The sequence below is a fragment of the Trachurus japonicus genome, chromosome 16, assembly GCF_045865225.1.
Source record: "Trachurus japonicus isolate A0001 chromosome 16, Traja_1.0".
NCBI lineage: Eukaryota > Metazoa > Chordata > Actinopteri > Carangiformes > Carangidae > Trachurus > Trachurus japonicus.
The window spans coordinates 25091879-25236057 of NC_140922.1; the positions used below are offsets into that span (position 1 = coordinate 25091879).

At 41.5% G+C, this 144179-nt stretch overlaps 5 protein-coding genes across 8 annotated transcripts; 3 read left to right on the plus strand and 2 right to left on the minus strand.

Annotated features, from left to right (window-relative positions):
* Positions 1–27102: 27102 nt before the first annotated feature.
* gdf6a (growth differentiation factor 6a) lies at positions 27103–34196 on the minus strand. Its single transcript, XM_085802770.1, has 2 exons — positions 33634–34196; positions 27103–29039 (listed from the first exon to the last, which is right to left on the minus strand). The coding sequence occupies exons 1-2, from the start codon at positions 33992–33994 to the stop codon at positions 28033–28035; spliced, it is 1368 nt and encodes a 455-aa protein (XP_085658896.1). The 5' UTR covers positions 33995–34196; the 3' UTR covers positions 27103–28032.
* Positions 34197–36784: 2588 nt separating this feature from the next.
* sybu (syntabulin (syntaxin-interacting)) lies at positions 36785–48780 on the plus strand. Of its 3 annotated transcripts, none has more exons than XM_085802767.1 (8): positions 36785–36936; positions 41277–41323; positions 41599–41785; positions 42314–42514; positions 44161–44260; positions 44427–44579; positions 46010–46165; positions 46901–48780. In XM_085802767.1, exons 2-8 carry the CDS (start codon positions 41300–41302, stop codon positions 48096–48098), a joined length of 2019 nt encoding a protein of 672 aa, XP_085658893.1. In that variant the 5' UTR covers positions 36785–36936; positions 41277–41299; the 3' UTR covers positions 48099–48780. The 3 variants fall into 3 exon arrangements, with proteins under 3 accessions (XP_085658893.1, XP_085658894.1, XP_085658895.1); XM_085802768.1 differs by having other exon boundaries at positions 42368–42514; XM_085802769.1 differs by lacking the exons at positions 36785–36936; positions 41277–41323; positions 41599–41785; positions 42314–42514 and adding an exon at positions 43094–43243.
* Positions 48781–51475: 2695 nt separating this feature from the next.
* ebag9 (estrogen receptor binding site associated antigen 9) lies at positions 51476–57370 on the minus strand. Its single transcript, XM_085802771.1, has 7 exons — positions 57079–57370; positions 56510–56604; positions 56058–56139; positions 55767–55925; positions 54633–54743; positions 53737–53828; positions 51476–52361 (listed from the first exon to the last, which is right to left on the minus strand). Exons 2-7 carry the CDS (start codon positions 56590–56592, stop codon positions 52244–52246), a joined length of 645 nt encoding a protein of 214 aa, XP_085658897.1. The 5' UTR covers positions 56593–56604; positions 57079–57370; the 3' UTR covers positions 51476–52243.
* A 443-nt stretch (positions 57371–57813) lies between these two features.
* ttk (ttk protein kinase) lies at positions 57814–66776 on the plus strand. The gene is made up of 25 exons (XM_085802772.1): positions 57814–57913; positions 58563–58650; positions 58749–58971; positions 59054–59160; positions 59257–59400; positions 59520–59634; positions 59717–59798; positions 59906–60027; positions 60192–60279; positions 60537–60627; positions 60772–60994; positions 61214–61320; positions 61539–61682; positions 61774–61946; positions 62746–62891; positions 63055–63181; positions 63325–63417; positions 63551–63708; positions 63907–64058; positions 64642–64766; positions 64874–64948; positions 65031–65207; positions 66097–66169; positions 66290–66375; positions 66480–66776. Exons 2-25 carry the CDS (start codon positions 58563–58565, stop codon positions 66546–66548), a joined length of 2988 nt encoding a protein of 995 aa, XP_085658898.1. The 5' UTR covers positions 57814–57913; the 3' UTR covers positions 66549–66776.
* Positions 66777–68013: 1237 nt separating this feature from the next.
* On the plus strand, positions 68014–121014 carry bckdhb (branched chain keto acid dehydrogenase E1 subunit beta). Of its 2 annotated transcripts, none has more exons than XM_085802774.1 (11): positions 68014–68222; positions 68940–69017; positions 70378–70446; positions 73075–73208; positions 75206–75361; positions 78225–78333; positions 82072–82169; positions 84217–84327; positions 106337–106423; positions 118073–118224; positions 120455–121014. In XM_085802774.1, the coding sequence occupies exons 1-10, from the start codon at positions 68027–68029 to the stop codon at positions 118211–118213; spliced, it is 1179 nt and encodes a 392-aa protein (XP_085658900.1). In that variant the 5' UTR covers positions 68014–68026; the 3' UTR covers positions 118214–118224; positions 120455–121014. The 2 variants fall into 2 exon arrangements, with proteins under 2 accessions (XP_085658900.1, XP_085658899.1); XM_085802773.1 differs by having other exon boundaries at positions 120547–121014.
* Positions 121015–144179: the final 23165 nt, after the last annotated feature.

Genomic DNA, 144179 nt, shown 5'->3' on the forward strand with positions numbered 1-144179 from the left:
TTGTCACTCAATACTTTGCTCATTTAATTTGTGCAAGCCTGACAATGTTAAGATGTTAGAGTTAAATATATACAAAACAACAATAAACAGAGACGAGCCAAAGAATTAAGAAAACTAGTGGTAGTGTCATCACTGACAGGTGAAACTTGTATCTTAACAAAATCATTTTTGCTATTGCTACTGTATGTAGTCAAAATTAGCATTACCGACTGTTTACTCACCAGTTTAGAGGAAATCTTAGAAGTTCAAGATCAATTTCCGTCCTTTGTTCCGTCCTAAGTGCTGCCTTTACCGCTATCACCTCTTTTATTCTCCTTAAGTTAGCATCCGAACCAGATAGCCCCAGGCTAGTCTGTCCATCTCGTCTGTTTCCAATACCACTGTAGTCACTGTAGAGTCCAGGCTTGGCAGAAGAAATAGAACGGCTCAGAGGGTGTGTTACAACCTCTTGTATTGTAAATGCAACAATGGCTGAAGCTCTTGGCAAGACTGCTAAGTAAACAGCTGTTAAAGCTAACATTGGCTATATGCAGCAATAGCCAAACTTATAAATTGCTCCTTTTTTTGTTATTACCTTACATAATGAGTCACATGACAATTAGAGATCACAGATTTCTGATCCAGTCGCATAAAATGGGAATCAAGACTATTGTGGCCCTGTGAAATTGCATGTATATGCTGCTCACCATTGGTCTGTGATAAATTCTTAAGTAACCATGCTAACATACTGAAGATTCATCATCTCTGGATTGTGAGTCTCAGTACCAAATCAAATTTTGGGCAGATCTATCACTTATATGTCAGTATGTCTCACAGGAGAAGAGAATGAGTCAGATTATCAGAATTCATCCTCTAGGCGCTGTGAATATCTGGACATGGTACTTGAGATCTGTCATTCTGGATTTTTGTGGTGGTTTCTCTCCAAATTGATGACATTGATTAGTTAAAACCAGTAAAAAACACTAAATGATAACAGTAGTAGATTAAAAGTCAGTTATTTGCACACACTGTTCAGTCCCAGCTGTGGACTTGCTTGATAATGCAACTGTCCTATGACTTCTGTTAAAAATACCTATGAGATCTAAAAACTGTGATGCAAAAATGTGGCTTAAATAAAAGTCAGTTAGCTGACAGCGTTTCTGGCAAACAGTTTCAATGCGACCATGTTGGCACATGCGCATGCATGCTTCCGCAATACACACAAACACAACTTACTGTTTCATAATGTCTGAAATGACCATCTTACAAATGATGATACACTAAAACAAACCCATTCCCTTTTGGCCGCAGCCCCTTTGATCAAAGGATTGACTTCTTTCAGCCACTGACGACACATACATTTGTGTGTGTGTGTGCATGTGTCTCCCTGTGCGTGTGTGTGTCAGTCTGCTCAGGGGTCCCCTGGGGTGAAAATGAGACCGTTTCATATCAAGACACACACACACACACACACACCACTGCACTCCACGCCAACAGTCCCCCTCTTCGCCTATATTACAAAATATGATTTGTAGCCCCTAAATACAGCCATGAGGTGCTTTAATAAGACAGGGAGCTTATGAAGAGGGACATGTGATTAAGAGCAGATCCCTGATCCTCTTGGGTCAATGAGGAGCATATAATATGGTTTGGGGGGCCAGGGGGTGGGGTGACAGGACATAATGTACAGAGGTCCTGAAGTTATGGCCATAAGATCTTATGGGCTGTCGGACACAATCCAGCCAGCACTAGAGCCCTGCAATGATCCTCCTCTGTGGGAGAAGATATTACAAAATAGAAAAGGAATTCTCCTTTTTCATCTCTGTTGTACAATGAGAGTGGTAGTATTTATCTCCTGGTGTAATGAACAGAGACATAGAGTAATGCACAGGGTCATGGATTTCAACTAGACCACTGAGAAATAACTAAAGCCTCACTGCACAGCCCCTCCTGACTGGGCTGTTTAGAAACCAAGGCTGCATTACTCTTCAACAATTACAAACGCTCCATGTGATGTGATCCAGGCTGCACTTGCACTAATTGTGGCATTTTAGTCAAGGGGTGGGGTCTATGGGATCCTCTGTGAGGCTAGAAACACACATACACACACACACACACATATTCATCCATCCCTCCCTCTGTACCTACAAGGGACAGAGTGGAGCTCTGGCTTCAGTCACGTGACAGAAGATCTGGCAGTCACAGAGCTGGACAAAAAGTAAAGACAGTGTCCAACCTGTGCTGTCTGTGTTGATGTTAACAGACTGTACAAAGAAGGTAAGACTTGATGTGAACATACCAGTGACAGCATCAGAAATAGACCTCCAATATATATCTGTATGATTAGTAAGCTGAGACTGGATTTGTTAAACCTGCAACAGCACCAGAGAGACTGTTCTTCACAGACACTTTAACCAGAGACAGTCCAATATCCATTTAAATGCAGACCTTTGTTGAATATTTAAATAACATAATGTGAAATATAGCATAAAATTATATAAATGTATGTGTTTAAAACGTGTTTTTCCTGATGCACAGCAACGTCTCCCGGTGCTTGTTGGCTCTCCTGGAAGATGAGGATCTATTGATAGTTACATTGACATCGTACCAGCAATAATCACATAAAACTGTCACTGTGGTGCTTTTAAACCATGTAAAGTACTTTGTGCTGCACCCTACACATGAAAAGTGCTTTATAAATAAAGATTGATTTGATGTATTCCATCAGTCTAATAGACTATGGTCAGTTAGGATGTGGACGCTTTAGGTGGTGGTCAATCAGTACTGGGCACTGATTAAATCAGAGCCAAATGTGTTACAAGCTGATGCCACGGGGGAACTGAAAACTGAGAAAAACCACAAGTACTGGTGTGAAAATGATGAAATATTATTGCCAAAGGATGGACATTTTAATTGCTCTTGCTCCACAGCTCTCTCACCCTGGATGCTCTGTCCTATAGTTCAGCTGAGTCCCAGACTGTCCCTGCAGCTCAGCGCTGGAGCTGGGGAAGCCATTAGCATCGGTCAGACTTTAACAGAAACGTCCCTGCAGCTCTGACTTGGAGTCAACTAAGGTGTGTGGCAAGCAGGCAAGGTCTCATCATGACCACCACTCCCTCTCTCAAAACGTCTGTCTCTCTCGCTCGCTCTCTGTGCGGTCCACCATCTGGGAGAGATGGAAGAGGAGGACAGGGTCCCAATCCAACTAACTCTCTGTCAGCGAGTCAGTGCGTTTTCCCCGTCTGTCTGCGCAATAGACAGAGAGAGAGAGAAACAGACAGAGAGAGAGGGAGCCTGTCCTTGCTCCGACTAGTGTCTGCTTACTGCTGTCCTCCCCAGGTCCTGCATTGCCTCATCCTATATGAGCTCAAAATGGGCTGGGACCCATGTGTCAGGGGTCGCACTGTGGGGACTAGGCTTGGCCTGAAAGCCTGGGAAACGTGTAGATATTTGGCCATATACATTTGAGCTGCCAAGAGCAAATACTGAACGCATCCATGCTTGTGCACAAACACAGAAACACGTATACACACACACGTTCAAAACACATCGCTAAGTAAGTGGGTGTAAAACTGTGAAGAAAAAAAAAAAAAAAAAAAAAAGAGGGGGAGGAGGGCCCGTGCTCCGGTGTAGGTAAACAGGTTGGGAGCATCGTGGTCGTGCAGAAGGGAAATCCCCCTGTAGGCTCCCACCCCCCTGTTGTCCCTCCACCACACACACCTCACAAATCATAGCAGCTTCTCACCAAAGTCCACATTCCTCAAGATTCAACTTCATGAGAAACATATGGCTGACATGAATCACATTATTCCTGATTAAGTGAGTATTGGGGGAAAGCATCCATAATAAACATTTTAGGTATTAGACATGAATTCATTAGATTGCTATGTACAGTACAGTGGAAATAATGCCCCACCACAGGTAATGTACTGGGATGGGTGGGGGTTACATTTCTTGGCATGGGATCAATACAGCCGCCCATAGATGCTGAGATAAATGAAAACATAACGCTAATGAGGAACAGTATTTTGGTTTTACAGTATATCCAGGTAATAGTTTCCCACTGCATCAAAGACTTGTAGAAAGAGAGCTCCTGTCATCCACAATAAACAAAGAGTCTGGTGGGACAAAGCAACCAGGCTTGAACCATTAGACAAGACAGTTATTAAAAATAGAAGGAAATAGCGGTAGTGGTATGTTCAATGAGAAATAATCCCTGATGAAGTCATGTGCAAGGCAAAACCACCTGTTGTGAAGCAGTTACGCTTTTATGTACTGCAGTCTACCAAAATATCATTACAAGTCATTAAGATAAATATGAAAAACATATATATAGTGATACATAAAAAAAAGAAATTTTAATAACTTGTAATGATGCATATGATTTAAATGTTCATATTAATTCAGCATGCAACAGTGGCCAAATATCACAGTCCTTTAACCATTTATTTCAATGCCAAGCACCTGAACTTGATTTCTCCCTTGGTTCAACTTCTTCCAGTGTAAAGTAATTGGCAGCTTGCAGAGCCATACTTGAAGTTCACTCAATAGCTTCTCAACTTATCCTTGTACTGTCTACAGTACCTGGGTTGAAAAGGTGAGTACTTTTGCTTTGACTTGTCAGATATGAATCACAGAGATTAAACGGTGTCAGGAGGAGATGAGGGTATACAGTTTGCCTGTGGCTGAAGGTCTGAAGAGTCATTACACGAAGAAGAGAGTGGCGTGTAAAGTGATGGCATGTCATTTGGTCATTGAACACACTCTGCCCTCCAATTCGCACCATCCCACATTCAGCTGAGGACACAGATGAAAGGGGCGAGACGGTGACAACACAGCAAGAGCAAGAGAAAATGTACAGAAAGAAAAAAAAACAGACAGGAAAAAAAAAATACTGCTGCAACAAGTGGAGGATAATTAAAGGGCAGGATCTTGTCGTGCCATACGATTACTCAATTCCTGTGATATCCCTGAGAAGCTCCAGCCAGCCTGCTCTATAATCTACAGCTTGGCCAAAAGACACTGCATAGGAAGAAGAAGAGGGCTAGGAGACAGATGGATGCCGCTAGAGGAGGACTTGGAGTTCATAAAGTCATCAGTAAATCATGGGGATCTAGTTTTTTTTTCCTCTTATTTTGACATAAACCCTGTGTTCAGTATCTGCAGAGGGCGTGCAGCATCTCAGAAATAAAACAATTATTGCCTCCGTCTTCAAAAGAGAATACCAGAGTTGAATCAAGTCGACATATCACTGAATGATACAAACCAAAAACGTGTTCAGAGCATGAGTCATATTGCCCGGAGGGAGTATGGGAGTATGAAACTTTATTAAGAGCCCTGTAAACCCAGGGCATCTAAATTACACCTTTGATTATTAATTACTCAAAAAGAAGCCATCTATTACTGGAAGCACGTCATCCTGCTGTTGGCGGAGAAGCCAGCCAGTGATTCAGAACAGTGAAGCACAGGAAACTACTCTGGCAAATTACACAGAGGGCAGGAAGAGTGTGAAGCATGTACTGTAGAGGAAAACACTGAACAGCCTGCAGTCACACAAACCGCAACAGTGGCGTCACGTTATGCTTATTAAAATTGGAACTAAACATCTATCACAACCACAACCATAACACAATGCTGTTATCACTATTTAACTGTCTCTTCACATTCTGGCACCAACATCAACACACTACCTCATTTTGAAGGTGGATGCCAATGACAGGCAGTGATCCCAACGGACAGAAATGGGGTGGACAAAATAGTATGGACACCATGATGATTAGTTTCATGAAGGGAGAATTTATTGCAGGTCTGTTGAGTTAGTCTTAATGAGGTGATTCTAATAAACCTCCATCTGAGTCTATATTTTGGCATTAAAATCTTATTTATCCATTCATTTTTTCATTTATTACAGAATTAAATATATCCACACATACTGCATTTTAACAACGAAGATAACATTTGAATCATTGGTAATAAAATCTCTGTGAGCCCAAAGCTACAGCTGCTATCATAGGTCATGGTTTGCCCCAGTAACCTTACTGTTAAGCTGCATACCACATAACCACATTGTCCATGGTTTGAATTCATTTGGGAAAGGATCATGTCTAAACCTCATCTGATTGTCTGCTCATGTATCAATAAGTTATAAGCAGCACCGCAGATTGTGATGGGTGTTGTTGATATAAGCCGATATCACAATAAGCTAATTTTTAAAATATACAATGAAAAGGTAAAACCTAATGAAGTATTCATTTTCCTCTTCCAATCTTTCCAAGCTCCAATTTCAAAGAAAGCCTGTTTAAAGGCATTACAATTTTGTAATTTTATATCTATTTCTTTTTTTTTTCAACTGCTGCAATGTTGTATATATTTTTTCTGTCTTCTTTTTCTGATTGATACATTTGTAAAGCCCTGGTGTATTTTTGTATGTAAAGGAGAGAACAAATAGAAGAGAAAAAAAAAACAGTTGACATCAAACAGGACCACTGCTGGTGACAGCATCTTGTATAAATCTGCTGGTTTGATCCAAAACTTTTTGTCCTCAGTCGATTAATTAGCACTCTCCCTGAGTAGCTGCATCCGCTCCGTCTGCACAGAGATTTATGTCTGAAAGCAGGAGAGACAGAAAGAGAACACACTCTCTGATTTCAACCTCTTTTTTTCTTTCCTCTTCCTCCTCTCAGACCAGGACCAACCTTCTCTGCGCTCCTATACCGCCTCCCATAACAGCACTGATCTATGAAAACATACAAACATGACACTGAGCCTATGATAAACACCAGGTCTGTATTTGGGGAGGAGAGGAAATCAACTCCAGTTCAGGATGTGACCACTACCTCTGCCCAGATCAATCATACTCCAGCAGACCTGCATGTGGGGGGCAACCGTATCAGCATGGGAGGAGGAGGAGGGGGGGGTGGGTATGTGCACACATATGAACACACACACACATACAAACAAAAGCTTGCATATACAAGCCTCTGTGCAGCGCAATGCACACATGGGCACAGCACACACAAAGTTAACAAGTCTCCCAGGCAGGCAGGTAAAGAATGGACCCGCTGCAACTGGATTCCAAGGCTGCAGTGCTGGGTTTACACTTTCAACTCCCCCTTCCTTATCTCCCAGATTAGCCCGATAAGAGAATTATGAAGCCAGACGGACATCTAAAGCTTCCTGGGGGGTCAACGGCGTGATGAGAGACAGCCCGGGAAGGGAGACTGCCGCCTCTGAAACGCTTAACCCTCCCACCACAACATACATGTGCGCTCATATGCACAGACCCCCACCCGAGGGCTGGCCTTACTTAGGCTATTCCTTTGCTCCATCATCCCTTCTCTCCTTTATCAGGAAGAGAAGGAGCGGGAAACAAAAGAGGAGGGAAGTAGAGGAAGGGGGCGAGTACAGATAGCCTTGCTCCTGTGACTTCCTTCCTGTGCATTCCAGGTTTTGTGACCCTCCTTCAAGGACAAAGGGCTGAAACACGTTTTGCTCCTTCTCCTCAAAATTAAGGGAAAAGAGGGGGAAAAGATTCTCGCCAAGTTTCTCACGAGGTTGCACCACAATGGTCAAAAAGACACCTGGTCACAGGAGCGACATCTCCCATTGGAGAACCCATGGATATGATAGCATTTAGAGTTAATCTGTTTTCTTTAACCTTCTGATTTTTTTTCTAATTATTATTATTTTTTGTAACGAAAAATGTATGGAAGATACGTTTTTTGTTTTACCAGCATTTTTTTTTTTTTTTTTTGACAAGATCAATTTTTACACCAAAGCAAATGTCCAATGCTCTCTCGTCATTAGGATGTCCTCTCCCCTGGTTATTTTTCATAGATTTGATTTTATTTGGAGGAAAAACATATTCATTTTCAACATGAACCCTACACAGTTGACATAAATCTCACCAAAAAATAAATACATTTAGAATGTACAATCCCTCAAAGAGGTCCGGACACTTATGGGTGGGAGCTGCTACTAGTACATAACCACATGCTCTTAGATCGTTGTCATGATTTGAAGTAATATGGCGCCTGAGGAGAAGTCTGGTATTTTTGTACCACACAACACTAAAACTGAGTGGAGAACAACATCTCCTGCAGGGTTTACTGTTGGCAGTGGGGAATCGGTGCCCTCACCCATCACACATCCTCCATTGGGCGAACACCTATACTCGATGCCAGAACCTAAAAGTTTTAAAGAGGCTTTAAAAGGAACAACAAGCACTACCCCACCCATACCCCAACCCTTGCCACATTCCCTCGCATCTCAAAAGCAGCAAGTCTCGGCGTCGGTCCATCCTATGATTCATCCTCCAGCTCTGTCATCTGTGACTGGTGACGCACTCGGCTGCCCGGGGCATAATTAAACCTAGATTGCAGCTGCACTGACACCTTCATCATCTGATCGTTTGGTCTCGTATCATCTTCACCTATCAACTGGGCAAACGTGCCCCCATGGACCCCTTAACTCCAACCTTCCTCACACTTGTGCCCTCACCCCTGGCTCAGACCAGCCAACCTCTCATGCCATGTTAATTTAATCCAAAAACACTTCCTATAGCAGCCTGTTAATGTCAGAGTAGATTTCCTCTGCGTTCTCCGTGACCCAGAAAAGAGCACCACCCTGCCACTTTGCCAGGAACCTTCCTCGGTTTAGTGTTTCCCAACAAACGGCAAATATGCTTCAAAACCAATAAACCTACCCCTGATATTTATTAGGCTGTTATTCAAGTATTCCCTCTCTGCTTGGCCAAATTCAGATGCACACACATGCATGCATGCAAGTATGCACACACACTGACACACACACGCACACATGCAGACAGTCACACACCTTTCGTCAGCCGCAGACATATTAGTAATTCTAATGAGGAGCAGAAGATGAAAGAGCAGCGTTGTCTTGGGTGTTACAGTACACGTCTAGTATTACTATGAAGACCAGAGGTCAAGAAGAGGAACACAGAGGGAGGAAATTGAGAACATTTCTTGATTAAAGGCCTCTGGAATATCTAACCTTTGACTGCACGCAGACTCAGCGGTGCTCTGACAGCATATGCTGCCTGGCCCGGGTCGTCTCACCACGTTAGGGACCTCCGATGGGAACTGGAAAGAAAGGAGGACTTGCACCGTTTACCCAGACATCTGGGGACAAACTGGTAAAAGCAGGAGCCAGCTGGGCAGCTGTGGTTATTGTTTGGCCCATGTAGCTGTGCTAAATGACATCGGCATCGTAAGATCTCTTCTGTATGGAAATAACAGGCACACACTGTACATTGCTTTCCTGTTGATGCTCTGCTGTTCTTTTCCTCAGACTACAGTCATTTTTGGTCGAGAGTAAAGGATTTTAAAATAAAAATATATCCTGAAGAGTTAATTATCTATCATTACACTATGTTAAGTGGGAAAACACTCGACTTTAGTCTCCATCTTGCTTTTAGCTGACCGAGCTGTTAAAAACAAACAATTTCCACACTGGAAACAACTTCACGATGCGCATCTCCACCTTTTCCTCTCATTCAGTCCAGCCACTGTTTCCTGATGTCCCATGACCCCACAACCCATTAACCCCCCCAAGCTGTTGGCTTATCAATCCTCCCTCAGCTCCATCATCAATCTCTCAGTGAAAATCTCCTTGTTTCTGCCAGTTGTTTCCTCGACTGCCAGCATGTTTGCAAAGACCCGGCTGCAATAGGTCCCCCTTTCCTGCCCGGTTGGTTGGAGGCTAATAAAACTGTCTTGGTCAGTCATAAGACACCCTGAGAGAGAGAAAGGGAGAGGGTGGGGTTGTTTAGAGGATGGGGGGGGGGGGGTGGCAGGGTCACAGCCCAGAACAGGCTCAGTCGGACCTGACTGGCTGAGCCGAGGGGAGGGTCTTGCTTTCGGACCTCCAGAACTTAGAGGATAATAAATGGCATTTAAAGGAGACAGTAAAACACAACTATTGCATAAAGTCATCAGTTAAACTTAATTACAAAATATATGGGGGTTTGATTGAATGGGTCTCCGGGGAGTGATCAGGAAGAGAAGCTGCAGGCGAGCCGTAGACAGTCGTCCGATGAGCTGCAGTGGCTCGCACACATTCCTTTCAACTGGGACCTGGTCTGTGTAAAGGACTTCAGTGAGTTGGGATGATTCATCGTGGACCGCCATAAAAGCAAAAGTCAAGAGCGGATGTTGGTCACTACCACTGGTGTACATTAAAGCCAAGAAGGGCCAGCGATGCTTGGACAAATAAAAGCTATAAATAGACATCAAATAAAAAAAAATACAGAAATGAATTCAATGTCTATCCTTATGTCATGCAGTTGGATATTGTCCCAGAAAGTTGAGCTAACAATTAGCTGCTGCCATTTTCATGGTCATGCCTCTGTGCCATTTACAAAGGCAGCAAAGGCCACAGCAAGTGTGCTTTTCAGGCGGCCGCACTGACTCTACTGTTGTGAGATATTGTTGTTTGGATGTTCCCAGTATGTGCTGCCAGAGCGAAACACTATCTGTGTGGATCAGGCACAGGTTTTTATGCCAGATGCCCCTCTTGATGCAACACTGGGCAGCTTGACACCTGCTCAAGTGAAGTTGGTTGTTCAGCTCCACTTGCATCAGTGACAGTTAGTACACACCACTGGTCACCTCCATTCTCGAGTTTTAATGAGTAACCAGGAAACATCCAGACGATCCATTCAAAGTCATGTTCTTTAACATTTAAAGCCTCAGTGAGCAAATGACTGTACCTGCTACATCAACATCACCTCAGTCAAGTTCTTACAGTTAACTGTCAGTGCTCGATATGCTTCCTTAACACATACAAATCCAAGATCAGCCCAAGTTTTTCAGTTGGATTACTGCGAAACAAGTGTATAGTTGTTTTCTCCTACGTCCCCCGAGCTTATGTATTGATAAGTATTGGAAACTGTGGGCCACAATGATCAGTGTGTCCTAAGTTTTGTGTTATTTGCAAAGAGTTTAGCATAGAGGTGGTTAAACAGACGATCGGGCAGGAAAAACAAGGAAGGAAAAGGTCACAGCAAGGTTCAGGTAAAATACAGCAGAGAACAGACAAAGCACAAAAACTAACACTAAAAAGGCAGGAACACAAGACACAGGGTACAAAGACAAACTGGCTCTGAGACATGGGAACACACAGGCTAAATACTGTCTAGGAGAGACAGAAAGGTGGTACAGGCAATCAAACAGGTGGGAAGTACATGATAGCAGGAAATAAAGGACCTGAAACAGGAGGAGAAGTGAATATTACAAAATAAAACAAGAAACAGACGAATATTGGACAAAAGCATGACTTCAAAATGATGAGGAAACATCTTGCCTAGCTTTGTACAAAGAAAAATAAACCCACCTCACAGCACATCAGAAGCTCACTACATCATATCTCATTTGTTGATCCTGATCTCTCAGTTTAACCAGGGATTCTTCCACTGGCAAGGTGAGAATGAGGTTGCCAGCTGAAGAAAAGATTAGTCAACTACTACTTGGTTAAGCTCAAAAAATGAGACCAAAATCAGAAGTTATGGAACCGTCCAACACTGGGATGGACAATATACTCTTGTACATTTGCATAAAGTTGAGCAGTTCAACTTTCCCATATTGCTCCACTGGATGAATTTTCTTTGTTTTCTTTTCTGTGGTTTGTTGCAAAAGCATCTTTTACATCTTGTGCCTCAAGTGTTTCACTTCAGATACGTTCAACATAAAAGACAATTGACAATGTTCAGTTGGTTGAAAAATGTGTAATATTTCTGTTGGTTTAAGACAAAACAATGAAAACAAAAGATCATCTCTTACAACAAATACAGCTGGGAAGAAAAAAACATGGTAACAATGTTATGAAGGTTTGTGTGCATGCTTTGTGAAGGTCCTTCGTGTGTACGTGTGTGTGTGTGTGTGTGTGTGTGTGTGTGTGTTTAGGGGGATCTGTTACGTTTCAGACAGAGGCCTTTGTTACTGTTTCTGAGTGTTGGGGTGCAGCCGTGCATGCAATCAGTCTGTGTTCCCTTATAATTTTCTGTTTTCTGGCCTCTTATAACTCAGCGCCAACTCACCAACACAACCACACATTCCCCAAAAACACACACATAGGCTACATACAAAGAAACACACACGCAAAGAAAAACTTCTGTAGTCTTTTCCAACCCAAATGATTTAAGCCAGTTCCTCATCCAACCAGCAGACGCCATGTGTTTCTCATGTTGCCCCGACAGTCCCTTTTCATGGGATCTTCATGTTTTATTTCAGAGTAAAAGGGACAGAAAGTCTAATCTCTGTGTATCATGTTATAAGGTACAAATCACACTGAGCGAAAATGCAAGAAGAGGGAAGAATAAAGGTGGGGGAGCAGGCATGGTGGTGGTGGTGGTGGTGCTGGTGTATAAATCTTCACGGGGTTTGCAGGGAAGGAAACTCTTATGCAGAGGAACAAGAAGCACATGTAGCGAGCAAGCTACCAGGAAATTGGTATAGTCTTGTATGATTTTATAGGGATCTTGGGCATGCCCTTCACATTAATTAGGATGTGGAGTGCGGAGGTATTTTTTACAGGAAACTAAGTATAGAACCCCTGCTGTCTGCCTCGGGGCTCGAGCTCCTGAGTCAAAAAAAAAAAAAAAAAAAACCTAGAGGACTCTGTAACCAAAGTAAAGCTGGATAATGCAGGTCATATGCACACAAACACGCTGACACACACCAAGTGGCATGAGCACACACATAAACAGAGACATGCTGTATGCACATATGAGGGAAACATTACTTGCTGAGGACAGATGCATGAGAAAATGAGCATCTGGATTTCTGAGTGGCCTGTGCAGGTAATGTGTTCATGTGGAAATTTAAATTAAAAATGTTTTTTCATTGACTTTATTTGTTTGTTTTTTGGCTTTGGAGTGCTGTTAGTTAATGACGCCTCTCCTGATTTAAATAGTATGCTACTTTTTTTTCCCTTTTCTTTTCTTTTTTGAAAACATTTATTCACGTTCTGGGGACTCGTCTTCTATTTAAGGACAAAAACATGACCCCCCACAGGCTGAAGTTGGTTTGTGAGGCTGAAACACTTACCTCAGACCTGCATTACTTTTCGCCTCTTTTACATGTGTCAGGTTGTCTGAGTATGTGTGTGCATGTTGACTGCCCATTTGCGAACTCCTCTCCTCTCTGCCCACCCAGGTAGTTCTTCAGTGGTAACTTCATCCTCTGTCTGCGTAAATATCACACTGCTGAAACGCCTGCGTTCAGTCGCCAACCTAAATGGAGACCAAAGGAAACTCAAGAATATGTCTTCAAGTCATATTTTATTTGAATCATATCTAAATCCCCCTGTAATAAGATTTCATGAAATGTAATAAATTTACATTGTCCAATTTTTCAGATTTTTTCTATAGTTTTGTACCTTTCATTGTGGTGGAGCATGACCTTCCATGACTGCGATTTAGCATAATAATATCCCATTGACATCAACCTCACTATCTACTCCCGTTGCACATTTCCTGAATCAAGTAAAACATGGGTGACTTGCTGTGACGTTATGTCTTCATCAAAAAGCAACTACTGTCAAATATTTTCTAAGTTAAAGTTTAATATTTAATTTTAGTGCAACAACCTGTATTGTCCTCCATTAATTGGTCACTTTCACCAGTAACAGATATTAACCTACTTAATAAGAGGCTTTTTGCAGCATAGGCGTTGATATTTTGATACTTTGTAATCGTGGTTCCCAATCAGGGAGAAAACAGATATTTCTATTATGATATTGGACTACTGGCCAGAGATAATGATATTTGCTTATTCATGCAAAACACTGATAATACAACATGGAAAATCACCTTTTTTTAACATGCAAAAAATGCAGCCCTATAGGACGCTGTGGCAGAATGTTGTCATTTGAGAATAAAGCAGAAAAAGACACTTTTCTCCCATATAATGTGTTGCTTTTATTCCTGACCCTTTGCGCTCCCTCACAGAGAAACCTGAGGGCAGGATCTGCAGTGGCAGACGAGGAAGCACCATCGGAGTGTGTAGCACAGTGTCAGGACAAGCTGTGTCTAAACGTCTCGATGTATGTTTACATAATCTAATGCACAAGTTCAAAGGTGAAGGGGAAAAGGGCTTTTAATGTTTCCGGGTTTATTTATTCAGCCTAGTGTCTGGCTAAGAACTAACTCCCACCCACACCATCCCTCACTCCCTCCCACCCACCTCACCCACCCTGCCTCCGTTCAGGCCCTCCTACAAGGGCTCCCACCTAAAATGACATTGCAAAGCTTGCGATATGATTGGTGAAGAGCACAATGTGGTCTGTGTGAGGGGGCTGGGGGGGTTGCACTGTAACTTCTATACACATTTTTTCCAAGGCAAGTTAAGTACACACAGTAGTATATAAGGGCAATAAATCAGCAAACAGTCGACCACAACAGTCCCGCTCATTTCTGTTGAGGGGCGGGAGGGAAGTGAGGGGGGGACTCTGTTATCGATTTCAAATAGCTCATGTAATTTTTCTTTACAAGCTCAGATCACATGGTTTAATGACAAGTTGTTTCATTTTGAGAAGAGAAGTGAAAATGTGAATAACGTGTGGAAACTTGTGCATCTGTATTGCATATGTATTAAAAGCTAAATACAGTGCCGCGCTCACTCTCAACAGATGTTCAAAAAATATTAAACACACACACAAAAACACACATACACACAAACACACACACTCACACACGCTATAAAAATTGCTTTAGGTAGGCAGGAACATTATGCCAAACTTTAACTGTTGTTCCTGTGAGCACAGTCAATCATTGAGCCATTTTATTTGGCCAACTTGCTGTTAGTGGATAGTGTTGGCACTCTGGCCAGAGGCTCGTAAAATTGACATGTCTGTAAATTCATGCATTTATTGACACAAATTAATAGATGCAATGTCTTTCCCTGCTTTCTCATTCTGCACGTTTCTCTGCATTCTCAACCAGCTGGACAGTTTTTGGACAAAGTTCCCTCTAAGTGCTCTTTCTTTCATTCTTTCTTTCTTTCTTTCTTTCTTTCTTGAGGAGGCAAGTTTCAAAATCTTCTAGCAGAATGCTGCAGCCAGACTAAACAGAAAACAGAAAAGTTTACTGTGCACAGATGCACTCAAGTTCAGTTTGAGTCCAGGAACTCGAGCCAAAGAGTCATGGCTGACTGTATATTATGGCTATCAGGGGGCTCTCGTCTTCAGACAAGGACAAACCATTACATTATGCAGTGGAGAGAATATTCTTGAAGGAGAAAAAAAAATCTCAGTGCTGCTCCTTTCTGTGTGGAGTCTCCATGTTTGTGTGAGTTTCCTGCAGGTGATCCGATTTCTTCCCACAGTCGAGACACATGCAGCTCAGGTGCAGTGAAAACTCCAGAGAATTTCTCTCAATGAATCCAATCTTTTGGCGACGCTGAATACGAAAAAAAGAAGAAAAAAAAGAAAAACTGGACTGGGAAATAATATTGAGTTACTCAGTCATAGCAACATTGCAGCCTATATATGTATTTATATCTATAAGTTCTCAAAAGTCAATGGCAAAAACAAAACACCTAACGCTCCTGAAGACACTAAGTCCTAATTAGCTTGGAAATTAACAATTTTTCCTACTTATATCATCATTTCTTGAGGCAGAAATGATCTATTCTTGACACCATGGTGCATGTCTTAAATTAAATTTATAACGGTTGGGTTTATGGTCTAATATTTGGAGTTTTATCTTTTTATTTTTATAAACTGAATATATATTAATTAATGCATTACACATATGGCATGTTGTTTTAAATTTGGTGTGTAATAATCCTTAATGTTTTTATATTTTCTCCATGTTTCATCTTTACCAATTGAGCAAACTCAGCTTGTAGCTGGAAAGGAAAATTTTACCACTTTGATATATTATGTTCAAGATGGAAAGAAAAAAATGTCACCAAACAGAAGGGTTACAAAAAATGAATCAAAATGAAGTGTTGTTGCCTGTCTGTTGGTGTATTCAGCTGTCTAGGAACACAGCAAACCTCCTGAGACCTTGTTCAGAAGCTGTTTTCTGATCCATCCGTGATCCCACCCAGCAACAGGAAGTACTGTACATTACGGGTTAAACGTGCCATGAATTATGGGTTAAGGTTTTACCCCAGAAGAGAGTCCTTTGATCTCCCAGATTGCTGAGCAGTGAAGGGAGGAATGGCTCTCACGTGGCCTTTGTTGATGACTTATGGATATTTATTCATTTTGCTGTGTGAGATGCATTGAAAAGGTGCATTTGTGTGGGACTCATCCCCTGATTTTCAACCAGAGCAAACAGGCTTGAGAACAAATCAACTCTGTTCTTTCAAACTCATTTTCTCAATTTCACCCTCACCCTCCCTGCACTAACGAGATGTGCACAGGACACCCTGCTGGCTGCAGAGAGCATTGCCTCTGTGGGACAGATGAGGAGCAGGCTTTTGCCGATCAGCCTGGCTGGAAATCAGGAATGCCCTCCTTCTCCACCTCCTCCTCCTCTGCTACCTCCTCCTCCTCCTTCTTCCTCTCCTAATGGCTCATACCAAACTCACCAGGAGATCTGTGACCGCACCATCCTCAAACCATGAGAAGACTGCCACCAACTTCCCCAGAGGTGGAGGATTATGAGCACAAATGCTTTGCATCTGTGCTGTGCACTTTCTATCTGTGCATGCCAGAGTGCTATTTCTACATAAGCTAAATGTAATGGGAGGCGGACTCATGTCCCCAGAGGTTAAAGTCAAGCAGAGAGCGCCAATGTTTTTGCCTTACAAACAGAAAGGGACAAGATAGTCAGAGAGTTTATTCATATTTAATACGACTACTGAATTTTTCATTCATAAACTATTGATTGCAGCCTGTAGGCCAAGAACCGCTGCGATTTGAAAGGCAGTCATAGGCAAGTGAATGGAACTCTGTCATGAAACTGTATCCATCAATGCACATGCTTGTTAAGAGGTTTTATTAAAAAACGCTGAAAAGATGTTTCACTACTGTTCTGGTATTTTTATTATTTTATTTTTATGAGAACATAATTTTTTCCTCCCTTTCCGTTTTGTTTCTTTGCCTAAGTTTACATTCTCTTTACTACCCCTTCTCTCGAGTTCAGCTGGAAGTGCTCTGTTTTCTCCACAAGAATTTTATGACTCTCTAACAGAGTGTTGAGACACAAAACACTTAAGTGGTGCTGGAAAGGACTGCGGGACAGGACTGACAAACAGGGACACAAAGCCTTGGAGGAATGAGGAGGAGAGAGATGGAGACAGACAGGAAGAGAGAGAGAGAGTGCGTGCGTGTGTGTGTATAGCCAACATATTTCCGCGTGATGACCAAGCATTTCTGTTCGTTATTCAAAGTGATTTCCAAATCTCACAGGAAGCGTATTTGGCTTCCAGAGGACATATGGTGTTAAATGTACCTGCTCTGCCCAGTTCTGCTCCGATTTGATCTTGATGAGCTGCATCTCACATGCTTAATGGTTCACAGCAGCTCTGCAGCATCTGTTCAATGTCTGAGGGTGGATATGCATTTTTAGGGCCAATAAGTGCACAAGTGACAGGGGTGGATGGAATAGTTTGCCCCAGATTAATCAGATTCTGTGCAATAACCCTGCAATCCTAGAAGTCTGAAGAGAAACGCCGGATCTTTTAATTCAGACGTGCATTTTGTAGCCCTCTGAAGTATAGACAAAGAGGTAATTTGCAAAAGCATCTGGATCCGGTGGCGAAGCAGGCCGAGCAGCAAAAGCGCGTTCCCATCCACCGCCCCGCTCCTCCGAAACCCCCTCCACCCAGCCCCCTTTCCCCTCCAACCACCACCCTCGTCTGTTTATCATAGGATCTCCAACACACAATCAAACATGAAAGGATGAGTGCTCGCAAGAGCCTTTTTAGATTTTGTGGAAATGTGACATCTCTGGAAACATTTAGCCTGTCATAGCTGCTGCTGCTCTTCAAAGAGCGCCGAGAGGAATAGATTAATGTTGCTTCTGTAACAAACCTTCTTCCTGTCTGACCTCCTTTCCTACTAAACACGCTGGCTACCTATATCTACTGTAACCATACACACAGAGATTACTGACTGTATAGTCATAAGGCAGCAAATCATCTTAAGATGTGCACTGTACGTGTATCGACATTGTACTGGCCATGATTTCAAACTGATAAGGCATTTGTGTTTAATTTTTATATCTCAGAGTGTTTGCTTCTGTATCCCATTATGTAATCTAGATTTAAACTCATCTGTTTGTCTTTGAGTTATGCCGACTAAATGAAAAAGGCATGTGAACACATACCGCACAGCTGTACGTCATCATACCAAAGAGACCTGTATTCATCAGGGATGGCACTAACTGAGGTGAAGACATGTTGGCAGAAGCTACAAATGTTCCAACTCGAAACGGCGATCAATCAAAGGCTGAGCTGAGGACACAGTCGATGAGTACATAGCTAGCTGAATGACTGTACAGTCGATACGCTGGCTGCCTGGGAGTGAATAAATAGTTCACATAAGTAGTCCAGGTGAGGTAGGAAGGACTTGTGGCTGTGTAGCTCCAGCTGACCTTTGACCTTTGTTGATCATTGTGGTTTGAAGCCACACACAGTAACCATAAATGTTGGTGGCAGCTTGAGGGAACTGGTTGAACTTAAGTATAACAAATACAACAAATGTGCAATTGCAGCCCAGTGTCTGTAGGTTTGTGAAACATTATGTGCAGAGCAGAGTCTGGAAATGTGTAAACAGTTGTGCAGACAGCATCAACTTTTGCTAAATTAGGGTGAGATGAGATGGAGAAAACAAAAGACTCAGGTCCCAAATGTTCCTACCCTGAGCCTGTGACCCTTATCCTTAGCCTTATTCACCCGAACAGAGTCCACAGAGGTTCAACAGAGGACATGAGAGGCCAGGGATCAGAAAAGGCCTTAAGAGTCTGAGCTGTTTTCTCACACCTCTGGCTAACTCACTTTTCAACTCTGGGAATGCAAGTTATTTTTCAGCAGCAAAGGTTGTTTCGTTTTTTTTGGACATAGTAGCTAAGTGTATTGTGGCATAAAATATAAAGCAGCGCTGAAGATGAAGGGAAGCCTGCAAATATACAAATTATGTTTATGAGTTTGGTGAAGTCTGAGCAAAACTTCAGTTCAATTTAGGTCAGGTGACTCAAACTGAGATAAACCCATCGGTTCTGAAGTGATCCCATTATAAAATTTGGGAAAATTGATGTTGAAATCAAGGTTCAACTTTCTTGTAAGGACTTAACTCCTCTATTTCTTCTATCACTTCTTTCAAATCTTTTACACTGCCAACAGTGGTTTCTTGTCCTTGGGCAATTCAATTTCATCCCCTCTCTGTTGGGCTGACATCAGGATGCTACAATAACACAATCACCTCCACCACCGTCTTTCACAAAATGGCGAAACTGTCATTTCTTCAGAATCTGTCGATAATCTTACTTTCATTTTAAAATGTTATGTTGTTCGTTAGCTTGTAACTGGCAGCGGCTAACACACTGCCAGCAGCAGATCACTATGCTGACAAGGTTTCAGGTTTATTTCACCTGCCACGTGTCCCTTCACGCTGACAGGAATGATTCCTCTGGTTTATGGCAAATACAACCCTGGCTGTCTGAATTTGCAATGCAATGTTTGAAATATTAATTCTTGATATGTCTTCTAGTATAAATGTTTAAAAAACTCTACATGGACATGTTAACAAGTTTAAAACGCTGATTCTCATCTGGGGATTTTTAAAGTATGATGAAGGATTGGAAGATTCCACTTAATTCCTCTACGATGTTTTACAGTATTTTTTTTAATCAAGAGGCTGGTCAGTCAGAGGTCAGGTTAAAAGAAAAGTCAGACAGCAGAAACTAACCTGCACATGAAGTGTTTTACTATAAACAAACTATAAGAAAGAAAAGAGGGAGAGAGAGAAACAGAGAGACGGAGAGGGTCAGACAGAGGGAAAGGAATGCTGTTTACTCATTGCACTCATCCATAAGAGGGCTCCATCTCAACAGTCAGTTGGCCGGACGTTGCTTTGAGTTCAGCACCACATCCAGCCAACAACACCCCCTCTTCTCCTCCCCCAGACCCCCCCGACCCTAAACTGCCACCACTTTACCAACACAAAAAGATGCAGCACGGCACTTTCCTTTTCACCCTAGCATGCAAACCGCCCCCCTTCCCCTCCTCTCTCCTCACCGCCTTCTACACACCCTACCCAACACACACACACACACACTCACACACACACACACCCCTGGCCTCCCCCTTTCCCACCTTTGTATCAGTTGAAAGGCATATGGTTACTGCCATCCGATTCCCCCTGGCTGAAAGTGCCTTTCACTTTACCGCAGTTCACAAAGAGGTCAGACTACGGCAAACAGAAATATTGTGTGAGAGCTCACTTTTTTGTGCCAGAGCTAAGAGATGTGAGAGACACAAGAATAGCAGGGGGAGAGAGAGTCCCTGATAAAGTTACATCTGGTCAAACAAACCTCACTCCATTCCTCATGCCAGAGCGGGAGAATTTATGTTGTAGTGAATAAAGAGCAGTATTTGAGAGAATTGACAGAAACTAACCTCAGACATGGTCAGCTATACATCATTCATTCAACTCCACATCCATGCACTGAGTTTTTCAAGCCAGGTCGGATTTCCTAACGTAGTTCAAACAGCTGCAGACGAAAATTCATTGTTTGGAGGCGCAACAGTGGAGGTTTCGGTAAAGTCAAACTGAGGCGAATTCAGGAATGAGAACACGGGGGCGTCCTGTCTGAGGCGATCGGCAGCACAATGAGAAAATCAATTACCAGCGGAGAGGGCAGGTAGGGCTGATAGGAGCGAGGTGTCAGAAATATCACAGTGGCCGGTGTGTGTAACACAATGAGGCAGTGTTTCAGTCACAAACCCCTGGGTCCTCTGGGCTATCTAGTCTCTCCAGCTCTCTTTGTGCTGCCCTGGTAAATGATTAATAATGAGTGTTCCTCTGTTGACCTTGTTTGTTAAAAGACTTGTACCTGACAACTTTCCACAGTTTGTGCACGAAAGGAAAACTATTCCTGACACAGACAGGGACCTACTCCTATTTCAGAACGTCTCCCTGTGCCACTTAAACGACTCATAAAATAAGTTGAGCTCTTTGAAGCTTTGCGAATGCTACCCCAGTGTCCCTATTGTTAACCTTAATAATTGTAGCCATGAGTTGCAGGGTAAATTTTCAGTCTGCAGCCCTGTAATTAGACTGCCATTCAGGCACCAATTTATGACCAATATTTTTCTTGGCATAAAAGCTACTGAGCTAAAGATTTGATTTCCAAACGGGAACTCTGGGGAACCACACCAAAACAGCCTCTGGAAAGAAACCGCACAGCCAAAGAGTCTTCAGCACTTCAAACACTTCAGCGCGAGCTAAAAGAGATTAATTCTGAAAAGCTAACTGCTGTTTACTTTGCCCTTTATGATGGTTCCTTTTAGTAGGATAACATTTGGTGAGAAAGTGTCAGACTTGGTTTTATTCGAGGCCTGCTGCTTCCCCGCAGACCAGGGACTCTTCGAGGAGGTCTTCCCCCAGCAACCTCCCTCCCAACCCCCCCTTGGGGAACAGACTGACGACCGGCCTGGAAGTGTGCCTTGTTCCACGGGGCCATCAAACATTTATTCCGCTCATACGCTGCTGCCAACAAACAGGCTCACTCACAGCCTTGGGCACTGCAAGTGAGCTGGGTGAGGAGGCAGAGGGGGTGGGGTGGGGTGGCATGTCAGACTCACAGTTATGACAGTCATATAAAAGATAATGCAGTGAATTTATATGCATTTCTGTTTCGCCGTGTGTAAACACAAGCAAGTGTGTGCGTTTTGTGTATTAGGGAATGCGGTGGTGAGGGAAGCGGGGGGACAGGGGGGGTTACCCCTGAATGGAAGACTGCCTCGCACCATAAATCTGTCCCTCATTGGGAAGACAAAATGAAAATGGCCCCGTCATAAAACATCTGTAATGGCTCCATCCACCACCAACACATAATGGGGCAATTACCAAGAAGGGGGCTGGGACAGCATGAAGCCTTTAGCTCTCTTTGGTACACCACACAATGCTTTGGTGTATGCGTTTGTGTCGCATATGCATATGTCTGTGCATATGCATATGTATATGTTTATCCCTCTTTCCAGCTTCCAGAGATCCAACATGTTAAGAAACATCCACCTTTACCTGTTCACTGACCTGACAGGGCACCGTTCCCCAAGAGAGCGTCCTGTCCTGTCCATGCTGCGTGGTGACAGACTGGTACATCTAATCTAATCCAAAATTGCATTATTGATGCCTGATCTTTTGCACGGCTAGGTCCGGGCCCAGCGTCTTCCACACCTCGTAATCAAGCATAATTGAGGTTAACTGTACGGCACGGCTGAAACGCTAGACAGGTAAGCCGCAGCCTCTCATGATTAATGTAGTGTGTTAGTGTTCTGGGCTCTGACCTTTTGAGATAGGCCAGGCACCATTTTTAAGTGAAAGCTCTGCCTCTGCCGAGTTGTGGAGTTGTCCATCAAGTCCTCTTGCACCCCGCCACCCTCCTCCTTCCACCTTCTACCCCACCATCACCCCCCTCTCCTAAAGTCAGATCCTTGTCTTGCTGCCTCATTGCCCCTGACCCATGTTTGTTTGCCTACATGTCTCGTTTTACAATGCAGCACCAAAAACTCTTTTTTTTACCACCCAAGTCCCTTTTGAATCTGGGTATGTCTTATGTAGAGGAGTGAAAAAGCTAATGGACATTGATTGAGCATGGATCTGGAGGGAAGGAATTGTGCCACTGACTCTCAGATTCTGGGTGTTTGTCTGTTTTCAAACCGTAAAATTTATTCCAGGCTATTCTAGACATGCTTTTCTACTCCATTCCTGTCCTTTCCTTTGACATTGTGAGTCATAACACACATTTTAGGCCTAATTTGCCCTCCGCCGGCCCAAGTGTCCCGCATAGTGAATGCCATTGTCCAGCCGCTATTGGTCAATGACCCTCCCTCTCCTCTCCACAAGCCTCTGTGGATGTGAATTGGCAGCAGGGTCACGTCCTCGCCTTGCTCCCAAACATAAGCATTGTCACAGTTAACTGAGTAAATTTACTTTGGACTCGAGCTCATTCAGACCCTTGCACGAGCACACAGATACACTCAACAAGAGAGAAAAAAGATGGACTGCGAGCATACAAAAAAAAGACAATCTTCCTTTCTGCAGTGATTTGCAGGAGAATCTGAAGGTGTGCTTGTTAGTCGGAGATGGCGAGGACTCGGGTCACCATCTGTAACATAGACCAGGGGCAGTAAATGGATGAGGAGGGGTGAAAGGGCACCCTTAGACATTCCTTTAGAAAATAAACAGAAGAAAAATGGGCTTCTCTGGACAGGTATTCGAAGTTGGCTTTAGTTTTTTGATGTTTCCTGAGTTTTTTGTTTTTTTTTAGATAAAACCCATGAATGACTTTCCCTCCGGCAAAGCACGCGAAGATGAGAGCTTCTAACATGGATGAAATCAGCCACGTTGGCTTCATCCTCATGTTTCAAAAGCACAGTTGGGAGTGAGTTTAATGCAATTAGCAGGTTATCTGTGGCGAAGTGGAGGTGTCTGCTGTCTTCCTGTTACCGTATGGTCTGACAGGAGGCAGGGATGTGCCCTCAGTAAGGCCATGGAGGAAGAAGCAGAGGAAAAAGGACAGGCAGATGCCCCCTTAGAAGAAAACACCCAGCTCTTTTGTTACACTACGGCTTCTCTGTCTGGGGTTTATTATCTGTCCCTGCTTTGACAACACGACCAAGGGCCACCGCCGTTTTTCTTACAGTTTTGCTTCTCATTTGCCAAAGTTATTTCAAAACCTTTTACAAAACATGTTTTTGTTTCGTTGCAAAAGGACTTAAGGAAAATGAATCCCAGGGGCGAAAAAGAAGAAAAAACGAAAAAGAAAAGTAGTGACCTCTGGCATTAAGGCACAAGCAAGTGTATTTAATGTTTGGGGCCGCCCCTGCCTTTGTGTTGAAGCCAGTGGTTCAATGAAAGGCAGCAGTAGGGGTCACTTCAGGCATCTGCTGTTCTCCTGCACCACTCATCTGTCCATCTGTGTATGCTGCTGCCCTTCTGTCCACTGATACACACTCACAGACACATATGCATGTAAAAAATATACACACTTCCAATAATGCTGCATGCAAATGCTCACATCGTATACTGTGGAGTCTGGAGTGGAGTGTTTATCGTGCGTCTGTTTAGTTCAGAGAAGCACCTCCTTGCCCTGGCCTGTGTTCTTGGCTGGAGGAAGGTGTCAAGCTTTATTGGAGAGGGAAACTACAGTATCTGCAAAGCACAGTGGTGGGAACTGGAAGTAACCAGAGAAGGAGGGACCCCTCTAGAGGCAGAATAATATCTGTGAGCAGAGAAACAGTCAGTGACAAATAAATAATAATTTGCTTGCTGGAATTTATCAGTAGCAGCTTAAAAGTCAGGCTTTGGCAGCGACCGAGCTCCTCTTTTCTCTCCCCCCATCTCTTCATTTAAATTGCATTTCTCCAACAAATGAAAGCACAAGATCTAAGTCCTCGCTATAAATTTTCTAATCTAACAAATTTCTTCTTGCTCAGAGGTCCTCGCTGCCTGAGAGATCAGTGAGAGTTATGTCCTTCCAGTCACTGATGAGGACATCACTGATAAAAGAGAGGTTGAGTATGAAGAACATCTATGTCTCTATCCGAGCCAAGATGTGTTTTTTTTTTCTTTTCTTTTTTTTTTTTATCTTACAGACACTCCTGGGCTTTCCATTCAAAGCAACACCTAGTAGATCTTCACTTGTGCAGCCTTGCAGAGCTGAAGAGGAGCGTCCACGCACAGATGTGGGGTGTCAGGACTATTTGTGTTATACATTCTCCACATTTCTGATGAAAAGGGCCCATCTCTTTGCCATTTTCAGTTCGCTTAGACTAATATATTAGGAGCAAGTTTCAAATAAACACAGCTCTTTTTTTTTTTCCCGGGCTCTGTCTGCCTCGGTGTGCAGCGGAGGGACAATAAGGCGGTTGTGATGAAGAACTTTATTAGAACATTTAACTTGAGAGTGAGGGATTGAAGCGGGTAAACAAAGCATTCCTTTCCCTTTCATCACCATTTAACTGTTCCCCCTAACATTCAGCCTCACCTCCAGGCCAGTGCCCACCAGACCGGGGGGAGCTTGTCAAATAAATATAAATCAAAAAAAAGGTAAAGCTTTATCTCACAAGTTGCTGTACAGTTGCTTTCCTAATCCAGAATCAGCTGCACAAGCCCTCGTCTCTGGAAAAAAAAAAGAGAGAGAGAGCTGTGGTGGAGCGTGTAGTATCTCCCAAAGTGCACTTGTGAGGGAGGGAGGGAGGGAAGGAGGGAGGAGGGCCTGCAGTCGCACCCCGGCGATGGTGTCCCAGACATATAGCCTAGAGGGCCATTTGGTTATACTCAAGGGAATGGTTGTTGTGTCAGTCATTTGCAGCGACTGCTAAAGAGTGCACTTAGCATCCTCTGTTTCCCCCTTGCAAACATGTGGGGAGTGACATGATACTGTACAAGAGCCTGGACAACATATAACATTTCAAAGCAATTTCCTAATTGTTTCCAGGCCAAGGTCGATAGCCTATATGGAAGCAATCCCTTCTTTCAAACCTCTTTTTTTCCTCCCCTCATCTCCAGATTGGGAAACATTAAAGTGTTAAGTAAACTTGACCCAGGCGGGGCTACTTCATTGGGAAATAGCTGGGGTCTGTACATTCAGTGCCATATCAGTGACAGTCAGTCAGTGGATTTCCTTCTACGTGGATGGTCACCATATGTTTATATGGGTTTTTGTGGTGCAATCCTGCAGCCAGTCGCTGAATGGTGACATTTGTTGGCTATGATGAGAGATTGTTTACAACGGGGGGAGAACAGATTAACTAGCATACCTGAAGGCAAAGGTATATGTGCTTCGTATGCACTGTATACATCTTATTGGCAGAGTTGATTTTGATTTACAGAGAGAAAAAAAAGCTTGGAGCTTGGAACGTCATGATAACTACAGTGGCCTAGATCTGTCAAAAATACTTACAATACCTCAACGTTTTTTATTCCGCATCATGTTAATCCAAGACACTGGTGTAATTTAATCAGTCTTGATCAATGTGATAGAAGGAAATATCACAATTATGAGAAGATTTGCAAGCTTGAAATTCACACTATAGAAACCTATTCAAATGTCCATACATTTAAAAAATTCCATACATTTTTAATTTTATCAATCCATGAATGACAACAAATTAACAAAGGCCTTCTCATTGCAGTCATAAGGAAAACCACACAATGTTCCCATGAGATTGCTGTGCTTGTTTGTTTTGGGGGTGGGGGGTCAAGGCTTCATCTTCAACCACGTGAAAATGAATGACATGAATGGAAACAGGGTGGAATTACGGTAATAATCAGAAGTACCAGGCTGACGGACTTTGTTTTCAGTTTTATTTGTACAGTAATGGTGTGGAATATTATCCAGTAATATATGTATATATAAATGATTTTATATATCATTGTAAAAGCTCTTTACACTCTAACTGAATGCACCTCAAAACTCAGATCCTATATGCAATTATGAGGTAGACATTAATAATGGTATTTTCCACCCTCTGCAAAAAAAAAAAGTCGAATACACCTTAAATTACTCTTATCAATGTAAGAAATATATGATTATCATGAAACTCTGTACATCACAAATAATAAAATAATTATAGAATAGAAATTATACCGATTTGAGTGCATTTTGCATATTTACAAAGAAATGCCGTTTTCTCATTTCTTCATTCGTTGCACTTTGTAAAGTTTTCGACTGTACAAATATTTACAGCTCAAAAAAGAAAAAAAATGAACAGCAGTGCATTCAAAGCTAATGTGCATTTAAATATCGTCTCGTTTGCGAGTCTTTTCTTTATCTTTTCGTCGTCAAAGAGGACAAACTTTCTCGCTGACCGCGTGTCCTTGGCGCAGTCAGTTGTGGAAGTGCATTTCGTAAAGATGCAGAATTTTGAGCAAAAAGTTCGCCTCAGTAATGTGTGCTTTCTATTTTTTTCTTTTTGTCTTTTTTTCTTCTTTTTATGTTTTTTCTTTTTTACAACAGGGCCCCACTCTGGCACAACACAAGTCTGGTTTTGTGTCCTTCTCCGTCCGCAAAGGCGTATGACGCATCTCCCAGCGCCTGTCAACTGGTCTCCAGTAAGGCCAAAAAAAAAAAAAAATCTCTTGAAGGCATCACCACCACCATCCTCTCTCCTCTCATCAGACCAGTGTGTTTGTGTCTGTGTGCGTGTGTGTGTGTTTGGTAGATTAGACATTCACCCTCTCTATCCCTCTCTATTTATGTATCATTTAACTTTTTATTTTTTATTTTTTTATTATTTTTTAAATCATTTATTTATTTATATTTGGAAGGAAAAAAACAGGCACTTGCTCGGGCCTGTAATGACTTCAGCTGGACAGTGGCAATTACAGCCTGGATGCACATACCCAAAAGAATCCGGCCTGGCAGGATCACACGGCAGAGTTGCAACAAAGCGCTAACAGGCAAAGCCCACTGTCCTCTGGCCTCGGCACGAACAGGTGCACAGTTTGGACTCAATAGGCTCCCATCTCGCCTTCAGCCAGAGCGCGCGCGCGCGCACGCACACACACACACACACCGTGTTCCCAATCCTTGTGCCATATGGACGCGGTCTCACTCCGGGAAACAAAAGCCTGTTTGATGAGTGATAACTTGTTGCTTGGTTGGGAATGCATGTGCGTAACACTTTAAGGCAGAGAGTGTAAATTAATGTGACTGTACTGAAGTCTGAATAAATAGCAGATACCGCCTCTTGTGTGCATCCCTTTTGAATAAAGACTCGTGCGTCATGCGTCAAAAGCATTTCAGACCTGTGAGGACTTTATATCTTCAACCTGGGACCCATCAAGACATATCTTTGATTTTGTCTGTCTCTTAAAGTTTTTTTTTTTTTTCAGTAACAACAATGGCCGCTACCTGCAGCCACACTGCTCCACCACCATGTCCTCGTACTGTTTGTACACCACGTTATTGCCCGAGTCTATGTACAGGATGCTGATGGGGCTGAGTTTGGTGGGCACGCAGCAGCTGGGCGGGGTGCTGTTGGGGTCCATGGAGTTCATGAGCGTCTGTATGATGGCGTGGTTGGTCGGCTCGAGGTGCGACCGCAGGGGGAAGTCGCACACCCCCTCGCAGTGGTACGCCTCGTAATCCAGGGGCGCGATGATCCAGTCGTCCCAGCCCAGCTCTTTGAAATTTACGTGCAGCGCCTTTTTGCTGCACCTGGATTTTGATTTCTTCCCGTGCCTCTTTCCGTGCCGGTTGCTCAGCGCCGTCCTCCGCCGGCGCCGGGGCCCGGCCTCTCCTCCTCCCCCCCGGCCCCGACCCCCCCGCAGCGACACCGCCGCCTCCTCCTCCGCAGCTTTCACCACCGCAGCAGACGCTTCCTCTTTCTCGCCGACCGACCTCCGCGACTTGATCTTCTCCTTCATCTCGTTGAACAGGTTCTCCCTCTTCTTGGAGCGGGTGTAGGCCACCAGGATGGCCTTCTCCTGCTGGGACCGGCCGCTCCGGTCCAGCCCCAGCTGCCTCAGGTCCACCTCGGTGTCTGATTTGCCAAGAGTGACCCTGAGCTGGAAGCAGAGCTGGCTCCCCTGCTGGAAATGATGTTGATGATGATGATGATGGGGGTGGTGATAATGATGCTGATGTGCTTTAAACATTTCCCACACGTCCAAAACCTCCCAGCCGGCTTTAGTGGAGTCCAGCGGGTCCAGTGACCTGGAGTCCAGCAGCCTGTCCGAGCGGCAGGGGTAGAGCTGGATGTCGTAGAGGCCCGTCGTCTGCAGGGAAGTCTGCAGATCCCCGGGCGCTCTCCTGAATATCCTTAATTCCGCCCCGACCAGCTCCTCTTTGTCTGAAAGGGTTGAGACATCAAACAGATACTTTTGTCTTCGCAGAGGAGAGTGCAAAAGATCGTCTGCAAGGATAAAAGAAGAAAATAATTGCAGTCAGATTCACTTAGGGTGTACAGTGTTCAGAGGGATGGAGGGAGGGAGGGAGGGGGACTCACATTCTCCCACAGAGTCCCACACACCCACACCCCCACCGACACACACACATACACACACACACACCATTACCACCACCACCACCCTTCTCTCTCTCTTTTGTTTTTCAAATGTCCACCCTGAACCTGCCTGAAACAAACTAACAACTTCTCAGTTTGGGCAGGGATATAAAAAAAAAAAACTTCACATTTCACACCACGTTTGTTGTTACTGGCACTTAGCTGCTTCTATCACCTCAGTCCATCAGCATTACAAACTACCCATAAACCCACTTTCCTCTGGCTGTCTGTGATGTGATCACACAAGCAGACACATTATTACACTCCTGATAATAAAATCTTGTGCATCTTCAGTGATGCTGAAGGTTAAACGAGGGTTCAGTTTACAGTTGTGTCTACTATAAGGCCCCCTCCTCCTGAAAACTGCTGCTCCTCAACTTTCTTCATTTCATTTCCTGAAAATTTTGTTTGAAATCATATTAAGATGCAAAGCAAACAAACGTCATGTCATATGCAGGAAGTATAGAAACTCGCTTGTTCCATTACATAATCGCATATTTCTTTCTTCCTTTTTTTTTTTTTTTTTTTAAATCATCTGTCATGTGAGTCAAAATTTTCTTCTTTTTGACATATGCAGCAACAACAATCCAATAAAATCTGGCGATGTTTTAATTCCACGCCACTTTTAATCAAATCCACTGAGTCTTAATGAAAATATTTCTGCTTTCATTTTACGTGATGACAGATTGATTATTAATTTCCACCACTTTGGCAGGGTGGAAGTCGTCTTTTCCTTTTTTCTTTTTTTTTTTTGTTGCAGCTTCCACAAAGTCTTAAATCTACGCAGCAGCAGCAGTCACAAATGAGTGGTTCGTTTTCTTTTTCTCAGACCTCTTGCAGAGTAGTAAAGCAAAGAAAGAGAGGAGAGAAAAAAAAAACAAGGGGCCTAGTGATGTGAAGGCCCCTGGGTGCTGCCCAGACACAACGGACCAAAGGCGACATACTGTACACTCAACGGAACAATACACAATTAATGCATTATTCCCGGCTGGAGACCCAGGAGGCCTGCAAACATTTCATCAAGGCGAAGCAATGAGACTGGAATATAACACAGAGATGATGCGTCAGGCAGATAGAAATACCAGACTGTAACTATCAGCTTTTTTTTTTTTTTCATCGTGTAGCCTATTTTCTGCCCTTCTTAAAAACCATGCTTATCATAATGTTATCACGCAGATCAGGCTGCAGTTCACAGTGTTTAAACCCATGGATAGAGTTTGGTTTTCATCCGTTTTTATCATTATTTCCGATTTAAAAAAAAGATTATTTTATTGAACAAAAGATATTCTTTCTTCTGCAAACAGAGTTGACTTTTTCTCTTATTTCCTGCGGTTTTCCCCTTTTCCCTTTTTTTTTTTGACATTTTTCCCAAAACGAGCGTCAGTAGTCTGAGTTTAACAAGAAAAGCCTACAGTTAGTTCAAGAAAACAAGTTGGAAACCAGAGCAATCTTTTTTTTCAATGTACCCCGTTTGGTGTAAACAATAAATGTGGTTTAATCCTCAAAGTTGAATTTAATTGCATGTTGTGATGATTTGTGGTTCGAAAAAGGAAATAAATAAAGGCTCATCGCCACTGTGGATTTTTGATAATTTCTGAACTTTTTTTTCTTTTCTTTTCTTTTTTTTTTTTTACTGCTAATAAAAGTGCCATGTCTCCGTCTACACGTCCCTGTGATATCATTTGTAAAACTTGCTCCAAAGAGACATTTGAGTCCAGTTGTCAGTTTCCCTCCGTGAACCCTGCCGAGTCAAACAGTAAAAGCAGATTGAAACCTGCTCGTTTCAGCGACTCTGCGCGTATGGTCCACATTAGGTTTCTGTTTTTTATAAGACCTCAAACAAATCGAATACAAGTTCACCAAATAATTAACAGTTCTCAATTCCCATCTTCCTCATTAAAGCACTTCCCCTCTTATATTTCATCTCATCCTGCCAACGACAACATTCCCCCCTTTACGTGCGCCTGCATGGTCCGAGCAGACTGTGGATATTACTGAGAGATAATATTCGTGTTGACAGTTAAAAATGCACAAAGCTTTCTTAATTTCATTATTATGTAAAAAGCTATATTTTTCCATTACGCTAAGGTGCTTGACAGTGGAGAAGTTGTGGAGAAAGCGGTAAGTTTTTGTTTGTTTGTTTGTTTTTTGTTTTCCAAATCATTGCTGTGTTAAAGCAGCATCCTGTGCACTTTGGTTTGACCTTGTTGGTTGTATCTCGAACGCATAACATGTTTTTGTCATCTATGCCTCTGTTTAGAGAGAGAGAGAGAGAGAGAGAGAGAGAGAGAGAGAGAGAGAGAGAGAGAGAGAGAGAGAGAGAGGTGGGGTGTGGAAGAGGGTGAGAGAGACAGGGAGAGGGAGAGGGAGAGAGAGAGAGGCCGGGCTGCACCATCTGCGCTTTAATGAGTTACCCCTAGTGCCAAAAGTAATTTTCAGATTCGGGTTATTCTTTTCTGATCTTGCCTTTTCTGACCTCCAGGAAACACCCCGCCTGCTTTTATAAGCAAAATCCATTTACCTACAAAAGTGTGAACGCCAAAGAAGCCGTAGATCACGGAGGTGCACTCAGTAAAACCTGTCTCCGCATGGATGAACAAACGCGTAAAAGACGCGAAACCTGTTACTTTGCGCGTCAAACGCTGCTCCGCTGAGTGCATTTCTGCCCTGACGGAGACGATTTAAATCACCGCGAGGTTACTGAGCCGAGGTTCATCCTGCAGGTTAATGCAATGCAACACTTACGGGATGCTGGGAGGAATCCCAAAAGCAACCAAAGGCGCTTGAGCCGAGACAACGGGAAGAAGGGAAAAAATAATAATTTTCCATAATTAAAGTGGCGGTCGCAAAGGGAGGTTCCGCAGTAAAGAAAAAAAATATACGAGCCACTTCACAGCAGAGGAAGTGCTCTTTCTCTTTTTCCTTTTTTTCCCCTCCCTCGTCGTTTTTTGGTGATGTGCCCATCGTGGCCGAGCTGGGTCATTATGGGAGAATAGACAGTGTTTGATATGTTATGACATGAACACTCAATTAGATCACCGAGTTCAAATACTCCAATCAGCCGTTCGATGCCAAGCAGCTCTCAGAGGGTCCAGCTCGGGGTCAGAGCCAGTGACACATCACATCAAAATCATAGAGAGAGTGAGGCGTTTTTCCTATCAAATCACTTCCCACTGCAAGAAGTAGAGCCACACTGATGAAGCACTCAGTTTTGTATTCACTTTCTAAAAATCTGTTTTTGTCTGCAAGGGGGCAAATGTGAGAGTGTCACACATAGGGGGGGAAACGTGCCAAATATATATAACTGTACTTTTTGTTTTGAAATTTCAATATTTAAATTTAAGTAGCCTATTGAAAAGTTGAGGTGCAGTGGAAATAAGTGAAACTACACCTCACAGCATCCTTGAATATTAATAACAGCAGGTTTGAACCAGCCGACTCTGGACTCCACAGCTCATCACGATGGACATTTTTTGCAGCGCGCACTCTGCGTCCCAGAGCTGAGGCTCGGAGTGTTTGAGACAGGAGGGAACGCAAACAAAGATAGCTTTTATTTCTCCTGCAAAGATTAACTCGGCTTATGTCCCCTTGTGTGTGTTGGATGTGTTTGTGTTTATCAGAGTGTGTTTGTCCTCGCAGGCCGGTCAAATCACTTAGTTACACATGTTAACTGACCCAAACACCTGCTTCTCACACCGACCAGCTCTGCCCCCATGGCCCCCCAGCTCCCTTTGTCAGCACAAGTTGGGCCATACCCGGGCACCATGATGGCAACAGATTGCACTGTTTTTTTTTTTTTTTAAACAAGTGTAGGATTAAAGACTCAGTTTATACATTTAAATATGGCCTCGTGTGTCAGTGTCTGAGTTTGGAGACCAACGAAAAATCGAAAATGAAACAGGCAGCAACAACCTGCTTTAATATCCTGACTAAAAAAAAAAAAACTTTCCTCCCTATTCACGTGGAGCTTGGGAGCGGAATAGTTTTGCTGCAGCCTGCACTGACAGTGATTTACAGCCTTCATTTAGAGAACGCCTCAATTAGTGTTTTACTGTCGTGTTACCCAGAGGTTAATTTAAGTGCAATATAACTTAATATTCGGAAAAAATTACACCTTTCGGCAAAAGAGATCCTAATTAAACTTCGACCAGTGCTCACAAGCTTCCGAAATGTTCCTTCTAACATTAATGCCTGAGGTTTATTGATATTTTGTGCTCGTTAAGGCGCGTTTTCACATTCCTTTTGCCTGATTTTAAAACGTGCGTAAAAGTAGCCGCAGTCAGCCTGTTGCTCTGTAGTTTTTTTTTGTTTTTTTTATGGGTTAGAACCGGTTGTTTTTGGACCATATTTTAACAGGCAGAGTCTAAGAGGAGAATGCTGGAGCAATCATTTGAGGAAGAAAAAAAAAACTGTTGTGCCACAGAAGCAGCGGACTGAAACCAACCTGTCCCTCTGTCCACAAAACTTGTGATGGTGTTGGCAGATTTCGAGGAGCGGAAAAAGCTTGCGTTTAGTCCGAGCTTCTCTGCAGCCGAGTATGTCCTGTATATGGAGAGCATGTATTCATGCGGCACAATAGCGTCCCTTAGGTCTTCTTTGTGATGGCCCGCGACAGGATGCGAGGACGCGAAGATGTCTTTAAAGAATTTGGATGACCTCTGTCCGTCTCGATGAGAGATCCCGGCTCCCCTGTTCCTCCTCGGCGCAGAGGGAGAGATGATAGCAGCAGACTGGAAACACGGTATATTCCCAAGGAAAACAAGGAGCAGGCCCAGAGATAGCGTTACCACTCGAGATGCGTCCATGGCTGGAGGAGTAACCGAGAGATGTTGAGAAACTCTTTTCTTTTTTTTCTTTTTTTTTTCTACCCCAGCTCAGTGAAGTTGGATTCAGGCGGTGGGAGGTGGGAGCCGCGCCGGAGCCGGAGATGGTGTGTGCGCTTGAAGGTCGGAGAGCTGCTACTTTTGCGCTCTCTGGTCGCACCAGAAGAAGTGCGTTTTGCGCTCTGGACTCCACACAAGAGCGGAGACTGTTGGGCCGAGAGAAACACGCCCACATGGTCGCTCAGTGCACGGCTTCCCAAACAATTTCATGTCACAGACCTGCAAACAGACGAGCACTAGAGCCAGAGGGCTGCCGCGAGATAAAGACACGGGAGTCCTTGTGGGAAAGTTTGGTGTTGGTGGTGGTGTTGTTGTTGTTGTTGTTGTTGTTGGTTTAGCGGCCAGTCGCTGATCTGTCACTGTCCACAGAAGAACAGTCATTTACCTCAGTTTGGGCTATTTGTCCAGTTTATTTGTGATGATTTAGTGAAGAACTTTACAATGGAATGAAGCTTATTGTCAGTCTCGCTACGCTTTCAATGATTTATAGAAGAAACTGAACACAGTTGCAGTTCTTATCAATGGCATTGACAGCCCTGGAATCTCCCAAGGACACTTCAGATCAGATTAGATGAGATTTTACGCACAGATAAACTCAATACACACGCTGCTCATAAAGTTGTGACATTTGTTTTAAGAAACATCATGAATTTTGAAACGTTGGTGGAGGATTTAATGAATTACATAGACGAATGATACAAAAGAAAAAAAAGAAAAAGAAAAATCAAACTACGCTTCTGTGGTTGACAGTGGTGAGTGGATGATACTTGTGTTCATTGGTGAAGAAGAGAGGATAAACCTGTTAAAATTAGATGAGGGGAGAGATGTCGTGTTCAAAACAAACCCCAGACCCCAAATATTTAGTCTGGAGTTTGGTGTCTAATGCATTTTGAATAATACTAGTGACCTCTAGTGGCCACTAGTGTTTGTTACAACGCGATGTTTGACAAAATGCTGCTTTTAATGCCATCTGGGAAAATCTGGCTTCGTGTCCATATTTATTTAAAAGCTTCAGCTGTGCGGTGTGTAACCCAGAGCTCCCACATTCAAATGGTTTAAACCTTGACTATTACAAGGAGGAGGGTGTGTTACTAAACCTGCCATATCAAAGAAACTCTGTAACTCATAAGGTTGTTTGTCATTACAGGCAACGTGGTGCAGATTTATTTAATTTGCTGTTTTTTACCAGAACAGATTGTTTGTTTTCACAAACTGACTGACTCATTGTTTCATTATAAGGACTATGTTTTGAATCAAGGCTCATGATAACAATGCACATGACCGGACAAATAAAGGTCACTGTCATTTCAGAGGGAAATAAGACTTAAGAATAAATAGGTCTATAGTGATTAGATGGTCAGATTTCATGTATATGGGCGACTCTGATTACTGCCGTAGGCCTAACTGAGCCTGTTTGATGTGATATAAACTTGGTAGCCTAACTTAAGTTGGATAATTAACCATATACAGAATCTGAACTGTTTTGTAGGTACTGCTGCTGTGTCTCAGGTCAGAGTTAAGGGATTTTAAATGTCAGTGCCCGTGGGTCTGTTGACCTGCGGTGCACTGTGTGACAGTGTGTTATTCCTCCAGCAGAGGGCGACACGCTGCTGCTCATGGCATGAGCCACATGCAAATGTTTGACTCAGTTCCACCCAGGGTTCATTGCTTCCTCGGTTTGACGCAGTTAAAAAAAAAAAAAAATGAACACCTGTACAGACGAGACGAGATTAAACATCACACGGGTCACATGACTGAGGCCTGAGTCTGACAGCTTTCTGTCAGTCTGGACTCTGCACGTGTAGCCTATCCAGTTTTGGGGGAAGTAGGTATGGCAAGCACTGTCTTTCTTTCTTTCTTTTTCCTTTTTTTCAACAAATTAATCTATTTTTGTCATAGGTTAAAGTAGGTGTTAAGGCTTTTAATATGTGGATGTGGGAAAGTTCCATATGCGCAGGCGCTGAATCTGAATATAAATGGATATAAATAAGACCAAGAGCAGCTGCCACGGCTTCTCCCTGATTTCAGCACCATGGAGAGTCCACTGGCTCTCACACTGTGCTCTTTGACAGGGTGTGTTTGGTATCATACACAAACACACAGAACTTCTATGATGAATATACTATATGAGGCCAGTAAGGACACTACTTCTATCTATCTATCTATCTATCTATCTATCTATCTATCTATCTATCTATCTATCTATCTATCTATCTATCTATCTATCTATCTATCTATCTATCTATCTATCTATCTATCTATCTATCTCTACTCAGACACTATCTGTGTCATCTCTCATCTGGCAACCAAATCTTGTGGAAATATATTCATATATCAGTCAGTAGCACCAATTGGAGTGTGCACCTTATCAATAAACATATGAATCAATATGCAGTATATGAATAATATATCGAGGCATACGTCATATGTTAAATAGGTATCGCTCATGGTTGAAAGGGATCAGGGATGACACATTTAAACTGAGATCAAGCATGTGGTCATACTCGCGATGTCCGTAGCATAGCAGGCTAATATGTTTCTATATGATGGAAGGGGGTTGGTGCCGTGGTTAAGTAATGCCTCACGCGTTATGTAACACACTTGGGATGGTATAGTCATATTGTGCGTGCGATGTCAGCGGTCTCGCTTCTTGTCCAATCGTGTGTCCTCAGTCTGCACACAGCTCTCCTCCGCCCGACATCCACCATCCTCATCCACATCCCAGCAGCAGAGCGGAGCAGAGCAGAGCAGTGGGAGCAGAGCGGAGGCTGGCACCAGGAGGAGCATCAGCAGCGGAACGACCCTTTGTGCTTCACCCATAAACGCGGCACCTTCTGAGAGGAAACCCTCCATTTAACAGCCAGGCAAGCCTCTATATATTTCACTCCTTTTTGGGGGGTTAAAGGATGAAATTGAACTGTTAGAATGGGAGCAGGTGGCTGGTGGCGAGGAGCTGTTTACAAGTTCAGGGGCGAGTCTCTCTCTTTTTTTTTTAATTTCCAAATAATCCCACATTTTGAACAGCTTTCACTTGTTTTGAGAGGTGATGGTTGAAATCCATCCACACCAGGCTTAAAGTTTGTTGTTAACATTGGCATTGGTTACACCCTGTAGCCTATTTCTCATGTCTTTATTCTAGAGGCATCTCTGCGCATGAGAAAAACATTGCCAGTAACTGTGAGGGCGCCACATGAAACAAAAACAAAACCTCGCTGCTGGGTACAACGTGACGAAAATTGGACAATGAACTGTTTGAGGGCAGATTGTGAAGAGATGCTGTCACTGTCAAGAGATATATGGATAATACCCCTCAGGATTACACTATAGTCAGTGATAATGGCTCTGAAGTGAGGTGTTTTGAACAAAGGGAGGAATGTAAACACATGGAAGGGCATTAAGGAGGGGGACTTAGTTGGAGCAGTGAGGTCCTAATTTAGTTTATTATAAGAATTTTACATATTTTAAAATGGTTTTAAAAGCACCATAGAGTTCCTGTGTGAAAACCATGTGGTGCTATAATAAACAGAATGATGCTGTTAGGGACTATTGTTATCATGATATCATCAGCAGTCAATAGTGTTGTTTAATGGAACAAACCTATCAAAGTATGACACTATCTGTGCTATCAGGAATCCATTTTACAGAAGTTGCTTTGGTTTCAATGTGCTTCATGCTCCCTGCCCTGATTCCTGAAAGTGAAAGAGATTAGCCAGTAATGACATCATGCAATGATGATGCAGTTTGTTTCAGGGTTAGTGAGTTCTGGGCAAGCGTTGCAAACAACACGTCTCTCTGAATTAATTCATTTTGTTTTTTCGGAGAACAATTATGTCTTCCATGGTGTAAGAAAAACAAAGGGAACATGGTGCAGCTCCATCCGAAGCTGTACAGCTCAACAGTGTGTGTGTGGTTTAGGAGTTCATCAGCATGAGTTTAAACATCATCATCACTAAAAATTATTCTCAACACCTCATTAACAATCACATTAGGATAGAACTAACGGGCTCAGTGCATCATGGGGTTAATATCAAAATGGATAAGAGAGCCTCACATTAGTCCATGTGCATGATCAACATTAGAAAGCACAGGGATGGATTAAGGGAATTATTATTCACGCCCACTCCATGCTGTTTTAAAAGTAGACCATCTGGATAAGAGAAACAGCTCAAGTGGAGGCTTAAAGACTTGTTTACCACTCACGTCCACATCCTCCGAGCATCCCTCTGACAGATTTTTTCCAAGTCTTCCTATCCCAGTACAACTACTTTTTGAATCAGTGCACTCCCTCCCTCCATCCAGGCTTGTTTTTGGATGAGTTTCTGCAGGGATCACTGGTAGCTAGGCTTAAGAGAGTAGAAAATCCTGTGTTTGCAACTTAGATAATGCTTAGTGTTGCTCAGCAGGTAGCCAATCAACATTGTCTGGAGGCAAGTGGGGGAGCACATACATGATCCTATTTAGTGCAGCATGGGCTCAAGTGAAAACACAATAAAGAAAAGAGGGCAGGAAGAACGTGTCCACACTTAAGATGGAAAAATTTGATTCAGCTACTAGAGGTTGCATGGTTGTCTGTATCCAAACACCTCAGGGCTTCAGGATAAGCTACTGTGTGACCATAAACAAAAGAAATTAGATTCACACAATAACAAATAATGAGATGATACTGTTTGAATGATTTGGCTCGAGGATCCTACAACCCTATGTCTGTGTGCATTTCTTTAACAAGGCTGCTTGAGTTTGCATGAATTTATATTTTTTTAAAACTACACCTCTCTCTCATTTACCTTTCCTTGTTTTTTAATTAATTATCTTGTTAACTGCATGCTCTTTTATTCATTTCCTATTGTGCATTATTGTTCCAGGTAAATTGGAATATTTTCATACCATCCATCATCACAACTCTTTGCTTAAGTGTTTTGTTCTACTGCACTCACTGTAAGAGATTTTTTTTAAAGCAAAATATTTCATATTTATTTAAAACAAATGTACCAAAATGATAGAATCAAAGTCAGACACAGCCTATAAAACATGTTTCAAGAAGCTCACTCATGCAGACTCAAGGACACAGTGTTCATTCATTCTGAGAAAAGCGTTGCACGACTGAATGGTGAACACTCCCCCTCATCACCTCGGCACACACTGGATATTTTCAAAGCATCTTAAGAGGAACAGCAGAAGCTACACTCTGTGTAGATTTACACATAATTTGCTTCCATTGGGCTCGAATTGTTCATGCAGCGTTTTCCCTTGGTTGCTAAGACTGTTGCTAGGGCACGGCTCTGGTTGCTCTGCCCTGCTTGGTGCTTATAATGGGATTCTGCCGTGCCAGTGCACCAGGCAGCTGTGTGCATTGCTACAGTGTGATGGCACTGTGTTGCAATGTTTGGGGGGAATGCAGGAACTCAAACAGAAAGAAAGTGAAAGTGTTGGAAAGGCGGTGCAGACTACCTAGAGCTCAGATCTATTTTTGAGTCTTATGATAGGAGGTGGAGTTTGATTCCCACGACTCTGTTCTATTTCTGAAATCCTCTGGTGCTTGGTGCTTGAAAGAAAGAGGATTTTTTTTGCAGAAGTCTGGGCTGCTCACACAGGGATGTGACTTGTATTAAGTCATGGAGTGGTCATATTATTGTGAGGAGCAGGTGATCAAAGCAAGACTGACATCCATCCAACCAATTTTTTCTTTAAAAAAAAGAAGGGAGTACCATCTGGATGAAGCTATGGAAGACGGGTTCAGACTCATCGATGCGACAGCAGCACACAGGCCTTGGGGTCAATTACATCATTCCTGATGCAAAAAAAAAGAAAAGAAAAACATGTACACGCTTATGCAACTGACCCCCTTAGTCGATGATGCTCAGAGGCGATCAACAGGAGAGAGGAAGTGAAGAGATTGCGTAAAGTTTATTCAAGCATGACAGTAAATCTGCATTATTTAGCAACAGAACATCAATAAGAAATGTTCCTTTCTACTTTAAATGTGCATGTCAAATGTGGAAAGTTTGGGGACTATTTCTATTTTGGTTTTTACTTCAGCCCATTTTTGGAAGAGGATACAATATACCTCTATCATCCATTATGTCCCACTGATAGAACCACTTTGTAGCTTTTGGCAAGCAGCCGTACAGTTTTGGCACCGAGAGCTGATAAGTAGCGACGGTGTAGTTGTGCTTTGCAGAATCACACAGTGAAGTAAGACACTCTTCTGTGCTTCATATCTGATCATTTTAATTAGAAGCAACAATAATAAAAAGCCAAAATATGAAAAGAATACCAGTAATCACTTTTCTTTAGAGCTGTATCTGCACAGACTCTGAATTTAATTTCTTTGTGAGCAGAGGCAGTGCGTGAACTGAGTTATTTTAAATCTGTTCCTTTGATATTTTGCTTTTGTCTTGTCTCTTTTACTGTTTTTAGCAGCATGTCTCTCAGGGGAGGGGATGTTAGTCTGTTGGTTAGCCCACTACTTTGGTCCTGACTAAAAAAATCTCAACAGCTATTAGACACATGAATATATTTTTAAAGATACATGTTGTGCTTTTCATGCTTTTTTAAAATTATAAGAGAGAGAGGATGAGATGCCGTAAAGGGCCACAGGTCAAACTGAGGGCACTGCTGTTAGGACTAAGCCTACATGGTAACACGCCCCAACAGATATCATAGTTCCCAGGTTATAAATGAATGTTGATTCTCTGACTTTTCCTCTGGCATAATAACCACAAGATTGGCATTTTCGATTCAGGGTCACATGAGGGGATGGATTGTCATGGTTTTGAAATATATCACTTTTTCAGTGATACATCTCAACATCTTCTTGAATTACAGTGACATTTTGGACAAATTCTCATGGTTCACCTAAAGATGAACCCTGACTACTTTGGTGACGCCCCTGTTTTGATAATTAAATGGCTTTATATATTTTTTTGGTTTAAAATGAAAAACACCGTAGCATGTTTATTTTTAGATGTGACACAATTTGTTTCATAAGGTCATAAATTCAGTGTGTGTTGGCCATTTTTGGCTCCAGGCTAATGCCATCTGTACCAGGCAGGGTGTGTGTGTGTGTGTGGCAGTGGGTGGGATTTAGTAACACAGTTCAGACAGAGGGCCCTTGTTTGTTGAGCGCCACGTCAAAAATGCTGCCACATACGCAGTCCACAGAAAAATGACTCACCTGGTTTTTCTCCTCTCTTCCACTCGTCAGAAGAAAACGCTACGTGAAGCACAATGGGACCGTTCCAAGAGTATGAGGTGAGTTCATCTGGTTAGTGAGAGATTTTTGCATATTGAGTTGACAATATTAGACACTTTGACAATATTAGCACATACAGTATAGGCTATCAATGGCTTTTTTCAGATATAAGGTAAAGTTAAAGATTGGTAAACTCTGAGCTTACAGTTATTCCATGAGGCCCCAATATGAATAAGAATAATTAATCATTCATGAATTTAAAAAAAAATTAAGCCAAGATGTGTTTCTGCAAAACATTATTGCCTCTAGCTGTGACAGATGTTGCTTTGAACAGGAAAAGAAGTCACCTGAGAAAGGAAGCCCCCGCAGTCGCATCCCACGCTTGGTCCTCCATCCCTTCCGGCCAAAGGACAAAGGATCACCTTTGTCAGATTCACCTTTTTCAGAGGAGGAGGGCAAGGAGTGTGACATGAGCTCTGACCACTCCAAGAGAACCATCAGCACCAACAGCTTCTGCTCTGGTAAGAAGTTCAGGTTTAGTCCCGAGCACCGCTGAGTTCATACCTGATATAAACTTCAGATACTATGAACAACCAGCACAACGTACAAGCTGTCAGATGCAAGACTGTGTTGCATTGATCTTGGTTGGCCGTGTAAACACAAATCCTCATGTGATACAAGCAGAATCTTTAATTCAAATGATAATTTGCATGCAGGATTACGCAAGGCCAAGCATTAAATGCATCTATGTTTACTTTATGTTCACCCAAATTGGACTCCTTACAAATTCTACACTGAAGAAAATGTCACTCTGTGTGTGCGGTGTGTGTGCATGTATGTGTGTACACCGTGTAAACCAACCACAACACTAAAACTGCTTGATAAGTACTTTTTAAAAAAAGTGATGAGCCATTGTGAAAGCCGTTATGCTATCTGTCAGATAACACCCCGGCTGAAGGTTGAGCTCTGACTGACTGCTTGTGTTTGCTGCCCGCCCTGCACTTGCCTGTTCGTGGCTATTACTGTCTGTGTGTACCTGTCTACAATAGATGACACCGGCTGCCCCACTAGTCAGTCTGTGTCCCCCTCCAAAACCCCGTCAGGCTCAGATCAGAGTGCCCATGGATCGCCGATCCTCCCGGAGCGCAAGGCCAAAGTGAAGAGGGTGAGGGTGATGGCCGAGTGGAGCGGTGAACAACGGAGCACGCAGAGGCACAAGAGGGAGCTGAGGTCGGCCATGAAAGCTAGAGGTAAAAAAAAAAAAAGAATAAATACAGAGATGAAAAAGAAAAGATGAAATATAGCCTACAAACAGAAAGAGGATCAACAACATTTGAAATCTCTGCTATCATGATCTAATCCTCCACTATATGGGAATAATCGGCATTTGTGAATCTATTTTTGTTCATGACTCCCTCTCTGTTTTTTTCCACATGTGCAGACTCTTATACAAAAACACATAGGGTATCCAACTTCAGCATGCCAGTGGTATCCCAAAGGCCAAAGTACAATAATAGTATTTGTCACATGTCAGCAGCTAACAGATTCCCATCCTTTTTGACTCGAACAAACACTGACTGGGAAGCAGCTGCTTGCCTAAAAGCGGAGCAATAACTGGAGTAAATTATCCTCTGTACATCTGTGCTCTGTTAACAGATATCAGAAACAGTTCACTCCAGTTCTTATGCCAAAATTAAATTTCCTCTCTTTTAATCTGTCTAAATCTGGGGTCATGAGAGAAAAACTGCTTGATCTTGAGACAAAATGAGGCAGAAAGCTGATTGGTTGAGGAAAACATTTGGGAGCTTAGCCAATTAGGCTGATTAGCAGGAGGTTACTACACTGATTGAATGTGCACACGCTCTCAGTTGACTCACCAAGGGGTGGAGGATCACTATAGTTTTAAACTATTTTATTTGACACAGTCGTCACTGGACATAATATGGTTTTGTTAAACGCGATGAAGAGATGCTACTCAGGTATGACTAGATTTAATGTAAGAATTTCAACAAAATATTTAGTGGCAGTTTTGAACAGTAAAGTTGGCTGACACTCAAAGCTTTAGCACTTTGAGGCTGAGGCCCAATATAAAATGTGTGTTGCAACATTTGAGCTGATTGTGTTACACATAATGGCTGGATGTTGGGTATTTCTGTTTTTTAATGGCGTGTAATCACAAGAAGTGGTTTATCTGTATTGCCCTGCTCTTTAAACTCACATTAGCCTAACTAGGATATAGATTATGGGGAGCAGCTTGCCCAAAAAGCTGTTGTATAAGAGTCTGAGGCTGTGGTATTTGGTTGTTTACTCCATTAGGGAGGCAGATTTGTAGATGTACTCCTTATGGAGAGGGGGACATGATAGTCCTGTTTGATGCTGCACTTTCTAACAGGAGAAGACGGTGCTGCTGATAAACATATCAAAGGTGCAAAGATTAAGGAAGGTATACAAATGGCTAAACATGATGAAATAAGATAGTGTTTACGTTAAAACTAATGGGAAGGTTTGAGGCTTGAAGCTACATGTAACAATAGATAATGTTTAAGCTAAACCTTTTCTCCCTTGTTTTTTTTTAAAGGCAAAACCAGTGAAATGTTGTTCTGATACTTTCACAAATATGGTGCCAGAGTTACATAAGTACAGAGAGAGTCATATTAGGTCAACTCAATATAGTTTTCTACCATTGGCCAATGTTTGCTGACATTAGCTAATGTTTGCTAAGATTGGCCAACAGTATACAACACCAAGTGAAGCTGCAGCACAGAAACCCCTGAGAGATTAGATTTTAGCTTGACTTGACTGTGTTCCTTTCTGATGTATTGTTCAGAGGAAGATTCTTAAATCGCCTTCAAAATGTTTGCTAGCCTGCGCAACATGCTGATGTTTTCTCCTGCAGGAAGTGAGGCCGACTTCAGCTCCTCCAGCAGCACAGGCAGCCTAAAGACCAGGGAGAGCCTCACCTGTAATTCAGCTGGAAAGAAGGCTCCCTCACGAAGGTATGGACTTTAACACGTGCATTATTATCTCTATGCTTTGCAGGGTCAGTGGTAGACTGAAAAACATGGGCACAATCTCAATTAAAGGGGGAATGTTTGTTGGATATAATTCTTTGTTTTAACACTTGAAACTTCTGCTTGGGGGTTTTGTTTACATCCTTTTAAGTCGCAGCACCCACATCAGACCTTTGCCAGTGTTCAAACCAGCCGGGAGCCCGACACCCCACCGCGATTCAGAGCTCTACGCTCCCTACAGGACTCCTCCACGAGCAGCCTCCTCAACCAACAGCAGCAGCTGCAACTCCAGCCCCACCTCCAGGTACCAAACAAATGCTCTCATGCCATGCATTATTAATATTCACAGAACAAGGTTTGCAGCTTCAAAGTAAAATATTCTGATCAGTTGTTATGGCCTCCTGGACATGTACTTCTAACCCTGCCACGTGTCTCCATTTGGATTCATTGCAAATTCAACCTTGTCCACCTGAGGCGGAAGTTAGTAGATTTTTGGAGATTGAGGGATTCAGATTGTGGCTCAGGCCATGTAGCTACAGTGGGTGAGTGGGTGGCTGGATTAGGGTGAGGCTGTTTTTATCATTTCCCCTATTGCAGCTGGCTGGGATTATATCGGTCATGATTTGGCTGTGGGTTGGATTAATGAGGATTCTTTTAAGCAATAGTCTGAATACGGTACTCAGGCAGCGACCCCATACAGGCTGCAGCCAACTTGTAACTGGATTAGAATTAATGCACCTTGGTTTGGAGAAGGGAGGAGGGTCATAAATATTTCACACTGGCAGAATTCATGTGTGAACTGAACAGCCTGAAGCTCAAAGGGGTGGACCACCGTGAATTTTGACAAGGGGCTCCAGACTCCAAATTACTGGTAGGGTGTACTTTGTACTGTAGGCTTACTGTTTGTTGGCTGCTCAGCCCTGCACAGGGTTTAACATAAAAATCCTCTCTCAGCAGACAAACATTCAACCCGCAGCCCCAGCAGCAGCAAAATCTGCCCTTGTTATCTTGCAGTGAGAGCTTCCTTTAAAAAAAAACAAAAAAAAAAACCTTCTCCTGTCACTTTAAGACGTTCTGCTGTCAGCTTTCCTGTGCCTAGCTAAGTGTCATGTGACATCTTTTCCTTTCACATGTTACCTTCTCCTGGGCTGTTTCTATTTCTGGCAGGGACGCATAGTGCTCGCATCAAAGCCTCAAGTATCCCAGGTTGCTAGGATGTTGTGCTAGTCAGTGGAAGAGAGGGGCTTACAGACTGCTTTGCATATTGTCCAAATCCACCCACTCGTCCTCTACAGAAAAAAAAAACACAAATCCTTTTATCAGTTTTCTTTGAGGATGATAACACTGATCACAGGACATATGCAGAGGGCATTTGAATGCTAATGCAATTAGCTTGTAGATTAGAGCTTTTTCTAGTAAGGTGATTTCCTTCCTTGCTAACTCTGCTTGTATTTAGATAAACCAGCATTTTAGGGTGTTTTGCCTCTAGTCTGCAGGCCAGTAATCCTGTGTCAGACAGTAATTCCAGGCTTCAGAGAGCATCTGCCCTGACAGCACTCTCTCAGTCAGACTAATTACCCTCTGCAGGGAGCAATTTTACTTTGAAATGTCTAACTGGTTTGTTTTCTGCTGCTGCTTTTTAAAATGTCTAGTTGGGGAGCTGATGGATATGGTGGCTCCAGAGTTTTATATGTGGCTTTTCACCAGTGCTATAATTATATCTCTACCTGACAGAAGAGCAAACCTTGGCCACTACCACTCCTGTGGAGACAACCATGGAATCAGACCGCCAAACCCTGAGCAGTACCTCACTCCTCTGCAGCAGAAAGAAGTGGCCATCAGACACCTAAAGACCAAAGTGATGGAGTCTGAGAACAGAGTTCATGACAGGTTAGTTGAGATTTAGCATCATGGCGGCCGCTGCGTTATGTATTGCATCTGTAGCTTTTAATATGGATGGTGGTGGTCGTATCAGGGGAGAGCGATACTGTGGTTGTGATGTTATCATACATATTGCAGCTCTTTTCAATTATAAACATCTTCTGAAGTGTGAACCTACAGGGAAATTAGCATTGCATAACATGGCTTGATGTTACTACTTAGGCAAGACTAAGTTATTTATTTTTAAAGTATCAGGAGATTGACATTATTTTACACATTATATACAAATTTGCATTCTTGCAAACAACCATAGTCAATAGCCAGTAAGCTTTGCATAAAGTTTGGTAACTGGAAGATGGCTACCTTGGATAATAAAAAAAAACAGGCATTTAAGCTCACTACAAACCTCTTTATACTCTTTTTTTATGGGTAAAACTAGGAGAACAAACTTTTACATTGTGATTTGACCTCTGTTCAGAGAAAATAAGATGGGGTTGTGTGAATTGAAAACATGCATGTCCTGCTCTCAGTAATGAGTGTGACAGCAGGCTAGATTTTTGTTGGCAGGTGGATTCTTTTTTGCTACCTTTTGTAGGTTAGTTTACCCCTATATCAAACCTTGCACTAAGCTAACTTTAGCTTCATATTTGGCATACAGTTATGGGAGCCCTCCCATCCCTGCAGAAACCTTCCTCAACACTGAACAACTGAAGTAATGCTGTACATTTTTTTTCTCTTTATCAGAGAGACAGAGATTGAGGAACTGAAGGCCCAGCTCTGCAGAATGAGAGAGGACTGGATTGAAGAGGAGTGTCACCGGGTAGAAGCTCAGCTGTCCCTCAAAGAGGCTCGCAAAGAGATCAAACAGCTGCGTCAGGTGGTGGAGACCATGAAGAGCAGCCTGATGGAGAAAGATAAAGGAATACAGAAGTACTTCATTGACATCAATATTCAAAACAGGAAGTTGGAGTCCCTGCTTCACAGCATGGAGCTGGCTCAGAGTGGTGCCAACCTCCAAGAAGAAAACACATTGGACTTCATCTGTGACAGTCCTGACGGTGATGGGAAGAAGATGGCAGAGGAGGAAGAGGGCGGGATGGAGCTGGGAGACCAAGGGGTGGAGGCGATGGCAGACAGCGGGCTGCTGGTGAACGACGAGATGGCCAACAGGGCGGACATTTTGGAGCAGGTCTTCATGTCCACTGCAGTGGACCTCAGTCAGGACTCTAGTGGCAAGCTGAGGGCTGACGCAGAGTCGGGGCCTGGGGTTTCTGCACTGTTAGAGGAGCAACAGTCCATTGATAAATCTACACAGGCTCTGCCAAACGCCGTTTCCACCACCATCACCATCTCCTCCTCAAGCACAACCTCCCAGCAGACCACAGAGGATAAAGGAATCCAGACCGACATAATGCCCATGTCTCCAGACCTGCAAGCTCTGCTCTTCCAGCTGCTGAAGTTCCACGGGGCTACAGCTGCAGACGCGGCTTCATCAGCCTCCAGCAGTCTTCTCTGCCTCCCGAACCTGCCCACTTCATCTCCAACCACTGCCAGTCCCCCCGTCTCCACACCTTCCCCACCGAGAAAGCCCAGTACCGCTCAGCAGCCAGGAAGTCCCGACACCTCCACCGATTCAGGCATGTGCAGCTCGGAGCCTGCACAGAGCCGACGGTTCATGGAGGAGCTGGACTTTGGTGTCGCCGATGAGGAAATTTGTCTGTCACCAGGACTGGAAGTGGTTGGGAAGCGATACTGGAGCAACAGCTTCCTGGTGGATCTGGTTGCCGTGGCGGCCCCCGTGCTGCCCACGGTGGCCTGGCTGTACTCGCGACACGGTGTGGATGGAAGCTATCCGGTGTACAACATCGCCGCTCTGATCAGGGGCTGTTGCATCATGGGATTGCAGTCTCTTCGTCACGTCACTCACAGGCCGGATGCGTAATGGCTTCCAACCTGCATGCACACGCCTAACCTTGAACTAAAAGCACTTAAGCATCTTTTTGAGTATTTGTTTTTTCTTTTTTTTTGTTTGTTTGTTTGACACCTGATGATATCAATGCAGTTATTTTTGTTCCAACACTGTTACTTTGCACTGTACAGTTACCATGAGTTGAAGCAAAATGGTGACATGGAAGGGATTATTTATAAAGTGGGTATTATATTTATTTATTATTTACATGTATTATTAAGCTGATCATCTGGGTAGATGGTTGAAGTGTTATCATTGTCCTGTGGTGTTCCCAGTTGTCGTGTTCAAAAAAAAAAAGTTCTTTATGTTGATGTTGCTGAGGATGGGATTTTTTAGAAGGTGAAAGATTGAATGTTAGTTTGTGTTTCGACAGGTTTGCAAAATTCAACTGTTTTGAGTTACTGTTCAGAAGAAACCTTAAACCTTCAGCCAAAGCTTTAATGTGAATTCACTGTCATTGTTTTGTGAAGAAGTATTTTATTTTTTTTCCCTCCTTCGGAGTAGAGCTTTATTGAGTACAGCCTGTGTATTGTTCATAGAAGTAAGTTGATGCTTCAAAGCAACTCACACTTGTTACGTGCCTGAGCTATGTGCAATACTGGTGGTTTACATCAACTGTCCTTGTATCTTTATTAAAGCATGATAATTCTGGCCATATGTTTGGACTCTTGTTTTTAATTTGCAGGTGCGTGATGAGCAAGCAACCACCAAACGGGGATGATAATTTGACTTTGTAAGATTTGACTTTGTGACTGGTGAACAGTGGGAACGCCCACGTATTATTTTATTTGAGCAAGTTCTCATAAATTAATAATAGGGGCGGGTGTCTCGTCTAATCCTATGCGCAACCAAGCAATATCCTCAGGACGGCTCATCTTACGTAAAAGCTTTCCCAGCCTGTATTTTCAGACGTCCCTTGGGTTGTGGAGCTGACAATGTGAAGTGCATTAGATCCACTTTACTGCGATTGCTCAGAAGCTGTAAAATGCTGCTTGTACCCTTACACCAGTAAAAACTGGGTCAGTGCCTGAGCAGTTGGAGGTTTACCCACAAGAACTACCAGTGTTTTTTTTTTTTAGTCATTACATAATATCCAGCCACATTAAATGAAAATGAGAGAAAAGCTGATTAATTCTAAATGAACTAACACTTGGCGTCTTTGCTATGATTACTCTTTTCTTCCACTCTGCCATACGGCGATGTATCTTAAGTTACATAACCATGATCCCTCTGTTTTTAAGGCATTAAACTAATGAGTCATCAAATGCTGTAATCCCAGCACTAGTCTGGATTCTAGATTAATATATGAGCAGCAATGGTGTCAAGTCTGGTAACACACCAGTCTTGTAAAATTAGAATATACTGTGTGATTCTTAAGCCTCCCAGGACAATTATTCAGCCTTATAGCTTGTTCGCTTTCTGGAGAGTGGTGACGTACATTTTCCAATTTTTGAAACTGGGTCAGTCTCTGAGAGGTTTTGGCAGACAGACAGTGTCCCTGCACAGATGGGAGTGACATCATTGTGATGGAGGTCAGATGAGCGATGACAACTGTCCATCAATTGAAGTTAAAGGTCAACTTGTTGTCGGACATTATAAGGTGGTGATGATAAAAACAAGGCTGAACATCTGCGCTAGAGGGGTTTACAGCACTGTCTCCCAGATAGCTAACATGCTAATGTTTAGCAATAGCAAGTATCATGTGTTGACCATCTTGGTTAAGAATATTATTCATTAACAATATTATAACATTCATTAATCATCAATAAATAATATAATGATAAAATAAATAGATAAATAAAATAATAAATAGCTGAGGCTAATAATATTAATCATAAAAAGTCTATAGGCCTACAATAACAGTGAAAAACTCTTGACCCCAGTGTGCTACTTGAATTTTGTACCCGTGCATGTAAATATATTTTATATCGCTTTATAACTTTATACAGATTTTGTTATTGTATCCTAAATATTATTGCTACCACAAGTTATTTTATGCTCTTAATTATCATATCTGTATTTTTATTCTATTCTATTGGAGCTGCTGACACAATAATTTCCTGCAAAGGATTAATAAAGTACTATTGTATTCTATTCTATTTGTGTAAATGTTATTTAATCACTTTGACAGCTCAGTTGTAAATAAAAATCTCAACTTCATGGTGCTGGGTAAGGATGTCACTAAAGTCTGCAGTATTCACCCTCTGGTAGCCATAAATGTATGGATGTATTGCCATGACATTATGTACAAACACTCTGAATCAAAGTATTGGAGTGCCTGCCTGTCATCGCTTGCGCCGGCGTGCAAAAAAAACCAAACAAAAATAAATAGACCAAAAAACCTAGACACTACACTCCTCGCAAATTTAAAGATTAGGCAATATGTCGATCCATCTGTCAGATAGTGTTTCTTAAACTACAGATCAGGCAGCAGACTCATGACCAGAGATGTTCACCTGAATCAAATTACTTTTATTAAAATCCTGTGTAGGATTAATACAGCAGGCATACAATCTGCCAGACTCTCTAGATTGAGCTTGTGGACTTTTACTTTTAATGTAAGTGCCTGTTTGTGCTCAACCATGACAATTCATGAAACATGAAATCATACTCACCAATGTGGAAAAAAAGAAGATGAGAACCATGTGGTTCTCTGCAATTCATTTTTGAAAAACAAAAAACAAAAATTAAAAGTGCAAAATGACAAAACAAAACAACATGCAGCTTTTCTCAAATGGTAACAGTTGGGAAAAGAGCATTTCATAAGAAAGCACGAATCCATATAGATTGAATTCCCTTCAAATAAACACCTGCTTTCGGTTTTACTCCTAAACCCAATCATGCATTGATCAGCCATGCTATTATCAAAGTGTGAACAGAATCAGCACCTCCGAACTGGTCAATTTCATAGATAATGTTAACTCATTATTTCATTAGATGTATAAGATCAAACTGTTGCAAAGCTTTTCTTATTGTAACATTTAGTATAGAAACTTGTCCCACTCATGCCATTTCACACCATCTATCATAAGTCATGGACTAACAACATACCCAATGCACACTTTAATAAAGGCCTTTCTTCATTTTCCATTGTTTCCGTGACAACAGCTTGCTGATTGGCAGTGGTGCCAATTTTGGCAAGACCGTTAGCCTTGCATTTCCAGATTGAGAGAAGAGGGGGGAAATGTTTCTTTAATGGCCAAGGTGACTAGTCTGGGATTATGACGTGGTTAGGATCTATGTTTTATAGGGACAGTATCTGTGCAGTGAACTATTTAAGAGGAAAGCTCCCTTTGCATGAGGAAAAAAGAAAAGGAAAAAAAAGTCAATGTAAATCAGTTGCCATGAGATTACCATAGGAACCCACAGCTTTTATAGTTGGGCTTGATTCTAATCTATGGTCATTTGTCCATTTGTCCATACTCAAATTAAAAATCCTCAGCCTTCAGTTTAATGCAGGTTTCCAGTGTTCTAACGGCTGCACAGCACAGGGAGACGGGATGAAATATTAAGCAACATTCATTGGAAAAACAAAAATCTGTTTCGCAGACAACAACAGACATAAATATAAAAACACAATAATCAAGCAAACCGAGGGATGTCACTGGTATACAGTGATGCTTAAAATTAATTACACGTCTTTGTCCTTTGAGCTTATAAATAAGACAAAGAAAAGGAATTGTACTCCCTAATTGAGTCTCAAAAGGTAGCACAGGTACCAGTTTATTTACAAATGTTCCTGGGAAAAACCAAAACAGATCATTTTTCTACACTACCTAACAGATTTCTAACCTTTAACCTATGATGAACTGGATTGTATGAAGACCACTCTCCCTTGAGGACTGAAATGACCCTGCGACATGAACAGCGAGTAGACCAGGAGCGTTATCTGCCTGAAGAATGATGCGTTTTACACTTCTGCAGCTTGAAAAACAGATTAAAATGGCTGCTGGTGGAAACATGGAGGTGGTGGAGGAGGAGGACAGTTTTCTAACGGATAAGTAGTGTACAGTGATAATCCTGTTCGGTTTGATGACTTTAAAGATAGATTAAAGTTTGATTCAGTGTCTTTTTGCACTCCCTATTCCTTTGGCTCAAATGTGAGCGTTTCTAAAGTGTTACGAGAGCTTCACTGCAATCTTCTGCTCCTTCTTCATCATCCTCTGAGCGTCTTTCTCCATCTTCTTCCTTTGCTGCTCCATGGACCGCTTTTCTCTCTCAGCCATCTTCTGTTCTCTGTTAAACGAAGGCAGAACAAATGCACGATTGTCATTACTGAGCACATCAACAGAAGCTAGGTCAGCTGGGAGTGAGGAAAACAATATCTTGCTGCTTGTGCTGGTGCTGCTGTAAAAAGCGGTACACACTGCCACCTGCTGGCCATGACGAGAAGCTGCACTGCTCAAACAAAGTGCCACTGCCGATAATACTCACCTGTTAACATTCTCACTATTATACTTTTGTCTGTTCAAAAGCAACATGTTTAAAGGGAATTTGCCCATATTCTTTTTTTGCTGATGTGGCTGGATGGCGGATTATTTTCTTGTGTATTTCATGTTTTCTTCATATATTTTGAAACAAAGCCTCCCAGTCTATTACGAGAAGGGCACATACAGTAAAGTCCTTGGTGTAACAATCATATCACACCAATGTTATTCCCGACTGAGAATGAATATTTAATGTGAGACAAAAATGACCTCTTTGACCTAATTTCCTCATTTAAGCCATCGTTGTCATCAGAACCAGCTATCTGAACCAACTGAGGTTGCTTTAAAAGGAGACAATCTGATTATCATAAAGAGTTACATACTAAACACATGGTAATCTTTTTGAAAGTTTTCTTAAACCTATAACGGCCTTAAGATGCTGTCATTAAGGACAAACAATGACTGTCCCGGCTGACGTGTGACTTACATGTGAATCTTCAGGGTCATTGTGGATTGACACGTTTGAAAAAATGGCAGTAGAACAGTTCAGTGGCATGGGCGGTGAGAGAAAAAAAGCACTTTTTCAAATGCAGTATGATTACATATTGGTTTATGTGACATTTATGTCACGAGTAAAGGGCAACTATATACTGTATCATGTGACAATGTGAAAATAGTGTGACAATATAAAACCTGCAGCTCCCATCAGCTTGTTAGTGAGTTCCAGATTAGCATTTCATTGTCTGGCAGCCACTGAACTGTTGTTGCTTCACTCTCACTGCTCTCTCTTACTGTTGTGTTCTGAGCTGCAGCTGTTTTCAGTGAGAAAGCTTTAAAAAAGACCACAGCACAGTGTCTGCCCAGCAGCAAACAGCAGACAGACACAGTTAGAGACACGCTGGTGAACACAGTGGAGCACTTAGCAGCCGGAGACAGAACTTTGCCCCAGGAGTTGGTGAACCCAAAACTGAACTAAAGTGGAGTGAATGGACTTGTGCGCTTCTGCATTATGCATACATCAGGCGGGAAAAAACACGACTTCAAACACATCCTGATGTTGCTTTACAACTGTGGTACTACATGTGTCATCATATCAACTTAGGCGGTGACAAATGTGTCAATGTAGTGATGTTGTCCCCACTGTTTTATAATTAACAAATTATCATTTATATCGTTTGTATTACCTGAGCACCTCCTCTGCTCCCCAGGCAGCATCACCCTCGTCCTCCCAGGCATTCGTGTCCTCCTGCCAGTTGTCCATTTCTCCGAGCTCAGCCTGAAGAACAGCAAAGTGTACAATTATATCCCTGCGGATGCGACTGTAAAAACAATATTCCTGTAGTTGATGTCCTAAATAAGACAAAAACAAAGTATTTTACATTATGCAATATTTATTTACTAGAAAATGATCTTGCTGAGCTCCACCAGATTTATATTGTATGTAGGAAGCTGTATTGTCTAGATTGTTGCATTTGTAATTGGAAATAGTCAAAGTGTCAACTTAGGCCCCGCCTTCTCCCTTTCTCCTATTTGTTTTATAGATCAAATTGAGTATTTGATATTATACATGAATAAATATAACCAGTAATTTAAGACATGAGAGGAGCTCTAGGCCATTTTGTTTTGTCAAAGTAACTCTCTCACTGAAGACCCATATAGTTGTGTGGACAGATAATGACTGAACACTTAGATCCGTGTCTCGTCTCCTGTAGCTTTAAACTTTCAATACAAGTTCAGCGAGTTACACAACAGGTTTTACCTTTCATTTTCATTCCAACACAATCTCACATTGTACATTTCCAACTGAAATATATTTCATATGCATTTGTACAGAGGCCTGTAGAGACTATGTGTATCCCCTAATAGTTGACACCTCAGATTGTTTATTTCAATCTTGTACTATTTCCACTTTTTCCTCTTCATTCTGTTCCTAATGATTTTATGCATTAAAGTTATGGGAATTTGGACAGAGTTGCATTTAAATCTCATAGGACTCTACACCAGAAACTTTTCTTGATCCTAAACTATTTAAAAGATCAAACAATAAATGTGAGAAGCAAAAAACCTGCTTGAAACTCACAGAGGGTGGACTGAAGGTCATCATATCCTGCGAGGCTGCCAGTCTGCTGGAGAATCCTGCTGAGCCATCAGGCACCAGGTAGTTCAAAGGCTCCCTCTTCTTCAACACGATCTGTAAAGTGAAAATCAGGGGGAGAGAAGAAAAGCTCAGACTTTAACTAAGCTAAACTCTGTGATGCAGTATAATCCCACATACGGGCGTAGATGCAGCAGTTTCTATATCGAAATTAGGCACGATTCAAGAAAATACCTTTATAATTTGTTATTAACAATGCAGATGCACTCTTCTAACCATCATAGCTTTGTGCATTTATGTTTTAATGGATAAATGTCCATATACATCATGAACATAAGGAAACTATTGAGTATTTTTAACTAATTTGGTGAACTGCTATATTATCTCCGACCTTTATTTAACCAGGCAAAATTTCTAAGAAAGCATTCTTATTTAGGCAATGACCTGGTAGGAGGCAAATGACCTCCTAAGGGGCAAAAGGGAGAGGGGGATAATCAAGAGATCTTCCATCAGTGTCAGAAATGCTTTACAACTAAGTCTCTCTCTCCGTGTCTGACCGTGTGTTTTACTGTACCATGTCTAGTAAAAAGAAAACACCACATGCTACCTTGAGATTATTAAAACAAATGATCTCCCTTCATATCTAAGGCAGCAGGCGAGCCAGCTCATACACCGCGGCACTTTGTGGCTTCTGTCCAGATGGTTAACTTCCACATTTGACCACTTCCTTAAATGTGAACAAAATGGTCTGTTTCTAACCCATCTGGGTCTTGCATATAAAATTTGCAAACTTGCTATCTAACAAGCTACAAAATGCAGAGTTGCGAGGTTTCCCTGTAACGTCTGAGAGCAGAGCATTCTAGTCTGACACAAAGCAAAATATAAAAATGTCTACATCTGAAAAACATACATTAATCTTTAGGGGAAAAAAGAGCAGAGGCAAATTTGTCCACACTGTCATACTAACAAAACTGATCACACAGTAAACACATTTTCATTTATCTTCCCAACTAAAAGTAAAAGCACAGTTTCAAAACACCAGAGTATAATTTTAATAGGAAGCAATCTTGCATCCAGTCTATCAGTTTAGATGCACAGCTGAGCTGTCTGTAAATGTACCTTCTGTGTTTTCCTGATGGTGGGAGCCATGTCTTTGAAGTAGTCGGGTTCTTCATCCACATCGTTGGGTGTAACGTTTCCATTGCCACCTTCAATCTTAATACTTGTCGGAGCATCTTCATCCCAAGAGCTCCATTCTTCAATCTCTGGCTGTGCAGACTAGAAGTAGAAGTCAAATTCACCGGTTGTATTCAGGTCAAGAGTTTCTTGTAAAATGTATGTATATAAGCAATAATGTGCAACAATTACAGTGGTAGTGTGCCTGGTTCTGTTAATAAATCCATTACTGACCTGTTTTGGTACTGATGATGAAAAATCCACTGTTGTTGGGAGAGTTATTTGATCCCCACTGAGCTTACGCCCCCTTCCAGTCCTGCAGTGATACAATTCAATAAAAAGTCAAGTTGAATTATTTAATGTTATCAAACATTGAACACTGTCCAACCAGGAAGAAAAACTTTGCCAATTAAATGTTCTTAGCACATATCAAATGCACACATGAGGGCCAGCATAGTGTTAAATCACCATTCATACAATCTATCTTGCATTAAAATGACCCAATATTAATACTAGTGAACAGGATGAAAGAATTAACAAGGAAGATGCATGATTTAAGGGAGACTGGGCTGTTTCTTTAAAAAATAGTGGTGAGATTTTTTTTTTTTTACTTTTTTAATGTGTATGCATTTGCAAAAGACTTCCATTTAATCAATGACATGTATTGGACATTCAGCCACACTCACCTGCATATCAATCTTTTAAAGAAAGAAAGTAAGCTAGCGAGGCATGTGCAAATCTTGAAGAGACGGAACTGAGTGATGGCCATGATGAAACTGAACTGTTGGGAAAGAGTGGAGATAAAATAAAACTACAGGTTTACAATGACTGCATTGCTTGTCGTACCTGCTAAATCATACCAAAATGTATAGTAAAGAAAACAGATAAGAGTAGAATTAAACTAATTTAATGAACAGCTGATCTGAAGTCAGTCTTTGTTATTTGTTGGCGTACACCAGCATAATGTACCAACAACCTGTCTATTCATTATCTGGGGAGCCGTGACACCGTGTCTCATTAACATGCAACCCCGCTTTAGTGTAAACGGATGCACTAAACACAACGAAACAAATAATACATGCATATGTACAAAACGCAAACGCAATTTATATACCGCCGAAAAAGACATCCGAGTTGTTTTAACGTTAACGTTAGATACAATGCAAGCACTGCGATTGTTTAAGCTACACAGACGCCAACTACATTATCTCTTCGCGTTTGAATGTGCACATCTTCGGTGTACAGCTTTACTCACCTTGAGAGATGATAATGCAACGTACTCAGAGCAGCTGCTTTCTTCTTGTGTGGCAAAAAGGCAGGTTCATTTATTTGCTAACCGTAGCTTGCTAGCTTAGCACACAGGAAAACATTGTACCTCTGAACCCTTTAATTGTCTCCAAAAGGGGGCATAGTGGATGTGATAAATTATATCGCTGTCATGTCAAAACCATGCATGCAACAACTGTACACCCCGATGAGGTTTCATGACAAAACTCCGAAATTTGGGTCGTCGCTCATCTCTGTCCCGTGGCTGCCATCTTTAAACTGGGAGGAGCAGGAACAGGGAAGTGTACAGCGTGGTTCTGATGCATTCAGGTGCTGTAGGAAATTGGCAAAGTAACAAATATAATTGTTAGAATAGAAAATACTTTAATCATCCCTTGGAGGGGAATTAAAGTAAATATTTGTTTAAATAGGAAATAATTGTTAAAGTCAATAATAAAAGTAAATATGAAGTATAAAAAGCAAATAATTGTTATCCCCGTACATGAATTCCGCATTGCATTAGAACATTAAACAGTGCATGGAAAGCCAAGGGGGAAGTAGTTTCATATCGTCACTTTCAAAATACATAATGGTAACATGTTATGATAATAACAGTTTAAGATTTATAATTCGCATTCTCATTAAATTTCCCCTTTTGGGTTTTGACCGTCGTTAGTTTGAACAGTGAACGCATCCCGTCGTCACCAAAAACTATCCAATCAACGCACGACTTGGCCGGAAGTGGCATATTTGAAATCTTCAGTTGGGGTCGAGCTTTTTCAGTGTCCCATAAGAGAAAAGAGAGCATTGACAGCGTAAACACGGTGAGATGTCTTTCATTTTAAATATTTTATTTTAATGTTATTACAGATACACTTGTTTATATGTGTATAACCGTTACCCTGCATTTATGGGACCCACGCGGAAACCTGTTCGCTGAGCTAGTTGTCATTAACAACAGCGCTACGTGATAGCTAACTAGCTAACTCGGCTAAGGCACTTTGTAAACACGAATGCAGATTAATTTGGAAAGGAGGAACCGTGTCATAATAGTTATCTTGCATGTGTTATTAGAAAAAATGAATATGGATATTGTCATGTTATTAAAATAGCATACAAGACTGCGTCAGAAAAAAAAGATAGGCTAATTAGCGCTAACGTACTAACAAACGATCCGCAATGCTGCACTTCATGGTAACTTAATGGTAACGTTATTATTATTTATTTTATTTTATAGTTGCTAACAATGTCAACTACGTCTCTGGTGATATGGAAAATGGCAGTCCCACTATTGCCTAATTTGGAAAGTGATTTGCTTGAGTTTGAAAGGGCGTATGAGTAGCCTAACTGTTAATCCCCATTTCATGCCATATATAGCACCATTGTTTTGGACGGTGTTTGGTGTCTTGTAAAACATCATGCAAAAGTCACATGTTGTCCGTGCTATGTCATGTACTAACTCCTCACTTTCAGATGGAGGAAGAGGAGCACACAGACAGAAAGCAGCAGTTTGCCATGCTTTTTCAAAAGATCAAAAAACTAAAAAAGAATCTCAATGAAGGTAATGGAGCTGCATGTAATTCTGTCACCGTGTGTTCATTAGTATCCATACATTATGTGTTTACTTCATCAAATGACAACACTTTGCTTTTGCTACAGATGACACTGACAATATTAACCAGGTCATTGGCTCAAACTCACCTGAATCATGTCTCTCGTATCTGATGGATCTGGAGAAGAAAGAGGACCCCAACTTGAATCGTAACCACCTCACAAGACTCATTGACTTTTATACCAGAGTATTCTCCAATATGCCACTGGGAAGACACTGTCAGAATGAGAGCTATGCAAGGATGTTGGTCAAATTTGCAGAGCTAAAAGCGTAAGTAACCCAGAAACCTTATGATTTCAGTGGGCTAGAAATTGTCCTTTTGCTTTTTTACATCTCCTTCTGTTCTGATTAGGATTCAAGATGTTAATGAGGGAGAAGCAAACTTCAACGTGGCAAGATCTCACAGCCCGATCTTTGCATTTGTTCACATTGCTCATGCAAAGTTTGAGCAATCTCAAGGTAGCAAGATGTGTTTTTTGCTTTTCTTGTGCAAAGAAACTTTCTTTTCGACATGTTATCTGGGTTGTTACAGTGTCTTGTCTTTCATCCTACTAGGCAATACAAAGCGAGCCGTTTACATATTGCAAAATGCCATCGAGCTGGGAGCAAAACCGAAGGAACAGCTCGAGGCTGTCCTACAAAGCATACAGACTGGAAAATCACAATTCTCCTATTCAGAGGATAAGGAAAATGCACCACGTGGGTTTTTCTTCATGTTTTGTTCCATTTCATTTCAAGGTTGCACTATTTGACTGTTGATGAGCTGTTGTTGTTTTTAAAGCTGATTTTCATATTTTGCTATTGTTTATTTCTGTCAGAATTTCCCAACACTAATGTGCAAGACTCTGTCAAAAAAGGCTCAGAGTTTCAAAAAGTAAGCCGGACATCCGATGGGACGGGTGACTTGCAACTCTCCAGTATTTTTGCTTCAGGGTAAGAACAGATTGTTTTTTTATAATGAGGTTTTTGTGCTTGATTTAGGGAATTACATTTTATTTTGATGTCTGCACTATAGGACAGAACCCTTTGGTGGATCATCAGATGACCAACTACCAGGCTGGAAGTCTGTATCTCAACGCAAGAGAGCAGTTGGCATGGTGAGATTTACATTTGATTCTTCTTGTGTTAATGCAAATGACTGTACCATGAATTTTTCCAAAGTATGATTGAAAGTAGTAACTAAATAGTTGCTGTGTGTTTATAGGCTGGGAGAGTTCCTGTGGTTCCTTTCTCTATCCCAGAAAAGGATGACGATAATGATGGTGACTACATCTACAAGAAGCCAACCAAAAGAAGTGATGCATCAATTCCCACCAGTTTGTCCAGGTGAACTTTGCTTTTGCAACAAACTGCTTTTGATTTTGTTTGTTTGTTTATACAACGGAGAAAGAGAGTTTCACAAAAACTGACATTTGACTGTGTCATTCAAATGTGTGATTTTTTTTCTTGTCAAGTTTTACATGTGCTTTCTTTGTTTAATTTTATCTTAGGCAAACATCTGGTTCCAACATGAATCCATCATTTGGACTCTCATCCTCAAAGAAAAATGTTTTCGAAAGGGATTTAATGAATCCTCAAGTAAGTACGGATATGTAGTTTGGATCTATACAACATCAGGCATGATCTGATATCACCAAGTAATTAACAGCCCAGGAGCGCTGTTATAACCAACCGGTTAGGGTTAGTGTTAGTCCTGGGCTGTTGATTACTTGGTGATATCAGATCGTGCGCGACATCAGAGTCAAGCCTCGATTGATTAATTCTCTGCTTTGTAAAGATGTAAAGAAGTAAGAGCAAGCAGTGATATCTTTTCTTTTATATTGCTTTGTTCCCAGCCACCAGCTGTCAGCCCAGAGCATTGCCCTTGGGAGGATCAGGCAGCTGTGGACTCCACTACCACACTCCTACACACACAGAGAATGGAAGGTACTGTATGACCTTGAAAATCTGCTGTGCCCTGCTGTTTCATGCTTTGTCAAAAGAAATATTTATAACTGCATGAGTCCTATACATTTACTGTTATCATGATACAGTGTTTTTTCTGTTTGTTTGTTTGTTTTTTCCCGGCAGATGTAACTTACAGTTTTGACCAGGTTGTCGAAACAAATTCCCCCGAGTCGTGTTGGACATATCTGATGAGCCTGGAGAAAAGAGGCAACCCTCACACAGACAACGGCCTCCTGAACAAACTCAAGGACTGTTATTCTAAAATCTTCTCCAGGTTGCCAATCAGACAATACAGCAAGAACACCTACTATGCCAGAATACTGGTCAGATACGCAGAACTCAAGGGGTACGTGGATAACGATGTTATACCTGCATTACAGTCTGGGAATCTGTGGCATCTGCTGGGGACATTTCATAGTAGCTGTGGGCAATATGAATACATTTCTAAAAACTAAGATAAAACACTTCCAAAAGTCCATTGTTAGACATGTTAAAATATTATTCATACAAAAATGTTTTCACCTCGTATTTTATCATATATATAACAACATTTCTTTATCTGCAGGATTGAAGACCCAGATGAAGCTCAGGACCACTTCATAGTGGCAAGATCTAACTGTAAAGGCTTTGCCTTTGTCCATGTAGCACATGCCCAGTTTGAGGTGTCTCAAGGTATAATGGATTATTGCTACTATTCATTTTCCATAAATCATCCTGATGCATGTTGTAGATGTATGAAAATAAAATGAGCATGCTAAGGACAGGTGATTAATAAGGGAATACATACACAAACACACACAAACTTTGATCAGTCTGTGAAGCAACTACTTTTTTGTTTGATCCTTCATCCCCCCCAAAAAATCATGTTTTTTTTAATCCATTTTATCAAGGTAACTTGATCAAAGCAAGTTCAATTCTGCACAAAGCCCAGACGTTGAATGCCCAGCCTGCTGAACTCCTGGAGGTGGCCATACGTAACCTGAAAGCTGGAGAGAAACAGCTGGTGCCCACCAAGGAGGAAGAACATCTCACAGGTCAGACTTTATTTCTGAAGAACAAAACATTAGAGTGGAAATGGTTTGCAACTTCAGTATGTCTAATATCTCTTTTTTTTTTCTTTTTAAGATTCGCAAACAGTTGTTCCAGTTAGTTCTTCAACTGGCAACGGGTACCAGGAACCTCTGCTTCCTACTCGAGTCCCTGTGAACCGCTCAGTAGAGCAGCCTAAACCTGCCAGCAAAGAGCACTTACCAGAGTGGAAGATGCCAACTCTGGTTAACCGACATGTTTCTCCAGAGGTCTGATAACATTACCTACTACTACCAAAGACGGTTTATAAACCAAGACCTTTCATGACGAGTCAGCTTCCTGTATGCATGTCACGTGGGCTTCTGCACGGCCACGCCCCTTTAGAGAGACCAGAGGCAGTTTGGAGTGTATTGATTCCTATGGGACAATTTAATGTGAACACCGATTATGATCGGGCCTTTCTCCCCACGGTCACTGAAGCAAATTTTGGACTCATTTTTCACAAGCCACATCTCTTCTGAACAGTTTGACACCAAAATGGTAATTTTCAGACGGAGAGATCCGGAGAAAATCCACTTTGTTCAAGACCTGTCTCTGTCTCTACGACACACTCTCGCGAGATTTGGCACAGATCTCCTAGGCAACGTCAAACAAACGGCCGCGAAATCCCGTGAAAATGATTTAAATTATTTTTGGCATGCTAAATATTACTGTTAGTAGTGTAAATATTTAATGTTATCATAAGAAAATATAAATATCTCACTTTCATCTACCTAAAAATTGTATAAATCCACACACGTTCACAGACGAGGTGGGGTGACGGTTGGCCACGCCCATTTAGAGAGACAGGAAGTGTATACCATTTCATATCATTGGAGCAGCCGCTCATGGAGTATCTTTCCATTTATTGAATATCTTTGCTACTACTGTCTGTGCAATGTATTTATACAAACATGGTACATTAATAATAAGTCATTTTAGTTATTTCCTTTATAAAGGTGAAGCCGTTTTAGAGTATCAGCAAGTTTGAAAATACTTTTCTATTAATCAGATCATTCCTCCTTTTAGGATAAACGTGCAACCCCACCTGACCCCAGACCTGTTCCTCGCATGCCGGAGTCCCTTCCCACTCCATCCCTCCAAGCTCCATCCAGACCGAACCCACAACCAGTCTGTCAGACACCAAACAGCTACAGAACCCCCTCTGCTAGCAGGTAATGTTTTAATTCGGTGCCCACTGGTCTAGAATATTATCACCAGCACTTAATTTACTTTAAACTAAATTTTGTCATATAAACTCTTGTTTCTGTACGTCTTGTTTCTTTGTACCAACAAAGAATATTCCCAGTCACACTTCCTCTATCTCTTCTCCCACAGCTTCATTACTCCTGTGGTGAAGAGGGGTCCTGAGCTGTTTTCCTCTGCAGTAGCACCACACAGAAATGGACCTGTTCAACAGTCTCACACACCTCTACACCAGGCTCCCTGCTTCCAGACTCCACAGGTACACAACATGTTCATATTATTATTTTGGTGTTATTTTTTTAAGCCTCAAGTGAAAGGAGCTCTTGAATATTTTACATTTCTTGAGTGTTGACAACCCAAACTGTAATGACCGCATGTGTGTTTCTTTGAATCTCCTTTTAGGCTTCCTTTACTGCTTTGTCAAATGACTGCATTACCATTAAGGGCAAACAGTTCTTCATCCTAAAGATGATTGGACGTGGTGGATCAAGCAAGGTGAAACATTGTGAATTTCTATGTTGCACGAGAATTGAAAAATTTCAGCGTTTTGTTTTCATTGATTCATTCATTTCATTGTCTTACTTGTCACAATATTTTGTTGTCATTGGTTGATTTCTTGTTTTTCCAGGTGTACCAGGTCCTCGATCACAAAAAGCAGCTGTTTGCTGTGAAATACGTCGACCTCGAGGAGGCTGATGCTCAGACAATAGAAAGTTATAAAAATGAGATTGACCATCTGAACCACTTGCAGCAGTACAGCAGTCAAATCATAAAGCTGTATGACTAGTGAGTATATGAACAAACAAAGTTATACAATACAGTACAATAATCGCTATTAACAGGATACCATTGTAATGTGACATCACAGCATGGAAATGGAGCAGCTGTGTAGGTTCTGAATGCAGTTTTTCTTTTCATGTTTACTTAGTTTGAATTGAGATCTATGGCACAAGTGTTCTGATGATTGTGTGTGTGTTTTTGCAGTGAAATTACCAACAGCTACATCTACATGCTGATGGAGTGTGGAAACATTGATCTGAACACTTGGTTGCGAAACTGCAAGACTGTGAATCCCCTGGACAGGAAGTTCTACTGGAGAAACATGCTGGAGGCGGTGCATACCATCCACAAACACGGTAGTTTTTTGTCTTGTGCTCTTCAGTCTGGTTAAATCAGACAGCTGGTTTGTTTTCCGCTTTGGTGCGAATTGTTTGGCTTCGTGTGACATAGTAATCACACTTGGGTTCAGACCAAAACAATCATGGGTAAGACCCTTGACAGGAGGAGATCGTGTTTTTGTCCTCAAAGAACTCTGGAGTGGTTCATTTGTTGGAGGAATGTGATCCGATATTGGTCCAACTCACGACTCCTGTGGCTGGGTGTATGTTGCAGTCTCTGGGATACAACAAACTGTAGAATCTCATAATAGGAACAGCAGCAAGCAGACTCTGTCATTGTTCCATGTTTAATTGCATGGCAAAGTTTCTCCCTCAGAAATGTGGGGATATGCTGCTCCAAAAGACAGGACCTTCTGTTCCTTTCTGTATTTACTGTGTTTCGGACACATCTGCTCGATAAACAGTGAATGCTCTCAGGTGGTTTGAACAGGAAAAACAGACCAAAACGCATGGCCACAGCAAATGAACCATATATGTGAAAACTCCCTGGATTGATCTTGATCCCTAATTAATTCAAATATCTATATCTTCTTCAATGCAGGAATCGTCCACAGTGACTTGAAGCCAGCTAACTTTGTCATCGTGAATGCCTCACTGAAGTTGATTGACTTTGGCATTGCAAACAGAATCCAACCAGATGTGACAAGCATCATGAAGGATTCACAAGTAAGATTTTTGTTTATGTTAATGTCATGCATGTCTCTTGTTGCATTAATATGCAGCCTGGTTGGTTGGACTCTGTGTGTAAAGACATGGTTTTATGTCCAACACAGGTAGGAACCCTGAACTATATGCCCCCTGAAGCCATCAAAGACACATCATCCCAGCCAGGATCAGCACGCTCAAAGGTATTGTTTTATTCTCTCTCGCTGTTTCTACGATCTGTGCAATAACCTGGAGAGGTTAACAATGTCTGACTTTGTTCCACAGATCAGCCCCAAAGGTGACGTGTGGTCGCTTGGGTGCATCCTGTACTATATGACTTATGGGAAGACTCCATTCCAGAGCATCACCAGCCAGATTGCCAAACTGCACGCCATCATTGATCCTTCCCATTGGATTGAATTTCCTGATATCTCAGAGAAGGATTTGTTGGATGTGTTGAAGGTGAGAAGCATCGACTAAACAAACAAAAAGATTCCAGTACACTTAAAGCAGAAGTAAGTGATATATTTGTGTTAATATAAGTCTTAAATAGTTATATCTTCCGACAGCAATCACTTACATAGAGTGTTTGGACCGAAACACGGGTCTGTCAGTCACTCTGCTCTGAGCCGAGGAGAAAACATTTCTCGTATCCTACAGTTTTTATCCAATGAGGAGAGAGAACGGCATGCAGGGCTGTGTGTGCAGCCAAGGGATGCGCGTGAATGTGGTGACGTAGGGACGAGGGCTGTTATGGTGCGTTCAAGGCAACTCGTAACTCGTGTTTTTCCGACCTGTGAAGTCGTACCAGTTCGATCTGGTACGAGTTCACGGGTCGGAAGTTACGAGTGGCAGTTATAGTGACTTTCACAGGTAAAACAGGTCGGAAAAACACGAGTGGGTTGCCTGGAACGCTACAAAATCGTAAGTTGTGACTTGAAGCTGTAATTTACGGTTTCAAAAGCCGGCCTGGAACGCAGCATTAGCCAAAACGACCGGATCGCTTACTTCTGCTTTAACATGCCTTTACATGAGTCGCTGCTGGTACCTCAACACATTTAAAAAAGGGCATTTATCCACCATTATCCATTTGTGTTCACTGTTAAATTGTATTTTAAAAAAATAATGATATTATGTCAATAATTATGTACAGTATAGGTTCATTATTTGGGTTTTTTTTTGTCACATCCCGTATACATCCAGTATACAGTATATGCAGTTGTAATTACCATGTTAAATCATTTATTCTGTCAGCAAATGTTTTACAAAACAAACCTATAGGTTTGAAATGTCAAATCCTACAGGTACTGCAGTAGTAATGTAAATGGTGTTTGTTGTCTGATTATTCCAGAGGTGCTTGGTACGAAACCCGAAAGAGCGAATCTCTATTGCAGAGCTGTTGGAGCATCCATACCTGCGGCCAGGTACACACACACTCTCTCTCTCGCTCTCTGTCACACTATCACTGTGTGTCTATCTATGTGTGGGGCCAGTTTTACTGTTCACCCAATGACACTGACCTGCCCTCAATTGACCTGTTTCAGAAGCTCCATCGAACAGTGATCTCCAGAAGATCCTAACAGACCTGGCAGCGCTCCAGTCGCCAAACAGCATCATACGAGCTGCAAACGTAAGGGATCTGCAAATTCTTTCTCAATTCAGCAGAACCTCTGACTTTTCTTCCATATAGGGGTTTCTTAAATAATAACTTTACTCTCTGCTTTTTTTTTATAGAATCTGGCCAAAATGTGCAGCAGCGGCAGGAAGTTGGATGTTGCAGAGTGTGCAAAGTCATCAATCTAATTTTCCTGGAAAATGTGATGTTGATTTTTTTTCCTGCACTTTTTTTTTGTTGATGCTTAACCACTGTATGTAACTGGTAGACAAACCATATTTTAGAAACTAACAAACCCAATATTTGTATGTTCATGTTGTTCAAATTACCTATATAGCTTGTTTTTTCTTTTTTACTTGTTAACAGAATCAAAATGTAAGCATACAGTATAGTCTAATAAATATACTGTACCTTTCAGAGTTGTGGGTTTATTTCTCTCAGTTGTTATAAGGCTTGGGAGTGCAGTAGATACCAAAATCACCATTAAATCAAAATTCCCTGATAGAGATGAGGAACAGTAATGATGGGGATATTTTGCTTTTCCAGAAACTTTTTTCCCCCTCAAGTTATCTGTAAATAAATACCCTTTTCCCTTACAACTGTACATAATCTCTAGAAGGTCAAATAAATATGTTAAACACGAATGAAGTAGCCTTTACTGACTGAATCAGAAAAGTGTGGTGAGTATTTCATTGTGTCTGAATTGGCCCACTTCTTGCATTGATATTCATGTAATCAGAAACAAGCTGTGGTGTTTCAAATCAACAAGTCAAAATCCTTTTGGGGTGAATGTTTTATACAACTTTTTCATAAGGTTTTGACATTAATTAGGTGAAGAACATCAACCCCATCATCAAAGACAAGCTTTTTTATTTCAAGTAATGAAGCATTCAGGGTAGCAAACCTTGGAAAACAATAAAATGACTTTTCCCCGTTTTTAAAGTTGTCAAAATGGTAATTTGTAACGAACACGATCACGTCATTTGTGAATGAAACTGATTTGGTTTTTGTAATTTGTGTTCACATCAGTGACCATCTGTAATCCAAAGTCAGTCAGTGCACCGACTGTCCCCAATGTCTCTATCGTGCACACCGCCCTCCTTTTTGACCAATCACAGCCTTCATCGAGCCATGGAGGCTGAGAGGCAGGGAGGAAGAAATTGGAGCTCTCACTCCGCTACTAATCCAAGCTACCACAGAGAGCCAAGGTACAATTTACTACCATCGAGTCCACTGTTCCGACGACTTTCTACATGATGAAAATGTTTTGTCTTTATATTTATCTTTGAATTAGTTGTGCCTGATATAAAATATCTTTTTTCCCTCACACAAACACGTATTACTTAATATAGGCCTATTATTTCAAATTCCCCAGATGAACTCGTATACCATTTTTATGTTGCCTTGACCAGTGCTGTAAATATCATTAGCTGACACATTAGTGAAGAGTAGTGAGAACAAAGGCCAGTAAGATGAGTCAGTGTTCAATATATGAATGAAACTGGTCAAATATACTAGAAGATAACCCGGAAGTGGGTCGTGAATTCGTCTTGGTCCTGGAATGTAGTCCTTTTTTTTTCTCCACCGAGTACTCCCTCCGCATTGTACTAGACGATCTGCACACTTTGATTCATCTTGCCCTTCCTGTTCAGGCATAACAACAGTGATGGCGGCGGCTGCACGATTTCTCCTGCGAGGAGCAAACTCGAAACTTTCCATTACCGGCGTTGGCACCGGGGCTCACAGCTCACTGAGGGCCGCTCTGCTGAAAGTGTCGCCGAGCTGCAGCTCTCGCACAGAGACACAACGAAGACATGCTGCGCACTTTACCTACCATCCTGACCCTGTCCCGACACAGTATGGTGAGTGGCCGGCTAGCCGACTTAGCGTTAGCTACTCTCACTGAAACCAGTTGTGCAGCACTGGAAGAGTCAGTACTAGTTTGACAATGTTAATCACCGGCATCACAAATATTTTGTTTGATTAGATAACATGTTAAAGTTATATTCGCCCTATATTTTGAATTGTTAAGTTAAACCTGAGCGCAGACAAGCCATGCCCACCTCGTCGAGGAGAACATTTGGGCAAGTGTCACCTCATTAACTCTTTACAGTTTAAAAATAAAGTCATAGTTAAGTTAAAAAAAACTTGACTGGGGTAACTTTTCACTTTGCTGGCCACACTGCATCTGATTAATGTAACCTGACGGCACTGAAGTATTTTAGACGTGTCCTTATCACACCAGAGAGAGGTATCCATATATGACACTACATTGTGAGGCAGGCTTTCTGTTTATCCTACGGTACATTTTACCAGGATATTGGCACTAAAACAGCGTCTCAAATTTTATTGAGCCAGTAAGACGACTCAGCACAGAGGTGGTGCAAGTGTTTCTTCCTTTATTGTAACAATGAGGTGTCTGTCCCATTGATTGAAGTCTGTGAATCCTGGCCAACTTTCCATCATGTGGTTTCATTTTTTGGAACAACAGGTGTGGTCACTTTTGAGTCTATTTAAAGTATGTTGGATCTAGATGCAATGTTGATAATGTCAAGTTATTGAAAATGTTTTTCTTCCAGGTCCAACACAGAAGATGAACATGTTCCAGTCAGTTACAAGTGCCTTGGACAACACTCTCGCCACTGATCCCACAGCAGGTATGATAGGAAAATAAGAACTGGAGATTTATAGCAGTAATCGGGGAAAATGTGTAAAATGTTGACCCTGTTACTTCTTTAGCAGGCATGCAGTTTCTTTCTGTGAGTATGCACTGGCCCACAGGCCTATCTTGATAAGGGGAAATCTTATGTTAGTTATGACTCTTTCTTGTTGGGTTGTTGCAGCTTTCAGTCTGTCAGATGTCGCCAGTTTCAGTGACAAGTGTTCAGGAAATGTCTAAGTCTAAGCTGTGTCCTCCTCATTTTAAGGGTTATTTACTTCCTTGGTTCTGAAAGTAAAAATCTCTTAGGGTTTTACCAAAATCAACAGCAAACCATTACATTTTATGATGAGACCCTACTGTTCAATCAATTATTTTGTCTATAAATATCAAATAAAGTTCACCAACTTTTTCCCACTAGTATGGCAGCAGTATTTATTTAACTACCACAGCTTCATCAAATGTCTTATTATGTCAGAGCATCAGTCCAAAAGTGATTTAAACGGAGAAAAAGAAGCAAATTCTCATGTTTCACATTTGATTAATTAGATAATTGTTACAGCTTAAATGGTATGTGACCCACAGGTCTTCAGTGGCCCCAGATCAACATTAAACTTTACTGGGTAAATATTTTGTGTAGAAAAGGTGTACAGTATTATTAAAAATGTATGGGTCCTTGATTTAAAATGTGAATCCTGTACGGAGAAATGCGATAATACAGTATTCAGCTGAAATAAATGTATGTTTAGGCTACATTCAGAGTCAATTTCATAGTAAACTCAGCTTTTTAGGCATTATGTTGAGCTGCCAGATATTAAAACATTTCCTTTTGACTACTTTCTTATAGTTTCAAGCCATGTCAGCATCACGTAACCTGTAGTAACTATAACCTTTAACCAAGTGAAGGATTTTGGTCGTCAGACCTTGAGATGGTTATAAATGAGCTGAGCAAATAGTCTTTCTCACAGTCCCTCCTTTACTTTGGCTGCCCATGATCATCACAGAAACACTGACTGTTGATGTGTCAATGTGAAACTGCTTTATTCAGTGTTTTCTTTTTTCTTTTTTTAGCCATATTTAATATTATATATTTACCTGGTCAATTTGTTCTGGAGAGGATGAGACATTTAGCTCCCAGCGAACATGCTTGTTTGGTGCAAGACCCAAGAAAAATCACATTATCAAGTACATTTTTTGAGTAAAAATTATTATTCCTATGACTGAATCGCAATCATTATGAATTTACCACTTAACCCATATTTTATTTTTTTTCCTCCTCTGTCTTATGTGTTGAGGAACGTGTACTTTTATCACTAACTTTTGTGATTTGTGTTTCTCTCTCTCTTTTATACCTTCAGTCATCTTTGGGGAAGATGTCGCCTTCGGTGGAGTCTTCCGATGCACAGTGGGCCTGAGGGACAAATATGGTGAGAGGTTTTGATCTCCTTCGCTCTCCCCCCACTCCAACGATGTCGATGTCCCTGTCACCATTGCTGAGTTACCTGTTCTCCAGTCACCGTCACATGATTTCTCCACTAGATGGCAGCATAGCACTGTGAATGGTATCCCCGCCGTGTCACCTCCACAAGGTTATATTACTGTTCATTGTTCACCCAGAGGACCAGAAGGATCTGTTTACCCTTATTTGTCCATCAAAGTAGGGTTGTGTTACAAAGTTGAAACAGTAGGCTGTTACAGTGTGACGGTGCTCATTGCTTTGAGTCTTCTTGTTTGACAAATATTGCTTAAATGTGAAATTTTACATTGAAAATCCCACAGCTTTCTAATACAATCTATCCAATATCTGTGTGTGGGCCAGCGTTTTTAGTTTTCATGCGATATGTTCTTTTATTTGGTTTCTTATTTTGAATAACTGGTGCTGTATTATGGCCTAGCGCTGAATTAGATCAGACAGAAACTGTTGCAGCCCTGCTCTGTTTTCCACAGAAGACATTTAACTTGTCATAGTAAGGAAAGCACATGTGTTACTAATAACATTAACAATGGCTTTGTTCGATTCAAGTGTCTCAGTAAAGCCCTGACAGCGTGACAGCGAGCCAGCAGGAACCAAACTAGTGACCTGAGACTGAAGCCACTAAATGGAATTTATTATTTACACCTGTTTTCTCACTGAGAAACGACAAAACGTCAAACGTCTTCTATGAAAAAGGAATGCCGGGATGTAGCTGCTCCTGCGACTTATTTCTAAGTAGGAACCATGAAGAGAAACGCATCCACAGTTTACGTAACTGTTGATTTATGTACGTCCCCCTGTATTATTCAGTGATCTGCCATTTAAAACCAAGCTAATGGTTTCAGTTTGGACCTTAAGTTGAAGATCATGGAGATCAATTGCTTCAGGGACAAAAGTAACTAATGACATTGGCAATGGCATTAAAGCAGTTTTCTGTAATATACAGGCTATATGGGCATGTCCAAGGTTTGTGCTGTGCAGAGGAAGAGCCAGTGTTTCTGACCAGTTGCTTCGACATCTATTAATTATATACAACCTTTTGTGCAAATGTCATTTTCAGCAACTCTGGGAGCAAATTGCAAGTCCAACTGTCTCTCCCACTAAATTCAAAACAGGTTGAATACCCATAACACAGCAGCTGTATGATTATATTACCTAATTGTTTTTCTTTTTTGTCCTGATGGACAACTTGCATGAATGAATTGGATGTCAATAGATTTCATTATCGGTTTATTTTTGATGTTGTTTTTTTAATGATGAGGAGCCTCAAATCCATCCTACAGTAGCCAGCTTTGCCTTTTTGTTTTCATTGACGTCAGAAGTGTTGACCTTTTGGAGGGGGATCATTATTTTCCATCTCATCTCATCCTTGTGTACAGTGACGAGCGCAAAGCTGTTTTTATCCCTCTCACAGCTGAAAGGGATGGTGCACACCTCTGCCACCTGCAGCCATTATACAGAACAGAGGTTAATGCAGGGTGGACACTATATGAGTGGCTTTTTACAAGGCGGATGCATTCGCCTCGGCGATCCAGCCCCACCGCCATTGGTTACTGGCTTCTCCTGAGTGCCGTTTCCCTGAAAACAGCAGCGCACATTGACTCCGCGCTCTGACCAGCTCTCCCTCTCTCTCTAATGTGTTTAGCCTTTTTTTCACTGAGAGCAGCGTCGGTGTCAGACAGCACCAACTATAAAAGTTCTCCAAACTTGCCCTCTATTTTAAAGTTGTATTTTGGACTCATGTGAACAACGATGCATTCAACAGTTAACGTGTTATTTATAATATTCATGTGTTGTGTTGCTTCTCAGTTGTCTCACTGTTCTGACACACAGAAGCACGGACTCTCGCGCGCGCACACACATGTCGTTAACTGTCACTTTCACATGAGGCTGCATATTTGAGGTTGGTTCAGTCTGCGCAGTAAGGCACTAAATTTTGATCACTTAATTGTTCATTCCTCTAAGGGTTTGTGGTGCTGCGGTTGCTAATTGAACTTTGTGAGCACAGAGCAGGGCACATGAGGGCAGAGTTTTTACTGCTGAGAAGCACGCTTCCCAGCAGAACAGAAACGACCAAATTAGCAAATACACAAAGATGAGAGCAGAAAATAACACACAAATCCAAATTTAGACACCCACTCTCGTGGCTCTTTGCCATATTATAGGGTGGAGAATGGAAAATGGTCGGTCCTTTTCTTTTTTTTTCTGTTTTTACTTCATGGGGGTTGCGTGCACATCACAGGGTTGGTTAGCTACAGCTGAGGAGGAGTCATCAGCTTGTCACTTCATTTATTTTAGGACTACATGGCATTTTAAGTGAGAGTATTCTTTGCCTTCTCATCACCCAAGTGTGCAGTGTGAACCTCTGCTGTGTTATCAGACAAACCCTGCTGCTCTTCAAACACCCGCTGCAACCGGTGGCCTGTCACCCTAATCAGATAAATTGATTCAGTGGGCCACACCTTTTTCACTTTACAACTCTGTGTGTGGAAGTTGATGCAACAATTAGCACCTGTATTCCCTTTAGCTCCTTGTACACCAGCTTCTTCATCATATTTCTCCTTCTCTTCTGTCTCCACAGGCAAGGACAGAGTCTTCAACACTCCCCTTTGTGAGCAGGGGATTGTGGGATTTGGTATTGGTGTAGCTGTTGCTGGGGCCACCGCCATCGCTGAGATCCAGTTTGCTGACTACATCTATCCTGCTTTTGACCAGGTAGGCACCGTGTATCTGTTCGTCCATGTGTCGAGGCCCATTCTCAGCAACACCTTGACAAAACCTGTCCAGATTTGGCACACACATTCATTCAGGGCTTAAAGGTCCAGTGTGTAACATTTGTCAAGGTTTATTGGCAAATTCTGAATATACTACCAAAGAATATTTGTACAAGTGTATAATCGCTGTGAAATAAAATCCGTTTGTTTTTCATAGCCTTATAATTCTTCTTTTATATATACATACATATAGCAAGGTTCTTGAGAGTGAGAGAGTGTCGCCATCTTGCGCCGCCATGTCAAGGTCAAGTCAAGGAAACTTTATTATTTGTATGCAATGGAAAAAGCCAACCAGAGAACATGTTTCAAGAGTTTCACGTTCATAAATAAACAATATAATTATTTAATGGATAAATAATAGAATCTGAATAGATAGATGTCACTGTTTTCCCCTCATTTTACACACTGGACCTTTAAGGATGAACTGGTAAGATTTTTGGCATCAAAGGTCAAGGGTGTGCTGACATCAGAAAACATTGTTTGGACTTTGTGAACAGAATATGGCCACAAAAACTTGAAGAAATTTCTTCAACTTTGTTAAAAAATGGTCACGTGGACGACAAACTGATGAGACTTTGCTCCTCAAAGCTCATGTTGACCTCAGAAGATCTTTTTTAGTTATTCAAGCCTTCACACAAATGTTTGATATTTCCTGTGACTCTGTATAAAACAGGGATGTAACCTGAAACTAATCTCCGAGGAGAAGGCACATAACTGGGAAGCGGACATTCTAGTTTCACAAGGACATCTTGGCTTGTCATTACAGGAAAAGCACAGGTGTGACTTTTAAGTTTTAGAACAACTTCATTCCATTTAGGTGAGCTTAATCATTTTTTCTTCCTGTGCTTTTCTTGCGATGGCGAGTCAAAATTTCCACTGTGGTTTAAGAATTATACGGAATATATGACAATCATTATTCTACTCCTTGATACTAAGTTAGTATGTTGTACTTGTTATACATACCTGTTGAAAATAATGCAAGAGAGAAACAATGGGTGATGAAAATAGATTCTGTTCCATTTTCTCACGTTTAGCTGCTATTTTAAGTTAATTTAGTTGCTTTTATATATGGTTTGTGCAGAACACTTCTTGTTGGATACATGGGCCTAATAAAAATACCTCAAGTTCCTCATTTTATATTCTATAGTCCATCTTAGAAAAATCACATCCACAAACAAAGAGGATTTCAATGCCTTTTCTGCTTTTGATGATTGCCTGAGGAAGATGAATGTGGCAGGACGGTGGGTATAGCGCTGCCGTTTTACCATGCAGACTTGTTGACACTAGCGTCACTGCGTATTCTCACCCTCGACGAGATGAATGCGAGTCCCTGCTATGTCAAGGCCACATAAAACAGAATGTGTGATAATGGAGCTGGTTTCTAACAGACTCCTGCTGAGATGCAGACAGAGTAGATTTAATCTGGTGTTGGGCCTTGAGTGGGCTCCGTCTCTCCTTCTGCGCTCTCGCTTAAAATAATGCAGTCCAAACTGACCTCAGAGAGACATAAAATCTGAATTAACAGCCCACCTGAGTTTCAGGGAGGAAAACCTTTTTGCAGGAAGGCCATGTATCTGCGGAGGAAACTGAGGAGCTGGGTAAAAGAAACCAGACACTTGAGGTGATCCTGATCGTTAAAAATGAAGTAGGTTTTTTGAAAGTTTTAAGAGGAATAACAGAGAGACCGACCTGACACATGAAGCCGAAATTCAGTGGCCACTGGTGTGGTCCTTTTTTCATTAAAACAGATCAGGATTCTCCCTCCTGACAGGTGGTATAAACCAGTACGCCCTCATAAAACCTCACTGCATTATATTACAATTTCAAATTCTCTGTTGATATCTTGAAACTTACTGTGTTTGTCGCTGCAATAACTCAGGTATTCCACATTGTTTTCTGGGGTTGTATTACCCTGACTCGTATTGGTCTTTTTTTCAGATAGTCAATGAAGCAGCCAAGTACCGCTACCGTTCTGGCAACCTGTTCGACTGCGGCAACCTCACCATCCGGGCTCCATGGGGGTGTGTCGGTCACGGATCACTTTACCACTCTCAAAGCCCGGAGGCCTTCTTCGCCCACTGCCCTGGCATCAAGGTCAGCCACGCATTCATTACAAGTCCGGACTTGTATTACCTTTCTCTTTCTTTCTATAGTCCCTTTTTATCGGTTTTTGCAATGTTGGAATTTCACATCATGTCCTGATACATGTTCAAGTACTCTGGCAGAACACTATGGTTTATGAAAAGGGCCAGTTACGTTGTTGCTGTCCAAGTTTACAGTCGTTGGTTATATTCATGCTAATAGAACCATAATAGAGAAAGTAAACACTGCAAGAAAGTAGAGAATAAGTGCAATGAATACAAATGATTTTCTCAGTGATGCAACAAGTAAAAACAAGTTAAGAAATTCTCCAAGCTGAAACAACAAATTCTTCTTTTCTCATATCCTCCAGCCTCATTTGCATGCTATTGGCACTCAAAGAAATGGGCTGAAAATGTAGCAAAAGGACCTTTTATAATTGAATTACCATTGTAAAGTTATTATCAAACAGTCATTATTAAACACAACTGAGGCTGCCCCCCTAAAATGCAGGGAACTGTATTTGTTACAGGGCCACAGGTGCATTGTTAAACAACTTTGTATCCTTGCAACATTATCCACAAAACAATCTGGGAGAAAAACTTGGACTTTGTTTTTACAAGTATGTTGTCTCAAGAACTGACTCACCAGCAATAAATCAAAAGGCACTAAAAACATCGTTGATATGACATATACCAGCCATTATCTAGAGGAATGTCTTGCATGGGGGGGGGGAATGTAAATCTTGAAAGTCAGTGCCAGAGGTGGAGGTGAGATAAAGGGAGTTGGTTAGATGAAAACCAAGGTGAAAACTACTGTCTACTCTCAAAAGAGTAATATAATTCCCAAGGTATCAAGTCCTCCTCCAGTTCTTTCTCTGCTGGCTGGAAGAGTTTTGGCTTTTCACTTCCCCTCGGTGCATCCTGTGAGAACACAAACTTTTGTTGAGATATCTTAACCAGAACAGTGCTTCTTAAACACGCACTAATGCAGTTTTCACGACAACCTCTATTCTCAACCATCTCTTACTCCTCACCCTGCCCAGTAGAAATGTGCCCAGTTCTGTCGTACATCTCAGACTTTCTTCCAAACCACGCTGTCTAATTTTAAAATTGCTTTCAAGTGAAAAAAGATTGAATCCACAGAAATATCTCCAGGTTATTGAAGTCAAAACTTTTGTCTGTTAGGAAACTCCTGAAGAATATTAAAATGGCCTTTTATGCTCCTTTCATTTGGCAAACAATAAAACTGCAATAAAGTCCATTTTTAGGTGGGAGTGGCATTGACTGAGGAAATTATTATTTTATGATTTGAAATCATCGATCATCACAATTGTAAATGCATCTTTTTTTTAAATAATTTTCTCTCTCTGTCAAGATGAAAACATTGTGTTTGAGAGCGTAAATCTTGAAACGTCAGTTTGGTATTTGACTGAGTGCAGGATGAACTGAGCTCTTACAAAACAATGACGCAAGCCACTCGCCTCCAGGGCTATCTTTTTTTTTTCACCAAAATGTCAAGTTCAGATAAGTTTGAACTAGCACATAATTCATCGTAACTATTTCAAGTGCGACCCATAGAATGCCTTTTTTCTTTTCTGCCCTACAAAAGCTTCCTATAAGGTCCTGAGGGATATGCGTGGGTAAAGAAATAGACCTACACACAAAGTTGTACATTTGCCTCATGTGTTTTCTTTGGCTGGCAGGTTAGCAGACAAGTCATTGTAGTCAACATTATATTACAAAGAACAGCGTTATCTTGTTGCAAGGAAGCCATGAAGACACACTGCTTCTCAGATGTGTTGCTATAGTGATTAGCATTTGCTTTGCTTGCTGTTGTGCGCCTACATTTTTATTTAATGGCTTAATTGATGAGAAATGTTGACAATGTTCCCTCTACTGGATGACAAAGCAAACTACTTTGAACAGTCTGATACTCTACACATCGTTACGTTGAAGTTTGACGTTTACATTTTTCCCACCTGGGGAAGATAAATCTTTTAATGAAGACACTGTGTGTCAGTGCTGCAGGTGACAGTGCTTGTCACCTCTAACATTGTAGACTGTGATCACTCATTTTAAATGGTTTAAAAGGCTCACAGTGTTTGAAGGCACAAACTGACTAAAAACAACAGCATGTGGTCTTTGCAAACAAATTATGTTTGTGTTTATTTAGAACGGGCAAGTGATCGCATGTAAGCATCAGGTCCGACGTGCAAAATTCTTCCTGTGGAGGAAAGTCATTGTTGCGCCTACAGAAATCTAGACTTCACTAGACGTATAAAGGATGCAGTGCTGTATACACCAAACACCGCTGGTGTAGATGGGATAACGGCATGTGCTCAAAGTAAACAAGTGTATAAAGTGTCAGATATAAATTCTGAGCATGCCTCTCATCATCATCACCATCCTCATCATCTTGAAAGTTTCTCATACTCCACAGACTGGGAATGACTGGCTGACATGGTTTACAGCCATAGCTCATCCACTGTGAGTAACCACTGCTGAGAGCAGTAAACATGTTGTCTCACAGCAAAGGTCAGCCTGATGAATGTTAATCTTTGTGCATACTATCAGCACTTTTTGCTCCATCTGGTCCGCTGTTACCATCCTACCCAAAATTTAAACTAGATACCAGGTTCAGCTTCGATATCGTAATCATATGACACAATTTCCAATGACAGGTGGGAGGAAGAGAAAAATATTGTTGCTGCCCGGCTTTTTCGGGTTTTCTGTCCATCTCCATTGCTGAATTCTGGCCTCGGTACATCATCCTGTTTACTGTTAGTAATAAGCGGTTATAAAGGTCATCGTGGGACTGAATATTTTCCTGCAGTATGGATATGGTAGCCTCATTAAGTGTGTTTTGCGCTCCTCAGGTTGTAATACCCCGCGGCCCAGTGCAGGCCAAGGGGCTGCTCCTCTCCTGCATCGCCGACCAGAATCCCTGCATATTCTTCGAGCCCAAGATCCTGTACAGAGCAGCAGGTAAGACGGATGAGTCCAGGTCAAAAGTCAGCACGTTCGCAAAGCCTTTTTTTTATGTTGGTTAACCTGTCCCTCCAGCATCGTGCCTCCCTGTCCCACTCTCCGCTCGCCTGGTTTCCTTATTGAAAACAAATGTTCTGCCTTTTTAGAGGCGTGAGACAAGACAAACAATATGCCGGACTGCAAACAATGTGAGTGAGATCAGCAGGATCACAAGTGTGAAGCAGACCATCTAAATGGGCTGTGAAGTGTTGACAGTGCCGTGCTGAATCCCCCCTCCCCACCAGAGTCCAGGCCAGCATGGTTAAACCTCAGGCCAGCTTGGCTCTGGACAGGCTGCCATGCAAATAGATGTTGAAAAAGAAAGTCGTAATAAACTCTTAACAGCTGTTGGCAGCTTTTGCAAAACAGTACTCCCTTGGCTTGATGATGATAATTCGATATCCCTGATGATGACGGTGTTGGAGGTCTGAAGATGATGTTATAGTAATGAAAGACAGAGCCGGAACAGATTGGTACTACCAGCCTCAAAGATTTTCACAAGTTTTGTTAGTTTCCCGCTTTGATAAGAGCCAGATGAGACTGTGAAATGTTACAGCTGACTGCTGTGTTTGTTTCAGTCATGGAAATAGGTTAGTGATCAGTGTCCAAAACATTTTTCATCTAATCCCCACGTTGTTGCTTTTTTGTTTTTTTGGTAGGATTAAAAGCCTGGAGCAAAACATGATGAGGAATTTGTTTCTTGAAACTTTATGGCTACTTCCAAAAGACAAATAAGCTAACGAAAAATATATGTATTATAGCTGGTGAGTTAACTGCTAACACGCTAGCAAGCTGGGACATGTGAGCACTACTCCCAACAGCTTCTCTGGCTTCTTTCTAATGTCTCAGGACACTGGTGTTTACTCACCTCCTGGCATTTTGTCTTGGGAAAGAAACTCTTCAAGCTGATATATTTGGCTAACATGCTTGAAAACTGTGAAATATAACAATAATAAAGAAAAAATTGAATTAAAAAAAAGAACACAGTGAAATATGTTAGCTTATTTAATGAAATGATATGTTCACGTCATTTATTGTTAAGATTTATTTGTACCTTTATTTGTACATTTTATTCTCATACTGAGGAGGTTAATTCAAACTGAGCAATGCAACAAACCTAATAACCTATGGTAGCGTCTCTCATGTTAGACTTTATGGCTACATGTTAGACCTCCCACCTTTCCATTTCCTCAAAGGTCAGCACTGTCGAGAGCTTGCTATTGGTCGATAGATCTTATTCATAGGTTCATCCGCTGATTTGTAAAAATATATATATACCAGTTTCATTAGAATGAATTGATTTGACTGCAACATTTTAATGTCATACTGTTAATCTTAGTACCAGACCTTTATACCTATATAGACTGCTAATGATGACTCCTGTTGTATTGTGTAGTTATGCAGAAAGAGATTTTCAGCCTTTGAGAACGACAGAATTGAAGGAGGAGGAGAGATGTAAAGCTTTTTTGTGAAAATCCATCCAAGTCAAGTCTGAATTTTTATTTCTTTTTAAAAAGACAGTCCTTTTTAGCTTTAAATGTGATAATTGTCTGTACACCAGTGGCTGAAGTGCAAATAGGAACTGAAAATATAGCAACTTTTAATAGTGCCAATTTGCTGCAATGTAAACGTAGACTCGAACAACAGGGCCCAAACTGCAACTCACTTCATGACAACTATATACTCATATACAACTACACATAAATGCAAATCTTTCCCTGTATCATTGTTGATGTCTTTAATACCTCACAGCTGTGGCCTAATAAACTGTCAAAGCTACGTTGGCCTAAGCTTCAGTGGAAGAATTCTTTGACATTTGACTGGTCCCATTACGATCATGTGTGCTGCAATGAATAGCGCCTTGTCGGAGCGAATCACTGTAAATATGAAGATATAACGAAAGCGTCATGTCTCAAACTGATGTGATTGAACAGGGACAAACCAGAGCAGGTGTCCAATGTCTTTGCGGGGTTTTTGCTCGTGTTGTTGCTGCGTTGGCACAGGTTGTAGGTTAGTATCCCTTTGGGGAAGTGTTGAGAGAGTGCATCGGTGATGTACTGTGTAAGGGAAGTCTCAATCACTCTTATTTCTTGCAGCGTTTCCAGTTGGAATAATATAAAATGTTCTGGATACATTTTTATGAGGCTGTGGCAAGATATGGGTTAGTTAATCAAAGTCCTGTATCTTATTTTATTTTATTTTTCACTTTAAAAGAAACACATTTTCTGGTTACACCCTGATTAACTCATTGTCCCCTTTTTTGTTTCTGGTTATCTTCTTTTTTAAACTCTTTATGTTTTGACAGCTGTACGAAATATCACTCATCCGTCTCACTCAGTGTTCAGTCGTGGTAGCGTTTCAGGAGTTATTTTGATTTCCTAAAGGGGCAGAGCAGAGAGCATGCCAACTGTCGTGCCAGGTCCACATGCCTCTAATGATCTCTGCCTGGGTTATGAAGTCATGTTTTTAATTGTAGTGGCCTCCTGTTTTTCTAGTGCAGAAGAGAATAAGAACCACACGTTTCCCTCATTGAAGCACACTGTCATGTAGGGCCTGAGATTCCACTTATTAAACCTTAACCTAGTTTTCATAATTCAATTTCAACTTTCTGCAAAATGCTATTATTCCACTCGTATGGCCTATTTTCTGTCTAGTCTGGAACGCTAAACCAGAAGTTGCACATGATTCACCCAAGCCCCTTTATGTTGTTGTAGCATAGTAAGTCATTGAGATGGGCAATTTTTCTTTCCTTTACGGCTCCTCGAAGGCTTGAAAGGATTATGGAAATCATTCAAGGTTTCCAGAAAGGTCTCCACGTCTCCGCAGAGTATAATTACTCTGCCTAATTGTAATTTTGACTTCATGCGTTGCCATGTAGGAATGCTTTTAGCTGGTCGGCTCCCTCGAAATTCACTCACACTTTTAGATCCTGTGCTCTGTATTTTATTTTAGTTTTTGCAGCCAAAACCATGAGGGGAACGAGATTTAAAGTGGTAGATGTTGTGTCTGCGCAGTATCAATATTGCTAATAAGCTATGTGTTTAAAAGTTATGGCAGTTGAGTTTATGATAAGTTTTTTTTTTCTTTTCATTGTAATGTTTTCCATGAGTGAGCTTCAGTTTTCCAAGACATTATTAACCATTATTCAAACCATATACTTACATGCGCTTTATCTTGGACTTTGGTTCAAAGAGAGGCTGGCTGCAAGGCCCCGCTTATTTGGACTGATGTTCCGTTTATGTGGCCCCTTTTTTCTGATTGATATCCAATCCCGCCAACGTTTTGTTGTCAAGATTATTCGGGGGTTACGAGCGTGTAGCTGGCAAAAGTTCTCATTAGATCATGCGCTCGATTGTGCTGATAAAGGCACACGCACAAATGAGGTTCTGGAAAATGCACGAAGAAGCATTTGAACTGGGCCAGTTAAAATGTTCTAGTCTGAATTTGTGTTCTTTGACGGTTTGTCATTTCACCACTTCATCGTCATCTAGTCTATCATTTAGAGGTACGGTCAGTTTGGAATCTGAGTATTTTACTTGAAAACCACAGGGTACATAATAAAAATGCTGAATAAATGGGTTCGGAGTCGACCCTTAATGACTTTTCATGTGAGCTCACATGCAATGTATTTGCTGCGAGATTAATATAAATGATTTTTTTTGTTGAATGTGTGTGTTTGTGTGTGTGATTCCACAGTGGAGCAGGTTCCTGTGGAGGGCTACACCATCCCACTGTCGCAGGCCGAGGTCATAGAGGAGGGAAGCGACGTCACTCTGGTTGCCTGGGGGACACAGGTAGGTGATCCCATGTGGCACTGACGCACTCTGCCGATGACCTGAGCAGTTCTGAGCTGCCATCCATCTTTGGATCATTTTCCATGGCCACAGGAAAAATAAGGAGCCCGGTCTCATCTCCCCGTAAAAAGACGTTTAAAGCCACAGAGGAAAGCAGAGGATTAAATTTAGTCCATCACAAGCCGCCTCCGTCCCAGCAGGGGTCTCTCAGCTGGCTGTCTGCCGCTGTATCAGCTCAGACATCTCCACAGCATCAGGGCCGTTCTTGGCTATCTCCGTGTTAACACTACATGTCTGCTGCACACTTGCCATTATTGCCTTTCTTTTCATCAGAGAGATTTTATTTTCTGCAGCTCCGTATGAAGGTGCCTGAGACTCACCAGGAGTCGTAACTGACTTCGACTGTACCCGGCCACTTTAGCAGGCTTATCCAGCCTGTAATGTACCTGCAGCATAGGGGGGGCGTCGGAGAGCGTTAAGGAGAAAACGTTGCCATCAAAGCCACTATTATTGTTGAAGAGCTGACGGAGAAGAAAGAGGATCCAGTAAAGTAGTGGAAAGCATGGCTCTCCTTTTTTTTTGAAGTGCCACTCTTCTTTCCTACCTCATTACTTCCCCTGTCTGTCAGGCCCTGTGCAGATGAGTAAAGAAAACAACTTGCACGGAGTGGAGTAATTGGAGCAGTGTCCAGTCCTCATATAAAGAGAACATTTCTGATCACTGGAACAGAGGAGGTTTTGTCCGTCTCTCCATCAATGTTTTCTTCCCCAGAAAGGTCCACTGTATCTGCGGATAATAATACTTGAGCCCAGTTGTTAGGCTGAGGCCAGGCTCTGTATCGTTAAAGCTGTCGTAACTGCTGACAACTCTACTATTTTTTGATGATTCAGATTTATCACTGCGATTCTTGTTTAGAAGCAGCCAGCGACGCCTGCCAGTAAACATGGACCTGGTGAACTCGAGTACTTTATAACTGAAGTGATGAAATAACGGGATGAACCCCCGTACCGTATTTTAAGGTTTAAATCGCTGTTTTCAACTTTGTGTTTATTAGGCACTGATGGACCTCATGCTGTGGTTTCTGTAGGGGAATAGAAAACAATGATTAAATTATTATTTTATTTTTTTACCCCCTGCATGTCAGTATAGCTCTTAAAAGGTTGCTAATTTACATGTTACAAAAAAAACCCTATTTGCACCGTGAGGTACAGTTCCCTTGTTGCAGAAGATGTCATTTTTGATTATTGAGCAGGTCAAGGTGCTACATAAATTCTCAGATTGCACACTCCATGGGGAAATACTTGCAGCCTTTATTCAGAAACAAGCTGCAGGCCTAATCTTATATGTCACAACAGTACAGTCAATCTTTTCGTTGTTGTTTCTCTAACTTTATGAACAACTCGACGCCAAACTGTCATTCTGTCGCTAGGCTGGAAAACTACAAGACAGAAAGGAAAATGCTGCATGATAGCTGGATGTGAGGGAACCAGTTTATCATTGCATAGTAATCCAACACAAAAGACCAGTGATTAAAGTTAAGGGCCTTTCACACCGAACGCGGCAGGCGGCGGAAGGCGGCAGCAAACCCATTCATTGTGTACGTGCTACCGCGGCGCACCGGCGAACGGCTCTGCGCCGAGCTGAGCGGCACGCGAGGTGGGCGCATGCCGCGGCGGCGCGCTGCGCCCGAATTAAAAAATGTTTAATCTGGGCGCAGCGCGCTGTGACGACAACTCGCGCCATATGTGTACGCGCTGCCGACCTGCTCTGCGCCCGTCTGCGCTGTACCTCGCGGTGGGCGCAGCGCATACCGCGTTCGGTGTGAAAGGCCCTTTAAATGCTTCTGATGAATTGGAAAATGTTGTGTTCATTTTGTTATTTACATTAAAAGGGTTATTCACAGTATCTCTATATACAGGTTTATCACCTTAACTTTTCTATGGTATTATCTTTTCCTATGGTAAATTTCACTTATTCCTAACAAAATGAACAACAAATGCATGAATGATTTTATGCTCTAACAATGAACTCATCTCTTTACACTTAGATCCATGTGATGAGAGAGGTGGCCACCATGGCTCAAGAAAAACTGGGAGTGTCATGCGAAGTCATCGACCTACAGACCATCCTGCCTTGGGATGTTGAAACTGTTTGCAAGGTAACACAAATACACTTAAAAAGACATAAAACTGTGTGACATTCTCTTCACATTTTCTGCTAAGTAATTGTTTTCAAGTCATAAAAACGGAGGGGGCATCACTTGAGTCACTGTTAATGTATAAGGGCAAGTGGTTTGAAACGCATTGTAAATATACAGATAATTACTTAGGCACGAAAACTGCCTTTTGGTATAAATATTGCTCTCATTCATGAGAGTCTTTCTACCAAAAAGTCATGTATTTTGATGCAATATGAAGCAATGTTCCTCTGGCCGGTGCAATTCTCTTTGGTTCTTGATAAACAGGATTCCTTCCACAGCTGCTAAGACTTGACTACTAGTTTATGTTGCCTCAGTCTTACAGAGGCTATGGCTCTCACCAAAACAAAATATTTAAATTGGGGTGGCCTAGAGAAACGAGTTGCTTTCCAGTGGGTATTTCATCTTTATTTATTTTAAAATGGGGGGGAAGGAGCACGATGGAAGACAGTTTGGAGAACAGCGTCAGACAGAGATTCTTTCCCTGCTCACCAAAGGCGAACGTCGGCAGACTAAACCAGCAGGAGAGAGTCTGATGTTTTGAAAAGCTCTTTGGAAATGAAAACCAAAGGTGTGTATTAAGGCAGACCTCAAGGAGCTGCACAGCAGGTCCCGAACCACGTGTCTGCATCCTCTCCGCTCACGGATCACTGCTTTTTAAATGGGCCTTGAACATATCACATGCTGCACATTCACCAGATAGGTTTTAATTTTGCATATTTATTGTCCAATTTTCGTGCTCCTCTGGTTAACATGCGACTCTGTCAGTGAGCACCATGCTGCGCCTGCCGCCAAGCAAATCTTATAACCAACAGTTAAAGCGCAGGATGAAACTGCGGTAGGAGGGTAGTAATTTCATAGGGAGTCCATTGGAACTGATGGCAGAGACTGTAGTATTGTTCTGGCACTGTAGACTTGCAGCTCGAAGTGAGTGGCAGTCAGTTACAGATTGTTTGTTCAAAGAGGAGACTTCTGAAGTGAAGTAGTGGCCCATTAAAACTGCTGCCATGAAATTGAATAGTGGGTTTATGTGCTGCTTAGTGGGCCTAATGCCAGGCCTGCCACCTCGGGCTTGTCAACATCATCTCTCCTTGTCATTTCCTCTGACCAAATGCCCCCTTAAATGTCTGTCACACCCATAAACCAACACACACACACACACACACACACACACACAGCCTGCTCCTTTCACATTTGGCAGTAAAGCCGCTGTTGCATTACACTGATACACTGGTATCCCTGGAGTGTTTTTCTCTCTCCTCAATGTCTCCGTCGAGAGCGTTATTTTCTGTTGCGTTCTGCTGGCTGAGCACAGAAAGAGACTTTTAATCAAGTTATTAAAAAATCTCAGCGAAGGCCCTGGAATCGATTCCCAACGAAATAAAGATCATTATCACCCAGATATATGCATGGGAATACAAATTAAGAGCTTTGGTTGTATCTTTTAATTAATCTGAACCACAGAGGGAAAATGTCCAGATGTTCTGACTGGAGTCAGATGGAAAGAGTCCTGCGGTGCTGCTGAGCTTATGTAAGACTTGTCAGAATGGATAAAAGGTGGTGGAATCAGCACCGGTGTGATGCACAAAGCCAGAATAAAATATCTTGTCGTGTTCCTCGGATGCATAAAAGGTGCTGAAGGCACAACGCTGAGATAACCTTTAGTGTCTGTTGCTGTTTATTTGCAGCGCTCGACATGAACGTTGCCTTGTGTTGCTACAAAGGAATCTACATATGCTACAGATGCAGTTGGACTTGAATTACACGGGGTTGTTTATATGCTCTTTGTGATTACATTTAACTCACTTACCATATGATGGAACGAGTTGAAACCTAAACAGTAAGCTGTTATTAACTTACAGTGTTGCAATAAATTGTTTTATGTGTAATTTGGTTTTCAATGAAAAATGCAGACATTGTAATGCAAAGATTGTCTGGTTTTTAATCACTTCCATCACTGTAAACCTTACACTCTTTCTTTTTTTGCACTTCAAGGGCTATTTGAACCGTTTATACTGCAGTGATGTAGAAATCAATAGTTGGCTGCATTGACATTCATAAAGGAAATTGGCCATAGAGACCAAAACCAGTTTTTGTACCACACTGCACAAATGTTTTTTTTCTGCTGTAGAGTCGGTCAACAACAATCGGTTAACGTGGAGCTCTGAGGAATGACTCACTTCTGCAGCCAGCCTCAAGTGGTCATTCAAAGAACTGCAGTGTTTGTTACTTCAGTTTGGACTTCAGTCTTCAGCCTCAGAGGTTGCAGCTGGATTATACCGACCAGACGCCAGACAACAACGCCACCATAGTGTTCGTTAGCATGGCTGCCATGGGGGACAAACAGACAAGCAGGTGTTGTTGCTTTGTAATTTCTGCGGTTCTGAACGGGCAGGCAGCAAACACTTCTTACTCCATGTTGTTGGGTAGTAAGAAGTACCACCTAGTGGGACAACTGGGTACTACAACAAACTGTTCTACTTTTTCTTATAGTTGTGCCACACATTTTTTAATCAGTTAAATTAATTGGCAACTGACCAATTAACAGTTTATCATGGAAATCTCTGTCTCCTGTGCAAACAGTCTGAAAGTACCATTTGGCCTCTGTGGTAGATGCTCAGAATGTGTTTTCAAAATCCATATGAAACAAAAAAAACTCTTAACACTCATGTTTCTGCACGAAAGAAGAGAATATATACAAATGCATGAGATGAGAAATGCGGCCCTGTGTGTACTCAGTAACCCTGCACATGGTGGCCTAACTACTGGGTGCTGCACAGCTGCTCTGGGCTGGCATCACTTCTAAATGGTTCTGTGGCTGCAGCTTTGCTGGTGCTCAGACATTAAGGGTTTCGTCACACTGGAACCCACCCATGCACAAGTAGTTAAAATTATACAGAGAGCACCATTTCAAGGCTGCAACTAAAGTTCTGTCATTACTGATTAATCTGTCATTTATTTATTTATTTTTTGTCATGAATTGATTAGCCGTCTAGACCGTAGTCACAGAGTATTGAAAAGGTCACATCATAAATTCATTGAGTCCAAGGTTTTCGTATTTTTTAGTTCTGCCTTAGCAGCTGTTCAAAAATCAGGCTTTCAATTTACAATGATATAAAACAGAGCAAAGTATTAAACTTTCATTAGAGGCAGGAAAAAGTGAATGTTGGAGATTTTTGACTCTCACTTTATCACAGATCAAATCATGTAATACACTTGCTTCATGATTAATTGATGGAGGAAATCTACCTAATTAGCCTGACTATTAGTCCACTTTGATCATATAAAACATGAAATTATAAACATGTATCCAGCAATTGTTACTCTTATGTATCTTTCTGAGCTCATCATCAGTGATTTGTTGTTGTCATTTTGTCTGTTTTGGAAGAGTAAAGACGTTGAGAAACATTTTGAACTCGTTATTAGTTTATTTTCCTTAAAAAAAAAAAAAAAAAAAAGCAACAGTAACAGCAACTTCCTGCACAGTCCCTCAGAAGCTCCTGCATGTTAAGCTGCCCTAATGAAACCTTTATGGGTTTGGCTGACTCTTAACAGCCACATCATAAACAAACATTAAGATGCTCATTAACCTAAAAAACATCCATAATGCACTTGCATAATTACACTCTCTGCAGGAGGCGCTCTTTGCATTCAACAAGAATATCAGATGTTGTGAATAATAGGTAACTGTTTTATCCTTGAGGTCAGGTAGAATACAACAACTGCTTTTTTAAACATACTAAAAGAAAAAAAAAAGCAACTCACCATGTTTGCCCACTGTATGTGGGTGTGAGGTCCAGAGCTGGCGGAGCCTTTTGAAGGGGGGTGTTATCCCCTGGTAAACAGATTTTGGGGTCTGGTGCTATTCTTAGCTGGAGAGGGAGTTGTCAACTTCTTAATTCAAAAGATTGTACACCTGGTGTCTAGCTTTTCCGGCGTACGCATATCCCTCTAAAGCTGGCCTTTTGTAGCGCTTATTAACTGGCCGTCAGATGCAGCGAGTGCACAGACAGTGTGTGAGGCTGCAGACACACATCCGGCTGCTGGCAGCCAATTTAAATGTTTCATGTTCCATGAGTCACATTTACCTTGCGTATCTTTCAGTCACGGACGTGTGTGTGTGTGTGTGTGTGTGTATATGTGACTGGATTATGCGGTGAGCTGATTTATATGTAGCCCGAGTGCTGTTTTTGAGCACGGATGTATAAAATAAATGAAGAATGATGTGTCTTTCAGCATGAGAGATCATTAAGGCAGCGCTCCGTAGGACCCTGCCATCTTTCTGTTTCCTGAGGGATTCATTCTGGCAGCCACCAGCTATACTTGGATCTAAATATATTCGACCCTTTTGTTGACAAAGGGAATCATGGGCAGAAATTTCTGTAAAAGCACAGAAAAAGTCAGTGTATTTTATTTTGTCGCGCTGTCTACAGCGGTCCAGTAAATGTAATAGTCGTTCTTTAAGGGATAAACAAAATGGCTGGTTTACCTCTGCCAGACCCATGGCTCAGATGATATGCTGTGGAAAGTCTCCCTGTCGTGTTTGGTCAGAGTATGTGTGGAGATGTAGTTGTGTAAAGACGCTCATGTTGGGAACACATGCAGCAGAAGAGCTTTCTTCTGATCCCTCGCTCAGCGGGCAGCTTCACTCCCTATTGTTTTTACGGCTTTCATTGTCCTTCAGGTCGCAGCTCAGCCAACATTTACCTCTGTTCTTACATGCGTTCGCATTTGTTTGACTTGGCTTGTAGCTGAGCAGTCGGTAGTACAAAAAAAATCTCAGCTCCCATTATTGTATTAGTCCACCACTGGTGATTCAGCCTTAACTCTCAGGTTTTCCAGACTCCAGATCCGGCCAACGGAGAATTGGAGTGGCTCACCAGGGTCGGTCCATGACACACTCATTGGTTCTGTAACCTTGATTAGAGACGGCACTTACCACAGCACCCCACACACACACACACACGGAGGTCTTGTCAGACAGGAGCCTCCGTACCTGGGCTACTTAGTGGATGTCCTCAAAAAGGCCTGTGTTTGGTCTTGTTCTCCATCACGGAGCCACAATCATGCAGAAACTTCCTCCCCACACAGACCTGTCCGATACAATCCTGCTGACATCAGCTGACTGATGTGACCGAAATGCGGTTGCATCATGCAGGAAAAACCCGCCGAAACACTCCAACTCGCTTTTGTGCTTGTCACTAATGAAAAGCTTGGAGAAATACTCATGTGAGATTACACTGTTTCACTTATTTCCATAGTATCCCCTGGACTAATTTGATCTTTTCCTCCTCTTTGTCCCTCGTGACCCATTTGTACATTATTTTACACACCAGTCTTACAGCAGAGAGATGAGAGCGAATTTTTCTTCCTCCTTTTTGCTCATTGACTAGTCACTAATGCTTCTATGAAGATGTAACTCCACAGGATGTAGTGGGCTAAGAGCCTGTCATTGTAAGGAGTGGTAATATCTTCTGGGAAAGAAGCTGTTTTTACAGCCTCTGTTGTGTTGGTATCTCTTAGTTACTCGCTGAGCACAAAGCTTAGTCTGTCATTTCCCCCCGCCTGTCTCTATTATTGGAATCATCCCACAGATTTTGTTTTAATTTTCAACCACAGGGAGTAGGTTAGTCAGGGCATGTCCTCTTAGCAAGTCTCCGCTAGCCTATGAATTTGCAAGTCCCATCTGCTCCTATAAAAGACCTCAAGTGATACTGTGTCCAAACGCTGTCTTTTGAGTAGTATCAAACAGTCACCTCTGATGGCAACAGCTTTTCACAGCTGAAAAGAAAATATATGTATAAAAAAATGTCCATAAAACCTTTTCCAATCCCTCCTCCATCATAAACCAAGTCTCTGCCGTCCACCTGTACGCTCCGTGTGTGGTCTTGTTTACCCAGCGTGCATCCATCCCTGAATTTATGCATTGAAATCGCTGCATAACTGAATCTATTTTTCAGTTAAACACTAACTGGTCACAGCAGTGGACGTTGGGACAGGCTGTGAAAGTGCAGAGTGGCTCTGTGTTAGGGATACTGTGGCTACGTGACTTCCAGCAAGAATCTCTACACCACAATACAACAATGTGAACAGGTGGTCTCTACAAAAAGCAGGGATGCAATTTACTTCTGTGAAGACATTCAGTTTGACTTTGGCTACTTCAGATGCAGTAGGATCACATTATTCACACCGTATCTACAATTCACATGATGCGTATCGCTCAAAGCCGTATGATGTAGTGAGAATTGCCGAGCCTGATGTTTCAAACGAGCTTTTTTTTGACTGCAAGATCCAGCTATTGTTCAAACCTGTCAGGATCAGGACTTGTCAAACTGTTTTCTTGTCTCCTGGGATGAGATGTGTGTGTAATCTTGCTAAAGCGCTTTAAAATTTGGATGTCGATTTATCAAACCAACTGCAGCGTACTAATATTTGGGATCAGAGCCGATTCTGACTCAAGGTGCCCCGCAGGTCCCGAGTGTGCCTGGTAACAGTTTTTCCTCCAGTTCATTGTCTTCTCTTAAACGTGTGTAAACTTTCTCGCTCGATAGATGTGTCTCTTGGCCGGCGTTCAGGCTAAAGTCTGTGTGACTGCAGCGCTGTCTGGACCTCAGCCCTCATAGTGATGCAACCAATTTGGCTGAACCTGTTCAACCCTCAAAAACACTTGCAGGAGGAATCACTTAAGGACTCGTGGTGCACAAGTGCACTGCTATCTCAAGTCTTACAGCATATACAGTGGAGTCCAAAAGGCTGAGACAGCTTAACCGTTTGTGCTCTCTCTCTCAGGCTTTTTGACCCCACTGTAAATAATACATCGCTCACAAACAAGGACAGAATTTGATGAATGCTTAATAGAGGACAAAGAGGTTTGTGCGTCTGTGTGTGTGTGTGCACATGGGGGGGCTTAAGGAGGAATGTGCAGCAGCATCTGTTCTGATTCTTGGAAGTGATGCAGGCGGCAGCGTCTGCATGTTCTGAGTGCTCTGTAGTCTGTTGACTCATGGTGCAGATAAGACTTCCTTATCAACCCCCTCCCCTCGCCCCCACTTTAACTCTCTTTCCTAATGGTTCCAAGCTGTAATGTGTGTCCTAAGTCAGAGATGGCAGGTAAACACAGAGCAGTCAGGACAGGACACAGCACAGCACACCACTCGGGTTTATTTGTTTGTTTTTCCCTGAGGTGGAAAAAGACAAAGGCAAACGGACTCTGTGTCTGCGAGCCAGTGTTTTCTGTTCAGTGTCAAGTCCAGCGTGTTGTTCCCGTCTAGATGGCTGCGGTTATTGTTTTTAATACCACCTACCATAATTATATGGGGTGGATAATTTATCACTTAAAGCTGCCATTGAAGAAACTTTTAGCAGAGCAGTCCGCCGCGGACCGACGGAAAATATTCTAAAGTTGTCGCCGCCACACATTAATATGGAACATTATCATTAAAGAGATGATACCTCACAGAATATGTGATTGTCTGTATTTATGCAAAACTGATCCTGGCCTTCTCACATGGAAAACCGTCTTTTAATAATGAATAAACCCAGAACTCAGAAGCAGTTTTAACCCGAGCTTTTAATATTTATGACTACCAAAGGAGTCTGGCTCTGTCTTTCAATGGGAAAACCAAACAAGTAATATTGACACTCCGATTTTTCACCCCCCCCAACCCCACTCCCCTCGTCCTCCTCTGAACATTGTTTTGGAAATTTCGACGTAATGTCACAATGTTTGTGTGTTAGAATTAGTGTGTGAGTGTGCAGTTTGATCAGTTTTCCTCATGGCAGGAGTCTGCCAGGGGTTTTTCCGTTTCCCCAGTTTTGACACAGGATTGTTCTGCCACATCTGGCAGCAGCGCTTTTAATAACTCCATAATAAACATCAAGTGTTTCACTCCACTCACAGGAGACCCGGAGCTCGGTTACAGAGTAAATGATGATGTCAGCTTATTAACCATTGCACAAGTTGAAGCATTTATTTTTTGACAGGTGGTCAGTGGAAAAAATAAACGATGATATTTCTCTTTTTTCTACTTTTTTTTTTTATGTGATTGTTCAGAAGCCAGAGAAAAGTGACAAATTTATATTTTACAAGGGCTGGACACATTCCCTCTCTCACCACTTAAGAAGTCTGCTGCGACATCCACCGCTCACAGCAGCCTCATTATCCTCGTGCCTCAGCTACTATCATGTTGAGCTAAGAAAATGTGTGGAGCTCGTCCAACAAAGCCAGGTTTTCTGAACGGCCTTGTGGAAACTTGTCGAAGCAAGTCTGTTGGCAAAAGCTGGTCCCGCACACGCTTACTTGATCCTAATTTGCCTGTTGCATGTCAACATGGTACAGGAGGTTTTTATTTAAGTCGTCACTGCGCTGATTCCACCTAAAGCCAGCCTTGAAACTCGTTCAGTGCATCTTGTTCCGAGCCCACCACCAGATTTATCTCCGCTCCTGAGTTTTTAGATATGGCAGCATCCATAATCTGAACTCAGCAACATCACTTTTCATTTGCAGTAGATCCCCCCCTGGCCTCGTCTCAGCGGCTCATTTGTTCGTTGTATTTCCATGAAAGCTGACTGCGGAACTTGCAGCAGAACTGACAACCCATTTCATTTCTCAATTTGAAAGAGGAACCTTGAGCCTGTCATTATAATGATGTAGAGCAGCAAATCACAACTACCAACAGGTGGGTTCCAGATGATGAGGGCTGTAATTATTAAGAAGAACCTGTTTCCACTGTATTTTCGATTAGTGTTATTCAAATAAGAGCAAGGTTAGGAGAAAAAGTATCTGGACAGTAGTAATGGCACATAGACATGCTTTTCTAATTTCTTATTAAAATGTAGTTCTAGACTTTATTTTCTTCTTGCGATAATTGAGCATGATGCAGTAGTAGAGGGAGAAAAAATAAGGAAAATAGCGGTAAAGCAATAAAAATGAATAACAGAATAAATCATTCTCTTACGTGAATCTATGAAAAGAATTTTATGAGCAGCTATAAAGCATTTTAATAATCGCTAATTATGTGAGATAACATGGCAGATAAAGTTTTCTGTGATATTGGTCCAGAAGGCCAGAGATATGAATCATAATGAGCTTTTTTTCCTTTGTGGGTTAGAAGAGAAAACAAAAGGCATGTTTTCTTTCCACGAAGCTCGAGCTTAGATTTTATAGCTTCTGTTTTTTATAAGTTTCCGTATTTGTTGCACATATAAAGTGAATTGAGGGTGAAATATACATACTTTGTGTAGAAAACATTGTATTGTTTTATTTGTCTTTTAATCTGCTAATTATTTTGAATTGTTGAGTCAATTGTTCTACATGATATTAATATCATGTGTTTGTGGAGTGAAGAAACCAGTGATTTTGCCTTTCTTATGCTATTTTCCATTTTTCAATTTTTGTGTGTGTCTGCTATCTGAGATCACACTGGTGATTGGCCAAAATTATAAGACCTAACAAACGGCTCTCGAAGGTAACTGTCAAAACTTTGCTAAGTCAACAAAAGAGCGCTTCAAATAGAGAACACTGTTTTCTGTGTGCGGAAAAATGACATTTTTGGATAGATTGAACCACAGATGTCAACTCTTTTGATTAATTAGCTGTTATTCAGTATTATTAGATGTGTTTTTTGGAGATTTAAAAATGGTATTTTCTTGAAATGAAAAGTGCAGTGAAGGTTGTTTTTGAATCCAGACAATTTCTGTGTTCAATCTGGATCTCTCTCTCTCTCTCTCTCTCTCTCTCCCTCACTCACACACACACACACTGGAAACAATCAAAGTAACTCCTCCCACTCCGTGCATTCTTATTACTGTAGCCCACATCTGTAATTACAGTGTTAACACTGAGCTGTGTAGACCCGACCAGCAGGACTTTGTGGAGGGAATGAAAGAAAACATGTGGGGCCAGAGAGAGCCAGTGTAAGGTTGAAGTCAGGGGAGTGAGGGGATTTAAGGGGAAAAGCAGGGTGTGGGGGGGTCATATGTGCCTTTTGGCCACTGTGTGTGTGTGTGCGTGTGTCATAACTCTGCCATGTGTCGTACTGCAGCAGTGTTTCGGTGGTTATATCAGTGGAAAATTACTCATGGTTGTTTTGTCAGTGATGGATCCAGCTCCTCTCTCTCTCTGTGTCTCTCCCTCTCCCTCTCCGGGTGTCGCTGCTGAAACGTACGGCCGAATGAAACCCTGCAATATGCATAAAGCCTTGACCGGGCCTTTTCAGTTTAAGGCATTTGGATAATTTATCTAGATTACATGTGTACATCACAGAATTTGTGGTTGATGAAGTCTGTTTGTGGTTAACCAGAAAGTAAGAGTAACGTCCCCTCTGCGTCTCCTCCGATCCCCCCACATGTGTGTGTCTGTCTGCTACTGACTTCTTTTCCAGTCTTCCTCCTGGCGGTAAGCTCCTGCTCACATTCCACAGCTAGGCACTGGAGATTTCTCAAATTCTTCCCTGTGTCACTCACTGGAGAAGTGCAGCCTTAAAGATGGCAAATCCACACGCAAGACGCACTGAAAAATCATACGTGCTCATAGTCGTTGAGAGTGAAGATGCTTTGTGATTGCTCCCCATGGTTACTCTGTAGTTTTTTTGTTTGTTTTTTTAAATAAAAAGCCAGACTATAACCCGTCATCAGCACGAAGCACTGTACTGTGTCACTCGCCCCTAGGTAGAGAGAGAGAGTGATGAAAATGGGTGTAAAAATTAAAACGAGGCACTTTAGTCTTCTATTTCTCCTGTGCAGTAATTGCTGGATAAACACTATTTTGGTACCAGATGATAATTCTGGCAGTGGCCATTTTTGTTACGAAACAAACCCTCTAAAAGCATAAGGCACTTTAGATTGGACTGGTTGTTACTTGTATGGGCCAGGTCGTCAGTTTTCCACCGGAGAGGACGGATTAGTTAAGGAGCCTTGGCCAGAGACGTGGGCAGATTGAGATCATCAAGGTCAGCCTGTAGGCCGATAGCAGGGCCGAGTGGAAAACACTGAGCATCTGAAGTCACAAGGACCGAGGGAGACGTCCAAGACGTCCGCTCAGATACAACACATACCATCGGATCTGTTGCCCAGGGATTCTCCAGGTCCTTTAAAAACCATTAAGTCAGTTACATAAACTGAACCGCAACCAAAAGAAATAAGAAAATTTCATCAATCTTTAAGAGTTTTTATGTTTTTCTTTTCATATCAGCCCTTAAGATTAATAGGAAACACATTTTACTCATTTGTGATGCAATTTTTTTCCTTTTGCAATATTTTGAAACTCCCTTTCAAACACGATTGGGAATTGTTAACAAATATTTCAACTCTTCATCATTGTCATGTTTTCTTACTCCTTATTTTATTTATTAAATTATTATTTTTTGTCTCTTCACTGGCTGCGTTCCGTCTCGAAAGATTTGACTTCACAGAGTTCAAAATCTGGCACCCTGATCTGTTTTTTTGCTGAAGTGTAAAAAGTGTCATGATTCTCCTACTTAAAAGCAGCATACTTCACACACTTGATATATTAGTGATTACAGTCCCTGGGTTAATGTTTCCAGTGGCGTCTGATGACTGATGGTGGGAGATTTGAGCCTCCATTGTGCACCAATGTCAAATTCAAATCATCATTTTATCCTATAATCATAACACAGAGAACCATGCAGAGTAATTGTTGGTGCAGAAAAATTAATTAACTCAAAAACCAGGGAGGTATTTAGTGATTTCCTGGGAGGGAAAAAAATAATTTTGATTTTAGTTTGGCTCCAAAGAGACATTTATTTCCATGTCTGTTCAGAAATCACACACGGACACACTTTCTACTCATTCAAACTGTTGCTACCAGTGAAAACAATCACAGTTGAACAGGAAGAAAGTCTTTGGGGGTGAAGGCTGAGTTGAGTGTAGTTTGATCTAGTATTATTCTGTCAATGACAAAGTGTCAGATCTGGCCTTTTGAAGCTGCACTTGATAAATCTCTGAATCGTCAAAGCTGCTGTTTGTCCCTGGCAGCTGTAGCTTGAGCTGTGCAGCGGTGTGCTGGGTTACACACTTCGATGAAGGTTCAACATCAATCACCTTTTTTTTTTTTTTCCTTTTTTTTGCAGTTACTCAAGATTTCTTTGTCCCAATTCCTGGTTGCGCAAAATGAAACAAATATTTACAAATAGTAGCAAATTATTCTCCAAAAAATATGTACTGAATAACTTTAAAAATCATTTCTTGATTAATGTTGACTGGTGTGTGTTTATCATTGACTCAACTAAACAAAACAAGTCACTGTTTAATAAAGAATAGATTTAACATTTGGATCTATTTTCTTTTTAATTTTGCTATAATGATGGGAGCCAGCTGCAGTTGCCTTTGTCACATGCTTGTCAGAATATCACGAATATACTGGGGCACATTAGACCAACTTCCTGTTGTAGGGCCCAGTTTGCTGCAGCAGTTGGTTTGTGTTTTGTATCTTATGGTAACTTTTAACATGGTAACTGTGTAGTTACATGATCAGAGGCGCATTTCTTTCCTTGTCTTTGTAGTTAGGCCGGTGTAATGCTTACATTTTATCATCATGATCATCCAAATCAGTTAGTACTGTAGTTTTTTTGTTGTATTTATTCGGCACAGTGTAAGTGTAGCTCTACTGCTGCTTCTGTAGTCATTTTAATGAAAATGCTGCGAAAACATTGAAGTCCATGAAAGAGGCCTGTTTTCTTAGTATAATTTTTACGCTAATGAGTTCTCCCACAAAGCTGCCTGTTATGAGTTTGCAGTTTGTTTGTTTTTTTGTTTTTTTATAAAACCCCCTTAGGTGAAGAGAGTTGGCATCACTCATAGATTTTCAGTTGTTAAACAGAAACACATGTTTCAAAGACAAAAAAAGTTAAAAAACTACAAAAACATTGCCTACTACAAGTTAATAATTAGTGGAGAAAAAAATGAAACAATAAATACAACATAAATTCTACAGGTATGATAACTAGTAGTAAAAGTCATAGACATATACATACACACTGTTTCATAAAAGTAAACTTGCAAGCAATAGTTTAATTTGAACATGGCAAAAGTACTGTGGTGTGAAAATAGACATTCATAAAGTCCAACATTTGCTTGAAATGTTTTGCAGCACTGTTTGTATACTGGATTTCAGTCTTTTATAAACCGTCAGATGAGCTCCTTTGAACTCAAAATATCTCCAGACATGATTCTGGACACTTTCACCCCATGATGAATTAGTGGGACTTGTTTCCATCAACAATTTAATTGATAGTAAAGTCTTAAAAATGTAAGTTAAGTGTCCATGAATCTTTAGAGCAACATATCAGAACGTTTAGCGTCATTACTTGAAGAATCACGGGTTGTTTTATTGAGCAAAATAGCTGCCAATTAAGTCAATTGCCTAATGGTTTAATTGGCTTGTCCTTTTATTTCTAGTAGAAGCTGCCAGATCACTATTGACGACTCTGAGCTTCACAGTGAGAGTGAGGCAGGCACGGCATTGATTTTGTCATCATGTATGTTTTCCTGTTTCTGCCTCTCAGCCACAGACAGAGACAGACTGCACAGCCTCACCACATAGGTCGATGCAGACCAGCATAATCAGCCGCAGAGAGCGTCTTTCTGTTTAACATCATCAAAAATCCCAGCTCATGTACTTTGAACGCTATATAATTTCACTTTACACAGGTTATCCCGCTGGGTATGAATCCTCTCCCAGCAGGTAGTTGGAATGTTACAACCACAGAAACCACCCGTTTTGTTATGTTATACATTACTTTATAGGATCTTTTAAAAATCGCTGTTTGATTTTTACTGCCTCACCGTCGTCCGCTCATATACGCAGCCGCCTGTAGGACATTCATAAAGAGCTGTCATCAGTTGGAGCGTGTGCAGTAGTAGTCATGTGTCTGTGTGTACACACTGATGCACGGTTGGCGTTACAGTGTGGATTCAGGGCAGAAGGGTAGTGTGTGTATGTGTGTGTGTGTGTCAGAGAGTAATTGAGTTGAATTGGTTTTAATGGGTCTTTATGGGATGTTTGGAGTTATTTCTGTCTGAGGTCTCCTCTGGCGTCCTGGCTCCTCTGGAGGATGGCTTGGCCCTCCGCCCAGCGCCGAGGCTGTTCTACACTTTCTCCTCTGCTCTTTCATTCTTGCGCTCCCTTACCCTTTCACTCTGGCTCTCACTTTCTCTCTTTCTGTCGTGAGAGGGGGAGAGAGCGAGCGAGGGGGGGGAGGGAGGGAGGGAGTGATTGCATGGCACCGAAAGAATGAGCGAGCGCTGGAGCTTCCTTCCTCCCGCCCCGCTCTTCTCTCTCAGCGCTGTGATCTAACGGGGTGCCTCCGGTTCGCCGAGCGCTCACCCCTCTCCGCTAATCGCAGAGCGCCACTTTAAAGGCACCGAGCGAGTAGTCAAGCCTCATCCTGACTCTCATTTGTCACAGAGATCACATGGTGGCGCATGAGTTAGGACCCTGTGGTAGCCGCACAATTACAGGGTCGGCAGGAGGGAGCGAAGCCAGCGGGTCCAGCGGCAAGGACGACTCCTCGGTGGCGGCACAGAACTAAAACTTTCTCTTCCTGTCGCATTTTGATGGACGGCCTGAGGAAAGTTGCTATATGGGAAGATGTAGAGTCACTTACAGACTTACTGTGTATGTGTGTGTTACTGTTTTCATACAGTACAAGCACGGAAGATTTTGTTTTTGTCATCACCACTATTTTTAAATAATCCCCGACCAATTTAGTGGCGTAAAAATACAGATCCAACAAATAAGTGTTGGCAACTTCTTCTGGAAAGACTCACTTGTGTTTTGAAAACTTTAAAAGCACATTATGCGATTCTGCACCAGTCAAACCACATCCCAGTTTAGCTCCAAGTATATGGACTGTTTTTATTCACTTCTCATCCCTGTAGTCTCAACACTGTCCTTTTTAGAAAGAGCCTTTGCTCTGTTTTTACTTTACATCTATAAAAATGTCACCGTTTAGCTGGATCTCAGTTTTCCTATATGCTCTTGCGTGCCCTGTTCACTCAGTCGACTCTTTTAAAGCTGAAATACCACACCAGCATCAGCAACACGTGAGAGAAACTTACTTTCACCGTAAACATAGATCAACCAATCCTGGATAAGCAGTGTGTTGCCATGTGTGCCTGCACGGGAGGGCGTGCACATGCACATACATATGTGGTTGTGGTGTCTGTGTGTGCATGCCTTCGCGGGGCCCCCATCTGTCCCTGTGTGAGAGAGCTGTGCCCTCGGAGAGTGACAGCTCTGACCTTAGCCTTTGGAGGCCATGCCAGGTCATTGGCCGCCTGTCTCTCAGTGGTGAGGTAGTGGCGGGGAGCGCTGGGACTGAGAGCATAGGCTTCATGAAAGCAAAGACGGATAGATGGATGGATTGAAGGATAGATGGAAGGAGGAGCAAGGAGAAAAATGCGTGACACGGAGACCGACCACAGAGTCAGGAAGGAAGGAGCCTTACGTAGGAAGAGACGGATTGAAGGAGAAGTGGCAAGGACGGAGTGGATGGAAGAGGACGAGCCCCATGCTGCTCATTAGGTTTGGGTGTGTATGGGAATGGCAGTAAACATAACATTTCCCCTGCAGCCAGCGGAACGACTCCGGCATCTAATGACAGTCCTGCAGCACAATGAGTAGTAAAGCTGCAGCCACCAGAGCTGTCGCCCAGCCCAACTACCACTGGCCACCACCAAACCCGGAGCCCTTTGTTTTGACTCGGAGCCAGAGCCGTGGCAGCGAGCAGGATGTATCAAGCTGCAATCTTACAGAAGGGAGACGGCGGCTTTATAAACACAGTACAGTAGCCAACCGAACTACAGAATGGGAAAAGCGCACAATCCGAATGTTCATGTGGAATTCAGCCAAACTGAGCAGAGAATGGCCCCAAATATTTATCATAAAGTCAGCTGGTGTGTGAAGCAATTACAGGTTTATCTGCACCGCCTCACGTAAGCATGTGTCCACCCTCTACTGAAATGAAACCGGTGTCATTGAGGTGATGCCACAGTGTCCGAACTGGCAATTTAAATCGAGCACCGCTGCCCCGGGTGTGTGTCCTTGCTTTGTTGTGTAATTGTTGTCAGGGAAAATCTAAGTAGTAAAGGACATGTTTTAAAGAAATCCTCTGAGATTGTTGGCTTTTCTCACAAGCTAGACTGTGTTAGGAAACATCCAAAATTGACATTTAAGCAAGTCCAAGAATATTTTGCAGCGCAGAGCGAATCAAAATGGGAAGGAATGAAGATTTCAAACTCACCACCATGTAATTGTACATTATTACAGATTATAAATTCTGTGTTGTTTTCACTTAAATAAATCACTCTTCACCTATTTCAACTTTCAATTTTTCATCTCGTCTGTCATCAGCAGTAAAACACACAGTCACACACAGGGAGGGAGCACGCACCAGTGACACACTGCATGATATTGACATTATTTATACTACGGCCATATAAATTAATCAGATACAGCCTAGACTGTATGTCTAACTGTAGAGAAAGCTGTCTGCTCTACGCTGTATTGCTGGGATAATGTCAATATCGGCATCAACAGATGTTTTCTCTGTCTGTTACTGCTGGGAGGCGTTCGTCTTACACGTGTCTGCAGAACACGCGACGCTGCCGCAAGGCATGGGACACGCGCTAACACGTTAATATGGGCAGAGAAATGAAAACCAAGACGTTCAGCATTCACCACACACATACACACACGCGATACTCTGTATGTTGCCTCCATCCTGACCTCACTGTCTCACTTTTTTCAGCTTGGGCGACATCCAACATGTAATATCTCTATACATTCACACTGAACACTGGCTGTACGCACAGTATGTTACAGTTTTAAATAATACACAATTGTTGTGTTTGCTGTTTCAGGTGTTTCATTGTTTATTAAACATACTTACAGCAGGGAAAATAAGAATTGAATGCATCAACATTTTTCTCAAAAAATAAATTTCTAATAGGGCTATTGACTTGAAATTTTCACCAGATGTCGGCAACAAACCAAGTAATGAACACATACAAAGAAATCCAAACATTTATGCCCATAAATTAAGTAATGTGTAATAAAGTGAAATGACTCGGGGAATAAGTATTGAACACATGAAGAAAAGGAGGTGCAAAAGGGTACGGAAAGCCAAGAAAGCAGCTCTCTCATATTATGCTAAGGCACAATAAGAAGTAACCAAAACAGTGGAATAATAAGAAGTAACCAAAACAGTGTTATGAGGGTCAGTCTTGGTGGGAGTTCAGACTGAGCAGACTCAGAAAAATATCACATATTGGAAACATTACAATATACAATGATATTTTAGCCCATTTTGCACCATCGCTATCTGTTCTCTCATCCCTCTTGTTTGCAGAAGAGGATCCTCTTTTTACAGGACACAAGCCACTCAGTAATAAACTCATCAGGCATGTGTCCATAACAACCGTAACAGAGATATTCCCCTGCCAGCATGTCTCTCTGAGGTCAGATGGAAAGATTCATGACATGTTTAACTGCTGACACTTAATCTAGGCATACAATTTACCCCTTGGATGTGTCTAACTGATCATCTTCCTACACGGTCCACTGTACTTCCTGTGGCTCCACCACTCTCTTAAAAGGAACAACTCGCCCCCCATTTTTAAAGTCCCAATTTTACCGACATGAAAGGTGGCTGTCATGGGCAAATAAGAGGACTGGATGACTTCAGGGAGAAGGGTCAAACCACAAGATGAGATGAGAGTGGATGGTTCAGTCTCCTGAAAACCCATCCAGCAACCGGAAGCTACTGGGTTAAAGGCAACAGCCACAATTACTATGTAGAAGTTAGAGTGCTGTCACAGCCTCAGAAATGTAAAAATTAGTGTGTGTGTGTGTGTGTGTGTAGCAGTAGGTCAAAGTTTTGTGTTATCCAATGAGAAGTCCCACTGCCCACTGGATACACATGACACAAACTTACGTATATAGATAGTCATGGTTCTCACAAGAAAAGTCTCAGTGACTCAACTCTATTGAGGCCCCACACTTTTCCTCTGGCTCCACCGAGATGTTAAACAAAGAAGAGTTTCCGCACACATAACCAACTTGCAGAATTTATTGCGACGTTTTGGTACTAGACCTTTTTCAAGCAAAAAACATTTGCTTGAAAAAGGTCTAGTACCGAAACGTCGCAATAAATTCTGCGAGTTGGCTAAGTGTGCGGGAACTCTTCTTTGTTTAATTTGGACTTAATTGTCATCCTCCGACGCACCTGCCAAGGAAATGTGTGAAGATTTTTGCTTTTTCCACCAAGATGTTCAAATTTGTTGTTGGTCAGTAAATTGACTGTTGTAAAATTTGGTGTAGATATCCATGGCGACCTGAGGGTGAACCGTAATGCCATGTGGGACCACTGAAAAGCTTTTTGCTCACTGTGATCCCCACATTATTACAGTGAATAAAATACCTTAGATATGACCAGACATAAAAGTCTCATATTTATTATTGAAATACTTCCCCTCTGTCTCCTCCTTGTATTACTAAAGTCAATGAAATAATGTTAACAGATCTTCTTTTTGGAGAATAATCAAAGCATGATTCAACGCGATCATTTATAATACATGTATTATTTTGTTGTGGTTTCTTTGAACTGGAGACGTACGGCACTAAAGGATCTTTAAAGAAGCCCACAGCGTAGGCGGGAGACAGGACTCCCTTGTGTGATCTATAAATCTGGCTTTTGTCTTGTAAATTTTGATTTACTAGCCCAACAGAAGGTCCCGCAATATAATGCGTGTCTATTCAGATGAGCAAATACAGTTGTCATATCAAAATATGCAAGGGTCGAAGCAAATATCTCTAAGTAAGTATGCACCGGAATATTCATAGGGCATTGTGTCATTTTCATAGCATTACAGTGAGCAAATGTCATTGCTTTCATGGAACGCTGGGTAATCTTTTTTCCTGTTCCGCTGTGACGACAATGCAGTGACTTCAGCTCATCATATGAACTGCATTACCTGTACCAGCGCACTCGGAGCATTCGCTGTCCCAGACATTACCGCATTTTGCCACTTTTTTTGAACATATTGTCATATTAAGAGCTGGCATCACAGCACCACTTCTGGAATACTCCCTCCGCTTATGCCAGCTGGTGGACGTCGTGCCAATAAACGTCGCTGTGGCTAAGCAGCGCCTATTGGGGACCAGTTTATTAAGTAGGTCAGGAGTTTTTTACTAAGGCCTCAGAGTCTGTAATTCTATCCTTCGATATTGTAAAAACAGTAACCGGCTCTTTTTTTGTGTGTGTGTCAAAAACATTTGAAGAATGCGCTCCTGTTGCAGCATGATGGGTCTCCCCTCAGGGGAGATGACCATTGGGGAAATGAGGGAAATACTGTTGTCAACACAACGTATCCTCTTTTATTGCTATGTGTTCACACCTCGCCCCTTCCATATAAAAGGTGCAAACACAGAATTTAAAGGGTGAGGGGACGGGGAGTATCACTGCTCTGGCAATGAGCCCACATCGTAGGTAGTCACAGAGCCGGATGGATGGCGAACAAGAGCCAGCACGGCGGGACAGACGCCAACCCTGTTGCGTTGTACGTCATGCTTCTCATTCCGAATTGCTGGCATGCTAAAACTTTAAAACACACACTGAGACAGAGATATGCCTTGTTTGGTTCAATGTCAACAGCTTAAACTGACACAATGCAAGGTTTTATCAAAGACAGTGTGTCAGGACAGGAATATTTGTCGAAAAAAGGGCCAGTGTAAATTGGACGTTATGTTTGACATGGGCTTTGTGTGTGTGTGTGAGTGTAACGAGGAATGGGTTCAGCATCAGGGTAGAGTAGGAGGTTGGGCAGCAGCTCTGTTTATACACAGGACCTGTATGAGTCATCGCGTGAAGGCGAATCTAACAGCAACATGTCATATCAAGACATCGCCCTACTCTCAGCTCCTCGCCTGATTCCTCCTCTCTGTGCAGATTGCCAACTGTTGTTATTGTCTTACAGTGTTGTTATTAACTTCCACATTCCTGAAGATAGTGTCATATAACCAGTAAATTTTGCAAATTAAACTCCTTCACCTCATCCGGTTCAAAGCTCGCAGGCTAAACAGACAAGAGTGCTGAGTTTTACTTCTCTACTGTGCACTAATGATTTGAGGAATCCTTGCTTGCCATGCTTTTTCAAAAACATCCCCATACAATACAGTGCCTTCCAGTGTGCGCCGCCAAAATATTAGTGTTACAGTGCTGACTCATTTAGCCTCCAGTACCGCTTGGTGATAGTGGTACAGTTTGCCACAGTTTAGTGCTTCGCAGCCAAACCCAGGACCTCAGCAATGTAAACATTTGCCTGTGTAGCATTAGCATGAAGCGCCAGAATGCCCCTGTGTTTGATATTATGTGGTCCAAGTGGAGGAGGGGGGAAAGAAAAAATGTCAGGCCTAATTTACAGAGCCATATGGACATGTGATGCTTATTTATAGCGGGTTAATTAGCTATGAAGGCTCTTCGGTTTGTGGCTTTAAAGGAACAGTGAAGCACGTGATCTTTAAATGCTGTGTGTGCTGTGGATTGTCACTGTTTGAGTGGAAAAATCAGCAATCATTCCTCAACAGGGATTTCACTCATTCTATATACACATGTACGTTTATTTTAAGTCGTAATGTAAGAGATTTTGAGTCGAGTTTCAGATGTATTTACACAATTTATTGCCAGAAATGAATAGAAAGTGTAGAGGAGAGAAATGGTTTGCTGAGGTAGCAGAGAACAGACATAGCTTTGGTCTGGACCAGTGGCAAGTGGATGAGATTATAGTATAGTATTGGTTTTATGCTGTGGTAGATAACGGGTGGAGCAGAGGCATCCTTCTGCAGTAATGTCAGGTTACAGAAAACCCAAATGCAAATGCCTGGGAGGCTGAGACCTCTAATGTCCATGATTGTCCCGTTGGCCCTGTGTACCAGCCTAAATCAGCCTTCCAGCTCATACTGTTGTGTCGTATCCATTTTATACATGCACACACACATAGTCCCAGACACACCATGCAGTCCAAGGGTAGTAAGCAGATATAGCATACCACAGCAAGCAGCATGTGAACCAGTCTTAGTTGGTAACACCCATCTCCCCGGGCCACATGCGGGGCTCTAAGCTGCTACCAAAATGGCTGCAGGAGCGACTATTTTCTGAGAGTGTGTGAGTTAAATTTATATGTGGGTGGTTCACATTCATGTGAGTGCGTAATCATTGTTCATTAGGCTGTGCTGGTGCCCTGCAGGTCTGTCTGCACTTATATAAACATGCATGGTGTTTTGCACTAATGCGTAAAACAATCAATTTAGAAATCTTCTTTTTCCATGTTCCATGTGGTGAGAGGGGTTAGTGGGGGGCCTTTTATCATTTGACATAGTTTACACTTCCTTATTGTTAAACTTAACCTTAAACTCTGTGACCGTGCTCTCCAGTACTGTTGGGTCAGAGGTGACAGAGGTCCTGACTAATCACATTTTGACATTTTGGCAGTGACATGACGGTAGCTACAGTATATCGGATTGGTTAAAGATTGGCAAGAAGCATCCATAAATGTGTTATTGTAATTTCCATTCAAACTGTTAGTGCTGTGTTGCAGTAGTTATACTTTGAAGGTGACCCTGTGAAAGCAAAAAAAAACAAGACCATTGAATATCTGAAAAACTTGTTGTAGAACAATGGCACCAGTGGCACCTCATATCTGAGCTATAACCTCTGCAAAGCATCTCTAACAAATACAAATGCATTCACTAATTCACAAAAGTTGATTTTGAAAATGTTTCACTTTCAGTTGCAATTCATAAAAACGGTTGTTTGATTAGAGCAATATCATTATGCTCTACAGAAGATAAAGCCAAAGACAGTGTTCAGACACAGTGCTGCTTTGACACTGTAAAAGGTCAAACTCTGAACCTTCTCTAATCAGCTGTACTGTATGTGTCTTTGTTTTTCAGTCGGTGGTGAAAACCGGACGATTGCTCATCAGTCATGAGGCTCCAGTCACCGGAGGCTTTGCTGCTGAAATCAGCTCCACAGTACAGGTAAGTGTGTGTGTGTGTGTGCGTGTGTGTGAGAACACACTGTATTTGATGAGATTTTATTGGGCTGTGGAGCTCCCAGGGGAAGGAGATGGTCTTCAAAGGTACCAGTCTTAATAGGTTGCAGTGGTTTTGTCAATAAAAGCTCCACTTTGTAATAAAGCTAAAATTGCCTTTCAGTGGATGCCTCAGAGCAGTGGAGGTGCTGCGCTACCCCGCACCCCGTGGTCAGCTATGGAAGTGTTTGACAAGGCATTAGGCAGGAAGCTGGAGGCAGGAGGTGATCCCCCAGAAAAATGAGCAAGAGTTTTTTATTTAGTTCATGATTAATTTTCTCAATTACTGTAGAGCAATATCAGATGGGCTTTGATCATTGTTTGTACATAATGCAAAACAAACATTTTTGTATGCGCACACAAAAATGGGGTGTTTTTAGGAAAGACTATGACACTAACTGTATCTGACTTCACAGTCACTCGTTTTGAAACGTATCTTCAACATCAAAAGTATTGCAGTAATTTTAGTTGTACATTTTGCAGCTATGTAAACAGGAACAGCTAATTGCACAACTTCTCATGGCCTGTATCGGCCAAAACATTAAACACTAACAGCTTAATAGTAAAGGTGTGGCTGACATAGTTGGGGTGTATAATAATTTCTTGTTCCATCCGTCAAAGAGTTATGGTAACTTGAGTTCCCAAACTAAGACCATGTTTCCTTAAAGTAGTACAACAAACTGAATCCACTGATGCTGAGAACGTACTACATGGTTACTGACCCTCTCTTCTTTCCATGTATATCAGATTTTTCTCCATGATGAAAACCTGTGGGCATGACGGCAGAAAATAGAAATTTTGAATAACCAAAAAACATTGTCCCTAGAACACGTACAGTGCCACCAACATACGAATTGATGGGACTACTGAGCAGCTAAACGTCTTCTGAAAAGCAAGTTAAAACCCTCTTAAAAAGTTAAAAACTATCCTGGGCTCCAGGGTTTAATGAATACCAGAGGACTAATTAGCAGTTTCATTCTGAATGTATTAGCTGAACAGAGGGAGTTTTCTTCAACTCGTCAGGGAGTGCTGATTCAGTGGCGCTAACCACTCATATAAGGTTTACGAAATATTGCTTGTTGCTGGCAATAGAGAAGGCCTGGACACTGTACCCAAGACGTGCCAGAGACAGTGGGTGACAAAGTCTGAGCTAAGTGTTATGCCATGACTAAATGAAAAGGCCTCCCCTTCCCATCATCCCAACTACGTCTATATTTACATGGTGAGATAATTATCTTCAGTGTGTGTGGCGTTTTTCCCCCTGAGTCTTACACTGGAGAAATTTGTGTCTGAACAATGAAGACGCCCCCCGTGATACCTGAGCAAAACATTGCTTACTTTACCTGTAGCAGTTTCCCTGTAAATACGCATGAAGTTAGATTTGAAGCAGTAAAAAAAAAAATCAATCGATCCTCTCCTCATTTACGGTCGGTCAGACCCGGCTCCCTCGCTGCCCTGCCAGTAAGGGCTGAAATGGCCAGTGAGTCATCCCCCCTCATCTCCATGTTTCCATGTTTTCACATTGTGTATGGATGATGTAAGTTGTTGGTGCGTTCACTGATTGCATCGAACTGCACTTTTCAGATGGCCTCAAGCAAGTTGGATGCTCTGGTTGGAAAGAAACCCTTTTGGAGTGGTTCTTGGTCGGGGTTTTAAAAAGGCTACACTTTGACCCACAGGCTTCTGTCATACTGTTAAACCCCACATTACATTATATTTATTCCTAGTTCAAAGAGAGTGTGTTGTGCTCACTTTCAACACACACAGTCTGTCTCTCAATAAAGGGTTGAATGGCTTCCAGTGGAGTGTAACAACCAGCCAAACCTCTTATGTGATGGCTTAATGCTCAGCACATGAGACTATAGTAACGTTACTCTACTAAACCATCTGCCTCATCTCACAGGACCTAACAAGCATTACTGTATATTAAAATCTAGTTTTCAATTATAATTGAAAGGGCAAAATTAAAATAACTTTTCAAATAACAATGAAATGTTCTGTACTGAATTCAAGGAAAGTAAGTGCCGTAATATGAGGTACACAGAGTAATGGAAAGACTTTGAATAATGTGTTAAATTAGAACAACATGCCTAATATTAGAAGAAAAGTTAATTAGAAAATGAAATAAGTGTCCCCGCCATTTACCTTATTGTTAACTCCATTTCACATCTTGTTAGCCATACCATATTTTAATGATGAACAAACTTAAGAAACCTTACGACTGAAAAGCTTTTACACTTTGATCACATTTTTTTTCTTTTCTTTGTGGATTGAGTATCATCAGAGGACCGGCTCTGTAAAAGCTCAAAACTTTGTGTCATAATTTAATAATATCCAATAATTTATAGGTTCTAGGTCTGGGTCCATGTAGAACAACATCACATCTGTGTCGGGATCTGAACCATGGTGCACCATATTACTGATACCTCTGGTATATATGAACTTCGAAGCATGTGGATGTACAGTAAAGAAGGGGATCATGCTGCTTGAGTGATTTGAGAGGACTTGGCTGTTTTGATTGTTTTTCCTTCACTGTGAATCTGGGTCACCATTGGAATCTGTTGTAACCGCTGTGAATCCAAGCTGACTACAGCCACCGCAGCCTGTGAGAGAGCTGAACATGTTTCACTGCTACAGTGGATTTATGCTCAAGATGATAGATTCTGGGGATATTGTTTTAATTCTCCCGGAGAGCAGACTGAGGGTCACAATCTCTGCAAATGATATTATATAATAACACATTTAGAATAATAAATGATTATGAAAGAAGTGGTAAGTGATGGAGGCTGGGTTACAGATTGTTAGATTTAAAACTAATAGTAATAAAATATTTTAGGTTCAGGGATCAGGATTCTCAGCATTACAGTTTTAAATAAAGCAATTTATTATTTTTTATAATCTATTCAATCTGTCTCTTTTTTATGCAGATAGAAGCACAACATGGTGAGGCAGCATTTTTAATGTTTTGTCCACAAGTACTTAAAAATATAAATAGAAAAGCACTCTGCAGTCCGCAGCCTCAACAAACAATATTTTTCATTAGCAGTTGATCTAACGATTTATCAAATGATCATGTAGTCTGCAAAATATCAGAAAATGCTGGGCAACAGGCATCAAAATTTCCAAGTTAACATTTCCATATTGCAGCAGATGGGGAAAGAGAACTCAAAAGTCTGAAAAACACTTTGAGAAAATGATTAACTTTTAGTCTGCATGAAATAATTCTGCAGTCCTGGAGAGACTACCTGAGAATTAGAACTATCACTATGTTTAAACACACTTAGCATCAAATTAGGGCTGCCACAAACGATTATTTTGATAATCGACTATCACCGATTATTTTTGCGATTAGTGGACTAATCAGATCATATGTAAATTGCAGCTCATCGCTGATGCCAATTACCACTCCTGCGCATGTGCATCAAGGACAGAAAGGCAGAAAGGTACATGGAAGGTACAGCGGCAGTTTTGAGAGAAAAACAAAACTTTAAAAAATAAGCGACGCATCGACTATTAAATTAGTTGTCAAAATCATCGATGTAATCACGATTAGTTGACTTATCTTGGCATCCCTACATGAAATGCACCTTAAGGTGAAATCCTGAGTCTCTAGTTTAATGTTTAATGTGCAGCAGAAATGCTGTCGTCTATGAGTGAGACTGTTTTTCTGTTCAATTTACTGTACAGTTCAACTTGGCCTTGATAATGGGATGATAAGCTACTAAAAATACAGCTTTTAGCAGAAAGATTGAGTCACACGTCCTCAGGGACTACAATAACATCCTCACTTTGACGCTATCAGAGTGAAACTAATACAGATCAACAGCAGCGGGCATGTTGAAGTTCTTAACTTGTACCACACCTCTTTGTTTACTCGCGTGGGCCTCGTTGGCAATCAAGGGACGAAAAGATAAACTGGTTGTCATTAACTCTTGTATAGTCTAGCATGCGTTGTCTGGGTTGTGTTGTTTTAACTTAGTCTGTTATTTCTCGAGAGTGGCTTTAAACGTACCTAAACGCCTCAGGCTATTCCAGAAAGATCCCTTTTATGGATTTGATTTTCTCTTTCATATTAAGAACAGAGGGGATTTTGGTAGGTCTTGGCCAGTTTTCCTTTATCAGACTTTGGCTGTGGCCCTCATGATTTAATAATGTGTCATTGGTTGGCCCTTCCCTGAGTGTTTGGCTGATGACAGAATAGGACAGAGAGGGGCAGAACGAGATGCGGCTAAAGACAATGCTTTCGTGGACCTCAGGGATGCACAGAGAGAAGTGGTGAATCACCCTCCCCTTAACTCTACAAACCACAACAGCCTTGACTATAATTGATTCCAAGAAGCCCAAGCTTTGGCTGATCAGTTGGGCTTCGGAGAAATATAATAATTTTTCCACTGGTTGTGAAAGATTTAATGAAATGATGTATAATTGTGACCGCTATGTGTTACAAGAACTGTTGGAACTGTTGGCCACTCTGAACAATCAGAAAGAGGCGCAGACAACAAACCAGATAGACTGCAGAGCAGGCCAGGGATTTTGTCATTAAGTCCATGCTGAGTGATTTGATGCTTTACACATGACACAAAAATGATAAATTACTCAACTTTCAATAAAAATAAAAGGGCGTATTTTCATGTTTTTAATGTATTCAGGTGCATCATGTTATCATGTATCAATTCTACCAGAATCTATAGATAACCTTTTGGTATCAGAAAAACATTTCACTTTCAGCAGATGAAGAAAGAAGAACAGTCTTTAAGTGTCAAACTTGCAAATACAAATAATTTTATACAGTAAATTATAATATTGCATGTACAGTTTTGCATGACCGCCCCGTTGACAGGGACAGGAGCTCGTCAGTCTGTCCTTGAGGGTTAGGTAAGTTAGAGGCAGATGTTTGCAAGGTGGACAACCAGTCCAAGCTGCAGTGACGACAGAAAAGTATCACATTATGGGTCTTTTTTATTTTATAATAGAGGGTCTGTTTTCCACACTAATGTACACCCCGCTGCACTGGGACCGAGTGGGGCTCAGAATTAACTGTGGGGACCCTTGGATCGACCGCCTTGGGTTCCACTGGTAGTGTTTTCAATTATTTGTGTGTAATTCGAACTAACTAAAGTTTAACATCCAGCCCAGCATTTCCTGCCGAGTTGTGGTTGTGGTACTATTCTAGGACATGGTTCAAAGACTACCGACTTCACTCAGGCCCAGTCGGTGTTAGCTGAGGATGAAGATTTGCACGTTTTCTGCTCTCTGAATCGGAGTCAAACCACCGCAGCCTGGGGCATTCTGCTCCACTGTAAAAGTCATGGTAGCCCCCCCTGCCCCCCCACCAAGTCTTTCTCCATCAGGCGATACATTAAATTGCCTTCAAAGGACAGTGTTTATACAGGAAGGCTCCTTTAAAAGGGCTAGTGAATTGGATACAGGTACCACCATGTTGGGTTGGGAGGTTATGAACGTTATATAATGCTGGACTGCTGCTGCTTGTTCCTATCAGTTGCTTAATACCCTAAAGCCTGACTCACTCATTAGCCTTCATTTCCCTGCAGGATGTTGTGCTGAGTCGTTTCTCAACTTCTGAACTACAATCACTAATACAGGTCAATGACCCTTAATCTGCTTGATGTCAGTTTATCTTATTCGCCAGAAGCACCATGAGAACTCATTAAGAATGGGACAAGATAGATAAATGGATGAGACACTGAGAAACTTTTATTGTTAAAGGTGGAGCTGGCTATTTAACACAGATAAGGGATTCACAGTAACTAATACATGCCTGTGATGTAGTGTTACCTTTTTTTCAGTTTAATTTACACAAGGCTTGCTGTTAATTTTTTCTTTTTGCATTTTAATGAGACGCCATGTTTACTGCGCCTCTTTTTGTTAAAATGCTTTTATGTTTAAAAAAAACACATGTAGGGGGTTGAATTACTTGTAATCCATTTCAACAGCTCTAATGGAAGATTTAGTATAATGTAAATTTTCCACAGCTGCAATTCCATGAGTGCAACACAGTCATGATGTGCTCCATCACTCTGTTGTTTAGTTTCTCCTCTTTACACTAAAATGAATTCAGGTCATTTCCTCCTTGCTGTTCTCCAGATCGATGTAAAGCTGCCATCAATCACCAACCTAAGTGAAAGCTGCTTTTTAATGAGAAAATTGTGGAGTTTCTGTCATAATAGCTTAACATCATTCAGGGAACATTTGGCAAAGCCTGACATGGTTGATGGAGTCAGTGTTGTGACATTTCACAGCATTTATGAACTTAAAAGTTGAACAACTTATCAGTTTGCATTGGCCCAAGAATGTGAAATATTAGAAATGAAGTCCCTTTTGATTTAGACCTGACCTGAGATGAAGGCCTTGTTCTCCCTTAAAGGTGGGGTTGGAGATCCTGGAAAAACGGTTCTAGCAGGCCACATTTTGAAAATACACAAGCTGGGTTCACATCAGGGTGAAGCCTCGCTACACACGAAGGTACCACGGCACGGAAAGCCACGTAGTTCACATTAAGTTTACCGTATCGCCTTCGCAGCCCGACACTGCGCAGCATCACAAACTGTCCTCCAGCTTTTTCTCATGGCTCATTCACGTGAAAGAAAACACATGACATCATAATAAACCATCCAACATCCAGCTTAGAGCTTCATTGCCACCTACCAGACTGCAGTGTGGTACATTGTATCACTGGCGTTGTCTTTTCCGCGGCCATTGCTCATTGAAGACTCTGATCGCCCACGCAATTAGTGCAGGAAGAGCGGTACGTGCAGAGAAGGGAGAGCGAGACAGAGACGGCATCTTGATCGACACATCACAATCCAATCATTGAGAATGTTGCGTTCAACATGATTGGATGGTGTTTTTCCAGGCTTGTTTGTTCCACAGGTGACTGATCTTTTTCATTTTTGTGAAAAAGGATTAAATTACTTGGTTTCAGTCAGGGTGTGGAGAGGACTTCAAGCAATTCAGTAAAACAATGCCACAGAATAAGATCCCCAACCCTACCTTTTAAGTCAAGGAGTCAACAGTGTGCAGCAAAATCAGTGGCAAGCAAACATAACAAGTCATGCATGTTGTTAGCTTGTACCTGGCAGTGGTCACAGGTTTGGTTATATAGTTATATTATGTAATGAAATGAAACCATGCTGTATGAGACTGTCATTGGTACGGCCAATGCAAATGCAAGTCCATTATTTATTTGTGCAGACAGCACTCAGTGCCGTCTGTAGTCAGTGCATATCTCTCTATGTCTCAACAGTCACATTCATCTGTGTATTGACACACCTGCCTGAGCTAACATGAGAGATGGGCCATCTAACGCTGCACTTTGACAGTGTCAGCAGGCTCAAGCATGTTAAAGTGCATATTTACAGTAGAACCAATTTATCATTGAGCATTTTGCCATAGGTTGTAGGAGACACATTAGCTCACCAGTCTCTCAGACTTTCAACATCATTGTTTTCTTCCACCTGAACATCAACCAGAGAAATATAGAAACATGTAGAAGACTTGTAACCACTTTCAGGCTGTTTTCAGTTGAAATCCAGCTGGTCAGAGGCTTTGTCCACTGACACTGGCACTTTACCACCTCTGGCTGCAACCTCCCAATCTGTGGGTGTTTCCGACAAACTGACTTCTATGCGACAGGAGACACGGTATCATCACTGCAGCTCTGAGCCCCTGCTGTTCTGTATTTATAAATCCTGCGCCACCGTAGGATGCCTGCTTTTTGTTACTTGCCATGCCACATAGTTTTATTCTGACATTCAAGTGTATTACATATAATGATGCACTTCCCAAAAGATAAACACCGATTTGAATGAAATCTGAGTTGTGTGGCCTTCCTCCATCCAGCTGTGGTGGCAGGCAGGCAGTCAGACTACTGTACTTTTCTCCCACTTCCAGTAAATGTATTTAGAGGAGATTACAGATGTGATCCAGACAAAAAGGCAAACTCCCTGGTACTGTCTGAGTGTTTGTCTGTAGTAGGGCAGGGAATAGATCCTGAGGTTGTAATCTCAGTGGACTGGGGTAATCACGTTGTCACTTTCATCAATACACTGGGATGAGAAGAAAGCAAGGTACCTTCTGGTGTTATTTTTTCGGGGTGCTTGTTAGGAAATTTCCTTTTCTCCTCAGTTTCTGCAGAAATGCAATATTTCACAAATACCTTTGACTGAAGCTCTGCACATGGAACTCTTCAGCCAAGTTTGCAATGAAGCAGATTTATGGATTTATGGAAACTGATTTTGTTTAACTGGATCTGACAAGATAAAACCCTCTTATGCATGTCTGTCAAATCAAAGATGATAATATCCACATCCACATTTGCTCCAGGGGCCTCAGTCGATTCAAGTCCACTCCTGTTTGACTTTGGCAATCTCAGGATTGTTTTTTTCAGTGAGAGTGAATTTATCCCAAGAAAACTTGCCGTTGTCTTTTTTTAAGCCAGGTATGCCATCCGCTAATTATGTTAAATGAATCTTTAAAACAAGACTGGGCTGTTGAAATGAGCTCATGTGTGTAGAAACCACTCCTGCAGATCTCATTGATTTACAAAACAATTTTGACATTGTCTTTGTAAAGCCTGCTGGAGGCTCTGCAAGCAGAAACACAAAACACCTGTGATGCATATTGTTGCACTGGGTCTAGATTCCAGATTCCTCAGCCTTCAACCACCGGCTTTCTCCTTGACTTACAGTTTTTAATACACAACAGAGTGTGAATACGCTTCAAACTTCGTAGTGGAGGGCTTCACAGGCCCTAAGGCCATGGACGTTTGTCAGCACATGAAAGTAAGATGCTTAAACTCACTGAGGGGGCAAAGAAAAAAAAATACCGAGATTAGACTTTCACATCACCAGTTGTTGTCAGGATCTGCCACAGCCTGTTGGAGAGAATCAGTCTCAGGTTATTCTCAAGTCAGACAGGAAAGAGAAAACAGCAATGAAAAGCAAAGGAGGATTTGTTGAACTAGTTGTCTCCATTCAGTTCACGTTCATTAAAGCTAATCGCACTTAATAAGCCAGGAGGAGCAGACTCCCAGTCCAACGGTGCAGGAGTCCAGCTGCCAGGCAGATAACAATGCCAGCAGCACTGAGCCCTGCGCAGCAAATCAGGACGCGCTCCCCCTGGTTTTGGGTTTCATTCCCACTGGCACCAAAACGAGAGACCCCGTGACTTCTGGGCTGGCCCGTCTTCACTAGCTTTACTGGCTTACTCAGGGATTGTAACACACTAGATGGCAGCTTCCTTGTAGCCGTCGCTTTTTTAAAAAGCCAAGTTTAAATGAATTTAAACTGACACTTAATCTGTTTGAATGACACTCATAAAACACCACACTCACAGACCATAAATTTAAAGAATCTGACCAGTTCATTGTTGTTTGAACATTATATTTATTTTTTTTCCACTCGTCGAACATCGGTTCAGAGCATCAGATGGTTTGATTTGTATTGAAATTTGTCATCACATCATAAATTAAACCATCTCTCAGCTTTCCTACACTGCTCCAAGTGCTTTATCCACAACTGCCACAGTCACGCTACTCCACTAAAGTCTCAAGCTTAGATTTTACAGGATTGATATTTTCTCCATTCACCTGTTACACTAACTGCTTCATATATCCCCTCCTGTTTGATAAACATTTTACAGTTACACATCCAGACTGGAAAAGTTCCTTCTGCACCATGGCAGCTCCACAGGCAAAGAGAGCAGCAGCTTCTGCCACAGTCTCTGCCTCTGTTTCTCTTGTTGTGTTGTATTTTTACAGCCTGTAAAAGCACAAAAGCACAAAAGGCCGCCTCATTAAGTCTGACATTCCCTAGTCTCTGCCAGAAGTTTTATAAGAAATAAAAAAACATAGTGTGAAACATACAAGTCCTGCCCTGCCAAACGCCATACGACGCCATGGCAGCCAGTTGGGTGGGTTTTGTAATGAGGGATTACACGGATGGCTGAGTTTTTGATGCTTGTCGGTGTCATAAGGAACAGGTCAAACTGTGTGCCGTCTCTCAGACATGCATGCACAAACAGGCAACGCACACAGAGGGTGCTGTGCGGCAGTTGTTTGTCGGACGGTATAATCGGAGAGAGGGTACTTCAGGTTGGTTTCTGCAAATCTGTGTGCATGCGTCCAAGTGTGTTCATTTAACTCATCAGGGGGTTTGTCCCATTTGGAGTGTTTTGGCCAACTTCATTCTGCTTTGTCTCCATGGGAGGAGGTCAAAGGCCAATATAGAGACACGAGTCATGGCTTGTTTTGCACTCGGGCCAAATTGCCTGAGCATTGGCCTTTTCTGAGGAGCCTGATTGAAGCAGCTTTTGTAGCCAGGTACGGAAATATAAATAACATTTAGCAGTTTGACCACCATTTAAAACAACTGTGTTCTGCATTTTAGGTTCCTGTCAATATTACTTATTCACTTTTGATAGTTTTGGACACTCAGAGGTCTATGCACAAGGGTGAACTTAGGTGTCTGAAGTTTCTGTGAGTGAGAGGGTTGCTGCCAAGACGACAGCTGATGTTAGTTTGGAAACAAATCCCCTTTAGACCAAACTGCTGAGCCACAAAAGTGTCTGTACTTAATTGTTTGAATGTGCAGAAAATGACGAAACACCCTCAAATTATCAGAACATGCAGGCATGATACATTTAAATCATCAGAATGATAACAAACAGCAACAATTAGAAAGTAAAAAAGAAAAGCTCATTTTCCCTGGAGTCAGCCTCTTCTCCATATTACATTCCTCTCCTCGCATCCATCCATCCATCCTTATTGTTTATTCTTGTAGGGCCATTGGGAAGAGCTAGAGCCAATCCCTGTTGACACTGGGTGTGGACACCAGTCTATCACCGGGCCGACTCATAGAGACAAACAATCACTCGCTCTCACATTCACACCAGTGGACATCGAATCATCTAATGTGCATGTCTTTGGGCTGCTGTGAGGCACCGTGCTGCTCTCTCTTAATACAGAAACAATATTTAGTTGGTCTCATCCAATCGTAGTACACATTTATTCGTAGGCAACAACACTACTGAGCGTGAAGGCGTTGTTTTTGACCTTGACAACATTAATTTGACAAAATATCTTATTAGCATTTTCCAACCATATATCTCAGAGTCTTCCTCAGCAGATGGTGTTTGCTCTTTATTGAGCTCCTTTAAAGAAAAAAGTTGGAAGCTGAAGGACCTTGAGTAACTCCAGACATTTTTCCTCACTGCAGGCTGTGTATGCATATGGCTGTGTTGTTTCTATTTCCCTGCTCACTCGATAAGTTACATTGCTCATCATTTTGAGGTGTAGTGAACAGGTGCAAATTACAAGTTGATTTGGATACATCCTTATCTGCTTTGCGCACAAGGCAGTGATTTACTCGGCTGTCACAACTGTGCAATGAGAACCGAGCTACATCTCTTTAGCCACACTTAAAGATTCAATACTGGTGACGTGCTGCTGCGGGCCGTACACACACGGTCTTAACATGTTAGATCGGCTTCCCAGCCTGAATGCTTCTGCTTTGAGTGCTGACGTTACAACAAGAACAAGAGTGTATGTCCCTCATTTGTGTTGTGTTTCTTCTTGCAGGAGCAGTGCTTCCTTAACCTGGAGGCTCCCATCAGTAGAGTCTGTGGTTACGACACACCCTTCCCCCACATCTTTGAACCCTTCTACATCCCCGACAAGTGGAAGTGCTTTGATGCGATCAAGAGGATGATCAACTACTGAGCCTCTGTCAGGTACAAAGATCTGGCGGCTTCCTTTGAAGCTCATTAGTGAAGAACATGCAGCAATTTTTATTAAATTAGTTCATATTAATGTCAACAACTGACTTATGAACTGCGTAGTTTAATTTAATAATGTAGCCATAAAGATTTGAAAATTTGACTTAAACACATGACTATATAGTACATCCCTTATATACTCCATACAACCCCATATTTACTTCCCAGCTCACATTGACTTTTATCTGCCAAATCAAGCAAATAAATGAACATTTGCATTCGACCACGTTAGTTAAAGGAGATATTTGAGTGGCTATTTGTAAACAGACTAAAACTCAACAGTGGCTGCATTTAAAGATGCTTTCTGCTTCAATTAGTGAGACACACTGACATTACACCTAATGATAATACAATAAAGATGGAAGTTTGTAACTAGTTGCCAAGAAGCCAACAGCAAGAGCTGGACAGATTTATTCCAAATGGAAACGGCAAATACAGTAAAAAAAAAAAAAGAAAAGAAGAAAAGACGGGACTGCAGCTAATTAATACCACACAAAGTTAGTGGACTGGAGAGAGATACACGATTTTAAAAAGAGGCAAAATCAATACACTAGAGGCTGAAATATCCTGACTTTTATTTCCAAAAGTGGATCAAGTTCTTAAAAACAATGAAGCCTGCATTTCCTCTAAAGCTTGACGAAGTCTTTCAATACACCGAATCCTCACATCCTTCAAACTGTGCACGCCCAGGTAGTAAATCTGTAGTCTTGGCCCGAAACGTCCATGTATTTAATAACATTTTCTCCATAAGTCATGTGTGCAGACTTCGGAAGACTTTGTAGTCTCCAGTCTGAAACCAATGACATCATCCCTGTACTCTCCGGTAAATTGAATTTTCTATGTGAAAACAGTGGGTGCCCTTTTAAAGCTTCATTCGACATGTTCAAGTCATATCAATCTAATCTTTCCAGCATTACTGCCACTTGGCACGATTAGCTTTGCTTATCTTCGCATGACCACAATTTCCAGTCAGTTGTTCTTAACAAAGTACAAATTTTCAGGTTATATCTTGTTGAAAAAGTTTCCGTTATTGTTGTTTTCATTATTGTTCAACTTTAAGATTATTTTCTCAATTTAGTTGGTTTACAGGATATCCTTAATAGCGGGGAAAAAAGCTCTCCACAATACGCAAATGCCCAACAAAGTCTTAAACCCAAAGATGCTCAGTTTACTCTGTAACACAAAAAATCAACTGGTCTCCATAACTAATAAGTTTTTGGCATATTGATGGAAAATATGCAGAGATGATATTTAATGATTCATCTTATCTATTATTTTTTTAAATTTTACCTGCCACTCTAAGTCACTCTCAAAATTGCTGTTTTTCAGTCGCCAATAAAGAAATGGCAAAAATGTAATGGTGCATGGAGCAATCCACTGACTTGGGGGATGGCTTCAGCTGTGGACCACATCTGTCCCACTGCTCCATCCAATCTTAAAAGGCCTCCTTAATCATCAGTGTATAAACTCTACAGTCCTGAATGGAAACAATTTTGGTGCATTTAAAATGTCAGAATTGTAAAAAAAAAAAAAAAAAAAAAAGATCAATAAGAAGCTGTGTAGAATTATCTGTCCGTACCTCAGTAAACATTGGAAAAATACCTGTTTAATTGTTCCAACACTGCACATGGTCTGTGTCTTGTTCTTGTTCTGTGCAGTAGCATCACACAAATACTGTGGAAAGTTTCTGTAGTTACAAAAACCAGTAGTAAAAGGTTATCACTCAACTGCCCAGGCCCTTTATGTGCTGAAGGGTGTTTATTCTCTGTGGCCATGCTTCCTTTTCCACTAAAGCCCCTCAATGTGAAGCTCAAGTATCTGTAGGAGCGCGAGGCATCTGTTTCAGGTGCACACACACCTGTATTTAAAGCTGCCGACTTGTAATCAGACCACCCAAGACTGGTCTTAGCGGCAAGTGTTAACAGAGCCTACCTGTCATGGACGTGCTCCACTGGGCTGTGAAACCCTAACCTCCTATCGCTGTGTTGGTCGGACTGTTGTCTTTCATTAGCTGCCGTAGTGTTGAATAATTCCCCTTTGGAGAGTCGGGCGGTTTTATAATCACTGTCAGTTTCATCTTGACTTGTAGCCATTACAATTTTGGCCTCAATGTAGATGGAGCAAGGAGCCATTAATAAAACACTTAATTGAATCCAACATGTCACCTCTCCTCCCCACTTCTCAGTATCTCCATCCAGCTCGACTTTTCCTGCTCGTCTGCCATCCACTGTCACGCCAAGTTATTCTCTTTAACTTACTGAACCTCTCATTCTCCAGAGGCAGCTTCTGGTAGCCCTGAACTCCATGCTCTCCCCTTTTCCTCCTCCTTCATCCAATCACTGGAGAGCAGCCAGGAAAAGACACTTTGTTGACCATCCAATCAGGAAGCAGTATCCAGATGGGCTCCATGTCCCTCCGCGTCATCCAGCTAAAAGACTGTTACATTACCTCTGGGTTAGGGAACGTGATTCTGCGACAAGGGAAGATGTCCTGATGCGGGCTATATGAAGAAAACTCTCAAATTCGATTTCCTCTTAAATAAAATAAAAAAAGTTGGATACTGTGTGGGGAAGTTGTATTTGGTTGCATTTGTGACCGTTTGCCTTTCTGTGCTGTTACTTTAGATTGATTGTGTCCAACGGTGCTCTAATCTTTATTTAGTTTGACATGAACTGAACCTTACTGTACTAAAAAATGGATCTGTGGTTTTTAAGGAAAATAAAATAATCTGAATCAGTATGGTGATTTGCATTGCTTCAAATTTGTTGGGATTTTTACTCTGTTGTTTTGGCAGCAAGACACAAACAAGTTGCATATAATACACTTCTGCTCATATGATTAAGAGCAACATATATCCTACCAGACTGGTAAAGTCTGAATTTTATGGGTCTTCTGATGAAAAATGGGAGTTTTACAGTGCCAAGACCTGTTTTACAACACGCCAACACATTTATTGTATTATATAGTAATTTTTCAGTGAGCTACATTTTGTCCGTAGGGAAAACCCAAACTAACGCGTTTCAGTTACTGTACTTTGATTTAAAGATTTAAAACTGTAAAAGTGCATTACATCATGGCCACAGTTTGAACTTTTGTCCCGCTATAAAGTTTAAAGACCTTTCCATTTTATCACTGCTTCCATAAGAAAATTGTCTTTCCTTGTTAAACTAGTTGTCTATCTTTTACCATTTCAAATTTCAATATGAGAGTCATGAACTCCAAACCTCTGTCCATCTGCTGCATGAGTTTCTGAGAAATGGTGGGTAAACGATTACTTAAACAACCATGAAAACTGCCCGTCAGAAATTGGAGGTCTGCCCATGCCTCCATTAGCAGACGCCGGCGAAAAAAATAAAAAAGCAAAATGTGTCCACAACCACTCTGCCGCTCATATATCTACAGTAATGCGCAGGCAGTGCAAGTGAGTTGGGGAAAGCAAGAGTGAAAAATGTAAAGCTCCTTCACTTCGGAAGAAGCAGTGTTTGTATCAGGATTAGATGGACGAAATATTGACTGATACTTACAGAATTCTTCAGGGGGGGTAGATGTGAAGTCTCACTTCAGGGTGGCAGTTGAACAAATCTCTTACCTTAGACGATTATTTGTTTTACTTTTTAGGTTAAATAGTTCTTTTTCAGTCACCATACATACGTAATATAGTAAATTTATGTTTGGTTCAGTGTTCATTAAAGCAGAATTAATTACTTCACTTTGTGAGAGCAGCTACAGGAGCCTTGTCTGATTATACATCCAGCAGACATGTAGCAACATTAGCATTCATTTGGAGTCATGTTTCCGTGCCACCTGGTGAATGTCAGTCTAAATTTCACTTTGATTTTAGCTCTTGTTTTCATTGAGATGCAATTCACTCTTGTGGCAAAATGTTCTAATAGACAATTTATGAAAGCGGTCTCAGACTTTTGGAGCCCACTGTACATATTCATCGGCTATAGTCGACTCTGCCAGTTTGTCCTTTTTAGTGCTGGGTGAGTAGTGTACGAAGGGTTTATCAGAGCTCTCCGGGTCAGCTGCCTGGAGCGGCTGCAGAGACGTTGATGCTGTCTAAATAGTCCCCAGCCTGTGAAACCACAACAATGAGCTGATGCTAAAGCACTCTGCAGAGCTGGGGGGAACTGCGGCACTGATGGTGATTCACTGTGGGCTGTGTGAGATACCCCATTCACATGAAACATAGTCATTTGATCTATTGTTAATATAAAAATGTTGATAAGTGGAGCTTTAATGCAGTTTTAATGGGGCTGAACTGGCATCAAATCACGGTTGCATTGTAATTTTCATTTTATAGTTACAGCTAGGAGTCTGAAAATCTGCTGTCATTGTATCCCAGGTGTTCACTTATCCACTGTCTGTGGAGCAGCTGCATTTTTCTCTGGATTACATAATTGCCACAGTCTGTTTTCTGTTCAAACTGATAAAAGAAAGGACGGGTGCCCAATGTTGAAACTTAAATTATATTTCCAGGTGCTTAAAGTTATCTCTGTATTTCGTCATAGATGTTTTGTGAATCAGTGTTAATAGAATTTGGGATAAGGAATTTAATACAAGCAGTTTGTTTTTGTTTTTTTACTTTTTTGTAGCTATGCTGTTCATCTTTTTTGGAAGAGCACGTTAGGACAGAGCTCCTCAACTCTCACAAACCTCATCTGGGGTCTCCTGCACTTCTTCAGCCAGACATAAAAGAAAACATAAACATGTGGAAACTGCTATTTTGTGAGATTTATTTATCCCTCCCTGTGGTATAACATATTTTCTTCATGCGCCAGTTGTTATTTTATTTTGGGTAAATGTACAGTTTACAATCTACAAACAAGCACGATAGTTGTTGTTGATGTGACTTTGACAGCTCTCTCATTGCTCGCCCTCACTGTGTACAGTATGGATGCCTTACAGTCATTTGCTCCTCATGCAGTTTAAGCCTGTAGGGAAAGAATAATCAACCCGCTTATGAAACGTTTACAGTGGAGAGCACATAAGAGAGACCAGCTTAAACCCAGATGGCCTTACGCCTCAAGGACTTTGCTTTTCATTTGTGTCTTAAACGCAGAGCTAAACCCCCATCAGTGGAGTTTAAGAGAAAGGTGAGACCGACTGTGACTGTGATAAATTATTGGTGTTTGCCCTGCAGCACAGACAACTTCTGAGAGAGAGAGAGAGGAATATTCAGTGGAAAAGCAAGTAAGTGAACCCTTTGGAGCTGTCTCTAAAAATGTGTCCTCAAATGTTGTTGATATTTATATTAATCTTGGTTAGAATTCATAACATCATGTTTCTCCATGTGAATCCATAATTAAAGTATTCACATTGGTTGATTTTGAAAATGTATGTGAAATCTCCGACAGCGACCTGGACAAAAGCAACAACAGGAGTCAGGCGTTATCAAACCAGTCCAGTCAATGACGTAAGACTGAACATGTGGGTAAGAGACACTGATTTTTAAAAACACTCACGACAATACATCTGCTGATGTGAAACACGCCTTGCAACAAAAAGATCTCTAAAGACTTAAAGGCTGACAGAGTTACAGAGTCATCTCAGAGAGTTTCGATATCCCTCAGTGTAAAGTCTGACAATCTGTAAATGGGGAGGATTTAGTTCTGCGGCTGTTCTCTTTATTAGTGGGTGACCGACCATGACACGTCCAAAGACAGAGCTGAATGATCAGTGACAAAAATGAAGCCCAGAGTAAGAGCTAAAGGCTTACAGGAATCATTAAAGTCGACAAGCATCTCTGTCTACCATGCACATTATGGCGCACAGTTGAATGGAGCATGACGACATGTCATATGCAGCTTGATATCCCACAACACTGAAGGAAAGTTTTAAGTGATTAAATATAGGTTCAAGTGTTAGGAAAGAACATGGAGCTTTACTCTGTCAGTAGTAAAAGGGCACCCAAAGGTGAAATATGACAAGAGTCAGCATCATGATTTGGGGATTTGTGTTGGAGCTTTCTTACAGAATGACTTCAACAAAGAAAATCCCTCTGTTGCAGTGGCCCAGTCAGGGTCCAGACTTTCACCCAGCAGAGATGCTGTATGGACTAACCTGGAGACAGAAGCCCTGAAAGCTCTTCATTGTGAAGGTCAGAGCAGCAGCTACTGGAAGAGACTGTGAGGTTAGTGGTGCCAAAAGAGGTTTGACCAGTTATGAAAGCCAAGGGTTTGCCTGCTTGTTTGTTTGTGTTACTAGCTCTAAGTCATTGTTTTTGACTGCTGACTGAAATGAAAATGACATTTTACGGCCAATCAATGCAGAAAACAGGTCATTCCAAAGAGTTCACTGTCCCACAAATGCCTTGACAAAATGACTTTAAGTCAATCCAGAGCGCCACAGAGAGAGAGAGTCCCATTGTTTTAATGTAACACAGGCATCTGGAAAACCTTATGTTAAAATGATGAACATTACTCAGTTTGCTCTTTTGGCTATTTCCTTGTACCGTTGGGAAATATTCCCATATATAGCGATCAAGATGTGTGCTGTGGTGCGCTGGATTTTCCTGTTTTCTTGGAGCAACTGCTTCCAATATGTCACTTTGTAAACAATTTGTAAATATGATGGTCATTGGTTTGTGTGCACTACATGAAAACTGCATCACTGGCATTTTTTGAGGGTATGCGAGCAGTTACACTGCTGCTAAATAAAAACCAGTTGGCAGCTATCTTGAATTGTGGCTTGTAAAAAAAATAAGTATATTTGGAGTGGCTGTGATAAAACTGAACTTATTGTATTGTAACACTAAGCAGACTATCCACAGTGCACACACAGCCGATCACCATCTGAACTTTCAAAGGGAGACATTTGTAAATATCTTCTTGGACTGGCTCAAAGCAGGAATGTAACGGATTCTTGCCTCTGTGCCAAATGCTCTCTCGCTGGTTCTCATAATCGCTGAGATCTGTTGCTCCCCCCTCTCACCTTGCCAGTGGGACACCTTTCACAACGCCTGGGCAGTTTCTACAATCTGGAATCAGCAAGGCGGCGAAGACTCAAAATGGTTTTCCAAATGTTATTAAAAAAAAAAAATAGAATAAAAATCCTGAAACAATTCCACTAATCAGCAAGTATCTGCTAAATCCTTGTAAAATTTCAGATAGGATTCTCAGCACTCTGCACCACAAACCCTGGTCAAAATGTAAAGATAAAGTCATGTCTGTCATTTTGGTCTGGGTGAAAGCAGGGCCTTTAACCACGGTGGTGAGGCGGCCCCTCCTTTGGGCGGGGTGGCAAAGATGACCTCTGCTTGGTAGGAAGGCCATAATAGCATCTGTGTGCTGACAGTGTGTCATTACACACTATATTTACATGAAACGCAAAAACCAGGGGTGGTAGGTCAGGACGTGAAGCTACGGGGGGTGAAGATGCTCTGGTGCATGTACCGTACAACCAGAGATTACTGGAGATTACAGAACAATCCAGCCTGTAATATGGCCCGCTATGCGTTTTAATGGTTAGCGGAGCATGTTTTACAACATCATTACACATTCATGGGTTTGTATTTACCCAGCATCCAATGGGTATTTTATTTTGATAGTTAATTATAATAGGTGCAGCCTGGGATAGTTTGTCCTGTGGTTAAAGTGGAAAATGATGATGGTGGTGAAATAAAATGATGCGTGGTTGACAGAAAAAATACTTGAATCAGTTCATTTCAGTTCAGCATCACTGAGGGTTGTTTGCCCTTCTCTTACATTGCTGCAATAATTGAAGTAGAAACTCATTCCCTGAGAAACATGTTCCTTTTACCCCCGATAAGAAAAACACGACAGGTTTTTATTGAAAACAGCAAATGAGCAACACACCGTATCACACCCACAGCCACAGACAATTTAGATTTGCATTTCCAACATACATGCAGTAACAACAGCTGGTGCTGCCGCCGCCATTCGTTTCACATCAAGTCTCACAGTGTCTGACAGAATTACATACAGTGTTCCTATATTTACACTTGATAATTGTGAGGTTAAAAGTTTCTCATGTTCACAGCTATGTAAAAATTAAAATAAAACCCCATAATTATTTATTTAACACGGTTTTCCCACATAAAAAAGTGAAAAGAAAAAAAAAACTTACAGTAAACTGGGCTGGAAGTACAGCTACACTCACTACCTCACTGAAAAATATGGATCAGGCCTTTTGCCTCACCCAACACCTGCTTGCTTCACATTGAAATAGAAGAGAGCATCAATATGACTAGAGGAACAAAGACTACATCAGAAAAATCCATTCATTACCATTTTATTTATTTATGTTGTCAGTTTGTGACTGGCAGTGGCTGACACGGCGTTAGTGGTTGTGCCAATGTAAACTCTGGTCCTACTACTGACTGTAGGTTTGTTTTGTCTCTGCATGTTGCTTCCTTAGTGATATAATAAATTCTACCTGGATGTCTAAATCTGTTTTGATCAGACTGTCACTCGGCGGAAATACGCAGCCATGGTGTTGCCTGACGATACGATCATAACAAGAAAAACAGATAGACATTACCAAGGTTAAATACGTGATTTTTAAAGTGACCCAAATGCTTAAATCCCTTGAAAGGAAGTCAACAAATCCAATACATCTGACTGACACCAAACTGAATAGTAGTGGATGTAAGAGATAGTTGTGGCTGCCCTAGACTGATCTACATAACCGTCTTGTCCCCAAATAATGCCATTTCTCTGTTTTCAAACTAAAAGGAAGCTAGTTTTGTTTTTACACAGCCATAAGGGAGTATTGTATGTATCTTTCCAGGAAGACTTGTTCAGAACTGAATCCAATTCAAAGGTTTGTGTACCAGAGCTATAGGGGCATGCTAATGCAAAGCAGGATGTATATTTTATTACATCCTGGAGATATGGTGCAAAGACTTTGTCAGACTGAAGAAAGGGAACTCTGAGATCAGTTCCTTGTGTTGCGCTGTCAGCTCTCTGCGTTGAGTTTCATGGAAAAGAATATTATGGTGTGTTTGTGAGACAAATCCTGTGCTTGAGGACAGAACTGAAACCTCTACGAACCTCCGAAGATGATATAATGCTGAACGATGAGGCATACCGCTCCTATGTGTATATTTTGTGCTAAAAAAAAACAAAAAACAGAGACTCTTGCGTGTACTTACTGGAATCACAAGGGACAGAAAGAGAACACCGGGTGTTTTTGTTCCGTTTATCCGAAGCTTCATTACCCCATCAAACATTTACCTGCAAGCAAGTGCTTTCAAGAGCTCACATGCACACACACACAGCCACACATAAAGCATGTACTGTACATTAGCTGACTGAAAGCTCACTGCACAGCATATACTGTTTGGGTTTCCAGGCTGTGGTCCACTGCTTTCTTTTAAGGGCTCACAACAGTCTTAAAACACAAACCATATGTACATATGCATGGGTAAAGATCTACAACCAATTCATCATGAAAGTAAAAGAAAAAAAAAATCAGACAAGGGTTGGTTTTAATTCTGACTGTTGGGGTAGACAAATGGTTGCTAAGGCAAGAGGGTGGGGGGAGAGACAAAAACACTCTTGGTCCAACGGAGGTAATTTTGCCCTGGCTGTCGGCTTGACAGGGTGTTTGTGTACCAATGACATCCTGTTAGACATAGAGGGTGGTTCAGTCTCATCTGACGTAAGTGGTGCTAATTTGTGTGGCTACAAAATAATTTCCAGCCTTAATTGAAGGAGCTTTGCATGTGAGGCTCACACGCTTTACACCCAAAGAGGGAGTCTGTCTCTAAGTCAGGGATGATACTTTGCTCCCCCACCGAACAAGGGCAGCGTTTCTGTTCTCCAGCAAGACCTTATTGTCTACGAAAGTTGATACGACACAAATGCACACCATCTGTCCGACTGTGGGGGGAACATGTTTGTAAAGTTCCAGCGTGGAGTTGACTTTTGTAGACCCCAAAAAGCTTTTGGTGAGGAAAACATTATAGTTATGGGCGAGATTATGTCATCAAAGCAGCGGTTGTAATGGAAACAGATTCGGTTCTATATTTAGATTGGATTCTGACTTTGGGACATAATTAAAATCAAGATAGATGAGTTGCCAGCGCACTATTTCTCTAGTGCAGCTGGAATAGAAATACTTTTGAGTCTCGTGTGACTGCTTTACCTTTGAATCTTTGCATCATCTGAATTTTCACCATCTCCATCTTCTAAATGCAACGATACAAGATGGAAAAAGGGACACAATAAATTCTTAAGTCTAGTCAGTGTCGATGGGAGTTGTGGAAAAAGATAAAAGATGGATGAAACTTGCAATAGATTACTTACAGGGTATGTTTCAGATGTCTGAAACCTTTTGTGGAAATGTAGCATGCAACCATTTTTGTCATTTTAGAAGCTCTGACAATCGGAGAAGTGTAAATTGGCCAAGTGTGTGTGGAGATGAGACTAGAAAAAAGTGGACATTTGTCTAGAAACAGCAATTGTTTGCTATTTTCTTAGCAGAAAGTGCATAATGGAGGCCGTCTTCTTCTTCGTCTTCGTCTGTCCCTGATTATTGTGATGTCATCTATACTGCACATGCCTCTGCCCTCACTCTTAAAACCCTAGATCCAGTTTATCACTAAGATTCATTACCAGTGACAGTCGTCATACATCACTTCCTCATTAAACTGGTCCCAGAGTCATTATCTGACCCGTTCAAAGGATTGGCTAATGCTCCAAGTCCCAAAGCTCAGAAACCTGCTTTTGGTTTTCTTCTGCTATAGACAATTGGAACATTTAACAACACCCACAAAAATTGTAAACAATTATATCTATCGGTCTATAAAAAATCATGATCACAAACTTCTTTGCTCTTCAGTATAACTGTTTTAACTTGGATCTGCTGCTTTATATTTACTAATTTATTCTATATGTGTGTGTTTTTTTATACTGTTTGGTGAACAACATGACATCACTGAAAATGAAGGCATTCCCTTGTTGACTCCCTTGAAGATTTTATGTTAAGGATGACTGAATTAAAAAATATGATTTCAGATTAAAATTAATCTATTTAATCAAAATAGTTGCCGAAAAATAAACAAACATGACCAATTTAATAAGTTGTTGACCCTAAAAACAGGCAAGGTGTTGATGTTTAAAGCCACTTTATCTAATTGTCCCATCAAAATGTGATTTCATTATTATTTCATTATAGAAAAAGTAGGCAATCCTGTGGAATGGGTATATATGGAGTATATAGCGTAAGTTTTGCTATTGTTATTGGAAACCAGGGCCACGTTTAATCTAGTCACATCTTTACTTTCTCTGAAATTAGCATGCTGAACAGCTAGCTCTGAATGTCAGAAAATCTCTTGTCTGGTTAATGCAACAATCCCATCCACCTCCCTGACTCCTGATATTTTTTAACACTACCAGTTGGCAGAATCAGACTTTGATTTTTTTCTCCCCAACGTTTCCTTATTATGATACTGTAGTTCCACCAGAACGGAAAGTGCAGCTGTTAACACCAGTTCAGCTATTAGTGATTGACAAGCAGAGCCCTGTGAGATTTTCCAGGTTTCATATTATGTTGCATGCATGCATGCATACAGTCACACTCTGTATACTATACGCTGTGCTGTGTGTGGTCATCTGGTGCTGACTCTGCTCAGCAGCTGTTCGGAGGAAAACTCTAGATAGGTAAAGAAGAATGTGGATGTGCTTGATCAAGTGGATGTGGCTGTGCTTTATCTCCATCCAGCACTTTGATGTCCATCTGTAGTAATACACTGAGAGGGACAAGTGTAAACTACTCATATCCTTCTCCTGGAAATGCTGTTTTGATTTCAGCTGCATGTCCGAGATTTATATTTGCAAACGAACAAAGCTGCATCTCCCTGCATTCCAGCAGATAAAGAGCTTCCCTGGGGAACATGAGTCATTTCAGAGTGTGCCATTAATCAGTTTAGATTTTATCTACAAAAAGAGGAAAAGGCGGAGTGGGAAAGTTCAGTTTACGTTAGTACTTTTAACTATTATTCTTATTATATGGTATCCCCTGTAATGCATCTGTAGTAGCTCCTAACAGTAGTGCGCTCACAATGTATTTTCTACTTTTTCAGGGAAAAAAATGTTCGGATTACCGGCACTCATCACCACAGAGAATTTATTGCACTAACAATTTGTTATAACATTGGTCAATCAGTAGCTTGTACCGAATCATTATTGCAGTTTGATATCAACACATGAATCTTGGTTCTCCTTCAACTTCAAGTTCATAAATTAAAAAGTGCTGCTGAGCTTTGTAAAACATTTTGCTGGTCACATATTTCCAGAGTTTGAACATGCTAGTCAGGACTTGTGGCGTGTCTTCCACTCTTCAGCCCTTGACGCACGCTGCCTGTTCAAAAACACTTGTAGACACACATAGAGCGTTTAATCCACTCTTGTTTCCCAGATGTGTCAGATGTGCCGGCGAGCGGCGGTGCTGAAGGATCTCAAGGAACGCTTATTTTGCAGGGAGAAAAGAGTGGAGTCACTTGAGGTCAGCAAGGGGGAAATGTGTGAACAGTAAAACATTTCACCTTCCTGGAGGCTGAGTCAGAGCGCTTTTATTCGAGCTAGGACTGGAGCAAGTGAGTGAGAGGATCTGGTGACATGACAGTTGAAGTTATGGCAATTGACCGACCCGTGATACCCCTGAAACTGCACTGGAGGGGTAAATTAGATTACTGGCCTTCTGCTACTACTCAGAGACAAAAATATGAACAAGACTGTCTTGGAGAAAAACACAGTAGAGTAACATGCCGCTGCTGCTGAGATGTCAGGGTGAGTGCTGTACTTTGGGTGTAGCAGAGACATCCACATATAGCATATGTTGTTTGGGTGAGGAGACATCCCAAATGTTGATGCAGATATTTTAGTTAAGAAATTTCTGGAGTTTCAGTTAAATAATTTTTTTGCTTTAGAATTTCAATTTAGTCAAACAAAATTTTAGACTGCAGACTTTCTTTGGTATGCTTCTGCTAAGAATGTCTTTAACAAGCAGCGCCAACTTTCCTCAGAGAGATGTCATATGAATTTGAGTCTGGCGCTGGTTTGCAGTGATAAATCTATCGTAAAGGAATTCCGCAGACACACTTTTTCTTTTAATTTCCCTATGAAATGTCTCATAATAGAGTATAGCATCAGAATTCTTTCCTTTATCACTAAATGTGACAGTAAAGCTGTCCTCTGCACAGGAAAAGCTGTTTTTAGATAAAGTATAAGTATCAAGAAATGGTTAATGATGTGCTGAAAGACTTCTTCTTTCTGACCTGACATTGACATACAAGTCTGAACTCGTTGTCTGGTCATTTTCAGCAACATTGGTAGAAGCAGTGTGAAGCTAAATATCCTATAACGCCAGGAATATAATCTGGGATTGTTTGTAAATGGGAATGATTTTTTTTTAAATTTCCAGAGGATGTAAGTGAGATTTCCATCTCAGTTTTTATTTTAAAGCAGGTCTGGGTTTTATATCAATACTGTGACAGTATCAAAATGCTTCTGTATTCACACACGGGGCCTTAAAATGAGTCATTAGAACTTCTGTTACTTTGTGATGTCACTACGAAATAGTCACCGCCCACAGCAATGTCATAAGCCGCACCCACCCAGGCCCACCATCCAACCTTGCTGGATCTGATTCCTCTTGGTGGTTATCTACAATCTCCCACTCAAAGTATCCTCTCTTCTGATTGGCTAACACCGACCTGTTGCTACCGGAGCTACAGAGAAAGCTGAGAAAAGATATGAAGAACTACAAAGAGATGGTTCCTCATTCTTAAAACGACAAATATATATTTTCAAATATGAAAACTTAAGATAAAACTCAGGAAAGTATATAATACAAGACCTTCACAATAAAATGTACAGATTTATTGGCTGTCATATGTTCATTGTCTTCTACTATGTGAGGGACACAACTGATCTTCTTAATAAAATAGGTTGTTTCAGTGTTTCCAGGAACAGAGAGAATGTCATCCTACTGGACTTGACACAGTTTCTATTACTGAGAAAAATCTGAAATGTATTTGTGGCGTGAATGGTTATCATGTGAAGTGAAACCAAATCACATTGTTGCAGTGCGGCTAAAATCTGAAACTGACCATCTCAGCTGAGCCATTGTAAAACAACAGGGATGACTGTTCCTGAACTGCTTCCTTATTGACAGTTTGACCTATCCTGCCTTTGAAAAGGACTGGCCGCTCAGTCTCAAAGTTTGTGACCAAACCACCGACTCTTGTTGCGGCTGTGCTCCTCCTCCTCTAAAGCAAACGCACACAAAAAGTCACCTTTCCAGTTATATTTACAATTTTGTCCATAACTTTCTGTCTAAATGTTTATAATTTTCCATTTGGAACCTTTGTTTTTGTTTTGGTATATTTAGCCGTCCCTCGTCCTGGGCTCAGTGCCCGCTTGATAGACAGTCTCTAATTAGCACAGCAGAAATACATATTTAGAGTTGTGTGGCTTTGGAGACTCTCTTTATTTAAGTCACCAGGGAGAACAATGGAGGAAACAATGGCTGCCTGCAGCAAGCAAGGTCCTCACAGCACTGACTGAGTGCAGATCTCCTCAATGTGACAGTGCAGTTTAAATCGAGATACTGTAAAACAACCCACTCATTGCAGAGGGTAAAAGCCAGTTTATTTCCTCCAATGACAGGGAGTTGATTGTTGAGCTGCAGGGTTTTACACTCAGTCTGAATGGCTGTGGTACCATGTCTAGTATAAGGCTTTAGTTTAACCCAAATGTGTTTGGCACATTGGGCATAAATAATAATGAATCACAGCTTAAATGATGAATATTGTGGCTGCTTGTAATTAAGACAAGTGTTTGTTCCCCATAATCTCGGGTGACATGGGTGATTTAAGACGTAATAATAGACATTTTGGAACAAAGTGTTTTAATCTCCCTGTGGCAGTGTTGATAAGAGGAAGCTGTGTCTTAATACTGATAGCTGTTTTGGGTTTGTGTCCCCCCATGGAGGCAGGCCTGAGCAGGAAGCGTGGGTGTGGCTGGCAGACATTTCCTTGGCTCCCCGCTGAGACTCCTTAAAAAAGTGAAACTTGAATCAAAGGCTCTACACATTCACTTGTCTGTGGTTCACAAACGAGAGAGCAGCAGGGGGACTCCACTTCTGCAGCACTGTAATTTTGGAAAATTAATTCAAATTACTTTCAATTTTTAAAAAAGGAAAACTGTAGGGCTGTCACACAGTAAATGATACCCACAGTGACAACTTAGTTTTCACCCTTAAATAAAGAGAGTTTAGTAAAAATAACAACACTGCACATGCTCACTATTCTTTTTTTGCAGATTCGCACCACCCTTGGCCTGCCATACCAAAAAGCTGTTATCATACATGACTCGTTAATCTTTTTTGCTTTCTTAATTATGGGACCTGTAACGAGACTTAATATAATTTGTGCCTTGCAGGATTTAGGCCCCAGGTCAGGTCTCAGATGCTTCTAGTTAGTGCTACACTTGCACTGCAGGAAGTCTATGGAAGTTTACCTGATGGATGCAGGCGGATCTGGATGTTCAGTATATTGTAACACAGCTTTAGTTAAAACATGTAGGATGTGGGTGTGTGGACAGATGTGTCTAAACACATAACACTTAACACACTTAACACAAGTTGTAGATGCCAAAGAAAGCACAAGCTGATGTTAGCTTGTAGAAAGCATCCCCTGTGAAGATCAAGGCAATATGATCCTTTATGACAGAATCAAAGACAGGCTAAATATTCTTATTTGGAGTGAGTCAATAAACAGGGGTGGACTTAATCATCATTTGAATCATTCACCATCTTAAGTTTATAAAACAAAAGCTGTGGAATATCCCAGATAGATAAGTGTTTATTATCACTAAAATTGAATCCGAGCACTTTGTTTAAAGTCTTTTATCTTTAAATAACTTTACTGTTCATCGGCCGCCACTGAACATCTTGCTTCTACATGTGTCTGTGCTGACCTGTTCCCATGATGCTCTTCCATATTCCCCGTCACTCAGCAGATGGCGACACGGTCCAGATGTGTAGGTGTAAACATGCTGTTAATTAGGCCAGAACTCGCTCTGATCTCCTTTCAAAGGCACTGACACGCTGCAGACACACCCGCTCACTCTCCACGGCCCCCAACACTCAGCCACCGACCAGCCCTACACCCTAGGCAAATATTTGGGGAAATAGCAATGAACCCTGTGTTACAAACACACACATGCATGCATTTGTGTTACTACCGGTCATTCCTTCATCCCAAACTGTAATGTTATTCTAACTCTTAACCCATAACTCTAACTAAAAAACGTAAAGGCCTTGGTCTTCAGTCATAAGAATCAAAAGACAAATTATAAGAAACGTACGTGGTACAAATTAGAAAATAAAATAAAGAAACACTGTTGACTCAGAGAATCTGCCATCCAGATTTTTGTGAGTAATGTAAAACTTTTTGACCTAAGCCACATAGTGGTGGGGCTGTTTGACAGTTGGTTCATCAGTTCCTCTGTTAGTCAGTGAGTCTGACCATTAGCCAAACATCTTGTCCAGCGTGAAAGAAAAGGACAGATATTGGTTTGATTTCCATGAAACAGACTTTGGTGAGTGATTTTCAAGCACGCATGTTATTACACAAACATTAACAATAAGTTCAAAGCACAGATGACTTTGAAGCACAGACTTTTTTGTCCTTTTGTTTGGTTCAGCTGATATTAGATATCACTTATAATACTCACTTTCATTTCAAATGCCAGCTTGTAATTTGATTATCAATATAAAATATCTTATTGTCTCATTTTGAACAAAGACAGGGGCTCAGTCATGAATAGTGAGACAATGGGGATTAGATGTTTTAGAGCTAAATTCTGACAATAAAGAGTTAATAATGGTCTTATGTAGCTGTCTTGTTTTAGTTCATCTTTTAGCTGTATGATATAAGGTTTTACTAATAATAATTGCTAGTAATAGCCCCCCCTTTGTTTACTTAATTGTATCAATAAGTTGAGCAATTAGTGCCAAAGTGTAAGTAATTCTCTAAGTAACCCAAGTACATTTAGTCTAAGAACAGAACATGTTTCCATTTTATGTCACTTTTTATTTCCACTCCACTACATTTCAGCAAGGAATATTGTTCTTTGTGCTCCACTATATTCATTTCACAGCTTCAGTTGAACAAGCATGATACTGTAAAGACTGTAACATTTAAGTTCATTGGAACATGTGCATGACTTTTCCCAGGGGAAAAAACCCTGTTCTCTGTTGTATCTGTATAATTCACACTGTGGCTGTAGCAAATACACTGTCCTAATACAGTACGTAGATCCAAATTAGGACAGGAGTGAAACACGTGCTGTAAATACAAGCATGTCTGTACAACCAGCTGCTTGCTATGGGGAATTACTCATTTATTTATACAGTGATGCCTCAGGAGTGGTTCTGTCAGGTCCCAGTCGGAAAATGAGGAATTATTATTCATAAGTAATGGCATTAATAACAGTGCAGAGAGCCTGACGACGAGACCGAGCGAGATATGTCAACTCTTGGGAGTCTACAATCTTAAAAAAACAACTGTTGAACATAAGGCTTCTCGCTCTTTCATTACAGGTCCGTCTGGCCTCCACAGTTGTCCTGGTGATAAAAGTATGAAACCTTTTTAAACACTATTCATGCAGTGCTCGAGGAACCCTTTCCTTGCCACTGTTGCCTTGTGCACATGCTCTCGGTGGGGTCTGTTGGGTCTGAGATAGCCTCTGTTGTCATTTGGCGCTATATAAATACATTTGACTTACTTGACGTGACTACTGTCGATGCCCAGCGTGACTCACATGTCTGTGTCACGCTGTGCTCTGGGTGCTTTCCCTTCGGCCGGCTGGCTTTTCCGTTTTGTCATGAATCACGATCCCTGTGTTTCCCCTCGACTGATTATCTTCCCATCATGCCATAGTCCTCCCCCCATACAGCCCGACCATTGGTCCATCAAATCTGCACATTCTTCCTGGTTTGGATACAAACCATGTCTATCAAAAGTAAAAGCTCAGCCCAATTAAAGTAATTAGTTAAGAGTCTGTGGTCTAATGCCCAGTAGCAGGAAACATAAAAGCAATTTAAAATAATTATAAAATCAATATATGAGTGCACAGTGACTGGAAATAAAAAAAAATACAAATACAGAATGACGTAAAAATATATACTGTATAATTTTGCCATCTGGCATTTTCCCTGATGTAAACTTTGCTAACTCTCTGTGGAGCAGCTTGGACTTATTGGTATTAATATCATATGAATGAGAACAGCTTGTTTGAGATGAGAAAGTGGTTGGACCAGCTGGTCTTCTGATCAAGGTTTCTGGTTTTTAAAGGGGAAAAAAAGAAAGAGATGATATGGGTCATAGCCAATTCTATGAACCTGATTCATAGCACATCTGATACATCAATGATCTTTGTTTGTATTATTTCTGTTAAATAGACAGATCCATGAGTAAATAATGAATATATGTAATAGCAGATATTATTTCTTCTTTCAAATAAAATGAATCCTGTTGTCACATGTACAAATGATCCCCAGGATATGTTTGGTTTGGTTTACCATAATTGTAGAAATTATCACTCAGAGCCATATGTGGTTTTCTGTTACAGTTTCATCCAAGCTTCATCATCACATACCATGTCAGACATCTGTTTGTGTTGTTATGATATTACAGACTTAAAATCATCAGCTTTCCAGCATTTAGGGAGAGCTGCCTGTGTTGACAAATGTTGAGCAGACTGAATGAGATCATACCAAGTACATAACACTAAATCTGTGTTTAGGTGGACTCCACGGGCATTTGCTTCAAAACCTGTTCTTTAAAAGTAATGATGTAACATTTACATATTTATAACAAAACCCATTCTGACTTAGATGTATTTAGGTTGGAGGGGATGCTGAGTCGAGTCCCTCATGTTCTGACTCACATGTTTTTCATTATCTAACTGCATTATTTATGTATTACATCAAGACAAGGCCGAGCTGAGGCCTGTAGAGGCACAGATGCTCCATGTCCACAAAAGAGAGCACATGGAACAAGATCATAAAATGGCATATACTAACATAATTTACAGAATATATATGGAATAATAGCATCCCATAGTCAAACATTATAGAGTCTGACAGCAAATAGCATTCAACTATATCATAGATTGTTAGATCTTGTTATAGAGTGGCAGAAAACAATTGCCTATGATTGAACTGTACAGTCAGGGCCAAACATAAACTTATGTTACATAACAGATGCACACTTTGAAGATGATGCTGTTGTGTGACACTAATATACAAGCATGCAACAAGCAAAGGGCAAAATAGCAGAGGAATTTACAGAGGACTGAGCACTGCATGCCACACACACCCACACACACACAGTGACATGTGACATTTCATACCTTTTACTAGGACCACAAGTTTGCACCACAATCATAGTGCTGATCCAGAATCTGTGTTTATTATTCATCACATCACTGCGGTCTGTTTTCACTTGTGTGTGTTTGTTAATTGGTTTGTCAGCAGGAATAGTGCAGAACCATTTCACACCAAACTTGGTCATGAGATGGGATCGGGAACCTCCATCCCCTACTCCCACCTTTTTATTTCAAAGTAAAATCAACTTCTATAACATTGTGAGGTTTCAACGCTTCTCAGGAAATAATGTTTAGATATCGATGTAATAAAATAAGTACAACATTTATTGTGTCGAGATCTGTGTTCAGTTTGGTGCAGGTCCAGATAATAATCAGACAGACAAATGAATAAGATTGTTTGGCGAGTGTCAGTTTCTAATTGTTCAATCGTTAAATAAATAAACTTATATCAGAATAATGTATTTAAAGTTGCAGTAATTAAATGTTTACAGATATCTGCTTTTCACAAGGCAAAAAACCATCCAAAGCATTAGTGGATTAACGAGCTAAATGCTGCACAGTCAATGTCATTAAGTGGGATTAAGTAAATTATAGCTGTCGGTTTGCGGTGGCGCTATTTAAAAGGTAAATTATGCAACATTGTACAGAAATAAAACTGATTTATGACAAAAGAAAATAAGTAAGACACAGAAATGAAAACCTGTTGAGAGTTTTCCCCCTTAGCAACACAACTGTGTTGTTGGCTGGCAGGTAACAGCTGACACACATACAGTAATGTCTTCATGAACGTCAGCAGCAATTTAGAGTGAAATACATTTTAATCCCAATTTTTGTCTGTGTCCAACTGTGGAGTCCCCACTCGCATATGTTTTGTTGGGGAACATCATGTGAGGAATCATCATAAACCGACCGCAGAGATTTCCATAAACATGCACATGCATCAATATATCACAGAAATCAGGGCTAAAGCCAGTTCATTACCTCTTCTAAACATTATGCGTTGGCGTCTCTCCACAGCTAGTTCTACTGAAAGGGAAGCTGTGTCACATTTTGTTTAGAAGAGAAGTTCCCCAAGCTTATTCTGTCGTGCCCTTCATGCACTTTACTATGTTGCTTTTTTTTTAAAAATATAATTCAATCTTTCTCTCTTAAATATTGACAGCATTGCCGACTTTTAAATTCTCATTTTCTGCATCACTAAATTGAACTAAAAATGTCCAATTTTCTTTTTTGCCACCATTTATTCTTTTTCACAGTAATTTACAGTAGGTCCCTTCTCAGTCCAGATGATTTACACTGATTTCTGTTCTATCTCACTTCTCCTCATAACCCCTGTGTGACTCCTGCAGTTCATTCATTTTTGTCTTTGTATTCATGTGTTTATCCACCCTCTCACCAGGGCTGCTCTTACTGAAAGGCTGTTTCTCATCTCCACATGCCCTGTTTGACACATGGCTAAATACAGTCGAGCCACTCTGTGTTTTTACCCCATGTCTGTGTGCACGCTCTCTGTTGCCGTTTGCTTATCTTTAAACTTCCTCGAAGGCTTCATCATATCTTACACCACACAGTTATTCTGATCAAAGGAAAATACACCAGCTGCTCTGCAGATTGCTTTTTTGGTAATTTCAATGTTTGTTGTTGTTTTAAATGTGATATCTGCTCATGTTTAGTTGAAGATTTTGACTTTCTCTCTCACTCTCTCTCACACAAATACCGTCAATAAGCAGGGACCTCACACACTCTGATGGATAGCTGGACTTATGCTGACATCATTACTTTCCCAGCAATAATGTAGATCCTCTTAACAGAACCTGACATCCCAAAGATACTTTATTCATTTAAGTGGGGAAAGAAAAATACAGTTTTCAGATACTCACAGCTCAATTTTTTACCACCAGCTGGGAGAATAATGTGAATCTATTTTTTCAAATTCTGTACAATTTAGTTTTATAGCTTTTTTTCCCCCCCTGACGTTCCCTTGGATTCGTGTTTCTTCCTCACTGAAAACTCTTCCAAGTTTCCCCTTAATTGATTCTCACCACGTTCCAGTGAGCTGCACGGCAAGCGGCCCACCTGATTAAGAGCGCAGGTAAAGATCCAGGAAATAATCCAGCACCATAGATTTGTGGGAAGTTGTAAGCTAAGATTTGGACCTGACTCCTGAGGCTTCCAGCTGGAGCAGCAGAGGAGCGTACAGTATCAGCTGCACAAAAACCCACTCAAGAAAAAAAACAAAAACTACTATGAAACATAAACGCTTGGCACGACCTTAACCTGTGAGGTCACAAATTAAAGACAGAAACGGAGGAAAATTTGAGACCACAGATGCCGTGACTTATAGTATAAATTGCCTAAAACTCTCTTCGGACCCGAAATAGGCCAAATTACCACATAATTCATTATGATCAAATCGTTGTTGCGCTCTGAAATTGAAAAGCTCTCGTGTCAAATCAGCATCCAGTCTCCCCCATGGCAGTTTTTTTTTTGTTCTTTTTCTTAAATTAAACCATTTTCCGAACACAGATCATATGCATGAATAACAGAGAATGAATATCCTGATTCATTCTGTATCATTCATTCCTATTAGTCACCAGACGACCTGTGAGACACTGCACCGCCCACCACTTTCACATCCCACAGGAAACGTTTCACCCTGAGATCAATTCAACCAAGATATGAAGACAGTATTTCATGTTGCTGTTTCTTTACTGGATGCTGTGCCGTAGCCCGTGGTTGTTAATTCACAGACGTTCGGGGATGAACACCAGACCGCTGCAGTGTTAAATTATTGTATGTTTCCTGTTATGAGACCTTGAGTAGTACCACACTGTGCTAGTACTTGTACTTGTATGCACCATGTCCTTACGTGACCTCAGCAGCACTGGGCGATATGGCTTCAGAGGACATGGCATTGATGTAATTACACATCTGTTGGTATTTAATCCTACTTTCATCCTAATGCCCATTTTTGCCTTGTGAAATATTTACTCAGGTCAGTTATAATCACAGTGTTACGGGTGCGGACACTGACCTGCACGCAGCCGGCCACACCCCGTAACTCCACCGGGGCCGTGTTTACCTCCACGGATGGGGTAAAGATACATCAGTGTGTCTTCTTTGGCTCGTTAGTTTTTCACGATGTTTGGATGAGTAAAGACTGCACAGCGTTATATATCGTGAGAGGTTTCAGTGACATCTTCCCTCCTCCATACAGACGTCGTGCACCCTATCATTTTACCCCATTGCAGAGATCCCGAAGATTATATCATATGAGGCTGTATATAGCTCTCTTTTCCTGTTTTGCATTAAGGTATATGCAACATCCTTTGTATATTATACTTGTGTTATGAGGCATGCACGTCCTTGCAAGGAGAAAGCTCTCATTTTATTCTATGAGGGCTAAACTGACCTGCCCACAGTAGCTTTTCCCACACACAGTGTTCAAAATGGACTCGGCCCTCCGGGTATGATCAAGTTATGCATGCAGTAGCCCAAGATAACGCTATAGCGAAAAAACCTCAAGTGCCGTACCGTACCACCCTGTGTGTTCCTCATTCCAACCATGTTGTCCCGTCTGAACCAGACTGACAGCTGTTGCTTCACTTTCTCTGTGATTTTAACCTCAGAATTTGACCATAAATTGGGTTCCCATGTGAAGGGAAAAAAACATCCACCCCATGCTGATGTAACCCCTAATTACAATTGATGTTTTTCCATGGATCCTGACCAACATGTTGCACTGCAGACTTTACACATGGACAGTATGTGGAGGGCAATGACAATTTCCGTCACCGCAAATGGATTCCAATCTTCTAATTTCATGACAAATGCTGTCCCGGCAGATGATCCGACTCTGATTGCTTGTAATTGTCTACAGTATGTTGTTTTATAAGACTTGATGTACAACCACCAGCGCATGTTAATTCTCAGTATATCATCATCCTCAACACTCAGGATGTCACAAACAACATAGACAATATAGGAAACTTTCACAGTCAAAACACACCATAACATATATTTTATTTTCAGTCATAAGTTAACTGTGCAGTTCAATCAGAGGAGACTCATATGTGTCACAAATAAACTTTTATTATGCCATTGGATGTGAATAAGGAATTGAAGCAGTCTCTCTGATTGAACTTACACTAAGCATTTTCCATAATTGTCACTCTCTTACCTTTTTAGTCTTATTGAACTATTGCACTACACACTAGGCAACTTTGGGATCAGTGGATCAACCTACAGAGAATTCAAGAAGTATACTCCTCGGCTGCTTTAGTGTCAAACACAGTAGAGAATTTCATGTCAACAAACTTTTCAGCTCAGGAGTTGGAGGAGACCAAAACAGAGCCAAAAGGAAGACAAATACAAATACATGTACCAATAATGATATCTCTCTGTGTTTGCTGTGTATAGTGTATAGGCAGCTGTCTTCTAATGTGTGCTTTAGCTGTATATACAGTATGATAATGTTTCAGTGTTGTGCTTACAGCATCTCCAGCTGCCCCAATATTTGACAAAAAATGAATGCTACTACAATCCAATTTCCAATTGAAGGTAATTGACTTTTAAAATACCCCCACTTTTACTGTAGGCATTTTTTTTTTTTTTACCATATTAAGCAATAAATCAAATCACAACAATGATACCAAAATAATAGAATGAAACACTAAAAATGTTTTTATAAAATTATTTTTTCAGCAAAATCCAGGTTTTTGTGGTCTAATGTCTTGACTATAAATCCTGACCTGCATCATTTACATCTATTTGCTAACAGTCTGCAGTCTTCTACTTCTTCCCTGCCTTTACTGGCATGTTGAAGAGATTCCTGATGCATCATCACTATTTGATGAGTGGAAGTGGAATAGTGTGAAATCATTAGTGAGAACCTGTTTCTACATCACCAGCTCATGCATGTGCGTCTTTATACGCTTGCATGAGATAAACAAACCCACAGGGAAACCCAGACCCACCCATACAGGAGAAAAAACAGCCCCATGGTGCCACTAGTGGTCAGAAACTCCTCACTCCCACTTCGTCTAGATCTCCATTTAGTCTGGCTCCTCATCAAATCCCAACAGCATGCGGTCTCCTCAACCTGATCTGTGACCTTAAGACGTGATTGGTTGAGTCTGTTTAAGTTGGTCCAGGCTTAGATGTCTCTCTCCATCTCTCTCTGACTTTCTCAAACACTGTAAACACACAGGAACGATGGTGGACTCCCCCAGTATCAAATCTCCTGTCTCTCTCATCCCCACACAGTTCATTATTGCAGCCGTGATCACTCTGACATGCGACATGCTTTGGCTCTTACACGCACACATTCGGATAACTGATTTGTTGTCGTGCTCCCACTGGGTTCAAGCTCCTTTCTAGTGTATGACATACAACTGTGCGGTGATTCATGCAGACGTCATGAGGGCTGACAATGTCACGCCTCTGATACAGGCCAGCAATCATTAATTCCCATCTCTTGACCTTTGACTCCCTGAGCGATGTCTCGTATCGCCATGCAGCGTTGCCCTGGTGTTGACTGATGTCATCAACGTCATGGATGCGTGACAATGTGAGGATGTGAGTCACAGGAACGGAGACATTTAGCCCCTTGTGACCTGCTGTTGTGTTCGCGGCATGATTGGAGGATCACTCTCTTTTTTTCTTCTCTCTTCTTTTTATTCATGTAATGATTAAGATTAAGTTATTTTTGACATTAAAATATGTGCCTGGCAAACTGATCCTCCAGCCTTTTGTTCATTTATTCATTTCAATTTAATTCAGAAGAGAAAAACAGATTTTTCATTATTCAGGATGGCTTCATCTTTTGCCTTTTATCTATTTCCTGTCATTTATTTTTTAAAGCATAATCCTCAAAATATTATTTGATGAAATGCATGACCTCGTTTGACTCAGAAGGCAGGAGAATGTTCCATTGCATTGTCCTCTTGTGATCTATACACTTGCACATGGTCTTGGTTTTGGCCACATGGGTCTTTATACCTCTGACTGCACGAGAGAGCAACAAATGAGTGATGCAAATCCATTTTCTGCCCTTATACCCTCAAGGTTTTTACAATCTTGCCTTTTCTTTTGATGTAGATGTTTGATTTTAAGTGAATAACGATGCTCCCATACTGTGATGATATTGAGTTTTGTCTACTCAGGCTCTTCGTGCTGACGTTGGGTTACACTGGCCTTTTGAGTCAGCATGGCACCTGGCTGATCTATGCCAGATACAGTAAGACCTCAGTATCATTCTCATGAAGCCCCTGGGTAATACCATGTGGTCTTCACTGTCCCTGAGGCCTGAGTATGAATACCTAAGAAAACAGTTCTCATATTTATTATTCCTACACCTAATGGCCCTCTTTGTGCAATGGGAGCACTCAATCGCAACCCCTCTTTCTGCAGTGGAGGAAAATGCACCACTGGCTACAGTGGAGATGAAACATCCAGATAGCATGACAAACATGTGACGGGGCTGACATCCAAACAAAATAATGATGTGCTGGCCTGAGCAGAAGCAATGGAAAACAGCTTGAT

Bases quoted from the DNA above. Each gene is read 5' to 3' on its own strand.
- bckdhb (XM_085802774.1), top strand. From the start codon at position 68,027: ATGGCGGCGGCTGCACGATTTCTCCTGCGAGGAGCAAACTCGAAACTT. The intron at 82,170-84,216 runs GTAGGTGATCCC...CTTTACACTTAG, and splicing joins TGGTTGCCTGGGGGACACAG to ATCCATGTGATGAGAGAGGT. The intron at 84,328-106,336 runs GTAACACAAATA...TTTGTTTTTCAG, and splicing joins ATGTTGAAACTGTTTGCAAG to TCGGTGGTGAAAACCGGACG.
- ebag9 (XM_085802771.1), bottom strand. From the start codon at position 56,592: ATGGCCATCACTCAGTTCCGTCTCTTCAAGATTTGCACATGCCTCGCT. The intron at 56,140-56,509 runs GTGAGTGTGGCT...GTATCACTGCAG, and splicing joins TTTAAAAGATTGATATGCAG to GACTGGAAGGGGGCGTAAGC. The intron at 54,744-55,766 runs GTACATTTACAG...TTCACTTTACAG, and splicing joins CCATCAGGAAAACACAGAAG to ATCGTGTTGAAGAAGAGGGA.
- sybu (XM_085802767.1), top strand. From the start codon at position 41,300: ATGGGACCGTTCCAAGAGTATGAG. The intron at 41,324-41,598 runs GTGAGTTCATCT...TGCTTTGAACAG, and splicing joins GACCGTTCCAAGAGTATGAG to GAAAAGAAGTCACCTGAGAA. The intron at 44,580-46,009 runs GTACCAAACAAA...TCTACCTGACAG, and splicing joins AACTCCAGCCCCACCTCCAG to AAGAGCAAACCTTGGCCACT.
- ttk (XM_085802772.1), top strand. From the start codon at position 58,563: ATGGAGGAAGAGGAGCACACAGACAGAAAGCAGCAGTTTGCCATGCTT. The intron at 58,651-58,748 runs GTAATGGAGCTG...CTTTTGCTACAG, and splicing joins AAAAAAGAATCTCAATGAAG to ATGACACTGACAATATTAAC. The intron at 61,321-61,538 runs GTATAATGGATT...CATTTTATCAAG, and splicing joins CCAGTTTGAGGTGTCTCAAG to GTAACTTGATCAAAGCAAGT.
- gdf6a (XM_085802770.1), bottom strand. From the start codon at position 33,994: ATGGACGCATCTCGAGTGGTAACGCTATCTCTGGGCCTGCTCCTTGTT. The intron at 29,040-33,633 runs GTTGGTTTCAGT...TTATCCTTGCAG, and splicing joins TTTTGTGGACAGAGGGACAG to ACGATCTTTTGCACTCTCCT.